Source organism: Stegodyphus dumicola, chromosome 2 (genome assembly GCF_044657685.1).
Source record: "Stegodyphus dumicola isolate Sdum_Otavi_A_Nest chromosome 2, ASM4465768v1".
In the NCBI taxonomy this organism is placed as follows: Eukaryota; Metazoa; Arthropoda; class Arachnida; order Araneae; family Eresidae; genus Stegodyphus; species Stegodyphus dumicola.
In genome coordinates this window covers 68,239,638-68,363,519 of record NC_140769.1, presented here as the reverse complement: position 1 = coordinate 68,363,519, position 123,882 = coordinate 68,239,638, and the positions used below count along the sequence as shown (strand labels likewise).

At 31.9% G+C, this 123,882-nt stretch overlaps 2 protein-coding genes across 6 annotated transcripts; one reads left to right on the top strand and one right to left on the bottom strand.

The window, feature by feature from the left end:
* Positions 1–12,616: 12,616 nt before the first annotated feature.
* Positions 12,617–71,923, bottom strand: LOC118188363 (CDK5 regulatory subunit-associated protein 3). 3 transcript variants are annotated; one of them, XM_085810747.1, is made up of 14 exons: positions 71,841–71,923; positions 67,952–67,997; positions 62,971–63,102; positions 57,586–57,735; positions 57,371–57,459; positions 49,503–49,592; positions 45,424–45,560; positions 44,444–44,609; positions 40,736–40,825; positions 40,531–40,648; positions 27,712–27,797; positions 24,303–24,511; positions 22,280–22,451; positions 12,617–12,737 (listed from the first exon to the last, which is right to left on the bottom strand). In XM_085810747.1, the coding sequence occupies exons 3-14, from the start codon at positions 63,011–63,013 to the stop codon at positions 12,651–12,653; spliced, it is 1,437 nt and encodes a 478-aa protein (XP_085666873.1). In that variant the 5' UTR covers positions 63,014–63,102; positions 67,952–67,997; positions 71,841–71,923; the 3' UTR covers positions 12,617–12,650. The 3 variants fall into 3 exon arrangements, with proteins under 3 accessions (XP_085666873.1, XP_085666874.1, XP_085666872.1); XM_085810748.1 differs by lacking the exon at positions 71,841–71,923 and adding an exon at positions 71,415–71,494; XM_085810746.1 differs by lacking the exon at positions 71,841–71,923 and adding an exon at positions 71,148–71,408.
* A 10,825-nt stretch (positions 71,924–82,748) lies between these two features.
* On the top strand, positions 82,749–111,110 carry LOC146998465 (SRR1-like protein). 3 transcript variants are annotated; one of them, XM_085810744.1, is made up of 3 exons: positions 82,749–82,801; positions 97,526–97,592; positions 108,997–111,110. In XM_085810744.1, the coding sequence occupies exon 3, from the start codon at positions 109,018–109,020 to the stop codon at positions 109,882–109,884; it is 867 nt and encodes a 288-aa protein (XP_085666870.1). In that variant the 5' UTR covers positions 82,749–82,801; positions 97,526–97,592; positions 108,997–109,017; the 3' UTR covers positions 109,885–111,110. The 3 variants fall into 3 exon arrangements, with proteins under 3 accessions (XP_085666870.1, XP_085666869.1, XP_085666871.1); XM_085810743.1 differs by lacking the exon at positions 82,749–82,801 and adding an exon at positions 82,808–82,941; XM_085810745.1 differs by lacking the exon at positions 82,749–82,801 and adding an exon at positions 82,991–83,221.
* Positions 111,111–123,882: the final 12,772 nt, after the last annotated feature.

Genomic DNA, 123,882 nt, shown 5'->3' with positions numbered 1-123,882 from the left:
AGCCTCAACCATTCTCAGAAAAATAAATGTTAAAAGAGTAAAAATATATCAGTGTTGCATGCACTTTATGTCGGAGGGAGAATCAGCATTTTATAAAATTTATACTCTTAACAGTAGATTTACCTAGTACTAGTTTAGGTAACAAAAACAACAGAAATAAAAGACACCCCATTTTGTTAATTATTTTAGATTGCTAATTCTGCCGTCCAAGTAGTATTCAAAAATTCTTCCGAATTTTTGTTTTGACTTGCGGACATAGGAAGTTGCCTCAAATCCCATTCAAATTGAAAATTAATGTTATATTCCAATGGCGCCTTTCTGGATACTTTTAAACGATTTTAGAAAAAGATTAGCCAAATTTCGGTATGATAAGCAGAATAAAGAAAACGGTTTTCACTTCAGAAATAATAATGTGATTGATATCGAATGATTATTATGTCTTTTATCAATGAACGTTTTGATAAGAAAGAGGGGATAATGTTACTGACATTTGAACTAACATGAGTAATGCCAATATGCGTTGAAAAATAAAATAACGTAACTGTAAACTACATAAATAAAATTAACGAAGGGAAGAAATAAAAGTTGGTCCATAATTGATTTTTTATATCTAAATGTAGAATAACAAGATTATTTTATGTATTGAAAATTAAAATAATGCAGTGTAGAGGGGGGGGTTGAACAAGCTAACAAAAGAAAAAGTTGGCCCACAAAATCAAATTCAGATCTTTGCGCTCCGCTACATGAAGCCTTGAAATAGAAGTGCTGTGAAAACTGAACTATACCTTCACCTATATATTTATGCTAAACACTTCTCATATATGTATCAGTGTGTAAAACTTAGGCAAGAAATCCATTTTTCAACACACAACCATAAAATTGTTAAAAAGTTTTGCGATCAGTATAATGAAGAGCCAACTCATTGGAAAGTTGATGCACATGCAAAAATATCAGCACCATGACGTCAGAGGATACATCAGGGCACGCAAAACGTGGTGTGTAGTAAGTGCGCGCGACTCATTTTCAGGTATTCTTCTGCGAGTGAAAGTGAGGTTGTACGTGCAAAGTATGGCTATAAGAAAACATCTGGACTCCTTTATACGTAGTAGAATGATTGGCAAGCTTGAGAAGGGGCGTAGTTTGACGTCTGTAGCCCCAATGGTTTGGAACTTATAAAAGTGTTAATTCATGAGCTTGGAAAGTCTCCCAAACAACAGGTACAAGTCATTAATTTCTAAAAAAAAATTAGAAGTGCCGGAGCACTAGGAAGACCGTCAGCAAGAGTAAATATATACATAAAATGACTATTAAAATCATTAATAATTTAAAAATTGAATAATTAATTATTATCAAATTAATAATTATTAAATCAATATTGACAATTAATATTTATGAATTATCATCTTATCATTAATTAATGATTGATTATTATTTATTAAAATAACTAAATAATTAAATAATTAACATTAAAATGAAATAAAATGTAAAAGGGTAAATTAAAATTTAATAAGTGATTTTTAATATAATTTTATTGCTGCTAAAAATAAAATTTTTGAGATCAAATTTTTACTAAAATTGTTGTTCCGTTATTTACATATAAGAAGTGTAATGTGAAAAATTACACTTCTTCTTTAGAAGAATGAAGAAGTGATGAATGCTTTCTTATTTAGGGCTCCGGCGCGCTCCGGGTAGAATTATGATTTATCTTACAAACTGAGAAGTACGGGCTCCGACGCAATTTAACACATTGTACGCCGGTGGAATCTGAGACAACTCAAGTCTGAGCGCCGGCACCGTGTCGACCGCCTAAAGCGTGGGTGCCGGAATAATTCGCTTGTTTACGACCAATGAATAGGTGCAGAAAATATTTAAAATTTTATACATTATCGTAAAACACTAAATTTGGTTTGCATATTCGTTATATGCAATTTAACGATAACGAAAAATAGAAGCAAAATAAAAAAAATTTAATTTATAATTATAAAAAAATACACCTGTTTTATTTGATGATTGATTATTGCATATATATATATGATATAAACAGAAAGAAAAATATTCATATTTAAGAGATGTATGGTATTTTTCAAAACATTTTCCAAGATGTAAAGGTACTAGGCATAGAGAACACATAAAGCTACTCTCGCTTCTTTTTTTGCTAGCAGAGCAAACTTTGCATGGGACGTCGTACATATCGGTTTTTGCTCCGAGATCCAATAATTCGAGTAACGGTATGCTTCTTCATATCACCCGATAGTCTCTGAGGGTGATCATATTTTGATGTGCGAGGTGTAGGAACTAATACAGAAGTTTGTTCCACACAAACATTCGATACATCTTGAGTACTTGTATATTCCTCGACCCATAAAAGTGCAACAGCATGTAAAAGTTTTTGATATTTTATAGTTTTGCCATTGAACTCAACATATAATCTATATGCATTGAACAATGCTCAATTTAAAAGAAACAAGTGGAAAATGGAAAAATATGATAAAAACTAATCGCCAAATAAAAGAATGTTGCATTATCGCAGGGCTGGCGCTGAAACGAAGACCTCGAAACCCGCATTTTCGCGCGCCGGCGCTCAAGCGATAGACTTCGAAACCCGCGTTTTCGCGAGGCCGGCGCTCAAGCGATAGACTTCGAAATCCGCGTTTTTGCGGGGCCGGCGTACAATGTGTTAAGCTCTGGTACACCTGCAAGAAAAGTTGGTGGTGGTCGGCTAAGGAAAGCAGCAGTGACCAGCGATATAGAGACCTGCAGGCGAAGAGACATCGAAACTAGACAACGGGCAACAATGCTCAGCAGTTGCGCACGGCAACCGGACGACGGGTATACCAAGTTACTGTGGCCAGAAGACTTCATAAATATGGCCTATTGGCTAGCTGTCCTGAACACCGTATACCATTCACAGCAGGCCATCGGCGGCACCTTTTATACTAGCGTAGAGAACATAAAAACTAGACACATCATCAATGAAGTCACGTCCTCTTTACTGATGAGAGTCGTTTCGGTCTGACAAATGACTTTTGGCGCCATTTCACATGGAAAGAGGCCGAGACACACTTTCATCCCACTAACTTCAGAGAAAGAGATCACTGTGATGATCCTGGCGTCTTTGCATGGCGAGGCATTATAATGAACTCCGCATTTTCGACAGAAGTTCATTTACTGGAGATCGTTTAGGTGTGATGAAGTTTTCCTCTCCCACGCGCGTCTTCTCCGGGGTACCAATGGTTCCGACTTTATTTTTCTGAATGATAAAAGCATGGTCACACATGCTGTTGAGGAGTTCCTGAAAACCGCTGATATCCACAGAACGGATTGATCAATTTGCTGCCTCATTTAAATTCCTATGGCGAAACGCCTGGCGGCACGATCTTACCCTGCGGAGAAATCAGACGGATGCACCACGAAGAATGGGAATTCTAATCTAATCTACTCTAATCTGTGCCACTATGGGCGGGATATCGCTCAGAGCGCGACTTATCCGGCTCAATGAAATAGTGCCAAAAAGGCGCAAATCGTGTACTCGTCATACAGCGTAGCCGTAAGAGGCCAAAGGTGTGCAAGAGCCGCAAGAACAAAGGCGATCAAGAGCAGCAAAGCCCAGAATCAAACAATAACAGACGATTGAGGGGTAAGCGATGAACAGACAGAAGAGCAAGAAAACAATAACCAGTGAAAGCGCTAAATGCAATAATCAAAAACAAGATACATGAAATTTACAAAAACGAGAGAAAATGCAATTAGCAATTAAATTTGCGTTAGTATAAAAGCATAAGACATTAAAATTTACAATTAAAAATTTCAAAAACGCCACGCAGTGTTAAGTGACAGCGTAGCCGTAACAAGTGATAGTGTAAGTGAGCGTGAAACAAATTGAAAGCTAAGTCGGGAAGTTAGTGTCCGTGGTGAGGTGAGCTGCATAAGGGCGAGTATTTTTATCTTCAACGAGGATCGCGTAATCAAAACAATTGAAGTTTTGGAGGTGAAAGCAACACAGAGCTTTGTTAAAGAATTCATTATTCATGCGCTGTAAGTACTTGTCAACATACTCAATTTTAAGGTATTTGTTCAGAGTATTGTTGGAAACGTGAAAATGCGCATTTGTGATTCTTCTCAGGAACTTGATCTGCATTACTTGCAGTTTATAAATATCCTTCTCAGAATAGGCTGCCCAAGCCGGTGAAGCATAAGGCTGTGTTCAGACGGAGGCATAAAGGGCATAAGGGGTTAAAGCCAAGCTGCGTTGCCAAGGAAATCAGTCTGTGCTACGTCACATAATCTGGTTTAAGGCTCGTGACACAAGCAAAGAATATGTATTGTTAAGAAGGAAAACTTCGCAGCAGCAGGAATGGCTCCCTTCGAACGAAAAGGGAAACAGCTGCGCATGCGTGAAACATCGGTCGCCAAAAAAAGGCCAAAGCTCGAAGCTGATGTCGAAGTTCGAACAGGTTCGACGGTCACGTTTATCAAGAGTTTAAAGCTGTGTGACTCCATTTTTTCCCCTCCATATTGACGGATATAAAATCAGACATAAAACTGCCATATGGATAATGCAAGTTCAACAGCCAGTGAATGTGAAACTTCACCTAATGTCCTTATTCATCTTAACCCGTGTTCCACTATTTCCTGTACACGTGACGGAGGAGGAAAATCTCGGCCAAGTCCAGCATATCACGCCAAATCCTTTGGCGAATTTTCCCTCTTCTTTTTAGCGGCGTAGAAGACAAACTGGTTTACATTACGTCTATGGAGCCTTTCTTTCTTTGGCACAAGGCTCCAAGTTCTCAACTTTACGCCCGCCAAGTTTGGGATAAGCGTCGACCAATCAGAGAGAAGCTAAAACGAAGCGGCTTTCTTTAGATGATTTTGCTGTCATATCGAACGCGACATTTTTTTCAACCTCTTCGTCGTCCGTAACGCGTCTAGCACATTCAAGTGAAACTTCCGCAGGGCGGCCGTAACGCGCCTCAAGCGTTCTTCTACATTTTAAAACTCTTTCTAAATGTTTACTTGTTTGAGTTTTTTTTTTTGTTTGCTCTAATACCTCCTAGAGGGTAGCACTAATCAGGCATTCTACACTGACTACCAATAAGTATTTGGACACCTATGCAAATGACGATATCGGCCGTCCTAAGGTACGTCACGGACTCCGCTGGTATATATCGTGTAGGAAACAGCATCGGCTTTAGTCGCATGCAAGATGCCTCGCAGTTCGGAGCTCTCTGATTTCGAGAAAGGTATAATTATCGGGTATCACAAATGTGGCCGATCCTTAAGGGACATATCTAGCGATCTGAAGTACCCTAAATCTACAGTGGCCTATGTGATTAAGAAGTGGAAGGTGAGCGGTGATTGTCGGAATGTGCCCCGAGTTGGCAGGCCAACGAAACTGAGAGATAGAGACCGACGAGTGCTGTCCAGAGAAATTCGGAAGAACCGCACCCAACCGATGGCCCTCATCCGCGAGGAGTTTCAACAGGCATCCGGGAGTATTGTTTCAATGAATACCATCCGTAAGGAAGCACATCTGCTTGGTTTTCATGGTCGTGCTGCTCCCCATAAGCCTTTGATCACAAAGTCCAACCGCGCTTCTCGGTTAATGTGGTGCAAAGCGCATCGAAATTGGACCGTAGATCAGTGGAAACGGGTTCTTTGGAGTGACGAATCAAGGTTCACCCTTTACCGTTCGGATGGCAGGGTCTGGGTCTGGCGTTTACCTGGAGAACGTTTCCTGCCAGAATGCATTGTGCCAACAGTCAAGTTCGGCGGAGGTGAAATTATGGTCTGGGGGTGTTTCTCCTGGTATGGGCTGGGACCCTTGGTCCCCATTCATGGTAAGCTCAACTCCGATGCCTACTGCACTATTTTGGATGACAATGTGCTTCCTACGTTGTGGCAGTTTTACGGGTTGGACCCCTGTTACTTTCCGCAGTGGCTAATCACACCGACGGTGCCAATAGCTAACAGGCTATTCACACGACCTACGTTCGCGCATGCGCACAATCAGCCCAGGTACCAGCATTTTACGCCGATTTCCGTAAGGCAGGCGGTAGTGAGAGCGAAGGTTGTTAACCCTAACTCAGCAATAGAAAGGGTTGTTAATAGTTCACGAGCAAGAGAATAATTTGCAAGTAGTAATTATCAGTTACAAAGAAGAAGTCAATCTCTATACATGATAATATTCAGGAAATGATTAGATAAAATAGGGATTTAATGATGGTTCTAATTGCAAGCGAGGACGAGTAATTACTTAAAAAATCTGTAGTGTATTGACAAAAAGGCTACAGAAATTACTTAAATTCTTTTATTTAACAGAGAAATTTTTATGCAAACTTAGACCCTATTCTTATAGCATAGGACTGTCAGAATTTATTATTCAATAAGAAAAGTTACTGAAAATGATAATATTCTTACATATTCATCACTTTTTCAGTATCCACACAGGTTTAAATGTGCAAATGCCATATTTCAAAATCAAAGTTATTTATGAAACCTTACAAAATCTGATAAATAAATCTGATTTGTGTGTGCAAATTTTAAAATCTAGATCTCTTACATTAAATTATTTCTGTCTTTTAAATTACATCCAATTATTTATTTCAATTTAATTGATTAATATGTTTGTACTAATATTTCAAAGTTCGTTGAAGCACTTTTTGTGTCCTGAAAATGCCAAGTATTTCCATAAAAAAAATAAGCAGGCATACAGAATAATTCATTTAATAGTTCATATAATCGCTTTTAATTTATTTCATGTCTAAATTTTCTACACAGAAATCCGCTGTCTAATTTTTAGTATCTTTTATCGGACGAAATTTTTCAAAGAGGAATGAATTAAAAGTCTGATTGAGCAAAACACATCTTTAAAGCTAAGAAGTACAAAAAATGTCAACACGATTTTGCCCTCCCTTTCAAATCAGTCATTTAAACTATTCAAACCGTTCAGGAAAAGGATAAACATTGCGAACATAAAAATCTGCCCTTTTTTATATATATATATATAAAAGGAATTTATATAAAAGGAAATGTGTTCCTTCTTTTTATAAGAAAAGGAACCCATTTTCCTTTCTAAACTTTTGAAAGTCGCCAACGCTTAAAAAATGATAAACTACGCCAAGGTAGAAACCCGCCTTTGACAACTCAATGCGCATGCGTGGTTAATGTTGGTGCGAATAGCTTAAGCGGCTAATCGCACCACGCCAGTTGTCATGTTTCAACGTTAACCAAGGCTTGGTATGGTGCCAATGGAGTTCATCGAATGGACTGGTCTGCCCAGAGTCCAGACCTGAACCCTATCGAGAACCTCTGGGACGAGTTGCATCGCCGAATTCAGAGGTGCACTACCCGTGCAAAATCGGTGAAGGAACTTCTATGTCTTCTCCAAGCCGAGTGGAAGAAATTACCACTAGCTGTCATACAAAGATTCGTGGAAAGTATGCCCCGGAGGGTCCACGCTGTAATTACCTCTCGTGGAGGCTCTACCAACTATTGATTTTGAATAAAGTTAGTTTTTCTTTTCTATCACAGGTGTCCAAATACTTATTGGTAGTCAGTGTATTTCTAACTGAATTTGCCCCGGGTTTTATGAATATTCGCGCCGTTTTACATAAGATACAAGACAGTAAGAGATGGCTTCAACGTCTATTCAGCAAAAAAAAAAAAAAAAAAAAAAAAAAAAAGAAAAAATGAGGTTGTGAATTGGAAAGACAAGAAGGATATACGTTTGATGAGTACAGTCCGTAATAAATCGATGATTGATGTTGTAACTCGGAAAAGAACAGTAAAAAAAAAACAATAATTGTAAAAGATTACAACAACAAAATGGGAGGAGTGGACCGCCTGGATTAGATGTTATCAAATTATCCTGCTCTTGGAAATAAGCAGAGATATTATTATTTTTCAATTATGCTTATTTCCTTATAATTTTACTCAATATTCATTGACATACGAAAGTCATGTATGGAAAGTTATGATGTACAGAGAAAACAACATTACACGCTACGAAAAACAGACGGCCGCTGGGGAGAAATTTTCACGGACAGGAGAGGACGGCGAAAGGGTTAATATGGAGCACATCGTATCTGAATGAGTTGCAATCGTATCCGAACGAAATAATGAGTTGATCTTGCAAGAGATCTACGATGATGACATGCATTTTTTAATGAGTTTTCACAATAAATTGAAAAATATGGATGAAACTCGTAAAGCAAAAGTTAATCTCAGGATCATGATCCTATAGATGATCGATCCCATCCATTATTTTTCATTTTATTATGAAAATTCTTTAAAAAATGCATGCTTGCAAAAATTTTACTTTTTGTGTGTAAATTATTATTATTTCTTTCTGTTTATTATTTTTGTATAAATTATTACTATCATTTTCTTCCTGTTTAATTATTTTTGTATTTAAGAATAAATTTATTGAAAAAGCTGGAAATATTGTATTGCTATTTGCTTCAAATGCTGATTTTCTTTCCAAACAAACTTCATGAATTAATTTTACTGAAACATCAAATCAGTATCAAGAATCTGCTGTTTTTTTACAGTAAAAATATAACTTTAAAAAAAAAAGAAAATTATTTTCACTTATTTAAGAATAGTCACAATAGTCAATTCAATGGCTTTGTATAAGTAATAAAAGATTAATCTTTTGAATTCCAAAGAAGGATAAAATGTAGTGAAATATCCTTAAAATAACAGTCAACAGTCTAAACAGTTTTGTTTCCTGTTGATGTTCTGTTCTGTTTTTTAATTACGTTCTCCATGAAAGGAATTCACTTTTAATGAAACTGAATAGCACACATAATTCATAACATGCACTATAATTTAATGAATAGTATTTGTTATTATTATCCACTCTTTATTACTATCATTTGAATGCACATTTGAATGCAATTTTGATCATTAAATTCATGCTGTTTCTCTGGTAGAAATTCTTGGATAAGGTATGAATATTTATAATTTGGCTGTATTTGAAGACTCGGGTACCTAAAATTTGTCAATGTGAAATTGCTTTTGAGATATTGGTCGTAAATAGAAATGCCAGCATATGTTGAAATTAAACTCTTTTTAGTGCTTTAATATGCATGTCTGCTAGTGAGTGAAGAACTGTCATAATCTGTCAGCAAATGAAAAATCATTAAAAAAGTACTTACTTCTGACAACAGACATGGATGAAACTTACATCTATGACATCTCACAGCAGAGCAGAGTTTAATTTGAATTACTCATATGATGTAAACATACCAGTTTTCAAAATTATCCACAAAAAATTCCTCAAAGTTAGTGTTTACTATGTACTGCAGTCTCTCGAGTGTAAACCCCTTTTTTTTCAGACAAAGCATATGGAATTCAGGGATGCGGCTTATACATGCAAATTATTAGAAATAGATGTATACAAACAGCTGGAAACACACCAAAATGTATTTAATGATTGAGCATAAAATACATTGTTGGGTGAACGTTTCATAGTATTGTACTAGTTGTGATTGCTGGTCATGGTGACCAGTTGTGGGATACTAGTACTAGTGATAATTGATACTGGTAGTAGAGCCAACTACTGTAGTGATCAACAGTGACAGTGAATAAAGAGTGTTAAGCGCAGAAACATGTTCTTTTTAATTGAAACTTTAAAAAAAAATTTTTAAAAATTTTTAAAAATAATTAATGTATGGTAAGTAATGTTTTCTGCTTAACTGCTTTCACACCTGCAAAACGGAAAAATATTATATATAGGCTATCTGTGTTTTTTTTTTTTTTTTTTTTAATTAGGCACATTTAGAATATAGTATTTCTCCTAAGAGAAATTATATATAAAAATTGAAGACGGCTTTATATATATAAATATGCATGTGCATGTTTATGTCACAAAGTAAGTTTTGGCATTATTATTACCAATATTCATGCTTTCGTAAACTAATTTTTTTCCCAATTGTACAAAAGTGTTATTTTTATTTAAGAAAATCTCCTAAAATACTATTTAATGATACATTAAAGCATCATTTATAAAAATTTTAGATTATTTATCAGTATTAAAGAAAAAACATTTACTTTGGATGTTTCCCTATCTTTATGTCTGCCAGATTGTAATGAAACTTAATTGAAATACTTTTCATTTCACATTAAATTCACAATTCTAAGTAGCCCATCTGAAACCTTCACTACTATTCTATTATTTTCACCATTTTATACAGGGAATTACAACTGTGGCTGAAACTGACAGATTAATGTCTATTTCCGAAGAAATCTCAAATAAGAATAATCACACAAAATGTAGAATAAATAAACAAAAACAGTTATAATAGCCAGTTGGCAAATAATATGGAAAACCAAACCTTTCATACGCACGTTACACCAGTTCTAGCACTGGCCCTGGATACATATATTTATATATATATTTTTTAATTTACTTATATTTTTGTGTTATTTGTAACATTAAGTTAAATTTATTCCTAATTTTTTTTTTTTTTTTTTTTTTTTTTTTTGGGTACGCATAGATATAAGTAGTAGAATTCAAATTAATCGGGCAATATACAGGATAACATCTATGGTTAATCCAAAATCATACAAGACAGATAGTGCTATTTCCCTTGAAAGACATTATCCAACTTGATCCTTCTTATGCACCTGATTTTTCTTTTTATTATTGTTCATTTTATATTACACAGCAGAATTCATAGTTTAGAATATTTTTGTATTATTTTTTGGCTTATGAACTTTTGGTATATGCTTCTACATAAAGTTGTATTTATTTTAAAGTATGAAGTGTTTAAAAAGATTTTTGAAGTCTTTCCTATTGTATATATATAATAGCATGCACCAACAAAAGCATATATAATATATTGTTGCATACATGATATAATATATGCAACAACACAAGAACAGTTTTGGGTACATTACAAACATTGTTTTGCTTCAAATTTACAAATTAGACTGACAGTCTTATTTGTAAAAACTGATTCTTAAGTGCACAAGCTACCAAATGTGGGGTCAAAGTTGAATTGCTAGAACATAATGAATAAATAAAAATAATAATAATAATAAAAACTATTCAGTAATTACCAATAGACAATAAAACCAAAGCATATTTTATTTGAAAAATAATGGCTTTTATTCTTATAACTTTTCTTTGATGAATTTGATGTTTAATTAAATTTTATTATGACTATAAAAATATAAATAGCATAACAGTTAAAAGACGTCAAAGAATTTTACATAGGATTTAGGCTAATGAAAACAGAGTGAAAAACATTCTTTTAGATTAAGATCAGATATTAAATGGCATGGCATTAACAAATCAGAATTAGAAGCATATGATTCTATTAAATTTCAACAAATGATTTTTATTTCTTGGACATTAAAAGTTAGCTCAAAATAAATGTTATTTAAAATTGGATCATTTGTGACAAGAAAAACTTGCATAAAAAGATAAAATCTTCAGTCTATAAATTAATTTGGCCTTCAGCCTTAATGTACACAATATAAATTAAAAATAAAGACAGTTCCAATTGCATAAAGAAAATATGATTAATATATACATTATAACTAAAGTATTATTTTATTTAGAGTAAAAAATTAAATATATTTTATTTATACTCCCACTACAATATGAATATAAAGAATGTATATAAAAATTTAGAAAATAAGCAAGTAGACTACATTTAATAACATGATTGCTTAATTTTCCGATGGATAGAAAAACTATTATATTATGCTATGCTAGAAATTAACAACATTGTTAGAAGTATTCAGAGAGGGTGCAAGCAAATAAAAATAACAAATGTTTTCTAATTTAGTCCCTAAAATTATCTGCCTACCAGAATAACCCTTGAATGATGCGGAAAGACCTGCATTTGACCTGAGTCTAGCTATGCTCAAATTTTAATTACATACAAAACAGTACAAACTAACAACATTTACAACTTAAAATTTTATACCATAATAACCAAAAAGATCTTTAGATAAACTATTTCAACAAATGCCTTAATTTAAAAAAATGCGTTTAAAAAATTCAATTTCTGAATTCAGAAAAGCAATTTTTGGCAATATTTTTACCCTTTGAATGGCATGGCTTTTTGGACTTATTAATGTCCTGTCGTTAAACAATTTTTATTAGCTAGCTTTAATAATTGTTTATTTTATTCTTCATTTTTATACTATACTGTTCATTAAGATAATATTTGTATTATTATTTGTTTAATACAAATATCATTATTATTTATATTAAATAAATTATTTTAAATGACAATTTATACTCAGTAACAGAAAAATCTCACAGTGGATAAAAGCATCATGCCACTTACAGAAATAACTGTTTCATAGTCAACAAATAAAGACTGAACAGCTCATAAATTTTTGTAAAATTAATAATCTCACAGTTAATAAGAAATATGGAAAAGCATCAAAATTATCATTAGATTTTTTTTTTTTTATTTTTTAAAATTTCAGTTTCTTAATTTCAATTTAGCAATTTTTTTTCCTTTTATATATATCTTCTTTTCTTAAAAGGAGCTTTTTTTAAAAATTTCTTTTAACTGTTTATATATGTGTAATTTATCACATTTAATATATCAAACATAATATATATTAATAGCACATATCACTCAGAAAGTAATAATGCAATATAAACTTTATTTACACCTTTATTATACAAGAATCTGTTGCAAAGCACTTAAACCTCCCATTATATTCACTGGTCTGTTTTTGTACCGTTTTGATATATCTTTCTCAACCTGCAAAAGAGGAAAATTTAGTGAAATACACAACTGCAGAAAGATTTAAAAAATGTAAATTTTTAAGTTAGTGATGGAATTTTTCAAATTTATACTTTTTCAAGAGAAAATGAATGAATTTTACCATGCTGACCAAAAATAATGTCAACGGTTCTCAATTGTTTATTTCCTTACACTTTTAAATGGAAAGCATTATAATTCCATGCAGAATATGAGAAAATAACAATAATGTTGATGAAAGAATTACATATTCAGTCAGAATCTTCTTTCTAGTGCTCATCTTTTTTGTTTTTATATATTCTGTAAAGGCAACACATTTTTTAAATTGTTAACTTTTACACACAGCCACACTTGTATTCTTTTGCATGCCTCAACATTTTTTTAAATTTTGAATTAAATTCACAACAAGGTTATCAAAAAAAGACACTTGGTTTTGCACAAAATTGCATAAAATATAACTTAAAATACAATACAGTTTAGAAAATTCCTTGCTTACATACATATGTTTTCGAAATTGAGGTTATTTCTGTTTGTCATGCCTCGCGCTCGTTCAAACACGAGGTGGGTTCTTCTGTGTGAACTTACCATAGTGGGAAAATAACACTTGTCCGCTTTGACATTTTCTTCACTAATTTATTACACAAACTGCACTATTGATACACCATACAACGAATACACTGTAAAATAAACTATATACAATGTATATGTACAAGGCGCGCAAAAGAAATTAAAACATATTTCAGTTCTCTACATTCTCACACGGCATGCTCGCCAGTCCAACTCCAAGTGCCCACTCAGTCCAGTCTTTCTCCCCCCCCCCACCAGCCTGCCTCGACCGGTTTTTCCGGGGTAGGTCACTTCCGTTCTTCGTCTTTCATCAGGGCAAGGAACTTCACACCTCCCCTCTGGTTTGTAAATATTTACGACTGAGTCGAAAAATTTGAAACCCATATTATTTTGGCACTTACCAGGTAGTCCCTCTTTTCCGGGACACAGCACAAGTAATCACAGTAAAATCAGAGAGAAAAAAAAAAGGGTCATGCTACAGTTATAAACACTAACACAAAAAAGAACACTTAAAACACATAAACATAAAAACTGTACATGTCCAAATTTCTATAGCAATACAAACAAAACATTGCAATATCAACTCACTGACACTTCTGTAATGAATAATTCTTTTACTAATATACCCTAATAACACAATCTTTTCTAGAGTAACCACAATAATACAACAACAATAATAATAATAATAATAATAAATGAAAATTACAATATCCATATACTTTTTGCCATACTGCCTTGAACATTATCCTTTCTAGTGTTACAATAATAAACAAACACACACACAAAAAAAATATGACACCAACATTAGTTTCTTTTTTTTTTTTCCAGTTTAGTTCAGATTATTGGTCACTTATAGATTCATGAGGGATCCTCGATAATGCGTCTGCATCGGAGTTTTTAGCTCCTGGTTTATGCATTACAGTGACTTGGAAGCGAGATAGAGCTAATGCCCATGTCTGTAATCTAGCATTCCGGGGTATCCCTTCGGTTAAGTACTTTAGCGAGTTATGGTCTGTATGCAACAAAATCTTATTTCCGTATGTCCAAGTTTCGAACTTGTCGAGAGCCCAAATAATTGCATACGCTTCTCTTTCTATAGTGCTCCATTTAGACTGAGCGCTAGTTAATTTCTGGCTAGCAAATGTTATCGGTCTAGCTTTCCCATACTCATCTCGTTGAAGTAAACACGCTCCAATACCTATTAGTGAGGCGTCGGTGTTAATTTCAAAAGGTTTCCGTATATCCGGCGTATATAAAGACGATGCCATGCACAATGCATCCTTTAATTCTTTGAATGCCTTCTCGGCTTCAGACCCCCAAGGTATATCATTAGGTATAGATTTTCTTGTGAGATCAGTTAACGGCCTAGCTATTTTTGCATAATTCGGAACATACTCTCGATAGTAATTATATAACCCCAAAACTGATCTTAATGCCTTTTTGGTTCTAGGTGGCTTCAAATTTTTAATGACCTGCAATTTCTCTGGATCTGGGCCATGTCTGCCTGAGCCTACTATGTGACCTAAATACCTCCGATTTGCCAAAAGAGCATTTCTCAAAATTAGCTGTAAAGTTCAATGTCTATAAAGTACTGAGTACGGCTCTTAAATGTTTAAGATGTTCTTCCCACGTTGACGAATAGACAATTATATCATCGATGAAACTTTCAGCATAATCACTATGTGGTCTAAGAGCTTGATTCATAACTCTTTGGAAAGTTGCGGCAGCCCCTGACAAACCGAACAGCATCACTTTCCACTGATACTGACCCTTCGGAGAAACAAAATTCGTCAGATGTCTACTTTCCTTCTCCATAGGGATTTCCCAATACCCCTTAAGAATATCTAGCGTAGACAACATGCTGCCCCTGCCTCATATCGAAGCTCTTCTGCGTTTTGCATAGGAAATGGGACAATCTGACTTTCCGCATTAAGCCCTCGATAATCACAACATAAACGTATGCTTCCGTCCCGTTTCGCTACACACACAATAGGGTAAGCAATCTCTGCTGTGGAAGGTTCAATTAAACCTCTTTCTAACAAATCAGCAATTTTTTTTCCACCTGTGGCTTCAACGCTTCAGGTACCTTATAAACATGAGGTTGCTTTCTTTCAACTCCCGTTTTTAACCTAATACTGTGGGATCCTACCTTCGCACATTTAATCTCCCCGTCAAACACTACATGGAAAGATTTGATTAATCTGCTCAACTGATCCCTTTGTGACCTATCTAAATGTTTCCATTCCTCTGAAACACAGATCCTATCTAAAAGTTTGTCTACTTTAGGGTTTCTTTGAATAGGCGCATGCTGCACCTCCCCAAATTCTGTGTCAGCCTCATGGATTACCCCTACTGCATTTATAGGCTGTATATATTTCCGTAACTTATTTTGATGCAAATGTATAACAGATTCATCTGGCAATTTTACCAAGTATGAACGTGGAGCCTTTTTTGCAACTATTTCTCCAGGTCCTATCCATTTCGAGCAAAGTTTATTTGTTGACGTTGGTATCAGTACTACTACCTCATCTCCTATCTCGAATTCATTTTCCTTAGACTTCAAATTATGATGATGAACATATTTCTGCTGTTTAGCTTCCGAATTTTCTTTAGCGAATTTCTCTGCCTCCTGTAACCTATTTCGAAGAGAAATTAAATATTCAGTAACTGATTCCCCAACTCCTTGTGGTAATACCATCTCATCTACCCAACTTGATTTAAGTATCGCCAGTGGCCCCACTGGCACCCGACCATACATCAGCAAAAATGGTGAGACTCCGGTAGTTGAATTCGACATCTCCCTATAAGTCCATAACAAATATGGTAACTGCTTATCCCAGTTTCTTCCTTGAGTATCTATCGCGTGATGCAACATTGACTTCATTGTTCCTATCCACCTTTCCACTAGCCTGTTTGACTGCGGATACCCTGGCGTAGAAAATTTTGGCGAGGCCCCTAACCTAGTTAAAAGTTCTTGTGTTAGCTTAGCCTTATAGTTCGTTCCGTTATCCATGGCTATCATTCTCGGAACTCCTGTTCACATGAAAATATCAATGAAAGCGTCACATGTAGCTTTCGCTGTTATCGCCTTTAGTGGAATTGCCTCCGGCCATCTGCTATGTTGATCAACAACACATAACACATACTGGTGCCCTCTTGAAGATTTTGGCTCAATCGGCCCTAAAACGTTCGCATTAACCACTTGAAATGGAAGTTCTGGCCTCCCTACTGCTGTAATTGGAGCCCTATCCTTCACTTTAACTTTCCTTCATAGCTGGCATTCCTTGCAAGCTTCACACCACTTCCGCACCTCCTTTGACAATCCTTCCCACCAAAACGACATTTTAACCCTTTCCGCCGTTTCTTTGCTGCGAAGTGACCCCTTGTAAGCTTTCGTGAGCCAACTTCACAATTTCTTTCCTGCAGCTTTGAGGAACAACTAACTGACTACATCGCTGCCCATTGATACTTCCCGTATGGTACAAAATTCCTGACTCTAGCCAATACCCATTCTTGTTATTACGTGCATCCATGAACGCGCTTTTCAGCGAAATACATTCCGCTTGCTCCTGTCTAAAACGTTGAGTTTGTGATAAGGGTGGGTTATCAGCTGACACTTGCTCACTGCTCCCCCACTTCTACTTCCCCCTCATCTTTACTCCTTACCAACGGTGTAGTATGAGCTATTTCCGTTTCACCTTCGACCTCGTGACTGGCCTTTTTCTGTCGATTCCTTTCCGTCCAAGTTACTCGATACCTGACCAACTCCCAATACTAGTTTTTCTTCCTTATTTCTCCCCAATAAATATCTCCTTGTTCCCTGAGAAGTCTAAAATCTCGAGGTGTTACCAGCCCCTCCTCGTTCAAATTATGCACTACTGCTGCATGAACGTTTACATAAGGCTGTACCTCCTCTTCTCCTAACCAGATACTGATAGGTACTGTAACTAATTGGGCTTCTACCTGGGGTCCTACGGCGGGTTGTAACCATATCTTCCCTCCAGACTCCAAATATTTCTGTGGAACTACCGATTTCCGGATTACAGTAATTTCTGCTCCGCTATCAATCACTCCTTTGAATCTAGTGTTGCCTATCTGCAGCTCTATCGTAGGTAATTCCCTACTTGCCCTAGTTAACGGAATTTCTTCTGCATAATTAGCTAACTTCAATCCTACGCATATTTTATTTAATCCCTTTGCTTCCTCCTCATCCGTATCCTCTTTTTCGCTTCCTCTCTTGGGTTTCGCTATCAGGTTTATCACTGGACAAAAACGCTTTATGTGTCCTTCACCCTGACACTGAAAACATTTTAAAACTTTCTTATTTGCCTGTATCATTCCTTGAGGTTCTAAAGTTTTTACCCCTTTGTACTTCTCCTTATCAACCCTGTAATCAGAACTGAAATTCCCCTTACTCTTATTTGGTCGTCCTAATTTCTCCCCTTGTCTTATCGGTTCCTGTTTTGGTCCCACTTTATTTACTTCCTGAGCACTCGTATTGTAATTTCTAGGCATTGCTGCAACGTAATTATCCAGATCATTTGCAAGCTCTGACGGAGATAACCAGTTTTCTACCTCTTTTTAACGGTATATGCGCCTTAACATTTGCGGGTAATTGATCTTTTACTTGATCGACAATCAATAGTTCTCTTAACTTATCAAAAGTTTTAACTTTTCTGGATTCTAAGTAGAAATCAAGTGCTGCCTCAACCCTTGCTATGTGCTGAGTATACGTTTCCTCATATCTTTTTACGCATTTTTCTAAATTCTTTTTATCTTGCAATGGGGTAATCTGGAATTCTTTTAATACTGTATCTTTAATCTTAATATAATTATCCAAATCCCTTTCACCCAGAGTTGAAATCAAACTTTTAACTTTAGTTTTTAAACTCTGCAAAATAATTTTCCTCTTATGTTCTTCAGGAATTTTATAGAGATTAAACATCATTTCCGCGTGATGGAAAAAGAACGGCCATTCCTCCGCTTTAGATGGCGGGTCAATCATAACTCCTTTTATTATTTTTAAATGTTTCAAGAAATCATTTCCCTTGCTCTCAGCATCTGAAACCCCTTCATCCTCTGAGCCCGATTTATTTCCTCATTTATCTATTTTCCTACTCTGAATTTCTAATTTCTTAATTTTTATCTCATGTTCTCTCTCTAATTGTCTTTCCGAAAATTCCATCTCTTTTAATTGGTCTTTAGCCGCATCTGCCTCTAACTTACACTTTTCTAGCTGCAGCTCCATTTCCTTTAACTTAATTTGAGCCTGCATGTTCTTAATAATTTCATCAGATTCTTCTGACACCCTATTTCTCCTTTTAGGACCCATGTTAACTTCTGGTATTTCTTTTTACAGCTTTACCCATACAACACATAAATAACACTTAATTTTACAGGCAAACATACATATTTCACTACTACTGAATACTACCATTATTCATTTAGCAAACATTATCATTAGTGAACACAATCATGAATACCTTTCTCATATTACACTATTAACATATATTTCACCATATATTGTTAACACATAAATACCAAAAATTATATTAGCTTTTGAATTAGTACAAAAAAATAGTTCTGAATACTTTGGCCTAACACCGTAATACTTTACATATTCAGGAAATGAAACAAACATTTACTTATTGTTCTCAAATCATTAAACTAATTAATTTTTAATCAACCTATTAACTTTAATGATTAAAACATTTTGTCAAAATACGGCAACAACAAAAATAGATAATCATTTCTACCTCAATTAGTAACATGAGCACACAATTAAATGTTTCGAAATTACTGCTGACATATTTTTGAACTATTTTAACATTCATTTAGCATACATTATCTCCTTAATAACAAAATTAATCATAATTCCTTATTTGCATATAAAATATACTTTCTAAGTGTCTACTGGCTTTAACGCCTGGCATTCTCATCATGTTATTAACCGACATTAACACAATTTGAATTTTCTCCGTTACTATAGTAATTATAGGGAGGGAGCTCTCTTCATTTATATATTGTGCTTCCCAAGAAATTAAGAGGGACCTACTTTTGATCCCGATAGTAGAAAATGACGAGTTGTGCTCAATTCTGTACAATTTCCTCATTGCGCTGCATAACACTTCACTTAATAATATCATCACAGTAATACTGATGATCACTTTTACCACACACTGTTTCAACACTGCACGAACATTTCAATTAATAATATCACCACGGTAATACAGATGATCACTTTTACCACACACTGTTTCAACACTGCACAAACATTTCAATTAATAATATCACCACGGTGATACTGATGATCGCTTTTACCACACACTGGTTGCAACACTGCACAAACATTTCAATTAATAATATCACCACGGTAATACTGATGATCACTTTTCACACAACGAGGTTTCATACACCCTTTCGTTTATTTGCACGTGTAGGCTTACGTGTGCCACTTTCCGTCTTTCATGACCATCTTTTGTCATCTTCCTTGCTTTCGTGAATTATTTCCTTCATTTAAACCATGTTCACTCAAATCACTTTTTACGATCTTATTTCCTTCGTATTTTTGGTGATTTCCTTTTTCCCACTATCCTACAGGGGTGCGCCATTTGTCATGCCTCGCGCTCGTTCAAACACGAGGTGGGTTCTTCTGTGTGAACTTACCATAGTGGGAAAATAACACTTGTCCGCTTTGACATTTTCTTCACTAATTTATTACACAAACTGCACTATTGATACACCATACAACGAATACACTGTAAAATAAACTATATACAATATATATATACAAGGCGCACAAAAGAAATTAAAACATATTTCAGTTTTCTACATTCTCACACGGCATGCTCGCAGGTCCAACTCCAAGTGCCCACTCAGTCCAGTCTTTCTTCCCCCCCCACCAGCCTGCCTCGACCGGTTTTTCCGGGGTAGGTCACTTCCGTTCTTCGTCTTTCATCAGGGGAAGGAACTTCACACTGTTCCTACTGTTTTAACCTCAATGCAAAATTCAATTCTGAATACATCAGACGTACAACATTATACAGTCCAATACCAAAAATCTGTGTTGCCTCTCAGAATATAAACATTCAGTTTATAGGTTCTGGAAACCACAACATTAGAGTACGAAATATCGAAGAAAAACATACTTACCGAATAATGATGTCATAATTACTGAATAATAATGAGTCAAAATGGAAATATCAAATTATTGATATAAAGAAGTTAAAAAAATAAGATAAAATAAATAAGATAAGTTTTTTCTCCTCTAATCTGCATCGAGGTAAAAAAGCAGATGATTCACTCAACTCTTTGTTCAAGCTCACGATTCAAGTTGTATTTTCTGAGCTTTGTTATTTCATTTCACGAGATTGTTTAGTGCTGCCTTTTTTTTTAATCTGGATATTTTGTGGATAAATTAAGTATATTTTAAATTTCAGCCCTTTTTAATACAATGACAGATAAGAAACACACTTGTGATTTTACTGCTTGCAACGTTGAAAAACGTAAACACGTTGCATTGACAGTAATGCAAAAAGTGCAAATTCTGCAAAAGATGGAAGTAGGTGCTACTCCTCGATTTATAGCAGAATGGTATGGAATTGCGACACAATTGTGTATGATATACGGAAAAATAAAGAAAAGCTGTTGAAATTTTACAGCAACAGTGATTTTAACATGGAAATCCGAAATCGGAAATCTTTGCATGAGGCGAAATTGGCAAACCTCAATGCTGTGTACATATAATACAATGAATATAATCAATTTATATATGTAATAAAAATTTAATGCATATAATAAATTATTGCAATAATGTATATAATAATTTAATTAAATGCATCTAATATGCCTTATTCATTTTGCACTTTTAGTCCGAATATTATGCTTTATCTTTTCTGTCCTGAAATCCGCACAAACTCTGGTCCCAAGCTTTGCGGTTTTCTGGAATTCTACTGTACATATTGATGCTATCATTGCTCAACCACAGTTCCAGTAATAGGCTCTTAAACAAATGGGTGGGTATACTTGTATTCCTAAAAGAATACCATCAAGAATTCCTTTTACCGAAGGGGGGTGAATAAATAGTTACTCAAAAGAAAAGTATGCACCTTTAACAACTATTTCAAAAGTCTCCAGTCACTCAAATAACAAAGTACAAACAATGAATTAAATTCAGATAAAGTTAAAATTGCAATGTTTATTGTATTTGCATAGGCAAATAATTAAATGCAGAACACATTGATCAATTCTTTGTTAAAATTACTAAGCTAAAGGAAATACATTGTACTATTAAAAACCAGGATTTATTTAAGAAATATTCTAATAGAAATAGCTCAGTTTATTTTCAAAAAAGAAGAGTAAAATCTTTACAAAAGTAGCTCCACAAATTTAAGAACGTTTCAGGGAATGATTTATGAAAACTGACTGATGCATTGCTGTAAACAGGATATTCAAATAAAGCAAAGCTGAAAATGAAGTAGAAATTCCAAACTGTAGTTCATCATGATAAGGTTATCAATTATGCATCCCAATCTATCTACATAAAAATAGCAAGAGAATGAAAAAATAGCAAGAGAAATATTTATTAAATGTACACCTTTCAAAACATTTCTTCACAAATTTTTATTATATTTATTTAAATTTTTATCTGATTTTTTATTAATAAAGAGTTGTGATGCTTGACAAAAGAAGAAATGTGTTTGCAAAATACAGCCTATAATGATAAGTCTACTCTCGTAAGCACTGCAAGATGAGTGAAGAAATTAAATATTATCTTTAAGAAATTCCCTCTTACCTTAGAAAACAAAACATAGAGTAATGATTCAGAGCAAGGACCATCAGATAGAATATTTAAGAAATAAGTATTTTTATTTCAAACGCTAATTTTGATGGCGACAATTCAGTTAAAATAAATAAAATACCTCTTCATTTTAAAATAAACAATCATCTCAGATCTATTATAAACAACTACTTACCTGTGAAAGAAGTATCTTTGTTTTTTCAACAATCATTTTTATTTTAGGTTCTAAGGAATTTTGTTCTGCTATAGTTTCTTGATACTTCACTTTTACAGCTTTCTGACATTCAACCATCCTCTCAGCTGTTTCTAGTTTACTTTTCAAGGAATACACAAGCCTATCCACATACCTTTCAGAAACGAAGAAAAATAATCTTTTTACCTACGCAACTTTTCCTACAGGTGCTATAAATACTCATATGAAACACAAATAAAAAATGTATTAAGCAAAAAGAAAACATTCCAAATAGAAGGATAATAAAAGAAAAACATACAACATAGAATTATTAGTTATTAAAAAGGAATAACTAGGAGATTAAAAGAACTGTAGGGTTATTTAAAATGATGATATAACGCATAATGTAAAAATTAAATAATCCTTAGTTCGTAGATTCCTGTCGTTAGATTTTAGTTTCATCCAAACCTGTAAAAAATCTAGGATACAAGCAAGCAAATTTAAAAGTGCTTAAATATGTTTTTATTAAAATAAATATATAAACAGACTATAAAGTCATTTCTTTTGGAACTAATAAAAGAAAATGATATGAGAACTTTTCAATTTTGAACTATAGTTCAAATTATAGTAATATATTACTATTATAATAATATATTACTATCATACTTCGGGCTTTAAAAAAGTGACAATAATATCTACATTAATTGGGAAAATATAGTAACAGTTATTTCAAAGTAAATCTTATTAAAATAGCAAAGAATTTAAATAATAAGCTACCAGACTTTGCTAAATACTCATGCAAAAACGGAAATTTTGGCCTTGAAGACGCTGCTTGTTCCGGACTACCAAATGAGTTTGATGAAGAATGTTTGAATTAACTTCTGCACAAAGACATGTGTCAAACCACTTGAAAATTATCCAAACAAATGGGTTGTAGCCAAATGACTATAGTTCAACATCTTGGGTCTATGGGCAAAGTCGAAAAACTTGGATATTATTCATTAATTTATTGTTTTTTGTTTTGTTAAAACAAAAAATTTTAACTTAAAAAAACGGCCATTGCTTATGTTTCAAGCCAATATAATTGCCTGCAATGCCCTCATATTTTTGCCCACAAGTAACAAGAAAGGGGGGCAGAAGGATGGAAACTGGCAAATATTATATAAAAGGATACCATTACATTACTTGTGACCATTATTGTTTCACACTGTTGACATTATTTTTGATGACCTCACTCCCTGAACTCTTTGATAATAGCGTGCTCCAGTTCTTGATTCTGCCTGCATTGGGTTTACTCACTTGCCTGACTCATTCCCATGTCTACTATGGCACACAACAGCCTTATTCCCTGCATTACTCAGTCCCCAGGGGTCTCCTTCCTATGCATGACTCAAGTTGCGTTAGCTGATTTATCTGATTATGGCAAAGCACTCAAGAATTAACTGCATAAGGGGAAGGATATTTTTTAGAGGACCTTTCTAAGGGAAACCAACTTGCATATGTGCCACACATGGGGAAAACCACAAAAATATCCATGCAGCCAGCCCATTTGCGTGGAAACAAACCCAGGTCAAACTACCAATATACAGTGATTTACCACTTAACCCCTGGTGGATGATGTATGGACCTCAGCATAGTAATCTTTCTAGTAAAGAAAACAGCTATAGGAATCTTCCATGGCCGTTTTCCTTTATTTAAAGTCATTTCTTTAGCACTATTACAGTCCTCTTATGGTGCCTTACAAAGGCAGGAAAGAGACTATCTCAGTTTAGCACATGGTGGCTGCAATATTATTTCATATGTTTGTACGCAACAAGTTCTAATTTTATTTCAGTAAATATTTCTGGAAGGTAATGCCCTATTACTCTCTTTTCTGAATGGTGTCTTGTGACAAACAAGAATACTGACTTATGAATAATGTGAAATATTGCAATCTAAACGGTAAAATTGTTATTGAATAAAAAAGTAATTCAGAAATATTTGCAAAATAAGTTTCTATTGTAAAATATATACACCTGTTTCCTACCTTGAGCAACCTTTTATGAGATAAAGATGTTTAAGCTTAGTAGACATTAATTGTGATGAAATGTCTGTGACCAAATTAAGCATTTCTCTGATATTTTTGACTGATTGCATTTGTAGGGTAGAAGGAGCATTATGAAACAAGCTTGAAGAGAGAACATCATTGGTGATTGCCTCAGCCTCTAAAATCCGTTGTTGAAGAAAAGCTTCAAGCTAGGGATAAAAGGAAAGATAAGTATCTTAATATTTAAAGAATTCCATATACGCAACCAAATGGTATTAATATGCTCTATATATTTTTTGCCAAAATTTAAACCCCCGTGTCTTTACATACACACACACACACACACACATATATATATATAGATAGATAGATAAACACACATGAACGTAACACTCATGCACACTAAAAGCACTTATCTTATGATCTTAGTAAAAGGATGGCCACTGACTTTTCCCAGTACTGATCTTTGACATATGCTACTATTTACAGAATTCCTTAAAATGCAAAATTTTATGAAAACAGTTTCATAATCATGAGAGGAAGCGTTCTCCAAAAATAAAATCTAACCCTTTTTCTTTCCTTTTTTTATATAATTCCAGTAAAGAAAAAAATTCCAATTGGTAAAATATTCATTATTATAACTACAACCAACTAAAAATGAAAGGTTTATGGTTTTATGTTTTGATTTTTTTTTGTAATGGTATCTAACAATAATATAATCATAAATACAGAATATCAACAGACTTTAAAAACATTTTTAATTAAAATTTAAATGCAAAATATTTGGCTCATCTTGATGAAATGTTGTAAAAACTTAATTAAATCTATATCTAAACATGCATAAAATGTAACAAAATATATGATTAAATGTTATAGCATAAATGATTCAGAAAGGAGACAGTGTGTGATAATCTAATTGCTATCATTTCATTAGTTATGAAATACATTTTCAGGTCGAACGTTTTAATAATTCCCAGCAGAATAGTTAATCCTAGGTATCCCCTCATTTTAGACAATCTACAAGAGTGTGTTGATTTTGAATTCAGATGGATTTTCACTCATTTTATGTTCAGAGAAACTATTAGTTTCTTCCACTATTATGTTCATTAGATTATCGAAAAAAAATGGTGAAAAATCAATTTCATTCGCATAATTTTGAATTAAGTTTACTTCTGCAATACCCATTACTTAACAGATTGAGCTTACGATGGAGTAACCACTGTTCTACTAGATAGTGAGGTGAAAGCAAAACAAAATTTCAGTCCAGTCTCTGACAAAATTTCAGAATCAAAATCGCTATTCTCACTTAAATCTACAGTTTTCACTGTCAAAATAATCAATCATGGGGTCGAATGGACACACATTAATTTGAATGTACTCTTCTCTTATTAAAAACTTATTTCTGTTAGACATCCCTCTATTTTGTTGTTTGACTTCTGAATTAGTATCCCTCTATTAGTTTAACTCTCTTAACTGATGCAAAAAACTTTCGTCTTCTATTTAAAAAAGATGCAAACTAAATACAAACCGGAGTTCCTAAAACTACAGCTCCACTTCCAATTTTCCCATAGATAGAAAAAAAAAAAAAAGTGGTGTTTAATGTTTATATCACATGAAGCCTCAACTATGCCTCAGGTGGATTTTGTTTACTTTATATCATCTGCTTGTACATTTAAACCAATCACCAGAATCCGAAAGTACTTCACAGACACAAGGTCAACTTTACATATGTTCAAATAAACTAACTGTAGTAGTCACAGTGCCATCCAGTAACTTAAAAAAAAAATTCTAAAGAACGTGTAAGTTTGAAAGTGCATATATGACACATCCGTCTGCAGAAGCTTTCCAGTTCAGCAATATCGCGAAGGGGTTAAAGAGGAGTACCTTCATAGGAGACTTTCTATGGTAAAATTGGCTTGTACAGTCAAAAGTCGTTAATTCGGACATCCATAATCTGGACCTCAAAGCTACAAACTTTCAGTGCATGCGTCAATGCATAATGCGTTCACGCATGTGCATACGCGTTACGTGCATAATGTGTTTACACTTGCATGTTTAATGTATAATGGACGGTATAAGGTAAGCTAAAATTATCTACTTATCTATTTCAGTTAATGTTGCAGATCGCGTTGTTCCTTAATCTTCGAATTGGATCCGGCTTATTATTTTTTGCAGACTGTTAGAGCAATTTTATAAAAGTAAGCTTGAACTTTCGATTATGTCAAATAGAATTTCCGATGCTGGACACTGCCAAAGGATCTACAAAGCGAAAGCATGTTTCGATGTCCATCAAACAAAAAGTGGAATTGCTGCAAAAATGGATAAAGGCATATCTTTTGTTTCTCTAACCATTCCGAAATTTGTTAATCAATTTCACACTGCTCTGCGGGGGAGGGGAATGTCGTGGCGCGCAATGAACTGGAAGTTGATCTGTCAGCACTATCCTTATCTTCAGGGCATATGTTTTTATTTCATTCGGCTTATAGTTCATTACTAAATATAGTATTTTATCTCAATGTGCTCTGTCTTTGATATGATTTAAATCAAATTCATTATAAATATCATGAATACACATCAAATAGTTTTCTGGATGCAAATTTCTAATTTTGACTATGCGTAATGTATGCTTTGTGCATGCGTGCTTTGAAAGAAATGTTTAATAAAGTAAACAAATAAATATTAAGCTTTTTTGTAAATTTTGATAACCTTTAGATCATAATTGTTCTTTATTTCATAAATTACGGTTTCATATTTTTAATTTTATAATTTCTGCATGCCATTTTACCAGATTTAAACTGATGATCTATAATCCGGAAAAATCGATAATCCGGAATCACTGAAGTCCCGACGAGTCCGAATTAAAGACTTTTGGCTGTATTCCCATAGTCATAAGGAATAATTAATTATTTTTTATGTTAAATTCCACTCGACTGAAACAGCATTGTTGTCATGCTTCTAGCAGACTCTTTCAAAATATTTATTAATCCTATCCAGTATTTGTATCCTTCAACACTTGGCCATTGAAAAGCCAGACGATAATAAAACTGATCAACAGATGCTGATAAACAAAAAATAATACCACGTATTTTAATAGCAAAAAGCATAAAAATAATACAAAAGTATTTTAAATAGCAAAGTTTAATATTTCAAATTGCTTCTTAAAATTAATTATAAAATATAATATTTCTGTATCCAGTCTGGATAACAGAACAGTACCTCATTTATTATTAAATCTATTAGCTTGTAAAAAAAACTTTTAAAGAAGATATGGCAATACAACCACATACATAGATATGCAGCATTAACACACATATATATACAGCCAAATATTTTAATGCAATTTTAAATTAAGAATAAGAAATTAGACACAAACAGTATCATAGTTATATTAAGGACCTTAAGAAAATACCTCTAATATATCATTATAAAAGGAATTGCGAATTGACTCGTTTTCTAACACTGATAAGGCATCACAGCCACGAGCAACCTTTCCACCTAAACAAAAATTAAACAAGATAAAATAAAAGAGTTACTGAGATATTAATTAAAAAAAAGCAATAATTTATCAATTGCCCTGTTTTGGAATATTATATTTAAAATAATGTATATTTTTGAAATAATATTTAAAAAAAATATGCTCGTCATATATTTATCTTCATAAATTTTTATTAATTTACCTTGGAACACTCAGCAAAGGCATCAGAGACTGTCCTAAATTAACTAAATTACTTGAAAACCAATTTCTTTGCATTTGAAGTATCTATTTTTCAAAACATGAACTAAACCTAATAAAAACTCTACTATAGAAACTGCAGTAATAACAGCTTTTAGATGATATTTTTTGACAACACATATACCAGAGCTACAGAGAATTTTACATTAGCTTTGTTGACAATCAAACATTACTCATATTTAGAGCAAATCAAAGGTCATGATGATATATTTATGCTTTGAAGAATGAAATAAAAATTGTCAGCAATAGCCATAAAAGTAAGGATGAAACTGAAAATAATACAAGTTCAAACTTCCTAAACATGAAAAAAGTCACATAATTTCTAGACATACATTAGTTAATTATGATAAAACTTACAAATTCTATTCTTTAAGAGTGATGCCCTTTAAAAACCTTTCAATGGAGAATTTATTCATATTAACATTACAGATGAAGGAAAACTATGGATAGGACAGATCAGTTCAAATTCTCTTCCTTGACATTAAAGCAAATGGAAAAAAGAAATTTCTCATGCTCATCATGGTTCATAATTCGTCTAATAGTATATTCTCTCATAGCTAAAAACATTTAATAATTTTGCAAAATCTCAAAAAGTACATCCAAGTGATAAAATTTGTTTGAAAACAACTCTAATAAAACATGGTTCTGACATTCCGCCAAATGAACTTGTGAACTACGGATACACGTTATAAGGTATTTCTCCCACTTTCCTAGCATGCCTTCGTGGTGTAACGATAGCACACTGGGCTGGTATTCCAGAGGTCCGTGGTTCGATTCCCGGCGAAGGCGGTTGCATATTTTTCATCTTTTCTGCTTCCAATTAACCTAATGTCTCTACAACATAAAGAATTCCAATCATTGAAGTTCTCTAAAAAGTTTTCTGAAAACATAACCAGTTTTTTTTTTATTTTATGCATTGTACTAGTAATTCTTGAGCAAAAGTTCCACATTGTAGTTACAATTCTAGATCTCTTTTTCACCATGAACAGTTTAAGTGCACAGGTTCTTTTTTGAGACGTTGAAAAATGTAGATACATTAGATAATGTTCAGAAATATGTAGCACTTTGTAATAGCATAAGCAGACTGCTGTAAAGCCAAGATAAAAACATAGCTGTGGTAATGTGTCAAAATGGCTTGCAATTTTTTTTTTTTTTTTTTCATTTGTTTCTGTAGTCCAAGTATTTGCCCTGCCAAAGCTGCTGGTCCAATGTAAGTCTGTCAACTAAATTTTTATTCAAAACTGAATTCTTTTGCAATTTTAAAAACATGCTCACATAGCAATTTAGCAGGATGACTGGCCATAACATCAGAGAAAAAATACTCCTTGGTACTTTTCTTTATTACTTATATATATGAGGCAAGCAGATACGTGTGTCATTTCATCTAGATGGACTGAAAGAAACTGAGAATTCGCTAATTTTATTATTTTTTATAATACTTCTGAGAAATTCTGAAATGCAATTTATAAGGTCGTAATGAATTCTAGTCTCACAGAAAAGGACTTTCTTTCAAGAAATTATCAAGCATGCATATCATCATATAGGCTTAGGAGATTTAGCAATGTTATGTAATTTTCCTTATAGATTCATCCCAGCCTCTAAATGGCAGCTCTTGTTTTAACAAAAAACATATACAATCTATTAATCATTTAGAATAATTTTTATTATGGCCTCATTATGAAGTTTTACAGATATATACTTCTATTGATTTAACTGGAGATCTATTCTTGATCGCCCAAATATGAAAAGCTGTAAAATTGTTTTACTATCAACAAGAGATATTTTTTGTCCTGAGACAGATATTGATTTTAAATCAATCCTTAATTTACACACTTGCTAATCAATGCCAAACAACAGACAAGGCCAGCAAAACAACCTTCATTTAACAACATACCCTACTATCCAACTAGTTTTCTTACATATAGCAAAATGGAAATGTCTGACAAATTCCAGCATTTTATCTTTATGTTTACAAAAAAAATTGGTGAACAAAGGACAAGGTCTACATTTTTCAAAGGAAGATTGAAGGTTAAATGTTTCATAAATTAAATATTGTGTTACATCCTCTGTTCCATTTTTGGCCATGTTTCAAAAGCTTTTAATTAGAGAAGATTCAATATGAAAATAAGGTAACTTTAAAACATTGTTTCATGAAAATTCAGAGAAACTCAGAAAGAAATAAACCAGAATTAAATAAAATACTTATTGCACAATGATAATAAACATTTAAGCAGAAAACTTATGATTGACACAGCTAAAATGTAATGATAAATTGCATTTAAGCAAACTAAAATACAATTGAAAAAATCACAATAATATCCCTAGAAAATTTAACGAGATTCTTGAATGAAGACCATGTTGCCTAGTTTTTTCTGATTTTTATTCACATCATACACAAAAAGCACATTAGACTGAAAAATTCAAGCGTAATTAATCCAAGAAGAGAAATTAACCTGAGATTAACAATAATGCGTAATTAATCCGAAAACAGAAAAAAAAAAAAAAAAAAAAAAACTAGCTAGTAAGCAAGAAAAATGTCACATCCAAATTCTAAGGTCTTATTTTCATAAACATTTGCCGCAAGGCCTGTTGGGAAAAGAATTCAGATGACAATTATTCACGAGGTCTGGTCATTTTATTTTTAACAACTTGCCCCCCCCATGAACCACAGGGGGTTCATCATACTTGTATATAATCCAGGGCTGCGGAGTCGGTAGGAAAAATGACCGACTCCGACTCCTTCATATATACGTAAATATATACACATGGGTACAGCTTATTTTTTCATTATAAAAGAAGTAATAGATGCTACAGGAAACAATTGATGCACAGCAATTTTTTTATATTAATTAGCATTTATTATGAAATGGAAAAACTGGCATTAGTAATTTTTAAGAAACAGTAAAACTTCGGCAAGATCTTCTTTGTTAGAGGACCATTGATCAAATTTGATAAACTTCAGAACTGAGAAGAGTGTTCCCACACTGACTTGATTAGGAAGAAGAGCTGTTACTGTTACAGCTACTTCCTTTAACTTTTCAGGATAGATTTTTACAAGTTCTAAAAAACGTGTATTGCAAGAACAGTCATATTTATCTATTTCTTCAAATGCCATGTATAAATCTTGTTTGTATTTTTTCATTTTTACATCTAAAGGCTCTTGGTTCTTTATTTTCATTCGCTTTGCCTTGGCCTTTTCAATATTATCCAAATATTTCTCAAAATCTAATTCATCAGTGGAAGAGGATGATAGATACTCAGTTGCAGTATCTGCAGTTTGACTGTCCTGATTTGAATACACCAGCTGTTCTGAGAATAATTTCATTCTTAATGAAAGTTCATATATAGCTTTCTTTACCTTTTTAATTTGTTTGTCAAAATTCGGTGTTTTCGGATTTACATATATTGGAGCCAGCGCGATCTTATTGTCTAGCAAACTAGTTTCTCTTTTCTTCATTGAAAAAATGATTCCTTCTGCAATAAACCCTCCATTTCAGAAAGAACAAACATCACATTCTTCCAGTCTTGCCTCTTGTTAATTCTTCAGATTGTAGCTTTTTGGTGGCTATATATGTTATAGAAAGAAGAGTTTCCAATTCTGAAAGATCATTCCACTGTCTTTCTGTTAGTGAAACATTAGGGTTACCTACACCTAACATTCTCGTCCCTGTTAATTCTTCAGATTGTAGCTTTTTTGTGGCTATATACGGTGTTGAAAGAAGGATTTTCAGTTCTGCAAGATCATTCGACAGTCTTTCTGTTAGTCAAATATTAGAATTATTTACATCTTCTGGAAAAAGTTCTTAATCCTGACAACCACTATATCACCAAATATGTACTTCTCCATTTGCATTGCTCCTTTTCCTGCTCGCTTCCTAAGAATGGCATCAATTTTGGGACTTCTTGCTGCTTACCTAAATTCACCAATGAGTTTAGTAACTAAATGAATCAGTTTAATCAATAATGGCAAATATCACATCTATCTTGCTCCCTTGTATTTATTTACTAATATGTCAATAAAGAAAAAATCACAATAACATCACTAGAAAATTAAACGAAATTCTTGAATGAAGACCATGTTGTCTAGTTTTTCCTGATTTTTATTCACATCACACACAAAAAGCATATTAGACTGAAAAATCCGAGAACAGTAATTAATCTGAGATGAACAATAATGCATAATTAATACATGAACAGAAAAAAAAAAAAAAAAAAAAAAAAAAACTAGCCTGATGAACAATACACCCAAATTCTAAAGTCTTATTTTCATAAACATTTGCCGCAAGGCTTGCTGGGAAAAGAATTCCAATGACTGTTAATCATGGCGTCTGATCACGTGATCATTTTATTTTTAACAACAATCACTCTCTTCTCTGTAGCTGTGATGCTATTACATATACATGAATCAAAATTTGTGATTTCTGATTGACAAAGTATTCTCTCGACACTTTCTTTTCCCACTAAAACTTTTAAGGCTGAAGTCTATGCACAATGCAGGCTATGGACTAATCTGTCAGTGTTGATGCTGTGCAGTCAACAGCATGTCTTGAAAGGGGACACAATACCTGATGAAGTGCCTACACTGAGGCATTTGTTAAAATGATTTCCTCACTGAAGGTGAATTTTGCAAATCATTCTTGGTTTAAGCACTTATTCTGTCACTAAAAGACGATTACAAAGAAACCAAGATAAAAAGCTTTCTTTAACATAATAATACTAAATAATTTTCTTGGGTTACATACTTTCTTTCAAATTTCTAGGTAACATACTTCTTGGGGTCTCACAATGCAGTACAAAGTCTTTAATCCGGACGTCAATAATCTAGAATGATTAATAATTCGGACCTCAAAGCTACAAACTTTCTGTGCATGCACAGAATTTAAGCATGTGCATAATACCTTTACGCATTCGCGTTTAATGTTTAACGGATGGTATAAGCTAGGCTAAAATTATCTTATTATCTATTTCAGTTAATGTTGCAGATTGCGTTGTTCCTTAATCTTCTAATTGGATCTGGCTTATTATTTTTTGCAGACTGTTAGAGCAATTTTATAAAAAGTAAGCTTCAACTTTCGATTATGTCAAAAAGAGTTTCCGATTCTGGAGCTGCCAAAGGATCTACAAAGCGAAAGCATGTTTCGATGTCCATCAAACAAAAAGTGGAATCACAGCCAAAAATGGATAAAGGCATGAAGAAAGTGACAGAGAAGTTAGTGAAAACGAAAAAATTTTCGATTGACAAGTTAGTCGATATTCTCGGCACAGCAATTACAGAACTTGAACAGCGGAACTTTATTACAGAACAAGAAATTATGTCTGCTTATAGAATTAAAGAGAAAGTATTAGCACATTAAACGAAGCAACATTTGTTGGCTTTAGTTTTCCACATGCAAATTTTGATCGGAGGTCAATCGGCGGTAAGCTAACGTGGTTGCCGCTGATTGGCCGATGATGTCAAGATCGGCGGGTTTTCTGAGTATTATATATATACGGTGGTGGCCAAAATTGTGGACACATTTGGAAATTTTTATGTTTTTGAACTTTCTATGCTTATAGAAAATGTTACATTTCGCAAAATGCAAACTTGTATATATCATTTTAAAGAGAATTTATTACTGAATTCAATACAAAACACAAAATTCAATTATTTGCAATACATATAAAAGTTATATGTACATTAATATAAATAAAAAACACAGTTATGAAGTGGTTTGTAATGTCTAGCTTTCCTGGCCAATCACTGTTCTTGTTCTGAGAACCAATCAAATGTTAGTAACTGCCAGAAGAAGCATGTTTACACATCATGTTTACACTTGAAACAATTCATTATTTTGCTTTGTTCTGTAAGAGGACCTGTTTCTTATACACTGCAATTAAAAGTAGGAATTTTTGTAAAAATTTTTAATATTTATTCAAGAAGCAATGACATCAAATAAAAGAGTAGATTGGACACCTAGAAAGAGATGTAATATTAATGTGTTACGAGAAAGTGGTCTTTCCTATGCTAAAATTGCAAGACAGGTGGGTGTTTCAAATGACTACATCTGGAGTCCGAAAGTTTTGTTTACGATATCAGGAGACAAATTCAATAAAAAACAAAGAAGGAAAAGGCCGAAAAAGGTGCACCACATCTATTGATGGCAGAAGAATAAAAAGACTATGTCTCCAAGATAGAAAAATGTCATCAGCGGCCATCAGAAGTGATCTGAATGATGCTGGTGTTTCTATCAGTTCGAGAACAATCAGGAGAAGATTAACAGATGTTGGACTGAGAGGTAGAATTCCACGAAAAAGCCTTATCTTAATTTTCAGCAATGAAAAAAAAAAAAAAAAAAAAAAAGACTACAGTGGGCAAAGGAACACATTAATTGGACAGATGATCAGTGGTCACAAGTTATATGGAGTGATGAAACTAAGATATCGTTATTCGGTAGTGATGGGTGAAAATATGTAAGACGTAAAATAGGAGAAGAGCTACATCCTGACTGCATTCAAGCAACTGTGAAGAACCCAGTTAGTGTTATAATTTGGTCATGCATGTCAGCAGATGGTATTGGTTGCCTTTGTGTCATCGATGGGACACTGAATGCCAGAAAATACATTGACACTATTCTAGAACCAAAACTTCTACCTTCCATCAGAGATCTCTTTCCCAACAATGCTTTGTTTATTTTTCAGCAGGATTCTGCTACTTGCCACACGGCCAAAGTATCGAAAGAGTGGTTTCGTACAAAGAGCATTAAATTGTTGTCATGGCCAGGAAATAGTCCTGACCTCAATCCTATCGAAAATGTGTGGCACCGTTTGAAAACTCTTGTCCGAATGAGGCGCCCATCAAATAAAAGGGAACTAATTGAGGCTATAATTGTTTCCTGGCATCATGTAATAACAAAAGAAGAGCTTACAACTCTTGTCAGCTCAATGAAACGTCTATGTGAAGCTGTAATCAAAAATAAAGGGTACCCTACTAAGTACTGATAACTCACTGCAATCATCACTATCTAATGTATATCGATAACTATTATCGTTTAACTTTTTTTGTATTGCAAATAATTGAATTTTGTGTTTTGTGTTGAATTCAGTAATAAATTCTCTTTAAAATGATATATACAAGTTTGCATTTTGTGAAACGTAATGTTTTCTATAAGCATACAAAGTTCAAAAACATAAAAATTTCCAAAAGTGTCCACAATTTTGGCCACCACTGTATACGCCGGTATCGGTAAATGTTCTTGTTCTCTTGTGTTATTATGCATTAGCATAATGCTAGTTTGCTTTCAATCAAATGATTTTAAATGTAAAGGCTACAGTGTTAGCTCTTTTATTTTAATTTATGGAATAAAGCATGAATTTTATTTAGATTAGTCTTAGCTTTATTGAAGGGAAGCAAAATATCCTTTGCCTTTATCTCCACTACCAACAGGGTTATGGGCCCAGTGCCAACAGCTAATCAGTCATCCAGTTCAACTCAGCATTGAAGGAATGTAAGTGAAAAGGGCCGTTATCCACGAAAAGAAGCTGACCTGTCTTAGAAGTTTGTTCAAGTTGTTGTGCTCACACTTAATTGAAGATGTCATTAATACCTGAAGGTTTTGAGCTGTTAAACCTTGACAACTGGGATCGATGGAAAGTCGACATGAAAATGCTGTTGTTGGATAGAAATTGTTGGAGCTTCATAGAGGATAAAGACGAAGAATTAGATAAAAGTGCAACAAGGCATGAAAAGCAGGAATTCACGCTGAAAGAGAACAGAGCCTTCACTACATTATATTATGGAATTAAAACTGAGTTCAGGCCGCTGATACAAGAATGTTCAAGTGGTAAAGAAGCATGGGAAGTTCTAAAGAAGCAATTCGAACCCAAAACAAAAGCAAGGATAATTCAGTTACTGGATGAATTTTTAGTATTAGATATACGCCAAATGAAGACATAGGATTATTCATCGCGAGGATAAGAATGACTGCAAAGAAGTTGGCTGAAGGTGGTCACAACTTGGCAGATCTTTTTAAAGGATTTCAGGCAATAAGGAGATTACCCCAGGAATACTCCGGCATTGTACAGTTGATCTATAGGGTGGAAGGACGAATATTTTACGCTGGAAAGAATTGCTGAAGAACTGGTAAGGAAAGAAAGCCGACTTTGCCAGGTAAATGCTGATTTAGAAGACAGCAAGGTAAGCGTGTTTAATACTATTAGTTCAAATGCAGGGAAAGATAAAGTTAAAAATAAAACTAAATCTAAGAAAAAAATGGGGAATATGAGAACAGGACCTTGTTTCAGATGTCATACATTTGGGCATTTAATCGCTCAATGTAAAGAAAATGTAAGTAAAAATCAGAAGTTTAAAATAGATAATAAAAATGGACAGTTTAAAGATAAAGAATTAATGTTAGTAGAAAATTATGTAACAACTACAGATAAAGGAGCTAACGCAGATAAATTTAATTGGGTCGTAGATACTGCAGCTACAACTCATTTCTGTAATAATAGAAATTTAATGACAAATTTTGAAGAAATAAACGATATACGTATGTCTTTAGCTGTAGTTAATGAGGATGAAAAATGTCTTACAAGATAAAATTTTAAAGTTTAATTTAAGAGAATGTAAACTATTTTGTGATAACAAGTCTGCCATTGATTTTTCTAGATCGCCAATAGAAAATTGCCGAACTAAGCACATAGACATAAAATATCACTTTGTTAGAAGACTAGTAAATGATGGAGTGTTTGACCATGAATTTATCACCAGTAAATTAAATACTGCTGACTTATTTACAAAAGTGGCGACTGCTGTTAATTTAAGAAAGTTTTGTTTAGATATTTTCAGTGTTTAAAGACAAGAAGTGTTTTCGTATAATAGAATTGAACTATGAACTTCTGTAATTTTGTGTAAGTTTTGTTTTTGTCTTTGCATGAGGAAAAGAGGGCCATTTGTTGGCTTTAGTTTTTCACATGCAAATTTTGATCGGAGGTCAATCGGCAGGTTGGCCGAGTATTATATATATGTACGCCGGTATCGGCGAATGTTCTTGTTCTCTTATGTTATTATGCATTAGCAGTTTGCTAGTTTAATGCTAGTTTGCTTTCAATCAAATGATTTTAAATGCAAAGGCTAAAGTGTTAGCTCACTTATTTTAATTTACGAAATAAAGCATGAATTTTATTTAGATTAGTCTTAGCTTTATTAAAGGAAAGCAAAATATCCTTTGCCTTTATCTCCACTACCAACAACTTATACAACTTACAGTGAAAGAAATGTTTAATAAAGTAAACAAATAAATACTAAGCTTTTTTTTGTAAATTTTGATACCCTTTAGATCATAATTGCTCTTTATTTCATAAATTAAGGTTTCACATTTTTAATTTTATAATTTCTGCATGCCATCTTACCAGATTTAAATTGATGATCTATAATCCGGAAAATCCCCTAATCCGGAATCGCCGAAGTCCCGAGGAGTCCGGATGAAAGACTTTGTACTGTATAATATACTATCATGTAGAAATTTGTCTTAAATTAAATGCATAGTACAATGCAAACGTGAAGATAGAAAAACTAGCTCTAGTATACTAAAAATCATAATAAATTGGTCTAAATTAAATTACAAACAATGAAGAATCTGTCCTTATAGCTGTAATGCAATAACAGGCCAGAGCACAAAACTTGCCCATTATTTTACACTTCAAAGGAAAAGAAGGGACATAGAGAATATCCCTTTGGCCATGTAAAAATTTTTATAGACTGATGTGATAAGCTTGTCAGCATGCACAGTTCACTTACAATGAAGGATCAGAAGAAAGACACAGAAAATAACAAGCATAACTTGTTTCACTTTGAATTCTTGATTTTAAAATCAATGATTCACTGCATAGCTACATATTAAAAATAGTTAATAAAGATTTAACTATAAAAAACTACATAATAATTCTTTCCGCCCTCCTCAGTTTTAAATGCATAGGCACGTGCTAAAGTAGCATCCCTGATAATGTGCATGGAAATGGAAGAGGCCAACGATTTAAAGCACCTCTAACAAAACACAATTCTCAAGATAAGCATTGGCGCATCAACAACTAAGATGCATATTATAGAGGAATGTGTCCATTCTACCAAATGGTATAATAAAAAGAATGAGTGGAAAGTTACAATGCAGAGTCAGCATAAAAAAAAAAAAAAAAAAAAAAAAATCTTGTAAAAACTAAATACATAATGAGTGCTTAGAAGATGCCGAATTTACAGTTGTGGATGAAAAACATCCACATCTGCATGACTATGCAGAGTACACTAATATGCATGAGTTGCCAGAGCAGATGCTCATCCAAGGTATCCCGATTATACCTTTAATTGATAATCAAATATTAAAATTATGAGTTAAGCTCGGAATACTACAGAAAAAAAAATGTTTAAAAGATTTAACCATAAATTCTAATTAAAGGAATGATTTAAATATTTAAAATAAATATCTCATTATGTGTTGTGTGAAATGTTTTTATGTATTTAAAAATTCAAAAGTGTAATAAAACTGCTAAAATTTAAATATTTTTTGCTGAAAAGTTAATATGAAATCATTAAAAGTAATAGGTACAGTTTATTAAAAATTATAAGATTTACAGTTTATTAAAAATTATAAGATTTACAGTTTATTAAAAATTATAAGATTTACAGCTATTAAAAATTACATGATTATATTTCATCTTCAATCAAATAAAGATTAATATAATTTTTTACATTGTCAGTCATAAGAGAAAATTATTAATTATTCCAATTTTGTTACTAATATATTGGGGAAATTTGCAATTAATCAACATTTATTATCATATTTTAATTAATATTTTATAATTAAGGTACTGTTCAAATTTCTCTTTTCACCAAATCTCTTGTTTTTGTGCAGTAATAAATAAAACAGTAATAATTCTCTTGAAAAATGTAAAATACAGAAAAAAGGCGCTCAATGTCAGCAACTGAATGTGGTAAACACAAAACTTTAAATGTGCACCCAACTTACTGGAAAGGTTTCTACCACTTAAATCACTGTATTAATTTATTTTGCACTACAGTTTAATTATATTGCATTCAAATGTATTTGACAAGAAAATCAAACTCTTGAATCCTACAAATCTTGGAAATGATTCAAAATCTTGAATCTTCATACCTGTTTCATTACTCAAATTTTTCAAACCCTAACTAAAAAAACTATTAAATATTTTGATTCAACATGTTTCAAAGATCAATTTTATTTTCTAATTTAATTTAATGTTAATTTCAAGTTTAGTAGAAGAGTTAATTAATAAAAATTATTGCAATTTCAGTAGTACTTGGATTACCAGTATCACCTCATGGCAACCTTAAGTACCACAGTACTTCAGTATGTCATCTAACGAAATCTACCAGAATTGTTAAGTAACTTGCTCACCCTGCTTCCTTTAAACTAACTCTTTAGTGGTCCTAATAGCTTTGAACATATGACATACATGTTTCTAGCAATATCTGAGCGGCACATGTGTAGGTTTTTAGTGACTAAGATGGTGATACATAAATGTTGCATTATGAATGACTAGAATTCTAGCAATACCTGAATGGCATATAAGAAGGTTTTTAGGGACTAAGATAGTGATATATAAATATTTCATTGTGCATGACTAGAACTTCGCACAACTTTTGAATTTTGAAAAATCTAAACTATACAATGGATGATGGGATTTGGATGCTTCTATCAACTCATGCTATGATTTAAATGTTGCTTTCTTTGTATGTAACATAAATATAGAATAGTTTGTTTTGGTACGCCCTCCATAAAAATATCCCTGCAAAGGAAGAAAATTCTTGAGTAATATTATTAATAAACAGCACAATATAATCTAATGCTGATGTTGGAAGGATATGAACATACAAAAATTTTACTAAGATAGGTTAAATGGAATTGATGATAATATGCTATTACCTGGTAAAAGAAGTTTTCACAGTTTAAATTGCATGTGTATGAAATCAAATTGTTGGCTAAAACTTTCATACAATATTATTTATTCTTGAATATAATTACCCTGTTTAATAACTACATTAGATTAGTAAATAATTACAATAAAATCATAATAAAAACAAATTATTCCATGTACTTGCATATTTCTCTTATAACATACTTTCCCTTTTCTTTTTCATCGTATGAGTTTAGAAACTCCCGATTTATGGCAACAACATAAAAAGCATGCTAAGATAGCAAAATACACTACACAAGGTAAAATAAGAGTCTTAAAATTAATAACTTTAATAAATGTGTTTAAAATATAGAATACAGCAACATAAACATATCTATTTACATGTACTTTTTAATATGATGTGCTCATCTTTTCAGAAACAGTACACATTCTGTAATTTTCTTCTCTCAATTTTTAAGAAGTAAAACTAATAAAGAAAAAGGAAATGAAAATAAAAATGGTATAACCCCTTTCTTTTAAAAATATAATTCTGAGTTACTAAAAGTGCAAAAAATAACAGAAAATTACCTTCATTTTCACTTGGTGTTTCAAGGACAGTAATTCCTGGTGTTTCAACAGTTATGTCCCAATTAATATCTGAATCACCAAAATCAATCTGATCTCCATTATCTAACTTACATTCTTCCTGTAGTTGTGAATTCATAAGAATTAGAAAATTAATTCAATAAACTTTAATGTAATACAAAGCATCTTAATAAAGAACACTGCTTACTCGGTCAACGTGCACAAAATCTCCATTTGGTGAACTCGAACTTCTGTCATCGCCTGATTCTGATGGTGCACCAAAATCTCCAAAATCGATCTTAAACGGGAAATAATTCAAAACAGTTTAAAATACTTTAAGTTCATAGCTTATAAATATATTTTTGTACAATCTGCATGTAAAATTTAAACAGAAATTAATAATATGGAAGTGGCTTCAAATAAAATTATGTTATGGATGTCAAGAGAGATCTGATATCTTTCTTTTAAAATTGAAAGCAGTACATGCACTCTTCTTATTTTGTTTTTAATAGAAATACACATACAACACTATATACTCAACGAATATAGAGGCAAAAGAAGAACAATTAATGAGACAAAGTTTCTAAATACTCAATAAATTTGTCCTACAGTGATGAATATGAAAGGTTTTAATTAAATTTAAGTCATCTGTTTTACCTGATTTTACGATATCTTTATCAGAAGAAAAACTAGAGAGGAAAAAGTTTTGAGGGACCAATAATGATCTATAATGGAAGACTTAGTAATTTATCTACATTTTGACTAGTTTTGAAAGTCACATTTGTCTTGTATTCATGTTTTGTCTTATCTTATGCTTTGCTTTGTATCTCATGCTCATGTTAGGTCATTTAGTAAAAAAAAAAAAAAAAAAAAAAAAAAAAAAGCATTAGAAAACATTGCCTTTTTTCTAAAAGCTGGCAAAAATATATTATAATATTATATTCTCAAAGGTATTATATGATCCTACTTTTTTTTAAAAAAATCTGAATTACCATCAAGTAAAAATGGCAATTAAATATGATAAATTAAAATGAAATAAAAAAGTACACACTTCCCTGAATGAGCTTATTTAAACACAACAAATAATTTGACTATGGCTGTTATACACTTTTTGTCTTTAAACACTGATCCTAGACATGTAGACAGATAATAAAATTATCTCAACTAATAAGTCTAATCTTTTATTATCTGAACTAATCTGTCTAATCTTTATTATCTCAACTAATAAGTCTAATCTTTTATTATCTGAACTAATAATTTCAGATAATACAATGTTTTGGTACTTTGTCTATTATTCATGCATAAAAATATTGTTGTGATACTTAGTAGCAAGCAATGTAACAAATGGCCAAATGCAATGACCTTGTGCATGTAAACCAAGAAGTGACTGTTTTCATTGAAATTAAATATGTTTAAAACTCATATACAAGTAACGAAATGGTTAAAAATTCAAGGCTATAGGACCCACCAGTCCCCAGCAACTGCTGAGTTAATGTTCAAAATCAATAATTAGCGATCATCTGGCAGTGATGCATACTTGTAAATATTGAGATAAGAAGTGATAAAGATTCCTAATCTCATCTTGCAATACATTATGCCAAAGATTCCTCAGCTGTTGCTCCAGATCTGCAATATTTTGGAGTGACCAAATCTGATAGCCTGTTATATCCCATACATACTCAACTGACAAAAGAAGGTGAAGATGTTAGTCAAGGAAGAGTATCAACAGCTCGGAGAAAGTCCAGAGATAAGCTAACTATATGGGATCTAGCATTATCCTGCTGGAAAATGACTCCAGGACAGTGTGTCATGAAGGGTAACACATTTAGCAGCATGATATCATTTACATATTGCTGAGCTGTTAAAGTTGTATGCAGAATGACTAGAGTTGACCTGATGTCATAAGAGATAACGCTCTACACCATCCCAGGCTGTATGACTCTGGTTTTATAATTATTCTGTCTGTAAAACAAGCATTGGCACAGACCCGATGGTGATCTGCTCCAAGATTGAAGCTGGATTCATCGCTGAACACCACGTGATGCCAACCGGCTGGCAGTCATGATGATCAACTATTACACAACTCCAGATGACCCAGTAGATGATCTAATGTTAAAGGCAGATGTTCTAAAGGTCACTATTAGTGCAAGCTTCCCTCAGCCAAGCACCCTGAGATGGTGTAAGACGTCATGAGTTACATGATGAGGCTGTAGAATGTTGGATAGCAGACAATGATGCCATTGGGACAGTTAGAGCTTGTCATAAAATTATTTGAGCTTGCCTCACATTTGTGTACCTTTGCATTTCAGAGTGTTGATTCTGCTAATTGAGTATCTTAAGCAACTATTGCTATTAGAACATTTTGCACAGCCATGTCCATATAGTACATGTGGTGGCTTGTTGCTCAGCATGATTAACCCCTAATTTACATAATAAGTGCAGACTTATATAAATTCATAACTGCGTAAGTGTGTAAAAGCCATAACATTGAAACTGAAACCAATTAAAAATAATGCCCCTGTAAACTATTATTTCTTTCCATTCATAGCATAACTGATAAAAGTTCCATTTTATCACTAACACTGTCATTATTCATCACAAGCAGATCATTAAAAATAACTATTTTTCAGCCCTGAAAAAATACAAATAAATAAATGAATAAAATAAAAATGTAATTATAAATATTTCTTAAAAATGTAAAAATCTCCTTATTTACTTGTTATTATTAAAATCATCATTTGTTTATATATTATCTAATGTTTACACCTTTGAGAAAATGTTACAAATTTCACTCATTAATTAGAAAAATTTTTTGCATGGAAATTTTCACAGGCATTTCTAATTATGTACTTATAATTAACAATAAAATATAGTTTTTAATAGTTATATAATGCAACAGTAAATGCAGTTTTTTTCTCCTCACAAACAAATAACTGTTTTTAAGAAAAATGATTGCAGCATTAAAATAATCCTTTGTTTAGCAAGTTTCTGTATTACTTTATATTTCTTAGAAATAAACTTTTATACATTTTTATTATTTAGTTCTGCCATATGCAACACATCTTCATACAGATTTTTTATTATGTACTGATTATGACACTAATTATAAAAAATAATTTTAAAAATTCATACCATTAAATAACAAATATAATTTTCATCTGCCAAAAAATTTTAATTCTAATTTTATCAGTTATGCTTCAGAAATAAAATGAAAGACTTGATAAGATGGAAGTTTAGCTAAAAGTGTTTTATTACAAGTAAAACAAGAAAGCTGAGTATCATTTTAGAAGCACTTTCAGGGCAAACTTTCTAAGAGAAACTGTGCCTTGAGTTTTCATTAAACTCGATGAAAATTATGAAAAGAGTAGTCTCCTATGAATTAACATCAGGATAATTCAGCTTATAGCAGTTTGAACCATTTGGTGACACCTTTCTAAAAATTTTAAAAGGATTCAGTTTGGGTATATTTTATTATACATTACATAGGGGCACAAAATTTTATTTTTTATTGCATTTTATTAATTACGGGAATACAGGGGCAATTAATTTTGATTTTTTACATTCAATTTAATATTGAAAAACAGAAAAATAATTCCATGAATACTGCTACAAGAAAGATACATAGTAAAATGTGCTGATTTTGGCCAAACAAGAAAAAATATTGCTTATTGGAAAGTGGAAAAAACTGGAAAGCAATATAATTAAGAGTTCTGCTGCCTAGTTATCATATATGAGTAAAATTCTGAGAAATAATTAATACTTTCAGTGGGGGAAAAAAGCTCAATTTTTAAACATCAACAATTTTAAAAAATGTGACATTTTTTTCACATTTATAAATCACTGATAATATATTATCAAAATTTACCAAATCAGAAGAATATGGGGGAAAAAAAAAGAAATGCATTGCAAATCAGACCTGGTCATCTGGTGCTTCAGTACTTCCCGATTCAACATCTAAAGGAATGACAGGAGTTGTGACTTCAACCACATCAGGTGGTTCACCAGTTCTCCACTCAAAAGTAGTGGTATTACCCTTTTCAATGATATGCTTTAAGACAGGAAGGCAAGTATTCTCCACATCCCTGGAAATATCAGCAAAATAAAATATTTTATAGAGGTTTCTTTTAATAAAACCATGTAGGTTAAATTTCAATAATTTACACAGACATGATAAAACACTACCCAAACTCCAACTGACACAGGGCAAGACAGGAAGAGGTGGGCAGAACATAAGAACTTCATTAAATGTTTTACAGATAGAGTTCCCACTGCCTTAAGTGTACATCTATGTTCCAATTTTCATGGAGAATGCCCCAGGGCACAAATACCTCCAAGCTTCTCAGGAAGATGTTTAGCTCACAGGTATTTTGAGTGCCCACCATGCTGCACACACACAATACATTTAAGAACATTCAAAACCTTCTCCAGGATTTGAACCTGGTCCCAATGATATGGCCACCAGCACTGATAGCCACTATATTAACAAGGCAGCATACTAAACAATAAATCCTAAAAAACTCTAAAATTACATAACTTTATGAAATTCTATCACAATTTTTGTAAACAACCTGCAAAATTAGCCTGGCAATAAGTCAATTCTGTTTATTTAGACATACTTGATAATATACATCTTTAAAAGATAATTTTATGGCTTAATAACATAATATCAACCATTAAATATAAAAAAATATATAATCAAGTTCCATGAGCCTCTTTTAATGTAAAAATTTATAAAATTTTCATCTAAACATGGATGTTTTTTACATGGATGTTAATTAGTAATTAATACACATTTCTTATCAATAGACAAATATTGCCATAAAATAATTAACAGAATAATGTCCAAAGAAAATAAAAGATAAAATATGCAATGTATATTATATTTTTTGACATTACCTGTTGAGAGTAAACTTTAGAAAAGATACATAATAGTTTCGAACAAGAGCTAATTTTTTTGAAGAAACAGCAACCGATCCAAGTGCTTCTGGTAATTCATCTAACAAAGACAGCAATTCTTTTTTGACATTTTTACCCTAAAAACAGAGAGAATTTTTAAAATAAAACATAAAACAATAAGCAATTACTTTAATCTGCTCATCTAAAAAAGTTCCAGTTTAAAAACCACTGGAAGGAGGACAAACAAATCAAAAGAAAATATGCCATTACAAATGTTAGATCAAAATCAACATAATGAATACCAGCTTATTAAAGTTAAAATAACTTAATAATATTTTACAAGCAATCATGAATGAACTTCTACTCCCCCCCCCCCCCCACAAAAAACCCAGCTTTCTTATAGAAAAATACAGTGGAAAAACTAGGAATTTAAGGTTTATTTATTCGTTTAAATACAACAAAACACTTGAGGGTTATACTATAAAGGGGCAGACTTTCTAAGGGAAACTGGTTCTCATTTATATGTCATATAAAAAAACTCCATGAAATGCCCAAGCAATTAGCCAGTTGCCAGTTACTGGGATTTTGATGCACAGTGAACTAACAGTGATCTTATCACTACACAAAAAAAAAAAAAAAAAAAAAAAAAAAAAAATGCAGGTGAACTTAATTCTGCTTTAATTATTAGAGAAGGGAAGACAAAAATAATGTGAAAGTAAAACCCAATTTTCTATAAAAAATTTTCTAAAAAATTCTTAAACACAATTAAATTGCGAAAACAATTGACTGAGCTTTGGTATATTTTGCTGCAAATGGTTATCTATGGGAGTAATTTAAGAATATTTAAAACAATTCTCTTGAACTGTACTTCAGTATCAGATCACTGTAAACTTTCTCAGACACATTTTTATACTGAAATGATGCAGCACGTTGATAACAAGTAATTTGAGTTCATTCTTACAAAAAGTAATAAACTCTTATTCCTTAATCTTGCACAGTACATATTGTAGAAATTTGAAAACAAGATAGATGTTGGATAAAAATAATGAATTACTTTCATAATTTAGCAATCTCGGTTCATTTGCAGTAACTTTTAATGTCTATACCTGCTTTAAATGATCATAGGATGTAAAGAATTATTGTTACCAAACAAATGCTGGAAGGCTGTTTAACCCACCAAGTAGCATTCCTACATACATTCAAAAATATTTGTCATAACACATCTAAGCATGCAGACACACATCATGAAATGTGTTCAAACAATTAAACTAGTATATGTGTTTCAAGAAAAACAATCAAGTCACAAGGTACTAAATCAAGGTACAAGGTCATTTTGAAATTATAATCAAGAAAATACTATTTAATAATGGCTTTTTTTAGGAGTTCTAAAAAGGCCTAATTTTATCTCACTGCTCTTTATAATGCATTTGTGAAATTTAGACAACGTAGAAGGGCAGCAATCAGGCCATTTCATTTTATATGTCTAGTTTCATTCACTTAATGCTTGAAATATTTCCTCACAAATATGACAGTGACAGGTATTAGTGAGAAAACTCACTTGCCTTTTTGATCCTGAATTAATGCCAGCATACTGTATGGCTTCTAATCATCAGGACAAAATACTACCAAGCTAAATGTTTCTTCTGGTCACTCAGAATTTGGTTTGTAATATGAGGTAAGTTTACCTCATAATTAAGTTCATTCTTCAGATTATAACACACAACTCTCTTCCTTTACTTGATACATTAACAAGAATTTCATTTAAGCAGAAATGAATATTAGAATTTTTGGTACTATCGCATTATTCAGCCAATCTTGAGAAGATCACCAGGCAAGGTGCAATGTTGCCAAAGTAGGCAATCCAGAATTTTATGAAAATGCATTTATCTGGCAACACCTTAATGGTTGTACATGCAATTAGCGGTAGTAGCAGTTCATGCAGTTTTGAAATTCGAGGGTTATATTTGGGATTTCTATTAGTTGAGATTAGCATGTGGTGTTCTTTTTTTACTTTCTTGTACAAAGTAAAAAGGAAGTATTGTAATCCCGAAAAGTTTCAGGCAGCATATTTCAACGAAAATATCCATATTGACCGCTATTGGATGCAATTTAACGATGTTTTTGCATGATATCTGTACGTAAAGACAGAATGAAAGACTCGTTTTCTCAAAAAAAAATTATAAAACTGCTTTAAAATTAATTCTGAAGAGAATTTTTCTTGGTGTCTGTACGAATGTATGTACGTACGTACGTATCTCGCATAACTCAAAAACGAGTAGCCTCAGAACGTTGAAATTTTGTATATAGGACTGTTATAACATGTAGATGTGCACCTCGTATTTTGATTGCAATCGGCCACACCAAACATATATAAATATATTTATATATATATATTACCACTCTGTGATCTCAGTTTCTTTACTCTTATATGTTTGTAAATTGTAAATTTTTTGCTTTAAAAATGATTGAATTATGTTGTTTTCAACTTTCAGTTAAGGTTTTTAGTTTAGTTTCAGTTAAGGCTTTAATAAATCTGTATGCAATATTTTTAGAATTCTAAACAATTTTAAAGTTGTTTAAGTGCCGCTAAGCCTTTTTTTTTTATGGCGGGCATTGATTGTTTACATTTGAAACAGCAGACTAGTGGATTTGTTGCCAATCTAGAGAAACTTAGCTTTGCAACAACAAAGATAATGCCTTCATTTATTATTGCCAATTAAATCATGCTTAATCCTTTCTGGAATTTTTTTGAGGAAATAAGTGTTTAAGATTTACTTCGTAATTTTTAATATAGATATTTTGAGTTTTTATGTATTTTTGCCTTCTCGCGAAGTGAGAACTGAATTAATTGAATGAGAAATACTCAATCGTCTATGAAAAACTGTTTCTTTTTTGTTTTTGTTTGCTGAATTTCCTTTATACATCATTCTAGCTTTATTATAGTATTTGAATAGAACATGTGGCAACGATTAGATAATTCTATTCTTTAAATGATATAAATTTTGTGCATTATGAGTTATAATATGAACAAAATATAATACTGTTAAGTGAATCTAGCGCCAGAGTGCCGCTATGGTAAACAAATACTAGAGTGAATTTTAAAGAATGCATTTATTTTATTGTGGTTTATGCGCTGTCGGCGAAGTAAATTTAATTAAGAAGTTTAAATTAAATTCAAGAAAAAATGCGTATAATTTAATATTCCGTACAAGGAAGTCATGTGGTGTACACATCAGATTTTTTTCCCCTTAGAAAGCCTCCTAACAAAACAGAAAGTGTTATTATTTTTTTAGAAATATGGCACTTTGCTTACTAGTAAGGAGTGTGTTCCATTAAGTTAATCTGTGCAATTCTCTAATGCTTTTGTAAGTTAAACATGCTAGATGTGTACAAAGAGCAGTGTCAGTTTACTCTGCAAAGCAGAAAATTCTGAAATTCTCTGATCTTTTTTTAAAATTAAAACAGATTCCTGCAAACATGGACAGAAGATCAAGAAAACAGAACGTTAAGTGATAATGGATGTTTGTTGCAATTATAATTTAATTAATTTGTGAAATTTTAAGCATTTCATTATGGATGTTTGTTTTACGTAAGTTTTACTTTTATCATAGATGTTTCCTGCATTTTTAATTTCCTTAATAAATGTATCACATGTTAGCTGCTAATGATTGCCAAGTTTGAGGTAGGATTGGGTGGATAACACAAGAGTATGCATTTTTACTTGACTGAAAATTCATATCATATTGCAGAACCAAAAATTATTTGATAATATTGTAAAAATTTATACGATCACTGATTGTTATTAAAAATCACTCTATTAAAAAATAGCTATTCAAGTAGGAGCTGCTGCTATTGATACATTGTTTATTTACCTTTATTATTAATTTGGGAATTTATAGTGTGCCTTTTTGAATTTCTAAGCATACGTTTTTACATGTATAAGTTAATTTACCAAAATAAACAATCTTTAGAAAAATTTTTACTTATTAAAATAAATGATCTTTAAATTTTCTGCTATCTTTGAGTATAATAAAATTAACAAATAAGAAAGGGGGGAATGTTGAATTTAATAAACTAACCTCAATTCCTATTTGTTTACAGGATGCTGCATAATTTTCTCTCATAGCATGCTCATTTTTTGCGTAATCTAACTCCTTCTTTGCACTTTCCTGTAAATGAAAATGAAAATTCATGGATAACATTAATTTGACTAATATTTAAAACAAAAAAATATTTTACACATATTTAAGCATACTGGGAGTAACTAAATTTGTAAAACAGCGACACATATCGGATATTTAAAAATACTGATAATCAAAAACTGAGCTAATTTGGGAAGCTATACATGTAATTTTCATATAAAGTGCTTGACATATTTTACAAGTATCCAGTTATCTTTCTTCATTAATAAAAAATATGCAAGGATTGAAACTTAATCTAGCTTAATTTAAAGCATACTTGAAGCTTAATCAATGCAAAAAGAAGTTAAATCTTGATTTAACTTAGTAACTTCGAACACTAATGTAAATCAAGATTAAAACTGAAAAATTACTCATCAATTTTTTAAACAAGTTATTCAGCACTTAAAAAAAAAAAAAAAAAAAAAAAAAAAAAAAAAAAAAAACCCTAAAACTAGTGTTTATAATTTTTATTTCTTCATTTTTTAAAACCTGTCCTAATGAAATTAGCACATTAATAAAACAAGAATATTGATTGTACATAAAGAAATACAATGAAGAGCATCAAAATTAACTACAAAAAATTTAAATTAAAGCAGATTATTATTAAAAAACTATTTAACTTTCTGTCTAAATAAAAAAGAAGGTTAATTTAGGAATACACAAACAAAAGATAAAATTTGATACAGTACAACATTTAAAATCTGAAAGTCCAATATGGACTTCACACAAAAAGGTTTCTTTTTTTCTCAACTGAAATTTTCTTTTTTCACATAACACAGGAATAGAGAATGATTTTCAAGAAAAGGTAAATAGAACATACATCAGATTTTCTCTCGAAGGTTCTTTTTCCAACATCATTAACCACAACAGTATTGAATCCTCCTGCACATGGCTTTTTTTTTTATAAGCTCGCCATCTAATGAACTACACTTTTCACCCTTGAGTGGTTTTGTGTAGTGGGGCATTTTTCTATTTAATTAGCTCTGTACACAATAAGTGAAGCCAAAAGACCCATGTTTGTTTGGAGCAGTGGCGGCTCGTGCCTAAAATTAGTGGGGGTGCTGTTCCAAAAAAATGTAACCTTTGTTTAAAAAATTGTCTAAAAGGAAATAAACTATAAAAAGAAAATTTATTTTGAAACTTCATGAAGACTTCCAGAAAAAAATTAAACATTTCTTAATTACTTTAACCAAAATTGTTACAGTTCAATCTTTGTATATTCATTTAAAATTGAAATCCATTGTTCTTGTTTTAATTTGCGCGAAAAAATCAATAATTTTCTCCTTGATCTCTGGATGACAACTGAGGAAATTTTTTTTTATTGAAATCAGTGCAAGCACATTTAGTCTTTCTGAATTCCTAGTGCTTCTTAGAAAAGTTTTCATTCTTTTAAATAATGAAAAGCAGCGTTCTGCCTCTGATGTAATCATGGAAACTCTCAAGAAAATTTTTATCTGTTTCGTAATTTCTAAGAACATCATCTAGATTATTTTCAAAGATAAATTTCAGTAGCTCAATTAATTTGCAGTATTCATGGATATCAGACCTACAATACAGTCAAAAGTCGTTAATTCGGACACCCATAATCTAGAATGATCTATAATCCGGACCTCAAAGCTACAAACTTTCTGCACATGCGTCACGTTGACGCATGCGCATAAGACCTTTACGGCTGCAAATATGTGTGTGCGCATGCCCAAAATACGTTTATGCATGCGCATTTAATGTATAACGGATGGTATAAGCTAAGCTAAAATTATCTAATTCATTTAATGTTGCAGATTGCGTTGTTCCTTAATCTTTAAATTGGATCCGGCTTATTATTTTTTGCAGACTCTTAGAGCAATTTTATAAAAGTAAGCTTGAACTTTCGATTATGTAAATAGAATTTCCAATATATATTTACTAATATTTAAAGGATCTACAAAGCAAAAGTATGTTTCGAAGTCCATTAAACAAAAAGTGGAATTGCTGCAAAAAATGGATAAAGGCATATCCTTTGTTTATCTAACCATTCCGAAATCTGTTTATCAATTTGACGCTGCTCTGCGGCGGGGGAACGCCGCGGCGCGCATTGAATTGGAAGTTGATCTGTCAGCACTATCCTTATCTTCAAGGCAGATGTTTTTATTTATTTGGCTTATAATTCCTTACTAAATGTAGTATTTCATCTCGATGTACTCCATCTTTGATATGATTTAAATCAAATTCCTCGTCATTATAATTCGCTTCCGATAGCGAAAAAAGTAAAGTAAACAAATAAATATTAAGCTTTTTTTTTTTTGTAAATTTTGATACCCTTTAGATCATAATTGTTCTTTATTTCATAAATTACGTTTCATATTTTTAATTTCATAATTTCTGCATGCTATCTTACCAGATTTAAACTGATGATCTATAATCCGGAAAAATCGATAATCCGGAATCGCCGAAGTCCCGACGAGTCCGGATTAACGACTTTTGACTATAGAATACTTTTAGTTCAGTTTCAAGCTTTTTTTTTTTTGTCAATCATTAAATATGCTTCAGTGGTCAGTACTATTTCTTCTGTAGAATGTTCATTCCTAAAACTAGCGAAGAATTTCTTGTTTAACAATTTAGCAGCTGCTAAGTGTTTAGTGGAAGAATATCTGTGCATCATATCAATACATAGTATAAAGTCACATATTTCCTTAGCTTCTGCCATCAGTGTCTTTGAAAAATTCTTACAGTACTTTGAATTTCTTAATTCTAAAATAGCAATTTCGAAATTTGTTATATATTCGTTAACTTTAAACAACACACTATTTTCTCTGGATTGCATTTAGTTGTATATTATTTCAACATGAGGCATCTAATCAAAAAAGCTCTAACCAAAACTTGAAATTATCATCATATAGTTTTTTTTTTTAAATTCCTGTTGCTTTTGCAATTTTTTTTTTGGGGGGGGGGATCTGCATTTGATGTTGATTGAATTTCAGTAAGGCACTTTTCACAAAGTAGCTACTTTTTCAAAAATTAGGGGATGGCAACTGACATTAAGCTTAAGAATTATGTATTGTAAAAGTATAAAGAAAGAAAGACTAAAGGGCACACTATATTAAATATTAAAAATAATAATAAGTGAAAATAGGGGGTGCTGGAGTTCCACAGTGCTTATTACGAGCCGCCACTGGTTTGGAGCAGAATATTTTGCCCTCTGATTTCTTCTTGCTGGTGTAACCAGGGAAGAAGGAAAAATGAGTTAAGATTCTGATGAACTTAAACTCAGGATGTGTTATTATGAACTCCATTCTTTTCTAACTTTCTGATTTGATCTAGCTTATTATTTTGTTCAATTAATTATTATACTACTATTTTATTAATAGTAAAATTTCAATAAAAGGTAACATCTCTATGTTGTCCTTTCCTCAAAGCTGTTTATTCATCATTCAGTCAATGGATATCAGAGTTTTGCACCCAAAGAATGCATTTTAAGTTCATAAAATAACCTTTTTAAATTTGGTGCAGCAATAAGACCATCTAAGAGGTCTTAAAATACTTTAAAATTTGTTATGTGGAGCAATACAAAAACATAAGAGGATGTATCTGCAGATATTTTGAAGTATTCCATTGTGATGACCATGCACCAGTCATCAATTAATAAATGAACAGTGAATTCTACAATATTGTTTTAAATCCAAAAAGTATCACAATAAATAATAAAAAAATTGATAAAAAGAGGTTATTGAGGATCAAAATATTTCCGTTGACTATTAGTGGGAATTTTCAAGATAGTAATTAAAGGATTTAAACAATGGAATTTTCTAACCGAACAAGAAATAAGTCTCTATATAAAGAGAAAGAAATAAAAATAATAATAATTGCTCAAACAACTTATGTAAAAAGAAACATTTAATAAAACACAATTAATGTTAACACTGAACTTTTTTGGTTGATTCTGAGGATATATAGTCTCCTTCAATTGTGGTGGTTTTTGCTAGAAGGCACACCATGCATAAAAGTAGTTTAGTTGCACTACAGAACTTGGAGGGAGCGGACATATCAGGATTTCGGGCATCTCAACACTAATCGCATAAGTAAATGTCTAATGATATTATGTATCTGCCAAGTGGCAGAAACTTGTAATTGCATCTGCTAGGTGGTAGAAAACTTGTAAGTTAAAATATGTATCTCCTAAGTGGAAGAAGAATTGTAAATAAATGCAGAGTAGAAGTTAGAGTAATCTACTGTGACAGTTCAACACAACTGCAAAACACAATCTATTTCTTCAAGGTCATGAGTGTTTTTGTTATTTCACATTTTTAATTTTACACGACATCTTCCAGTGCTTAAATTGCGCTGGAGGCCCACTCCGGTACTTCTCAATTTTTAAGATAAATTTACAATTCTAGCCGGAGCGCACTGGAGCCCTAAATAAGATGAGCTCTGGTACTTCTTTTTAATCAAACTGAGCCACAACTTCAAGAAAACAAAATTTAGAATTCCTAACATTTTAGTTTAACAATAAGCAGATCTTGCAATACTCTATTTCCCTGGAAATACAGTGAAATACTGAGATAAACTGCTCAAGCACGTCCTATACATCGTCTTCCCAGAGTATCCACTAATGTAACCAAATACGGGGAAGGGGGGGTGAAAAGCATAACCAGCAACTTTGCATTCATCCTTAGGAGTCAGATTCAGAACTCATTTTACCCCTGACACACATCTGCTTGATAGCTATAATTATATCAGCAAACAGCCACAGTCAAAAAGAACATTTTCTCTCACCAAGATTTACCTCCTTTTTTGGTTTCCACCCACTCATACCCTCATGCCCTCATTTAGTTTTGCCCTCTTTTTAGCATTATCTGAATTTTCATCAGCTATATTTTAAGTATATTTAATTTTTGTGATGATAGAACTTTCCCCCCTTATGATCAGAGCTTATTTTGGGCAAGGGGCTCACTGAATCCTGGCTCTGATGCTTCTTAGTTTTTGTAATAAATCATAATTCTAGCCAGAGCACACTGGAGCCCTAAATAAGAAGGTTGCGGCACTTCTTTTATGTAATTGAATAACAATTTATTTTATCTCGAAAATTTTATTTTTAGCGATAAAATTATATTAAAAATCGCTCATTAAATTTTAATTTATCTCTTTACAGTTAATTTAATTATTTCATTATATAATAATTATTGATTAAATAACAATTTATAAGCATGAATTAAATAGCTATTAATTAATTTGATAGTAATTAACTATTTAATTTAAAAATTACTAATGAGTTTAATAGTCATTTTATTTATTTATTTACTCTTGTTCCTCTTTGCTGATGGTCTTCCATAGGGCTCTGACACTTCTAATTTTAGAAATTAAGCCCTGCATCTAACTAAACTTAAATTAATGATCTAAAATCTGAAAATTTCCAAACTGTGGAATCACCAGAGTACTGATGATTTCAGATCTTGTATGTTGTACTGTATCATTAGAACACAATGCAAATGATAATGCTTTTGTCATCATTCAGTTAACTTGCATTTGCTTTTGATAAATACAAAAAAGCAATATGTAATACAAAAGTTTTAAACATAATAAAATATTTTGAGGATGTTCTTCTGATGTGGTGATGAACTTGAAGGTGTGACAATACATATTATGAGAAATAATAACAGCCATTAAACACACTATCACAAATAACATTTAGTCATCAAAAATCACAAAAGCACTTGTGTGGGTCTAATGTCAAGCAAGGGGGGGGGAAGTAAAAAGTATTTTATTTCATAGCAAATTTACAACACAGACTATGGTGTAGAGTACAGTGCTGGAAAGAGAACAATGAAAATTTATTAGGAGATGTTTGAAGTAATAGATGAGAACATTATTGCATGATCCACCGCAACAGGACCAATTACTGCTGGATATAAATGGAGTATCCAGCAGTAATTGGTCCTGTTATTATAATTATGCTTATAAACTGTTTAAAAGTTTAAAGGTTTTAAGTTATAATTATGCTTATAAATTGTTTAAAGGTTTTTAAGTTATAATTATGCTTATAAATTGTTTAAAGGAATTTATTAGGAGATGTTTGAAGTAATAGATGAGAACATTATTGCATAATCCACCGCAACAGGACCAATTACTGCTGGATGTACATGAAGATACCAAAAGCATAGCTACAGAGAGAGAAAAATGACTGCTGGACACACATTAACATAGTGTGTAATAGATGTCTTCTGCAGTGACAATGGCCTATGCTGTTAAGATCCTGCAACATCTTCGGAGGAATGACTCCAAAGAGAAGTTCAAAGGATTGAAATCTAGTGAGCACAGAAGCTGTGCAATGGCTTTACTAGATACAATCCACTTTCCAGGAAAATATGGCATATATATAATTAAACTCGGTGTTGAAAAAATGTGGTGAGACATCATCATGAATGTACTAAATGTCCTGCACTGTACAATAACCTATAGCTAATTTGAAGGGGAGCACTTCAAGAAATCAAGATACACTGCACCACTTTGGCAGAAAGTACCACAAATAATCACCAGGCATTTCTGTCCAGATATTGATGCTGAACCTATGTTAAGCTTTCCGAGAGACACCAGCCTGCAGATTTTCTGTCAAACATGCACACTGTGTTGTTGACAACTCCTTCTTGTGTAAAGCTAGCTTCATAAAAATAAATAAATAAAAAAAAGTGGCAGAAAATTGTGGATTATTCTTGGTGGTGTCAGGTACTTAATGCACAAACTCTACGTAACAGGGAGAGTCGTCTCCAACTCTTCAGTCTTGTTCAACTCTTCAGTGTTAGAAGTGCACATGAAGTTGTTCTGTACATGAAAGCAGTGCAAGTTTTCAGAAGCAGAATCTTCAACATCGTCATGTATAGAACACTAGAGTTCAGCTGCAATCAGTCATGCACTTGTCGATGAGGAACTGTAAATGTGTTATTCTATTTCACTGTAGCATATGTTATTCTATTTCAGGTACATGCACCTAGTGCAGTTGCCTTAGATCACATTTTGTTACCTTGAAGGACCACTATCTCTTGTAGCTGTTAATCTTGGCAAAGGTAGTGTAGTATGGACAAAGCCTCTATAGGTATTGTTCTTGATATATCTGACAAGCTAAGCATCCACACCCACCCGAGTGGCCATAAATCAAATGCTCATCAGCATATTCCTCATTTGGGTAGTTAATTATGTTTTTCCCAAATGAAATAGACAAGTAATTGCTGCCTTTCATTGTCCACTTCTACCCCAACACACATTACATGATGCTGTATACATTACACATAATCAGTGAAACTACAAGCAAAATCACGGGTTAGTCAATAATCACTTTTCCTTTCTTCTTGATATCAGATTTTTTATGATTTTCATCAAATAAATGTGGTTTGCAATAGCATATTCCACGGCAATTACTGTTCTTTTTTATACTTACTGTCACCCATCTAAGTAATCACTGCATCCTTCTATAATTTTATTCAAATAACATAGCTAAAAAAAAATCAGATAATGTCTCAGCAAGAATTGCTTAGCAAAGCAAATATTAATAAATGGCAAAATTCTGTAATTGTTTAATCATACATATAACTATATTCAAACTCAGACTGGCTTTGAAATGTCATATCAACTATACAGTACAAACACCACAAGAAGGGGAAAAAAAATAATGGTGCAAAGACTACTTCATAAGTAATGTTTGGCAGTAATTTGAACTTTACATAAGGAAGATGAAAAGCTTGAATAATATACAGTTATTGATTTAAAATAAGATTCAAAGTAAAGAAAATACATACATCTTGTAGCTGCTTGCATTTCGTCAATTGTCTTTTCAATGATGGTAACTCGTACATAATATTTCGAACCAGTAACTGTGCTGCTTCAGCTAAAGGTATCATAAATAAAATGTAAACTATTCTAGAACTTTGCACATTATAAACACATTTACCATTTGAATAGGCTTCTATAATTACACAGTAATAATAATAATTTTAAAAATTACAAAAATCACCTAAATAAATATTATCCTTTTCATACAATTTCACTATTTCTACCCAATCCTTCATTCTTTGAGATGAATACTGTCCAAATATATTTTTTGTGGAAGATTCAGTTTCCTTGAGAAGTTCTACAATTCTGAGGCAATGAAAGTAATTGATATCTGAAAGGATTAAAGTATCAGTACAATATAAAGCAAATAAATGCAAAATTTAAAAATATATTTCCATTTTATCAAGAAAGTATACATCCATTTTGTCATATATCACATGATAATCAGGGATAGTTCCAAGCACAGGTTCCGCCTTCTCAGTATGCACATAAAACTTACTTAAGCTATATTTTTAACAAATTAATGAGATATATGTTTTAGGTTAACTACTTTGATAGAAAAAGAACTAAACTAAAATGATATACTTTGAAACATTTTCTTGAAAATAAGAATATTATCTTAGCAGTGTTGGCTAAGATTTATTCAGACCTTTTTTTTTTTTTTTTTTTTTTTCCATTTATTTTGAGATTTCCATATACATTCATTTAAATAAAAATCCAGTAAAGTAAGATCATTCTATATAAAGCTGTTGATTTATATTAGAAAAAATATCAAATTACTGCTGTATTTTAACAAGATTTTAATATAATGGAATGAATTGCACTAATAATAAATAATAATGGAAAATAATGGAATTCTATTTTTGCATTATTTTCACTATATGTGTTTTGCATATGCTTGTTACAAGAGGTCTTAACCTTTTCGCGACAGCGCACCTTTGTTTGACGTTCATGCGGGACGGAAGGGAATCGAAGGCAGTCACCGTACAGGACGGAGGTTTTGCATCGATAAACCTAATTTTATTTAAAACAAATCAGAAAAAAAAAAGTTTTGCTTCTAGCATCGCAATTTTTGGTATCGTTTTAGATTATTACTTGAGCTTTTATATATATTAAAATTAGCACTTAATAACGTTTTTTTTTCTTTATTTTACATGAAAATATACTAAAAAATTGTTTATCTTGTAAAATAATTTTCGGAAGTGCTATTCAAATTATTCCAAGTTTTAATTGATAAAATCCATCAATAAAGTTTAAAATTAATAAAACAACACAATAAAGACTATCTACAGTAAGAAGTAACAAAATTTAAAATGAAGACTGAGTGTGGTAAATCTCGAAGCATGGAGAAGTATCACTTTCTAACTCTCAGAAAAAGTATCACTTTATAACTGTTTAGAAAATGAATCATCACTCTCATCTGCATAAATAAATAGTTCATTGACCATACGAGGGTATTCTTCCTCTGATAAATAGCGCCTTCCAGCCATAATAGACTGGAGGTGAGGCTTTCCAAAATAAAAAGAGAAGAAACGGAAATATATCTGAAGGCAATGCAAAAACGTAAGAATACTCCCCATACTAACCCTAAAAGACCGTGCATAGTAAAGGAAAAAATAGAATAAAAAAAGCAACTGGATATAAATCAGACACGTGAATGTTTTCATTAACACGCAGCGATTTAAAGAGCTCACCTCTGTTTACGCTTTCCCCCCCCCCACCCTCACAACAGCTGATGAGTAAAATACCAGAGTCAAGCAGAATATATCAAACTCAAGGTCAGGAACCTAAAACTGTGCTCATTTCCAAAAGTAATGGACATAGGATGCCATCAAGTGGCCTTCAGAAAAACGTTCCAGCTTAAAATGCGTATACGTATCACCCGACCTCTGAATGCAATCTCTAGTGATGCGTGGATGGGACACCCAGCTGTAAGAGACGTTCTTTGGGAATGCGTATATGAGACGCCAGCCCTGAAAGGGTTAATCTATAGATCTGTAGCTAAATGATATTTTATGTTTTTACATATGGAAATTAATTAACAAGAACTGTGATTTAAGCATTGTTCTTGCAGTGGTATAGATTGAATCTTATATAGGTTATGGAATTATCATTAAATATTCAGATAAGTGTAATATCAACAGCAAATGTATGTTCTTTTCATCATTTAATGCATGTAAATTCTTATAAATTAATCAGTATTTTTTCTGTGTATTATAAAAAGTAGCTAACAATGACAAATAATTGATTAGTAAATAATATTTGCAAATTCTGTATGTAAAGGTATTATTTTTATTTATTTATGTATGTATTATTTTTTAAATTTTGTTTTACCTAAATAGAGGTGAAACAATGTTTTTGATGTGGAATTTTTACTCTACTAAATCGATACAATTTTTTTTTTTTTTTTTTGCCATCAGAGAACTGAAGTATTTTTTACAGATTTCGGCACTTCAATCTAAAAGCATTATAATCTAAAGGTGCATGTTTTGAACCAGTATTTAAAATCATAAAGCCTTTAGCTGCCTTTTCTGGAAACACATGCAAAATAACATTTTTAACCAGTTTGCTACAATAATAGATGCTAGATTCCATATGAGCAAACTTCAAATAGCATATTTAAAATAAAAAAACATGCTTTATATGCAGACATGCTATTAATTTTTTTCAGAAGTTTAAATTGTGAACTTGCTAGATATATTAAAGCGCCAGCATGCACTTATGCATTTATCATGTAAAAATTACCTTTACTGCAGCTATTTTAATCAGCAAGCATTGCCACAACCAACAATTAAGTAGTATCGACCAAAAAAAAAAATTGTACTGATTATGAAGCAGTGATGGAATCACACGATCAAGCCAGATAACAAAGATGAGTAACCAGTTTCAAGTATTAAAACTAATAACGACATACATTCACCAAGGCACTGTGCTTCTGATCCATATGTAGCTGCCTACCCAGCTATCCTCTTACTCACACACATACAACCAACAGTATCACAGCAATGCTGAACCAAACAGGATGCACACTAAATGTTAATGCTCTGCATCACAGCCTATGATGAAATATATACTAATAGATTAGGGTCTCAAACCTACTCACTAGCTTAATAGGCTTACTTATGCCTCTACGCCTGCAGTTTATCACATATCAAGCTTATCAAATGAACGGCTCCACAAGGTCCCCCTCCCTCTCACAAAAAAAGACATTGCTTAAAATATGCTTACACTAAGAGAACTCTTTCAACATGATCGGTTTAAGCATCAGGCTATGATTCAAAAGGTTATGTATTCTCTGAAAAAATAAGAATACCGACTATAACTGGCATAATCTATTGGCAAACATCGCCCTTAACAACAACTAAGCTGCACAAACCAAAATGATACCGATAACCAAATACAGATGGCACATTGAGATGAAATCAGCAGCTTTTTAAAACTACGGGCAACAGACCTTCTAACACTAAGCCATAGTCATAATTATAATTAGTGGCAGATCATCTTTTGGGAATGCTGTCAATTGCTGTCAACATACAAATTTATGAGAATAAGCATACTCAAAAATTAAGGTAATCAGTTACGCAAATCACAGCATTTCACAATTTCCACATTTTATATGCATTTTCTAGGAATGTAAAAAACTTAATTCCAATTCATAGAAAAACCATAGCATGGGAAGTTTACTTGTATTAAGTAATCAAAGAAAGAAAAGAAAGATGGACAGGATGCTCACACAAAGTATGATACTGCATGACAACATTTGACTGTACATCTCATTTAGTCCTTTTACAGCCAGAAATAACACCAAGAGATTTTAACCTTTTCAATGCTTGCATATTGATGAAACCACCTTGGCACAATTTGATGATTTTTTACAGATGAAAAAGAATAATGAAATGAATCATCATTCAATTCAACTACAAAAATTATTACAAATACAAACATTATTACATTTCCCACTCTAATTAGGTATTTATTCAAAAAAATCCAACAATAAATTTACTTATAAGGTGATTTGGTATTTTTCCGTTTTGCCGGCACAAGCGATAAAGTCGCCACTAATTGTACAACAGATGCCAAAGGGAATATCCTCACTGGTAACCTTTTACTTCTCATTTTCAAAACAAGTCACAGCCATTTCTTATAAGATTGATTGTTTCTTTCAATATTGGCATACAATTGCATAAAATGTTTACCAGAAAGTTCAATTTTATGCCCTAAGGCCATTCGCGGGTGGTAATTAAGTCAATTAGGATGCAATCACACCACTCACCCAATGGAGAAAATATAGATAAGGCAAAGTAAAGGGTTAAATTCATCAATTCTAATGAGAATGCACTAGAGCAAAGTAAATCACTGCAGTTCTACATAATTTCTGTGTAAGCTATTTGTACGAATTGAAATAATCGCTGCATTTAAACTTGTATTCCAAATTAAGATTTAACTTGAAATTATTGTAGATAATTACTGAGAGAATTAGACTTTTGTAGCGTAGTTTACATGAGGTGAGATCCCTTGGGGTCATGTGATATGAACCAGCGAATCAGGATGTTGTACCATGAAAGCATAGTAAATTCTTAAATTAATGTCTTTTTACAAATTTATTGTCTTTATTTATTGGCTTTTTTACAAATTTTAAATCACATTAAAATGTTTATACCTTCAAAAAAAAAATTCTTAGAACTAACATTTGTCAACATTTTTTATGTGTATGCAGTGTGTTGTCCGCAATAAAGTCAGCTTGGCAAGATTTGAGTCAGCAAAACAAAAAATACTGGTGATTTTTTTAAAAAATTTATTTTGTGGTGATTCCTTTAACAACCGATTCAAAACAATTTTTTTCTTTAGTGATTTTGTGGCAAAATACTGTATTACTTACTGAAGAAATTTTATCAGAATTTCTTCTAGTGCTGGCAAATTCCACAAGCATTCACTTTAAAACTCACTAATTTCAGTTTAAGGGGAAAAAAAATCAAGAGTTATCTATAAAAACCACTGGAACTACAAAAAAAGAAAGCACATGAAAGTTGTTTGACTAAAGAATCATTATGAGCATAGTTATCAGAATTTGGCACTTTTTGAAAATCTGGCCATTGCAACTAAGGTGATTGTGCTAAAGTATCCCTTTTTCAGTATTTAAAAATGCTCTTTGCTGGACAACAGTTTGACAACAAAACAGCAAAGAGTGAAATGAGTCATTGGTTGAATGAGCATATGACAAATTTCTTTGACACAGTGATACAAAAAAACTGGTGTTAACACAAATGCCTTAATGATGGCAAAGAAAAATTCATGTTTATTTGGAAAAACAGTTTAAAGAGCAGACACCATAATGATAATAAATATTTTTTTTAATCTGTTTTTTCCCCTCTTCAATGAAACAGAGCTTCCTTTTTCAAAAACTTTTTTCAATATCATTTTCAAATTTTGTAATAATTATCAAACTCATTTTTATAAAATTAAAATAAAGACAAGCATTTATTTATTTCTCTAAACGAAATACAAACTAAAAGAATACAATTAACAGTAAACCTCAACTACACTTTTTATCAAAGTATTTACTTACATGTTCCAGCTAATAAATTAGCTATTTCATCCACAGCTGGCATATCTTGAATGGCATTGTTAATATTCTGACGAACAACTAGTACATTCTTTTGCCAATCACTTGGACAAATTCTACGACTAACCAGCCAATCTAAAACAAAGTTTTCAAAATTAGTACTTAATAAGAATTCACAATGAGATGCTATGCATTTATCTCATAAAATATCATTCGCCTCTGAGACTAGTAATTATATATTTCATAAAATATAACAGTAAGTGCAAAAGACACAGAGTGTCATAAATAAAATTGCAAAATAACAGAAAATAAAAACACTACATTACACACATGATAATTTTACCCTGACTAGAAGCCAATTTTGTAATGCGATACAAAGTTAGAGATCCAGAATTGTTGGTATCTCAACGATTCCAGATTTTAGATCATGAGTAAGATAGGTTTGGTTTATTTGATTAACCCAAAGCACTTGAGGGCTATCTGCCTAAGGGAAGGGATACCTTCATGGAGGACTTTCTGAGGGAATCTGGCACATATACATGTTACACGAGGAAAACCACAAAAAGCCCTATGCAGCCAGGCCACTTGCAAGATTCCATCCTTAGATCGAACTACCACTGTTCAGTGACTTTACTGCTTCGCTGCTGATGGGCTATGAGTAAAATAAATTCTGGATTTTAGATCTAGTAAGATTATACATATGCATAGCAATATTGGAGTTTCACTTACTGTTTTGATCAGATAGAATATAAATGCTACCTTTTCAACAGGGCTGGTGCCCCACAATGGATAGCAAAAGCTTCAGAATTTAGAGGAGTATTTAGCAGCAATATTTTTTTAAATTTAGGTGAGGCAGGCATCAGAATTTAGGGACAGTAAAATTTTTACAATTTAAGGCCTGCATGCTGGCCCTGCCCCCCCCCCCAAGCACATAACCACTGAGATCCCGGCCACTATCCATATAAGGTATATCCATATAAGGTTAATAGTTATAAGGTTATTGTTATTGACTATGATGCCTCTCCTTAACCAGCAGGCATTTGAAAGTAAAATGCAGCAATCTCAGTCACTAGGAGAAAATTCCCATCTACAATATATCTTCTTTTTGTTATGTATTATATTTTCCATACCTAGATTTTATAGGAGGGAGAGGGAGTTTTTTTTAATTAGTTTATTTACATTTTTTTTTTTTTTTTTGGCTGGTGGCCGCTAGGTTCAGATATTAATTTCACACATCTGGATTTCAGACATCCTACTGTATAAAGATGGTTCTGACAAAAAAAAGTAAATGTTATTTTCTTTAGAGCACTAGAAATTTTGTAATGTGACGATGGTGATGATGAAACACTGTAGTCATCACTGAATTTTTATCAAAGCAAGAAACATGTAAAATGAGCAATCCCATGGCCAGAATTTGAACACCAGACCTCCCGATGCTAGTCAGATGTGGTTCCAATTATACCATGAAAGCATACGGTAAGAAGGAAGAGAATACAGTACAAAGTCCGTAATCCGGACTTGTCGGAAATTAGCTGAGGATTCCGGATTATAGATCATCAATTTAAATCTGGTAAGATGGCATGCAGAAATTATACAATTAAAAATATGAAACTGTAATTTATGAAATAAAGAGCAATTATGATCTAAAGGGTATCAAAATTCACCAAAAGAAGCTTAATATTTATTTGTTTACTTTATTAAACATTTCTTTCAATATAAGTTGTTTAAGTTGCTTCGTTTTTTGTGCTAATAATTTCTCTTTAATTCTATAAACAGACATAATTTCTTGTTCAGTTACAAAGTTCCACTGTTCAAGTCTTCTAATTGCTGTGTCGAGAATACCGACTAACTTGTAAATCGAAATTTTTTCGTTTTCAATAAACGCTTTGTCACTTTCTTCACTATCGGAAGCGGTATTTTCTGGATCTAGAACCATACTATAGATTTCGCCGTCCGTTTTTGATTGATGATTGGGGCATTGTCATCACCATGAAAAACTTCTGTTATATCATCTTTATTTATTACCGAATCTCCACATTTCTTTACAAAATCCAATACTGGAAAATTTCACCTTTAGTTTGCGATGTACGAAAACCTTCAAATTCGCGGCTCTCATCTTTATCGTCCTCGCCATGAAATATGGTAGCTGGCCATAAATTATGCCAAGCATTTTTTAACGTATCTGGAGACACATCCTTCCACAATCTTGCGATGCGCCATACAGCAGATTTTAGGCTAATAAATTTCAAAAAGTCTTGAATAGTCTTGTCGTTGTTCAAGAAATTTAGCATAGATTTTAATAAGGCCGCTTTATATTTGCATTTCAGAGCGTGCACTATTCCCATATTCATAGGCTGAATGATAGACGTACAATTTGGAAGGAAGAATAATACAGATACATTATCTTTCACTAAAACTTTAAGTGAAGTATGCACCGAACAGTTGTCAACAATCAGGACTATTTTTGAGTCATCAGGTAAACCAACCGAATTCAAATGTCGCCGAGCTTCGGGTTTAAAATGATTTTCAAACTAATCATTCATTAATGCTTGTGTCATCCATGCTCTTTTATTTGCATGATATATAATGGGGAAAATCGTTACTCCTTTAAATGCTCAAGGTCGTGCATGTTTTCCGATTACGAAAAGTTTGCACTTGTGCTTTCCTGCAGCATTTGCGCAGGGTAAAATTGTTAGTCTTGCTTTGGAATCTTTGACACCAGTTGGAGGCTTTTCTGTAGAGGTTGCCAAGGTATTTTACAGTACATATTGCCAGAAAAGACCAGTTTCATCAGCATTGTAAATTTGTTTTGGAGATAATTGTTCACAAATAATGAGTACAATGAATTCATCTGCAAATTATTTAGCAGCTTCAGTATCAGCTGAGCTTTTTCACATGAAATTTTTAATTGTCTTATACCATAACGGTTATTAAATTTGGTTAACCAACCTTTCGAATATGTACACAGTGTTTAAGTTCATTTCTTCACGAAATATTTTGGCTTGAGCCATTTAGCATTGGACCCATCAATGGCACGCCCTAGCTGCGACGCTGTCTGACCCATTCAATCATGACTTTGTCATGCTCATCACTTTTAAGCATAATGAACCCTTTTTCTGTTATTCATTGCAAGTCGGGTGTCGGAATCCACAAAAAATTCAAAAAGTTCCTTTTTCTTTTGCTTATGTTATATACAGTTGACTTTCCAATGTCATACTCTTTGCATAATTTTGAGACAGATAGGCCTTATCCATTTTTTGCAGCAATTCCACTTTTTGTTTGATGGACATCGAAGCATGCTTTCGCTTTGTAGATTCTTTGGCAGCTCCAGAATTGGAAACTCTTTTTGACATAATCGAAAGTTCAAGCTTAATTTTTATAAAATTGCTCTAACAGTCTGCAAAAAATAATAAGCTGGATCCAATTAGAAGATTAAGGAAACAGCGCAATCTGCAACATTAACTGAAATGCCTTAGAATCAGTAAAGATAATTTTAACCTAGCTTATACCGTCCATTATACATTAAACAAGCATGGGTAAACACATGCTTTGCTTTATGCATACTTTGTGAATTTTATCAGAGCAAGAAACATGCAAAATGAGCTTTATGAATTTTTATCAGAGCAAGAAACATGCAAAATGAGCAATTCCACAGCTAGAATTTGACCTCCAGACCTCCCGACCTCCCGATGCAAGCCGGGGGTGCTTCAAATTACAACATTAAAGCATATAGTAAGAAGGAAGAGAATACTATAACTATAAATTGGTTTTATTTTAGTGAGATAATGACAGTCTACAAATTCATAACGAGAAATGTAAGAGCCTAATGAAAACAATTCTCCAGCTCCGGTATTCTTTTGAGAGACCCTCAGTGCCCACTTTCCTCATTTTTGTTATGGAAAATAGGTTTATAGTGAATTATAGGTTAATCTAGAGATCACATAAGGATTTGTAGATTAGAAGTGCTTTGCTTTCTCAACTGCATACAACCTGTAATGGTTAGGCAATAATGGACATAATATAATTATTTCTATGGAGTTCTGCTTCTTTTTCATACAGTTCAATGCATCTATATTCATTCATACACCATAAGCTGCTCCATGTTTATTGGAACTCGGCTTTAAGATGCTCCTCAATGCAAAAAGGCTGGCATGAACCACAGCTTGCATATCATGATGGAGCACTACGGTAACATCATTGTAACACAGCGCTTATCCAGAAAATTCATCCCTGTCTGCAACAGCACTTTTGGTCTAATATTTTAGGTTCCCAGTTTTTAAGCAATAATTCCCAGATTTAACCTAGACGATGAAGTCAACATTTAGAACAATGAATAAACATTCTTCAATTTTACAATTTGATAAGACATGAATTTTATCAATGACACTTTCTGCAATATAACTGATTTAATCTTAATCTTACAATCAATTGATAGATCCAATCAGCAGCTTGTATTCTTTATGCACTTCATACATTAATGAAATAGATTTGTTCACCTTTATACTCATAACACATGTTAATTCTTAAGATTAGTTTCATGAAAATGTGAAGTATAATAGGCAATTAATAAGAAACTTAAGTATTGTGACAAGAAACCTAAGAAAAAGTTTATGCTATTCATTATTCAAAGAAAGTGAAAGATGTAATGTTATAAACTATATATTACTTTACAGTTCAATTATCTTCGGCAACAAACGGAAGAAAGTTATTCCTTTGTATCAACATCCATGTTTCTTTTCAAATGAACCTAAAATAACCAAGGCTATTTTTCACAGAATTTTTACCATGTCTCTTAATTTATTTCTGCAGATTCAGGATCCAGTTAATATGAGAATTACTTTATAGCTCATACAGTATACTCACTTCTGAAAACTAGAAAATTTAAGCTCAGGTGCTTAAATAAGTTAATAGTAAACATATTTTTACCAAACTATTTATTGAAAAAGAATATTAAAAATTAAAAGGAATACACATAATAATTTACCAAGTAATTTGTTTAGATGTATATCAATAGGAATATCCTGTTCATTCTGAAAGAGAAAAGAATATATATACATATATCGCCAAAATATTAGTAGAAAATATGTAAAACATATCAATTAGCAGAAGATTAATTAGAAATATAATAAATAAATTAAAATGATGATTTAAAAAACAAAGTTTTATTAACAAACGTTTTTTAATACATAACTACATATATAAAAAACCACAAAGTTTTAGGACTAAGTTCTACAGAACTGAAAGTTGAAGAAAACAGATTCTTATTTCTTAGCCTTCGACACAGAATCCTCGTAAATCTATACTATTTTGCATGTTCATACAACTTTTCAATGTTTTCATAGAATTCTCTTTTGGAATACTGTTCAAGTCTGTGGTTTGGTTTAATTTGAATTTGGCAAAGCACTCAAGGGCCATGTGCCTAAGGGAAGGAATGCTTCAAAGGGGGATTCGAACCTCAGATTGAACTACCAGTGTTCAGTGAAGTTACCGCTCGGCCGCTGGTGGGCCAGACTTTATGAGTGAAACTGGCTCATATTTACTTTAAACACAGGGAATTACTATGCAGCCACATGAGCCATGAGTTGTGCATGATGTCACAACTGTCTGAATTTTTTTAGCAAAAATAGACATGTGTATACATGGGGAGAATAATAGTATAAAAAAACTGAGACATGTGAGAGTCTCGCATGGATGAAGAAGAATGTAACAATGTTTAGTAAGGATATTGGAATTTGTTTCAAATATTAGTAATAAAACTTGGAGACACACTTTGTATGTATAATAAAACTTGGAGACACACTGAATAATTTGAAAGCTCCAAGAAATGTTTGAAAAAGAAAAATCACTAAAATTTCCTAATTTCAAAATACTAAAAGAAATTTATGACAAATAGAGTGATTTAAAATGCCTATCATTGTTAGAGATTTTGTAGGTAAATAGGTAGCATTTAATAAATCAACAAAACAGATGTAAAGATACTCAGACATTTCTCTACAAAATTTGACACCTTGCACGGTGCTTCAATGCAAAGGTTTTCCAAATGTGGCAATGAGTTCACAAATTTTTAGTCACGATTCAAATAATCAAATTACAAATCATATCAACTGTTTAGTAAGGATATTGGAATTTGTTTCAAATATTAGTAATAAAACTTGGAGACACACTTTGTATGTATAATAAAACTTGGAGACACACTGAATAATTTGAAAGCTCCAAGAAACGTTTGAAAAAGAAAAATCACTAAAATTTCCTAATTTCAAAATACTAAAAGAAATTTATGACAAATAGAGTGATTTAAAATGCCTATCATTGTTAGAGATTTTGTAGGTAAATAGGTAGCATTTAATAAATCAACAAAACAGATGTAAAGATACTCAGACATTTCTGTACAAAATTTGACACCTTGCACGGTGCTTCAATGCAAAGGTTTTCCAAATGTGGCAATGAGTTCACAAATTTTTAGTCACGATTCAAATAATCAAATTACAAATCATATCAACTGTTTAGTAAGGATATTGGAATTTGTTTCAAATATTAGTAATAAAACTTGGAGACACACTTTGTATGTATAATAAAACTTGGAGACACACTGAATAATTTGAAAGCTCCAAGAAATGTTTGAAAAAGAAAAATCACTAAAATTTCCTAATTTCAAAATACTAAAAGAAATTTATGACAAATAGAGTGATTTAAAATGCCTATCATTGTTAGAGATTTTGTAATGCATGTACTTTTCTATAGTAATCATGAGATATGAAAATGTAATACAGTTCAAAGTCAAAGCTACGGATTCATGAGGACTTTGGTGATTCCGAATATTTGATCATCAGTTTAAAACCAGTAAGATGGCATCTAGAAATTATAAAATAAAAAATGTGAAATTGTGATTTATTAAATAATGAAGCATTTATTATCTAAAGGGAACACAACATGCCAAATAAGTGAGCGATTCTGCATTTCACCCTACTTTTCTTGCATTGACCCATTTTAAAAAATCATTTTCTTAATCGACCCTTTATATTTTTCTCTATATGCAGCATATAACATAATCATTACACAAATAATTTCACATAAATACATTAATAAAGAATATAAGCACAAATTATAAAAAACACTTCATAAGATTTGTTAATAATTATTTTTACTTTACAAACATAAACAAGTTTTGAGAAACAAAGTCAAATATTCTAATCACATGAATGTTCAGTTTTAAGTAATATGATAGCTGCACTTAATGTATTGATGCAATTTGTTTTAATGTTTGACACATAATTGTTAAATACTCTTTTTAAATCCTCTCATTCAGAAATATTCATCCTGCCTCTTGCTTAAAGTAGTAAATTATTGTCAGCAATGTTGCTTCAGTAACAACTTTTACTTTGGGATTATTTTTCGGATGACTTATAAATTCCAAAACAAGGCATATCTATGTATTTTGAATATGACTCCTGCTTGAACATCCTCTTTCAATTCAGTAAATTCTTCTTGCATTATACAATCAATCTCATATATATTGCAGTTTGATGATATCACAAGCCATGTTGGCACATTCAAAATTTCAATGTCTTGGAAGTGAACATTAAAAATTCTTAAATTTTGCAAATAGCTTGTAAACAAGAATATATCTTTTGGGGAAATACAGTCCTTTTTGACAAGTCACAATCACATTAAGCTATCAAATTAATACAATTATTTTCGATTCAGTGTCGATATAAACAAGTCAGTTTTAGAATGAAAAACTGAAGCTAATCATTCTAGTTTCAGATGTCTCTTCCTTGCGGCTTATTTTGTGTGGCGTTGATGAACGTATATATATCATATTTAAACAACTAGTTATAAATTTTATTAATAGATTTTGTTCTGTAATCAATGGGCTCTTGATTACACAGATCAATCGTTGGTTCAACTATCCCCCTCCCGAATCAACACTTTGATCAGTATTTACACTCTTAAAAAATTTCTTCAACCCCATAAGGTCAATAATGAATCCATTATATCCGGTCTCAATTTAAATAGAAAATATTTATCAATAAAGCTTTTGAAAACAGTTATATTACTTTGATTAATACTACATTTCCATATGTTACACATTATTACATTTCAATAACACATTTTAATCTTTCGTACATAGACACCAATTTTTAAAACACCTTTAGTGAATACATTTAACATGTACTTACAGTCATATTGTGAATATTAAAAAGTAAAAAACTTTTAGTTTTGGTTCTTCAGGTAACTAGAATGTACTTCGAAATCTCAATATGTAAGAGACTTAACACTTTATATTTATAGGCTAAAATAAATTTTATGCTTGGATGCAAATTTCTCTTTCATTAGTTTTTTTTTTTTTTTTTTTTTTAATTACTGAAATTACAAAATCCGTATTCTGAACCGAATATTGCGATTTTGTTTACAACAGCTAGTGTACACGTGAACACAAGATTTACCTTTAATCATACTCATAATCCGGTGCTCTACTTTTCTATTGGCCAAGAGTTTTGCAGCAGGGTTATCATAATTGGCACTTATTCATCAGAAAATAAAATACATATTTGACGGATACTATTATTGTTTACAAAAATTAATCTCTGTTGCAAAAAGTTAGAATAGCTCCGTTTCAAAAGCAAATATCTACCTTTGTTTGACTAAAATTCAAATCAGAAGAATATAAAGGCTAATATTTAAGTAGTTTGGAACTCTAAATTTGAACGTGTGAGTCATGTTTATTGTGCTCTCGTACTAAATATATTTAACAAAAGAACACGCCAAAAAACTGTAGAACTAATTCTAAACTTCAAAACTTTAGAACAAGGATTCTCAACTGGGAGAAATTTTGAAGTTTTAAGGGGAATGTGATCAGCCTTTTAATTTACCTATTAAACAACGGATATCCTTCGAAGATTGCTTTAACGCCAAAAAGAGACAAGTACAGTACCTCAAAAAAAGTATTCGAACACCGATACCCATTTTAAAAGCAGAAAAATTGGGAAATTATATCCACCACAATTCTGTATTTATATACCATTGTTGGCTCACTTTCTGAACACTTTTAATGAACTTTAGAAATAAAAAAAATAAATAAATAAATAAAAAAAAAAACCTGGTTCCGACATTGGAAAAGTCATGTCTACCATTATTGGTTTGTTATATTTAGAGCGGGGTGTCAAAAATAGAACAGCTATGACTTGATACTATTTTCTTGTTTATTTAGAGAATAATGGTAGAGTTACAATTTGACATAGTTAACATTTTCTTACATACTACAAACGAATAATGGTAGACATGACTTTTCCAATGTTGGAACTAGTTTTTTTTTTTTTTTTTTAATATTAAAAGTGTTCAGTGTGTTGTGGTGGATGTGGTAAAATTATTGTAATGGATGTGGTAAAACTATTGTGGTGGATGTGGTAATATTATTGTGGTGGATGTAATTTTCCGATTTTTCTGTTTTTAAGATGGGTACCGGTGTTCTTTCAAGGATTGTAATATCTAGTTGCTCTTGAGAAGTATCTTATTATGATAGATCAGGGTATGGCTGTCATCCGATGACGTACTTCCTAGACAGCCATGCTTGGAATATACACGCACATTCTTGATGAAACCAACTTTCCAGTCCGTAGAGCTCTAATTCCTTCCTCTCTTCGGCTAACAAGGACTTTAAAATCCAAACAAGACTTTTTTAACCTAATCTTTAGATTTGGATTATTTACGGAAACTAATTCCGGATTTTTGTATCTTTGAAATGCACTGAGGCACAAAACAATTAATAGTATATTTTTTGTTACGACATACGATGGAGGCAGGATCTTAGAAGAGCTCCTAAATTTTCAAAAGTTTCTTTCAGAAAACGTTCATTTATTTAAGAAAAATTTTCGCGAATATCCTCTACATTGTCTCGTTCTCAAAACCGAAAGTTTTCGTGTACCTAAAGGTCTTATCTTCCTTGCAATCTTTTACAACACCAAGACGGAACATTCAGATAAGTAGAACTTTTCTCTAAGCTAAATCAAATATCTGTCACTAAAGTACCTTTAAATTCATTTATTTATTATGATCATTATTATTATGCTCATTTTATTATGTTCTGGCATTAAATACTCAGTAATTGCTTTAAATCATGTGGTTCCTTTTTTGTTTTTGTTTTTTGGTTACCATCTCGTAGGGACGCTATCCTTATCAGTAGCCCTTATGAGTAGTGTAGTCTGTTAGCGCTACCCATGGGGGGGTCCCTTTAGGAATTTCTCGAGAGGCAAAAAACACGATATTGGGCCTCAATGAATGTATAGATTTGTAGTTTTTGCTCCTTTAAACTATATTTCCTATCTATTTAAATTAAAAACGTATATTAATACAGTGTGACTCAAATTGATAAAATAGTACACATATAATAAATTATGACCATTAACTTAATTAATAAATAAAATGCTTATTTAAAAAAAATTAATTAATATTAAAAAAAAAAACTCTGTAATTTATTTACTTATTTATTTTTGCTGATGTGTTCTCGCCTTGTTTTAGATTTATGATTTTATCTGATGGTGTTTTCTGATATATGAATATGTTGGAAACCGCAATAGATGATGTTACTTAAGTTAATGTAATTTTGCATGATATTATATGTATCTTGATCTTATGTGTCTTCTGTTACTGTGTCTCAAGGTAGAGGCTAACATATTGTTTCCCATGTTAAAAAAAAAAGGCTAATTTAAAAATTTTTAAATTTTAGTTTCCCTGTTATAGTAAAAGTTAGCTTCTAAACTAGACTTATACGGTTATGTGACTGGACCCCAATATTTATTTTTTATTATTAATTTTCCCCCATCTTTACATTTATTCAGCTTTACAAAACACACTCATTACACACACCTGGAAGACTCTATTTAATGTAAATGATAACAACTTCCTGTGACTACACTCATGGACACAATCATGTTTTTTTTGTTTTCTCTTACTTCCTTTCCTTTTCTTTCTATAAGCCCTTTTTTAAAAATTATAAATATATTTTTTTTCCTCCTCTTCATTACTTTTGGGCCATTTATTTTTTACTTTATTTTGTCCCATCTTTTCTTCCTGGCCTTTCGAACTCGTATAAAATATACGAAATTCCTTTTTACTCTCCTCTGAAATACGAAATTGCCCCTCTTTGCATATACCTTTCCTTCGCACCTATGCTTGATTTTTCGCATGTTCCTAAAACGTACTCGCTGTACCTCCTGCTGTGAGAGCTGCTTCGCTGCTATTGGTTAGAAGAATTTAGACGTAACATAGAGCTTTCGACGTCATTTGTTTTGTCACGTGGTAAAGCTTCTCGTACTCCAGCCATACTTGTTCGCATCGGATCGCATACAGCGGTTATGTTTTAATCCTTTACAAAAATCAGTTAAGAAGTCAGAGGTGATTTTATGTACAACTGAATTAATTCATATGTTAATATATATTTTCACTTTATGCAATACACACTTGAGAAATACCGGATCATTACAAAGGAAGGAAAATGGGTTATTTGCTTGAGAGGGTTATATCCATATTGCATTTTGCTAATGGAATGTTGGAAAAACAATATGTAACATAGTTTATTATCTTTTATCGTTATACAACCACATTTTTAAGAACAAGATTACAAAGTTTACAATTATACACCTAAATTTATCTCAGTTTTCACTCTGAGATGGAATCCCAGGAAAAATATTGTTAATGATGGACTAGATCAAAGTAGTTATATAGAGAAAGCACACGTGGGATCTTTTCCTTTACTGAATAACATTTGCCAGTCAATTTACAGCAAAATATATATGCCTACATTGCCTAATGTCCATTAAATTAAATGTAACCTTTGAATCGCTCTTAATATTATTCTTGTTTTAAAAGTAACTATTGTCAGTTAATTCTATCAGTAACCTTTAGTATGCATTAGGTAGTAAGGAATATACTTTTTAGACACATAAACATTGCTTGGATTATCCTAAATTTTCATTTATATTTTTAAATACACAGTGTCATCATTTCCATTATCTATTTCTACTTCATTACCTTTTTTTTTTTTTTTTTTTTAAAGATGGGGATGATCTTGTGTGACAAATTGCATTTTGAATGTATTTTAAACTACATTTTGCACCAATATTTATGTTTGCTCTACCATCAAGGGAAACAAATATAATAATATAAGTTATTAAATTAAAATTCCTATATTTAAATTAAAATTCCTGTGTTTAATTCCATCTTTAACAAGAGCCATAAAATATATGGAATTTACATTCTTACCACAGGTGTGGTAAGTCATGAACTCATTGGCAACTTTGAAGAGCATTTGCAAACTTGTTGGTGAGTTAGGAGAGGGATGTTTGTTTGCATATCTTTAAATTTATTTCAATGATGCATCCACCACCACCTATTGTTTTACATACTTCTTCTTCAATACAAGACACGCACAATGCTAGGCTTTTTTTCAGCGTTGTTTTCCCTATAAATCTTTTTAATAAAAAAAATCAGAAAATTGCAAAATGTTGGCACCAGAATCCTAAAATGAGAAAGGAAAGAGAGGCATGTGATGCCTTTTATGTTGTATGCATGCAGAAAGCAACATCGCCAAAGATTTTACCAGAGACAACAGAAACTGCGGTATGTGGTCCACCCTTATGCTGAAGTACTGAAATTCCCATAGGAGGGATCATAATCTGCAACCAGACTGGTGAAAATATCTGGGGAAGTGCTGTCTGGGAGAATGCTATGTGTATACTTGGGTTGCCATATAAATAATTTTTAGTGACGTGTGTAGCCACATAAATTTTTCTTCGCATCATGGTTTAGACCATCAATACTTTTTCACAGCATTCTGGTGAGGTTCAGAAAATTAGGAAGTACCAAAATTCATCATTTTAGAATTATTTTGAGTAAGTTATACACTTTGTGAACTATGATGAACAAAAATTAATAAGCCGTGCTTCCCTCAAACCAATTTCCTTTCTTCCACATAATGATTTATTTGCATATATCAGAACTTTCCTATTGCAATATGCTTTTGGAATGATTATTATTTCAATCTATGAAATTTTTACTTTACCACCAAAGAAAACGCACAGACATCATTGCTGGGAAATAACTACCTCTAAAAATCTGAGATGTATTAATAATAAATAGGTACTTTTGTCACAATTTGAATTATTAAAGCACATTGATACTTAATTATGTTAAAAGGAAAAAAAAAAAAAAAAAAAAAAAAAAAGCACTATTCTACTTGATCTAATTTTCCTACCTGAGCTGGTTAATGAACTCACTAGTTTGACTCATTGATTAAGATAAAATAATCTGTATGTATGGCTGTTACAGTTATATTATTCTTCAGTTCAAAACTAAGTAGGTGCTACATAGCAAAAAGTTAAAGTAGTTTTTTTTTAAAGTGACCATTGTTTCAGCTAACTTTGGTAGAAAAAATAAGCAGCCCTTAGATGCTTTGCCATGTTCAAGTAACCTAACCAAACCCTCGTTAGAACATTATAAGTGACTACAGCTATAGTTGTGCATAGAACTTTTCAAATAGAAGGATAAATAATATAAATTCATTTTATCCAGATGAATCTTAATCCATCAACACCATCAAGGATCACATCCATGGTCTGCATCAAATAAATGCCACATTATGTCATGCATTATGCATCCCCATACAGGTCTGAAACCAAGTGTAATCGTATGGTCCATTACATTCCAGTTGCCTTCACGTTTAATGCTCATCGGTGGCCAGGGCAACCTGTATGAGTGCAATGGGCAGCAAGACATAGGAGCATCAAAATTTTTGGAATTTTGGCAGGAACTGGAAGGCATAATTTGCAAGCAGCAGTTATTCTATTTAGGTGATAAAATATCTAGCTCTGGCTTTGCTAGTAACCAAGCAGTAAAGTAGTTGAATACTGATAATTCGACCTGGGTTTACATTCTAGCGAACAAACACCGCCCCCCCCCAAAAAAAACAGCCTCCATGTTTAATGTGCAGTTGAACAGGCGCCATTGTTTAGGGCTACTGTAAATGATTTATCAGATTTAAAAATTCTAATATCGAAAATATTATGCATATTATAATGACTGAATTTAAGTAAAGAATGAGAAATTATCCAAATTTTCTTACAACAAATGTTTTGCTGTGTATGTTATGTGAGCACCAGCTACATTATGTACAAAAATACCATGTGAGCACCAGGTGCATTTTGTACATAATGTATTAACAGTACATTATGTACAAAAATGCACTCCTTAATGTTTGCCGAATGGAAGACTTCAAATGTGATAGATGATGCAGTATGGAAACTCGTACAAAAAATGTGAAATCAATAGCCATTTGGAAGTGTGCTATGTGATCAATGTTCATAAAATGTATGTAGCATGCGAGGTAATTTTTTAGTTTCTAGTTCATTTCCATAAATTGATTATTGTATGTATACTATTTATGAAAAGGCAGTGTTTTTAAAATCTGATGAATCATTTATTATTACTCTGAGGTTTTCGAAGCTCACTGCTGTCTATCTTTAGAGGTTGTCTAGAACTAGTGATCAACAAGGAATGTCTGGCACATAACAGAGAGCAACTCCTAAGTTCCCACCATTTTTTTTATTGATCTATTAATCCCTTGATCTATGATTTCATCAGATCTGTTATCTACTGCATATATCAGGCCTATGATTATAAAAAAACTAACGTACCACAGTCTATCCATGGCTACATCAGCTGAACACTGGTAATAACTGAAATCTACTTTTCTCACATATTCTAGGTGCACATCCATTATCTGTTTATCTACATGCAATGGCTGTACGAGGTGGTATACTTTAAGTTTAACTGTTTTTTAAACCATGTACTTTAAGTCTAACTGATTTGCTTACACATGTACAGTTAAACCATGTATTAAAATTTATTTGTATAATAAATATGGCTTTATCTCCTGTCTTCAATAATGTTATGCTTTTAATGGCCATCAGTGTTTTATGATTACAACAGTTATTTATATTAATGTTAAACTCCCAAAATATTAAATCATTGTGGAAATCTACAAATTAGACAAACTGCAATTATCATTTTCTTCTAATATTTAATCTAAAGCAACGGTTCTCAACATTTTGACAAACGCGTACCATCTAAACAAAAATTGAAAACCTTTAATACCACCACCACTCTTGAACAAAGCTCAAATCACATAAATTTACGAGTGTTAGAAAAAAACTCAATCAGGATGTTGGGTTTTAATTTTTTAATTTAATAGTTAAAAATACTTTGCTTCTTTGTATACCACCGGTTGAGAACCCCTGATCTAAAGAAATGTTCCTATGTTGTTTAGATTCATCCACACTCATTCTGCAAATAAATTAGAAAATTTTTATATTTTTGTCTATTAACAGTGAAATGGTAACTGCGTTAAGTCATAATATCAGTAGAACATATTCGCTGTACTGATGATTTTCATACTCTTTCTCAAATGTACACATAACTACTAATAATTTATTCATAGTAAATCATTAATAGAAGATTTTACTCTTTGATGAAACACATTTTACTTAACTTATCTTTTTTGCACTTTTGTAACATACATGTTAAACGTCAGTTTACATATTTTCTAATTAATATTTCTTTCACTTAAATCATCATTTCCTAGAAACTGGTATTGCTGTTTGTTATTAATTTTTCATTAAAATGCTTTCATAAGTTTTTTTTTTTTTCCTTCTCAGAATTTTACTTCATGTAATGAATAAGCATTATTTCCATTAAGTTGGAAAATTTGGATCTAGGAAAATATAAAGTTTGTCCAGTTTTGTCTGACATCATTCTAAATCTCAAAACAAATCTATAGCACATTACTTTAGAGATAATTTTGATTAAAAAATCTGTGCAAAATAACATTAACAAGAGAAGTTATCCTAGCTGTATCTAAGCAAATGTTCTGTGATACATATTTATGTAGGTATAATATATTTATGATATATTTTATTATAAAGATTAAGAGTTTTACTAAACATACATCACTTAACCTAGCTTCATATTTAAAGACACAAAACATTTGTATGCTGATCTCAGGCAGGTCATGGCTGGCTTGGTCTTTCATGTATTTTCTAATCGGAAAAGCAGGTATGAGACAAATATCATTTAGTAGCTTCCATGAGAGCATCTCTCAAGAAAAATACTTGCCAAAATTAATTAATTAGCTTTTAAAGGTACATTAAAAGCAAAAAATGTTGAGATGATAAAAAAATGATAAAAGATGTTACGAAAAAGAGAAAAGTTCCACAAAGCAGAAAAAAAAATCTAAAGTACGAATTAGCAGGAAATCCAGCCTTAGTCCTACGAAGCTTTATTATAGCACTATTATATTTATCGTTTTAAACTCTAATTCATTTACTCAGAAAAACCATTCTATTAAGAAATTTTATATAACCATCATTAAGAAAAATATATTGTTTTTAATATGTTTTTATATGACTACTTCATTTTAGACAACATATTACTTTATGAAGCCAAATAATAATATGCAAGACTTAGTTGAATATCAATTGTGTAGACCTTTTGAAATTTTAATATATAATTAGGTGCTTTATTAGTGTTGGAAACATGATTTTGTAAGTAATTATTTTCTTCTCAGATGACATGCTGTATTTTTTTCTTAAATCTGGCTGGTATTTTCTAGGGAAGATAATCTTTTAGAAGACTTTTGCTTACATTTTTGTTTGATTTACCCCTTAGAAAATTTCATGAATATCATGATGTTGACTGAGCAATGCTACTAAAGCATTAGTTTTATATCATTATGCACAACGGCAAATGGTATGAGAGCGACTAAATGGATAGTCAATAAGACAGTGATTATTTCTGGTGCTTTTTATTAAACACGATCTGTAGCTTTCATAAGTATAATAAAATCTGAGATAGAGTTAGTAATTCATCACGAATCAACTTGACTGCTTTATGTAATCTTAAACAATGCCTAAGACCTATGGAAAAGCCACTTTAATAAGGAAGTGTACAATGTGTCTTTCTAAATTTACAGCTGATATCACTCAAAACAGTTTTATGTATCTTATCATGCACATAAATTATGTCATGATGCAAAATATTTTCCCAACATGATGATAATGTAAGTCGAGCCTCCAGCAATGCACACTTCACATTATCAGATATACCCCATTAATAGAGAATTCCTGATTTAAGCAGAGAACCACTGTACACATATATAGCAATCCTGTAACTGTCTAGTAGCGGGTGGTTTTACTATTCTTCACCTTGTTGTAATGATGCTATTAATTATATCTTCAAAGATATCCCTGCCACTATGATAATCAAAAACTGCAGTTGCTTATGATAGTGTCAAACTTAATTTTTCATCTGTTCAAATATTAATTTGATCCAAGACACTCTGATATTTATTAGTAACAAAGTGCCATGCACATATTATGCGAATATAATTATTTTGGCTTTGTATATATTGTTAATGTTTACTTCAGGACAGTTTGGCTATGTTGTAATTGTAAGTCCCTTTGTTTTTTATTTGCAATCTATCGGTGGTTGGGAAAAGTATAAAAGAAAATCATCTAATATGAATGTGTTGTCAACTCCATTGATGGCTGCACGAAGTCTTTAGGCGCTATCTATTCTGCATCAATAATTTTTTATACAGAAATATGCAATAGTTTTATAAACTATGTAAAGTCTTGAAGTCTCTTAGATAACTGTTAATCAATAATACACTAATAGCCATTAAAATTGCTATAGCATGAAGGAAAGCAAATAAAAAAAAATATTTGTTGTGCATAAATAGTATGGCATGAAGACAAAAATGATTAAATTTGTAAGCAGCCTGGGGTTTACAAGGGTGCGAAATCAGTCGAAACAACAGCTCCACCTGGCAGCTAAAACGGCCCTTATCCGGTTAGGCACTGAGTAGAATTTCACTTGAATGACAGAAATCGGCATCTCATTCCATTCTGATTCAAGTCCATGCCACACTTCATCAACTGTATTAGATGGAGAGGATTGCTAGGCCAGTCCTCAGCAAAAGCAGGTATTTTCAATGGGTGACAGATCTGGAGACCGTACAGACCAGGGCAGCAATCAAATACACCTAGGAAGGTCAGAACACAATGTGCAACATGTGGTCTTGAATTATCCTGTTGGAAGATTGCATTTGGCAGGCCTCAAAGATAGGGCACAACCCCTGGATGTAAGATGTCACAAATATACCGATCTGGCATTCAAATTACCATCGATCTGAACTAAAGATGTGTGTGCCATGTGCTCAGTGGCTGCCTATACCATCACATTAGGGTTCCTATGCTGATACTGAATGCAACCAGGCGATGTGCGGTCTCCTTGGAGCCTCTAGACACTTATACGACCATCAGAATAATGCACACAGAAACGGGACTCGTCTGAAAAGACGACATTGTACCCCTCCTATATCCAGCTTTGCTGTTGGACACACCACAGAAGCCATCTCTCTCTGTGCTGCATTGTCAAGGAAAGCTAAAGTAATGGACACTGTGCTGATAGTCCATGCTGATGCAAACGTTGACACACCGTACGAGCAGATACTGGGCATGCTGCAAATATGCCCATTTTCTGACTAATGGTCTGTGATGTGGTTGTAAATTTGGAGGGCTGACCTCACAATATGCCTGTCCTTTCGGGTATTAATCATGGGACGGCAATGAGATCCTGCATGCCGTTCAGTATAATCCTCAGCATTCCATACATGCCATATTCGCTTAACAGTGGTTGGATGTCGACTAGTGCAACGGGCGATATCACAGAGTGATAATCCACATACTCTATAGGCAACAATCCTGGCTCTACTGAATTCTGACCCTTGCTGGTAAGCATTTCTTCTTATTATTCAAGGCATACCATGATATTCTGAGCACATTCCAACCTTGCAAAGTGCTTTCCGAATGACAAATCCACTACACAACGTTTTGAAATTATTAATTCACCATGCCAAACTTTGCCTAGAAATACCATAATGACTGTTTCCAAGTTTTTGAATGCTTATTTTTTTCCTGTGATTCACATAAATTAGTATGCAACTGAATACCCACGTCCAAAAATGAAACAATGCTTTTTGATATATTACTTGTGACAATGACAAAGTAGTGTTCTAGTTTGCCTTTTTGTACCTTTTTAAAATACGGACATCATCAGAAGTTGCTCTATATTTTTAAATAATCGAAAACAATATTCTTTTCAGAATATCGGTTATTACTGCAAATATTAACAGTCCTCCATTTTTTAATTTTAGTTCCAGAAAATATTAACATACCAATGAAATATTAAAAGGTTAAACTGTTCTTCTGCCAAAAATACAAAACTTATCTTGTTTTATTATAAAATAAATAAAAAATCCCTTCATGCCAAGCTCCAACTCCCTCAAAATTGAATCTCTAATGTTAAATCAAAATTCTCTTACATTATATCACAACCTCTGATATTTGAAAATCTAAAGTACAATAATAGATACTTTTATGCTCCGGTAACGAAATTTCTTTTGCATAATTATATATTTTGTTTGCCGAAATTTGTCTTCCTAGTAAACATATCTTATGTCGTCCGAATAAAATACTTCAAGCGTTATGTCTGAAGAGGTTTGTGTTCTATATTCTTTACAAGCTGTACCTTTTAGTGGTTTATTATTAATTCAGAATTGTATATGCACACAGAATTTATTACGTCTTATACAGCAAACTACAAATCACACTTAAACAACACTTCAGAATCCATGCAATCGGCTTGTCACGTGACCAAACAAGTGACGTTTTTTACGTAGAAAGTCGGTCTATTGCGCTGTCTGTTGGATTTCATATGACATGTAGTTTGTATTTTATGCGTACTTTCATTTAATTTTATTTACTTAATAATGTTTGGCAACTAATAGTTATTGTTAGTTTTGTTTCTTGAGCGTGGCATCAAAACAACTTAGAGAACTAAAAAACTACGTACGCGTAGTAGGTAGGATTGTTAGAAGAATTGATTATTATTTACATGAGTGCTGTTTTTATTTAAGATCGTACCTTATTTTCAGCAATAATGAATACTTTAGAATATATTAATTAGTTTCTAGAGTCCGTTTAGCGTATTAGTTTAATTTGACGCATGAACACGCTCTTCTCAGCGCTACTTTTGTTTTAGTAACTTTGTTTCCAATATTAAAACATAGCTTTCATCCAAATATTTAAACATACCTTTCAGGCAGAAATGAGAAGGAACAGTAGGGATTTATTTAAAAAATGTAAATATCTTCAAAGATTCTGATAAATTCCGATCAAAGATTCTGTGTTAAGATTTCCGATCTATAATCTCATGGGATTTTTTTTAAATTCATCTATTTTAACTTTCTTTTAAGGCAAGAAAAAGGCTATTATTAATGCAATATTAAATAGAAAAAAAAGATTACGTTGATTATATTCGTATATTCTTTGATATTATTTAATTTAAATTGTACTGTTGCAAAATATGTGCTTGCCTTTTGAACTACTAGGTTCAGAAAATAGACAGCACTGCTAGCTATATCGCATTGAAATTTTGAATCGTTTTTCGAACATCTGGCTAGCATGCTGAAAAGACAGAATTTTCTTGATGTCGACAGTTGAATAATCGGTTGATCTTTAGATTATGGTAACTTGGCGAAAATTTGGCGACCAACTTTCCTACGGCAACCCTCTATTTTTTTTTTTCCCGCCGCCATTTTGTCTTCACGAAGTAAAGACATGTTTCCTTTCTTTTTATCTACTGAACACTTCTTCCAACAATCTACTAGCCGAATTACACTTATGCTAGAAATTTTATCTAACAAAACTGCTTAATCATGACAAATATTCACTGCAAAATTGGGAAAAAGTGCACAATACCATACTTCTTATGCATTTTTCAAAATAACACATACACATAAACCATGTACACGTCGACTTATTTTTACTTAAAAAAACATCCCAGAATTACACAAAAATGGCATTGCGCACACTCTTCACTATATCCATGTACACTGCTTTTTTCTCATAAATTAGAAAAATTTCACGAAAATACATGACAATTTTCTCAATCTTTAAACCCGGTAAAAAGAACATATATGAAATTACCTGATCGCGAAAAAGTATATACCCTTTCCAAATATGAACATTTCCACGTATAAAATAAATAAAATATCCAAAAACTTTTACCTCTAAATCATCTATTATATTATAAACGTCACCAACGAATTCATACCGCAAGCATTACAAATACTTAGTGTCAAATGTTTAAATTATTTCCATGCACGTTTACTTCAACTAAAACATATACCAAATTCCTACAAACATAAAATTCACAAAATAACTATCATTTAATTAAAATATCACTAAACCATGTACAGGTTGACTTATTTTTACTTAAAAAAAAATCCCAGAATAGCACAAAAATGGCATTGCGCACACTCTCCACCATATCCATGTACACTGCTTTTTTCTCATAAATTAGAAAAATTTCACGAAAATGCATAACAATTTTCTGAAACTTTAAACCCGTTAAAAAGAACATATATGAAATTACCTAATAATGAAAAAGTATATACCCTTTCCAAATATGAACATTTCCACGTATAATATAAATAAAATATTCAAAAACTTTTACCTCTAAATTATCTATTATATTATAATCATCACCAACGAATTCATACCGCAAACATTACAAATACTTAGTGTCAAATATTTAAATTATTTCCATGCACGTTTACTTCAACTAAAACATATACCAAATTCATGCAAACATAAAATTCACAAAATAACTATCATTTAATTAAAATATAATTAAATTCAAAAACACTACTTAAAATATAAATAAGCACATGCAATAAATTAATAAAAATTAGCTTACAATCCTAATTACTTTAAACTAAATCATTGCTAATAACAATTTTCCCAATAATACCAAATTACTTTACTTCCACCTTACATTTAGAAGAATGCATAAAAATAATATCCTCAAATAATTAAAAATACTAACTTACCTAATCTTCTTCAGAATCTTGCTTAAATGGTGGATACACTTTTATTATGGATTCAATAAAATTATTGAACGATTTTTTCTGCGAATTTTACCTCCACACTTCCTCCGCTAAATAAAAAGCAAAATTCTCTTTATCACATCAAGAATTCACTTTAGACGGCGCCATACAATCCCAAAATTATTCAACCCTACTTCACACAACACACAATGAAGCTTAATACAAAATAATATACAGCCACAGATATTTTTCCAAATTCCCCCCTTTTCCGATTAAAGAACCGTAATTCGTCCATTAATATCACATGACATATCCCATGATCTCTCATTTCCCTCGCACAAAATAATGCGTAATCGGAACTGAGTACTGCTCACATTATTACCAAAGTCCCAGGTAGTAACCTTTATCGCCTCCAAAATGTCACCAAACTACCAGTTACCATATTCTAAAGATCAGCCAGATCATAATTGCTCTTTATTTTATAAATTACAGTTTCATATTTTTAATTGTATAATTTCTGCATGCCATCTTGCCAGATTTAAATTGATGATCTATAATCCAGAAAACCCCTAATTCGGAATTCCCGAAGTCCCGACGAGTTTGGATTACAGACTGTACTGTATAAATATAGGTTTTCATCCAATTTATTTGGTGACTTTAAATGACAGAGCATAATTTATTTAGTAGTAGCGTTAAGAAGTAACAGAAATCATATTATTTATTTTGTAAAATGTTTTAGTGATTGAGCCCATGTTAAACAGTATTTCACTATATTTATGTTCAAATAGAAAAGTTGTTCCTTGCGTAAGAGTAATGTATATTGCTATGTACTTCACAATTTTTAACCAGTTTGCCATCCTACACAACGCAAACTGCTTTACATACCATTTTTTTCCTTCAAAGATAATTTTTTTTTTGTCCAAAACTGACCTCAGCATATTTATTCCCCCTTTCACCAGCTGTGAAGATCTATTTAGAATTTCTATTCAAATCAACTTAACTGTGTACTTGTCATACTCAAGATGATGAATAAAGACTCCCTAATGAGGACTGTAAAACGAAAAGATTTGTGTATCACTTAGATCAGATATTTTTCGCTTCTTTTACCTAACCCCAAATCTATTACAGTGTAAATGAAATTTTTAAATGACAAGTAAAAGCTTTGTTCATTGAAGTAAAAATAAGTTCATTAGCTAGTGTTGCCTATTTGAAATAATCCTTAATTTTGTTTTATTATTTTCTTGATGCCCTGTAACAAAACTTATGATCGAATTATTTCCCGGATAATTTTATCTATTTAAGATTTATGTTCTTTATATGGAAATAAAATCTTCCATTAGCCTGTACTTTACCTACACCAAAAAAAGTTTGAATTATGAATTATGTAAAGTGCCAATTTCAAAGAGTTGGAATGTAGTAATCATTTTTAGTTTTTCTATTACTAGAAAGTGACAATTCTTTTCTTAAATTGGACTGAAAATTCAACATTATTCATAATAAAATTAAGCAGCAAATTTTTGGCCATTTTTAAATTTTTAAAATTGTAATTGTTGCAACTATCTTTATAATTCTGTTAATATTTGCTTTTTCTAATTGTAGCCTTGTAAAAGTAAATGGCTTCAAGAACTGTATCTTTCAAGACTATCCTCATAAAAACATTTCAGTCCCTTTAAAATTAGATTAGGCGAACTTAGCTAAATTTATTTTTTAAGGTTTTGGTATGTGTAGGTTAAAAATATGAAGCATTCACATTATACCTTGTATAATTTAAATGATATAATAATATATAAAATCGAGTTTTCCACTTTGTACGTAGAATTTAAATACATTAAATTTTTGGCTAATCTTTGGAATATGGTAACAGGTAGTTTGGCAACATTTTGGAGGCGATAAAGGTTACTACCTAGGACTTTGGGAATAATGTGAGAAGTACTCAGTTCCGATTACGCATTATTTTGTATGAGGGAAATGAGAGATCATGAGATATGTCATGTGACATTAATGGACAAATCACTGTTCTTTAATCAGAAAAGGGGGTAAATTTGTAAAAATATCTGCTGTACTTTATAGTATTAGTTTCATTCTATGTTCTGTGAAACAGTGTTGTTTAATATTTGGACCCCATGGCCCTATATAAAGTAAATCCGAAATTTTTATTGCGTTTATGTGTAATTGAAAAGAATTGCTTAATTGCGGATAAGTATGAATGTCCAACATGTGGGAATGAAATGAGATTGTGTGAAAGGAAGGATATTAGGTAAGTTAGTATTTTTAATTATTTGAGGATATTATTTTTATGCATTGTTCTAAATGTAAGGAGTAAATAAATTAATATGGTATTATTGGAAAATTGTTATTAGCAATGATTTAGTTTAAAGTAATTAGGATTGTAAGCTAATTTTTATTAATTTAATGTATGTGCTTATTTATATTTTAAGTAGTGTTTTTTAATTTAATTATATTTTAATTTAATGATCATCATTTTGAGAGTTATATGTTTGTAGTATTTTGGAATACGTTTGAGTAGAAGTAACTGTGCATGGAAAGAATTTAAGTATTTGACACTAAATATTTGTAACCATTTTTAATGTTTGCGTTATAAATTGGCAGGTGAGGTTTATAATAGATAATTTAGAGGGAAAAGTTTTTGGATATTTTATTTATTTTATACGTGCAAATGTTCATCCTTGGAAAGGGTATGTACTTTTTCGCGATCAGGTAATTTCATATATGTCCTTTTTACCGAATTTAAAGATTCACAAAATTTTCCTGCATTTTCGTGCAAATTTTTGTAATTTATGAGAAAATAGCTGTGTAGATGGATAAAGTCAAGAGTGTGCACAATGCCATTTTTGTGCAATTCTGGGATGTTTTTTTAAGTAAAAATAAGTCGATGTGTACATGGTTACTGTGTATGTGCGATTCTGAAAAACATGGCAAGGAGTTTGCGATTCTGCACTTTTTCCCAATTTTGCAGTTAATATTTGTCATGATTAAGCAGTTTTGTTCCATAAAATTTCTAGCATAAGTGTATTTCGGCTAGCAGATTGTTGGAAAAAGTGTTGAGTAAATTAAAAAAAAAGAAACATGTCTTGACTTTGTGAAGACAAAATGGCGGCGAAAAAAAAATAGAGGGTTGCTGTAGCAGAGTTGGTCGCCAAATTTTCGAAAAAAAAATCGCCAAGTTACCATAATCCAAAGATTAACTACATTTTTTAATAATTCTGTAAGTATTAAATAAATAACGGGAATAATGTATAACAAATTAAAAATTGTAAAATACCAGAAATTTATTCTTATTTACATATTTCTATACAACTTTACAATGAAGGTATACCGAATTCTACCTAAAGAAATTAAAATTGCATTTGCAAAATTAATATTTTTAAAGTAAAGATATATTATGAGGTTTGTTTATGAAATGTGACTTCTAATTAAGATTTATACAGTGTAAATGAAAATTTTATAAAATTTTGTATTAGTATTTTTTTGCAAATGAAGATATACTGGCCCTTTCTACCATTTGTTAGTATGTAAATCAGTTTCCTGTAGAAAATGCATAGACTCCAACTACTACGGATTCTCCGTAGTTTCTACGGAAATTCATGAAAAACTACGAGCTACGAAAAGTATGGAAAAAACTATGGATTTTACAGAAACAAGAGCAGGAGAACCAGTACGCAAAACGGAATCAACTAATTCATCCGATTATTGGTTGAATACTCGTGTTATCATATATCACGTGTTGAGTGCGTTCCTAGTTTTGAAGAATTAGCCAATCGTAGATCAGTAACTCCAACCGTTAACGACTTATCAATAGTTCCACCCAATTGTCTGTGTCCCAGGTTCCTCGCTGATGCGTTAGGCTGCATTGTGTAGTTTACGGCGAGAGCTTAGCGTGTGTCTTGTGAACTGTGAATCAGGTGAAAGATTTTTAATCATAATGCTGCCTCGAACGAAGAGGCCAAAATTATCAAAGCAGAAGTTTAAAGATTCATATTCTTCAGAATTTCCATGCATTAAAGCGTCCGAAATTTCTGTGAATCACGCACACTGCAGTGTATGCAACAAAGACTTCTCAGTTGCTCATGGCGGAAAAGATGACTGTAAACGGCATGTGTTTTCTCAAAAGCATATAGAACTTGGCACCGTAAAATCTAAAGAAATAACAAATTTCTTAATAAAAGATGATGAAACAGATCTTATAAAAGCCAAATGCTATTTTGTTCGTTTTTTAATTGAACATAATCTACCGCTTTCTGTTTCGGATCATTCCAAAGAGCTTTTCAAAGCAATGTTTCCGGATTCTGCCATAGCAAAAAAATTTAGCTGCGGTCATACCAAAACTGCTGCTATTGTGAAAACGCTTGCAGAAAATACTGTTGCTGATATTATAAAATCAGTGTGCAGTACATCATTTTCTCTAAGTACTGATGGAAGTAACGATAACAATGATAACAAACTGTACCCATTGGTTATAACATACTACAGTAAAGAAAAGGGAGTGATAATTACTTTATTGATTTCTATTTTAGAATGCACGAATAATACAGGAGAAGGTATTTTTAATTGTATAAATGAAAACTTTAAAAACAAAGGTTTAGAATGGAAAAATTGCTTATCATTTTCTTCAGATAATGCTAGTAATATGATTGGAAAGTTTAAAGGTGTAGCATCATTTATCAAAATGCATCAACCAAGTATAATCACCCGAGGTTGTCCGTGCCACCTCTTGCATATAGCTGCAAAAAAAGCTACTGAAAAATTAATTGGCTCAGAAATTGAAATGTTGATAATAGATATATATTTTTACTTGGAGAAAAGTTCGAAACGGAAGCATAGCTTCAAAGTTGCTCAACAAATTTTGGGACAGAATGCAAAATCTCATAAAATTTTGAAATATTGCAGTACGAGATGATTGTCTCTTTTAGAATCTATAACAAGGATTTTGGAACAGTGGGATGCTGTGATAAATTTTTTTGGAGATAAACCAGATAACAGTGAGAATGAAGGAAAGAGATTGCAAAACATTAAAAAAATTTTACAGTCACCGACCACCAAATTGTACTTGTTATTTTTGAAAAATACTTTGCCTTTGTTTATAACAGTAAATATTAATTTGCAACAACAAGCTCCTTATATACATAAATTGAGAAGAGAACTTTTTGAACTTTTAATGAATTTATTTGTTAGATTCGTAAAACCATCAGTAATTTCTAAAGAAAATGAAGATGTTACTCTAACGTCTATTCCATTTCAGAAGTATAGTAAACAAAAAGAAAATGAAAATTTAGTGATTGGTGCGGAAACAAGACTATATTTAAAAAATGCCAAGTTGAATGAAAGTGAAGTGAAATCATTTTTCAATTCTGTGCGAGCTTTTTTTGTAACTGCATGTTCATATATAATTGATAAATTTCCACTGAGTGATCCATTTCTAAAACATGCTGAAGTTGCTGACATCAACTTGAGAACTGAAGTCTCATTTTCATCTGTTCTTTACTTGATGAATACTTTTCCATCCATTATTGATGAAAAATGTCTTAATCAAGTAGAAATTGAATTTTCCATGTATCAAGTAGATGATTTGAAAGAAATTGTAGATTTGCGTATTGATATAGCATGGGGAGAAATTGCCAAATTAAAAAATATGAATGGGTGTATTAAATACAAAGTATTGCCTTCTGTAATGCTTGCTGTCTTAATAATACCTCATTCAAATGCAGCTTGCGAAAGAATTTTTTCTATTGTTAAAAAAAATCAGACGGAATTTCGACCAAATTTAGGTCTTAAAACTCTTGAAGCAGTTTTGATTGAAAAAATAAATATGCAGGCAAATGAAGAACTGTGTTATAAAAAAACATTCTCAAAATCAGAACTTAAGCTTGCTAAGCATGCTACATATAAATCTTTGCATTCATAAATTATGCGTATTTTGTTTAATACTTATATGTATCATTCTTGGTTATTTAAATTTTATTTCCCTGTAGAAATCACATCCAGAATAAAGATATGATTTATAGCTTCTGATTTTTTCTATGATTAGTAGTGATTTGAAGTACTTTTTATTAGTGAATGCTTGAGGAGTTAAAAGAAAATTTCTAATTAAATGTGCATATAATTTACAAGGTATATTTTTAATTATTCAGTTTTATATGTATATGGATTTTAAATGTAATAAAATTGATTACAATTAATTATTAATTTAAAATTAATGAATGGTTAATTACAACATACGCTACGCGCACATTTTCAAAGTTGTAAAAATGTCGTTCGCGCGTTGACTACTGACAAGGTTTGCTGAAGGTTGGAGTCTATGAAAATGTCTGACGTCTGTTCCCAAACGGAAAAAGCACGTATTGTCGAAAATGTTTTGCAGAAAATATAATTATACATTTAGGAAGGAACTAAGTAAACAATAGAGCAATACAAATTACATATATTAAGTTTTTTTTTTTTTTAATTCCAAGAATTAATGCTGTAGCTTTCTCAATTAGTGTGATTTAAAGAAAATATAAAAATATGGATTGAAAAGTAAAATATTATTGGAAGTACTCTTATATTCTTGCCAAATGCTTTTGGCGGGAAATTCTACGGTGCCATATTACTATCTAAATTTTTTATCTACATTTCGAACTTTAAGCCTAAAATGTTTCCAAAAACGCGGTTTTCGCACATGCAAAAAAGCACGTTTTGAACACAAATTTAAGCTAAAGATCCGAAACAAAAACAAAAAATTTAGATATTGAAAATGTAAAGTTTCTAACTAAATATATTTGACAAGAATCCATGTACACAGCGATATGTTTTAACTTAAAAAAATCTACGAATTGCACAATTTAGGCAACGAACGAATCTACGAACTATGCGCAGCTCACTTTAATAAATTAACATAACAACAATAAATTTCAAAGAATACCATGTACACAGCATCCTGTTTAAAACTTTAAAAAAATCATCCTCTGAATTGCACAATCTAGGCATTGCACACAAATCAACAAAATAAACTAAAATTACAAACAGTTCAGAAAAACAACAATAACAGAAATTCATAGTAAAAAAACAATGAACATAACATTCTACCAAATAAAAACAGTAAAATAAAATTCACTTACTACAATACATTCGTTAATAAAATTTCACCAATCACACAACCCCTGTGAACAAAAGTGCCACGATTTTGCTATATCACATGTCTTTCTGCAATTCGAAAGTAACGATAAAAACTTCCTCCAAAGTTAACTTTAGTACGTGAAAACCATGTTCCAAATCTTAAACTCCGCTGACAGCCACATACTTTACCAGCAAGCATTTAACTGCAAATCCACACAAGAACTATCAGAAATGCCTTTCTTCATCTGAGTTCTCATAGCAGCTCTGCATTTCGGACTTTATTTTAAAAGTCCCACAGAAATTCCAAAAATACACTTCGATCCTCAAAAACGCACCCATGAGCAAAAGACTCGTTAACAGCTCCAACATCGTATCTTTTAATACTAACTTTTCTTTCCACACAATCTTAAAATACACGACTGAAGTCTTGCCATTACGTGTATCATTGCAACATAGGCAATTTCAAAACATGCATGAGACGAATCAATGAGCAATTAAACCACTGCAGCAAAAGAGTTAAGTTTTAACGTCAAAAGGGTTGCCATACAAACAGTATTCGAAAATATCAGTTCAGCAATGTCATTCATAAATGCCGCTTCCTAGTCATAATGAAAATTTAAAGCGAGTAATATTTCCATCTGTGCAAGTAAGGTGATAAAATAAAATGCATGTACTAGGTATAACATTTCAGTGCAATTCATAGTTCAGAGACTAATAAACAGATTATATCCTCAGGGAATCACTAACAATTGAAAAGATATTTAAAACCTTCAAACCTCTTTGTTCATTAATGAAAGGGAGGAATCTGTTGTGGATCTCACAGGATGTGTTGAGGCGGTATCCACTCGGAGACAGTGCCCATCAATCGCCTCTTTTCATTTTCGACTTGTTCTGGAGGATTGGAAAAACATGATGCAATGAATGTGTCTCGTTTCAGCCCACTTTTCACCCCGACGAACATCTGCTGTTTTTAACGGATGAAGATAAATTTCCTGTGAACAAGTCTTTATCAGGGCAAATAGTGAAGTGGTTAATACAAAGATTGAAATTGAGTGACAATCGCAGTATTTAACGAGTGTTAATAAATGCTGTAATAATAAAACAAATAAATGCATCTTGACCTTGGTCATAAGTTCTGATTCAGTCAGTAATAATTTTAGATTGGCACTGAAAGTTTTTTTTTTTTTTTTTTTCAGGTTAACATACTTTAAATTAGAATTTCAAATTATTACTGACTTGCCTATGACTGATAGTTTATAAACATCAAGTAAATGTAAGTACACTGCTTGATGTTGAAAATGAAACACCAAGAAGGAGTGGTCAGAAATTTATGCAAATTTTAGAGTAGATGCACGTCACTGAGTTCTGTGAATGATGTGAAATGCGCAGCTCTCCGACGCATCTGTAGTAAGATATAAAGGATGGAACGTGCAGTATGGCCAATATTCTTTTTGTTATTTCTGCCAGACGAATTATTAAAGAAAGTTGGTTTTGTCCCGGAGGATACGTATAATAGAGTAGAATACCAGGCTGCCGTCAACGAAGGCACTTTCAGCAGATAGACTATTTTATGAGGGTTATGGTGATTAGGCTGAGAAGGGCGGGTTGGTCCTTACGTCAAATCGCAGCTGATACCCACATGGATACGAGCACGGTGCATCGGCTATGGTGAACATGGTTGGAACAAGGAAATATGGGAAGATGGAGGGGTGCAGGTGCAGCCTGAGTGACGTCAGCATGTGGGGATTGACGCATCCACCGACAAGCTGTGGCAGTTCCGCAAGTCACTTGTACCGCAATTCTGCAGCATGTGCAACATACCCTGGATGTTCCCGTGTCCACAAGAACCATTTCCCGTCGATTGGTTGAACGTGACTTGCACTCACATCGTCCGTTAAGAAGACTGCCATTGACCCCACAACATAGACAACAATGTTTAGAATGGTGCCGGACTGGAGCGATGTGGATGACAGAATGGCGAAACGTGTTCTCAGATGAGTCGCGCTTCTGTTTATCCAGTGACAGTCGCCGCATACGTGTGTGGCACTGACGTGGAGACAGATCTAATCCGGCAGTAACTGTGGAACGCCCCACCGCGCAACAACGTCAATAATGGTTTGGGGCACTTATTGCCTACGATTCCAGGTCACCTCTAGTTTGTATTGAGAGCACTATGACGGCCCAACGATACTTAGATAATGTACTGTGGCCGGTGGCAATTTCCTACCTTCAGGGCTGCCTAATGCAATTTTTCAGCAGGATAACACCCGACCAATTAGTGCTCGCATCTCCAACATGCTCTGCAAGGTATACAGATGCTTTCCTGGCCACCGTACTCTCCTGACCTGTCACCAATCGAACATGTGTGGGATGTGATTGGACGCCATTTGCAGACTCTGCCCCTGCCTCGTTCAGAAGATGAACTGTGGCAAATGGTTGAAAGGCAATGGAGAGCCATCCCTAAGGACACCATCCACACTCTTATTGATTCTATGCCTAGACGTGTTTCTTCATGCATCGCTGTCCACGGTGGTCCTACTATCATGCTTACAAGTATCTTCATTCAGTATAGTATTATTAGTAAATTATGTTGGTATGTTCTATTGTAATCTATAGTGAGCCTTTGTATTATAACAGAAATTGTAAATGTTTATTTGATGGCATCATGTTAATCTAATTATATTGAAATCTGTTTCATGTTGTAAAAATCTGTCTACTTTTTATTTAGTACGTAATTTCATTGTCATTGTTTCTTGTCTCATGTTAGCTAGTTTCATTCTTAAGTCAGCAAGTATAGCATTATCAGTAAATAATTCTAGTCGGTCTGCAAATATCACATTCACTCAGTAAAATAGTTCTGTCGGTACTATAGCTATTGTTGACAATATGGATAGTTTCAGTCAGCAAGTATAGCTTTTTCTGCAACTTCTTCTTTATTTGTAAGCAACTTTCTGCCTTTGTATATGTTTTTGTTTAACTATTGCATGTTTGAGCCTAGTATTTTTACAGATGACTTGTTTGTTTGTTCCATACTCTCCTACTGTTCATATGCATTTTTCATTTAGTTACTTTTTTTTTTCCTCCTTAATTTTATAATAGCAAGCATTATCATTCAGTCAGCAAGTATAGCATTATCCGCATACTATGTTACTAAGTTCTATTGTACAATATGTTAGGTCAGCTCTTTAACATACCAGAAACTGTAAATGTTAGTTTGGCATCATGTTAGTTAATTGCATTGTACTATCTATCGCTGTATGAATCTGTCAACATTTTAATTAAAAAGTAAATATTATATATATTATATAGCATATAGCATTTGTATATATTCTTGTTTACCGATCGAATTTTGAGCGAAGCATTTATACAGATTTCATGTTGGTTTGTTTGCACTGTACTGTATTTTCTACTGATTTTTTGCATTTTTCATTTATTTACTTGCTTATAAGAAAATAATTGTTGTTTGCTTTTCTTTTTATATTATATTAGCATGCATTATCATCCAGTCAACAAATCTAGCATTATCAGTACACTATGTTACTCTGTTGTATTGTACTATATGTTCAACTGTATTATTTCTGTCAGCTCTTTACCATACCAGAAATTGTAAATGTTAGTTTGATGGCATCATGTTAGTTATTTATTTTGAACTTATCTAATGTAGTAGAGTTTGTCACGTTAGCCTGCATCGGGCTCCCAACTATTTAGCCAGTTTGTATTGTACAATTCTTTTACTGAATGAAAGAACCTCATCCTACTGAGCCGACTACATCCTACTGACTTGCAAAATCTGCAAATTTGAGCAATATACATGAATTACATAAACAAAATATTTAACTTGCAGACTTTGATCTATAGATTTTGTACTACATCTATAGAATATGGACTATAGACTTTTGTTGGAACTACAAACTACTCTTCATCACTACTATTTCTTTTCGTCGCATATTATATTCAAAATTCCGCACATATTTTAAAGAGTTATGTCACATATTATGTTTAAAATTTTTGTATTACATTCAAAATTCTGTACGTTTATAATTATGCTGTTTATGCTTCAAAATTTATTTTTATTAATTTTTTTTTTTTACTATGTATCATGGCAAATTATGTATTCATTTCAATTATGTATCATTGCAAATTTTGTATTCATTTCAAATTATGTATCTGTTTGCTAATATCAATAAATGGCTGAGATCACGTAGTGGGGAGACGGCACTAAACCAAATAATCAAATGGTAAAGGCGTGGTGCCCGTCTTCCCTTTTCCTAAATCCTAAATCCTAAATCCTATTGAGCCGACGCCATCTCGCTCTGCATTCTGACTATCATTTTGAAATAAAGATCACTTATTGCTGCTTGCTGTCTTTGTCTTTTTTCCTAATTCCATCACTTTCTGACTGCTCATTCTTGGTGTTGCATTTTCAATGTCGAGCAGTGTATATATATTTTTAAATTCGAGTGATAACTTAACAAAAATTGGAAAAGACAGAAGGGGCATGTAATGCTCATTTAATTTAAATATCTGTATAGAAGTTATCCTCAATTTAATCCCGAGGATAAAAATCAGATAATTTTAATGCTAATGTGTAGTTATTGCTTGTGAAGTTTACAATGTATACTTCTTTAAGCTTTTTCTGCCCGTATCACCAATCACACTAAGCATAATATATGATATGAATGCTGAATTCCATTTGCTTATCAGGGAAAGAAATCATATTACAATGGAGTAGCAATAGCTCCCTGTTTTTACGTAACAAAAATGATACCATTCATTTTCTGATATCTTAGTATGTTTAGTTGAATAAATCTGTCATTCAAAAAATATAATTCAACTTTATTATTGTACTAATACTAATTATTGTCATGTAGTCATTGGTTGTTATTTATGTTCCAGATATATGTCAATATTTTATTGGAATCAACTTGCTTTGCTATTAAATATTGTAAACTGTCATAAATGTTCTTGTTCCTCCAGGATCTGCATTTTAATCCTCATTTCATATATTTCTGCATTTAAATCTTTTAACCAGTTCTTCTGAGAAATGTAACTGTGATATGATTTATAACTTGAAGATAAAATAAAAAGAATATTTAATGATAATAAGAAAGCTGTGACTTTAGAAGTCTAGTTTAATGCAAAATATTAAATATATATTTTAGTACTTCCTTATTATAGCTGCCTCTAAGATTGAATCACCAATAAACCAAGATAGATCACCGAAATCTCATCATGTGTTCTTGTACTTAACTATGTGTTACATCTTGGTTGATTAGCGATTAAATTTTGGAAGCCACTATAATAAGGTAGTACCTACATTTTTTATATTATTTGGACAAAACGATGCACTATTTATTCTTGCTCTCACTATCATTTGATAGCATGATTTTGATAATCTCTGAAGAGACAAAATGTTTTCATCTAGCCTATATTTTTTTTCAGCAAGAAATAGCAGTTAAGAAATCGTAACAAGCGATATTTGAATGGAGGAAAATGTTAATGATTTGAGGTAAATATTTGTAATAATTCTGTTATGCAATCAATAAGTAATTATCATCAATACAATGTGATTATTTACACTGCCACCAAAAGCCATAAAAAAGTACTGATGAGGCAAAGCATTGTCTTTCCACATTGTCACCAAAAAGTATTTATGTAGACAACCCATGTGTGCATGTTATATTCTCCCAGATAGCTTTCAACTTCTCTGGCCATTTTCACAAAATGTAACTTCAGATTATGGTATCCATTATGGGAATTCCAGTGTTTTAACATAGCATAGATCCACATACTGAAGTTTTTATCATCCTCGCGAAAATCTCAGACTTTGTTTTCTGCATGCATATAGCCTAATATGGCTCACTTAAAGGTATCATGTGCCTCATTTTTCTTTCTTATATTAAGATTTTAGTGCTAAGGTTGCACACAGTGCCAAGTTTGTGGATGTATTCATTTTTTTTTTTTTTTTACAGAAACATCATTATGTTCATGCTGAGAACAACACTGCAAAAGTATAAATAAGTAAATAAAATAACTGTACATTACATAACACTACAATAACTGCACAATACTGTACATTAAATAAAATAACTGTCTTGTATGGAAAAATGAGAATGTAAAAAATTTGGTGAGAATGAATGCATTGTTAAAATAGATATAAAACTATTAAACAAACAGTTCTCTCGAAAGTTGCCAACCAGTTTTCGCTCTGGTTTCCAAGTCTGTAATGAGTTTGTGACTTTTTTGGAGGGGGGCACTGATAATTGAAAGTACCATGTTTGCTAAAATGTTTTATATTAAATTTATTAAAATATCTTATATAACTTGTCTGATGATAGGAATTTACAGAATGTGCACCCATGTGATTAATTACTATATTTAAATTATTAGCCCAGGGGTGCGATTGGCTCAGGAGAGATATTAATTTCATTTTGGCATTGTGTGGTGGTCCTGGAAAATGCCAAAAAATATTTTGCATATAAAAGTTTGCATATAAATGTCTGAATAATTTTTCAAATTGTTGGCTGAGTTATATTTAAAGAAATAAAGCAATAAAGAATGTGCATGAATGCATGTATGAAACATACATTGTGAGAAAACAATTGCACCTAGAGACATCACATTTTGAATAACATAGTCCTCTACTTGAATATGGGTATCTGGAAGCCCAATTGTAGAGTTTGGAATTTGTTTTACTTTCTGTTTCATATTTTGTAAAACTCTTAACAAATTTTTGATTAACAAACTTAAGAATTTCTATTAACATCAACTAACATCAGCATTTCAAACGCTTTCTGTTAATATTGCATGCATCTTCAAGCATGGATGTTTTATGTGCAAGGTTTCCTTTTTTTATTGTGATATTGCTGTTGAATTGGATTTGATGGTTTAATTGTGAATAACATGATATTTAATAAATAAAGGTAACACACAAAATGTTAAAAAAATGCCCCTTTGGCCATAATATAAAATCAAAAGCTTTTAGATTTTTGTTAATAATTAAATCATCATGATAGCCAGGGCCAGATTAAAAATTTTAGAGAGACTGAGCACTTAAAAGATTTTATCCCTTCCCCATGTACATGCTCAGCATAGTACTTGAATTTACCTAATTCTTCCGAATTTATCTTGGGTTAGTTGCATCATACATTCCATGGTTAAATTGTCAATGGGAAATTTTTGTGATACCTTCTTTTTCAAAGCCTTTAACCCTTTCCGGCATGCTACCTTTTAAAGTTGGAGTTTTGATTAAAAAAAATGGTAGGCAGTCTAATTAGGTCTAGAGGAGTACACAAGTAAAATTTTGTGAAGATAGCACTTATCTTTTAATTCTGTGGGTGTGCCCAAAGTGGACACACTGATTGAATAGAGCTTCGAAAAGAGTGCTGAAACGAGCGTTGTTGTCAGGAACTAAACATGGCTAAAATATATGGACTGGTTTGCGTTGAGCTGCCATCTGCTATAAATAAAGAAGGTTCAGAGTAACCTATAGTAATATATCCTTTTTTCATTCAATTTTTTTGTGCATACAGAAGGAAATTTTTAGGTGTGTCCAGACCGCCAGACTTTAAATTAATATTTGTTTTGTGTGCTCAATTTTTTACAATGTTGATAAACGATAATAGAGGCTTGTCTAGTCTCAATAAAATGCCCCATTAATGGCGATAAAAGACTTTTTGTAGCACCTAATCTTCTTGAGAATTCAATTTCTTAGAAAGAGGGGACAGGAAAAAGTCGCACAGTTCGTCTATTAGATAAGAGGGGGAAGAGGATCTTCAATCAAATTTCATGGAGTTCATACCCTATCTTACTTCGTACTAGATTATGGGTAGTAACATAGCATTATCTCTTCATTCAGTTGTGAAAAGGCATGTTTCAAGTTTATCAGATTAAAATGTTAAACCAGTTACCTAAAGTCCATCTAATAGAAAAATTAGGTTTAATAATAATAAAATCTATTTGATTTCTTACCAAATAAGGTTAAACCAGGGATTTGAAAGCTGATAATAATCTTGCAAAATATTTGTTAAAAAATCTAACTTTTATTTAAAGAATAGCAAGTATCTGATCACTTTTGTGACATGATTTTCCTGCAGAAAAGAGAAATTATTAAACTTTAAGCTCCGTGTTTTGTTTTTGAGTAAATTACTAAATGATAAAAGAACATACTTCAACATTTCATTTTACTGCATATAATATTTTTTATTTTACTTTTGGAAATAAAAAGTGTTTGCCCTCTTTCATTAGATATATATTGCTTGCCTGATTGAAAATTTAGACAACTGTAGCAACAAGAAATTTTAGAATTGGAATAATAAAGTAAAATTTGCATCCTTGAAAAGTGCACCATACAAAGTAAAATTAATTTTTGTTGCCATTTTTTTATATGAACATTATACTTGAAATTGTTGTGAAATCGAAGTACAGATCTCAGATTACTTATGAATATCTTTAATGACCGTTTATGAACAGAAAATTTATATTTTATCACAAATTAGTGTGTTGATGAAATGGAGTGTTAAAAGAAATATTTCTATGTCAGTGAATTTGTTTTTCTCTTTCAGTTAATTTTATGTATTTTGGTGTATTTTATACTACAATATGAATCACATTTTACTATAAATTTGCTTCAAGGAAGATGATGTTCATCAGACCCTTTATATATCCTAAATGTGCTTGTTGATATGAAAGGTTGTAAGACCATTGTTTAAGAGCATAGTGATTTTTGTTGTATTTAATAATTTTGAGTATTTTTTATCTTTCATATGCTTGAATTGCAGTAGCTGATGGATAACATTAATTTTATGTCTCTTTTGCTTTTAGGTAACTTGTTATGTATTTTTTAATCCATTGTGTGTTGTTTGGGTTAAATTATTTTATTCCAGAATATATATTATAACTTAAGGTTCCTTCACATAAAATGCAATTAATGAAATTAGGAATGGGATCTCCAAGTCTTCTTTCTATATCAATATAATCTGTGTTTTTTCTGTAAAATCCTTTCGCTTGTGTGATTTGGGTGAATTTTGCTTTGGTGTTAAAACTTAAATTACACAATAACTACGTTCCTTCAAATATAATTTTTTATTCTTACAGCTCTTCAGACTGATATATTTTGAGTTGAGGTCAGCAATACTTATAACAAAAATAAATTTTTCTTATATTCCTTCATATTTATATTAATATATTGTAAAATTAACGATTTATGCTTTTAGGATAGAACATTCTAGATTGTTTCAGAAGTTGATTAGTTGGTTGAGTGATTGATATCTTGCCTTAATCCTAGTCATTGAACAGGATTCTTTTATACATTTAGATAAGAAAGAATTTTTCTCTGTATCAATCTGAAATTCCTATTCATTGTGTTATAGGTAAGGTGATATTTCAATATGGTATTTTTCTTTATATTTGGAACATAATTTTTCACTTTACATTTTTGGTAATATTTAGAAAACAATTTATTTTTCATTTTATATTTATATTCAGAACAGAATTTTTTCACATTTTCTCATATTTTGAGAACTTTATTTTCAGAAGTATTAAAAAAAATAAATAAGAAATTCATCATGATAAGAGTTAGTTTGGAAAGGGGAAAAAGTCATAAATATTGTCCCCCCCTTGCTCTCAAGTTTATTCACTTTTCAGACAAGAAAGGAGGAAAACTGTTTTTTAGCAATGTGATTTAATTTGGTTTATTAAAAAAGACTTATGATTTTCATTTGAACTGAAGATGTCAGGATAGTCTGATGTTTTTTAATATTCTTTAGAAATTTTAAGGATCATAATCAGTTTTGCCTTCCAAATTATTGCTTTATTATATAAATCTGGGAAGTGATGGAAGTATTTTTGTAATATATGGTTATATTTTTTCTGAAAATTTATAAAATTAGGAGACCTTTGTGTTAACAAAGTTGAATGAATTCAGCCTTTAAATCTCTGAGGTTTTTTTTCTTGAATTTTATGAATTACTACCTCAGCTCTACAGTAATTATTAAGGTGACGGATAGTATCACAAATAAAGATAAGATTCTATTTAACTTATACTAGAATAGCATTTTCTCAAAACTTGTCTTGTGCTTGGCGATAGTGTTGATTTGGAACGTTTCAGACGATAAAAAAGTGATAACGATAAAAAACGATTTGACGATAAAAAAGTGGTTACTGATTTGCACATGTTTAAGAAAGAAACATAATTGCATGTAATTTTAGATAAATTGTCAACAATTTATTTAAAAAATAGTATACATACTGGAAAATTCATTTTTTGCAAACTTTCTAGTGGCCACAATTCAGCAGTTACTGTTAGTAATAACTGAAATATATTATCACAGTGACTTGGTGCCTGAACATGAACTCTGCTAAATAAAATTTCAGGTGATGGTCCCTGCAGTGCCATAAGAAACAATATTTGTGATCCACTAAACCAGTTCTCAGCATGAAGACTTTTCCTTTTTTTTTATAGCTGCATACATTGCATTGCCAAATGGTTTCTTTTCGAGCATATAATAACACATTATGTCCATTTTCAGAAATTTTTTCTTTTGGTGAAATATATATTTTGTAAACTGATAAGCCTTACAAGGATGACACTTCGAGTGTGAAATGCAGAATTAAAATTTTGTCTTTTTTCTCTGTCTTTATCTCAAGAAAAGTCTGTGTCAGAGAGACTCACTTTTTTATCTGTTGTTTAACTTAGCACTGGAAAAGGTCATGCAAGACTCTCAACTAAACACGAGTGGGACTTTTCTGCAAAGAACAATTCAACTGCTAGCTTTTGCCGATGACATTGATATCATTGGGTTATCTAAGTGGTCTGTTGTAGAGGCATTTGTCTTGCTTGACTATGCAGCAGGAAAGATGGGTTTAACCATTAACCATCATCAAAGACAGAATTTATGATGTTAACAAATAAAATCATGGACCTGCCTTTAAAGATAAAAAATTATACTTTTGAGTCTAAACAATTTTAATATCTGAGCACAATGATTTTGAGCTGCAATGACATTAAAATTGAAATGAAAAATAGCATATCTATGACAAGCAGATGTTTTTATGAACTTAGAAACCAACTTAAATTCAAATTAATTAGTATAAAAACCAAGATAGGAAGCAAATACTAAACACTTAACAAGACAGAGGAATATCTACTGCTGATATTTGAAAGGAAAATTCAAAGGAAGATTTTTTTTTTTTTGACCAGTGAGCCAGTGAGGTTATATAACCATGAAATCTATAGGAAATATAAATCTGATATTACCAAAAATGTAAAGGCATCTCGTATTAGATGGCTAAGCCATATGTAAAGATATGATGATGCATTTCCTGCTAAAAAGATGACATAATTAAAAATTCTACTCAAAAATAGAGGGGAAGCAATGAAATGGAAGACCACCCACTAGATAGCTGGTTTGTGTGGAAAAGATTTTAAAATTAATGGGGGTAAACCGATAAAGCTTGGAGAGGCAGCCTTGGCTTTGTAGCAGGCTTTTTTTTTTTTTTTTTTTTTTTTTTTAGTGTAGCATTTTTTTTCAGTTGATGGTAGATTGAAAAAAGTAAGCATGATAAGTAATGGCAATGAAAAACCACTTAATTTAAAAGGAAAAATTTTTATCAGCCAAAGAAACATGAGATAAGGTATATTTAAGGGTGCCCCTTGGATTATTAAGTTGTTGTTTCATTTATCGCCAAGTTGTTGTTTCATTTATGGTAACCTGAGTAATTGAATGTTATGGAGACCCTATTATGACGTGATTGGTGTTTGATTGTGGTGAATTTGACTGATGGGAAAATATTTGTTGGATGTCAGTTAGGAAGTACATCACGTATTGTGTATTTTGCATCATAAAATGGCTGCCAGTGGTAAAGTGGGTGTTTGGTGGTATAGAACAAGAGAGCGGAAGGTCCCCCCTTTTTTTTAAGTGATTGAAGATAGAAGAAAGGAAACTTTGTTCGATGTAATTCAATGAAATTATAAGTCTCCTGTTTGTACGTAGGGAATGCATATTGTTGAATGTAAAGGTTCAGATGGGTTTGTTGGTTCAGTCGAAAACGGTTTGTTGGAAGGGTTCAATTGCTCACCATGTAAAGTATTCCATTAAAAAGGAAACATGGTTTCAGAAAAGCTTTTGGATGCTGTTAAGGAATTTTGTGTGCCACGGGCTGAAGACATGGAAATTTCTAAATAAGATAAGTGGATATTGTCTTTGTGTAGTGCTTAGATGGTACAAGATGAATTTCTTTTTTCTTATGTTATTTCATTGTTTGATTTAAAATGTAGTTTATTGAGGTATATGTTTTTTGATTGGCTGTAGTGTAGAATTGGGTGTTTCTTTGACTTTTTAAGTGAAAATAGATCGCTGTGATGGACAAAGTCAAGGGAGTGAGCAATGCTGAGATTGTGCAATTCTCTAATTTTTTTTAAGTGAAAATAGGTTGATGTTACAGGGGTAGAGTTTGTGCCATTCTTTAATTTGTTAATAAGGCTTTGTGCAGTGGCGATTTTTGGTGCAAAAATTAATTCCTTCCCTTAATTCTGCATCCTTCCCTTAATCTGTAAATCCTATAAGGTATTTCTCCCGCCTTCCTAGCGTGCCTTCATCGTGTAGTGGTTCTGCACACTGCGCTAGTATTCCAGAGGTCCATGGTTCGATTCCCGGCGGAGGCGATTGCTCATTTTTTCATCTCTCCGGCCTCCAAAAAAATCTTAATATCTCTATGGCGCCCAAACTAAAAAGAGTTGTGGATAATGACTTTCCACACCCAGGATTTGGCGATTGGCTTCCCTAAAAACCCCAGTCACCCTTTAAAAGGGGGAGTATATAAGCTATTTCTGGCGGCTTCCTAGCATGCCTTCGTGGTGTAGTGGTTCTGCAAGCTGGGCCGGTATTCCAGAAATCCGTGGTTCGATTCCCGGCAAAGGCTTTTGCTAGTTTTTCATCTCGTTCGCTTCCAAAAATATCTAATGTCTCTACAATCCTTTCCTTAATTCTGTATCCTTCTAGCAACTTTACCCTTTAGAGTTTTGAAATTGAGCAGCCAACTTAATGGCACATGGTTGGTGTACAACAGGAAATTCCAGCTGTAGAGATAGTAATCTACTGCAGGGGTTCTCAACCTTTTGACTAACACGTATCATCTAAACAAAAACTGAACACCTTTAGTACCACCACTACAAAGTAGTACTACCACCACCACTCTTGAACAAAGCTCAGATCGCATAAATTTATGAGTGTTAGAGAATAAACTCAATCAGGATGTTGGGGTTTTAATTTCTGAATTTAATAGTTGAAAATACTTAGCTTCTTTGCGTACCACCTACTTTTCTCTTGCGTACCGCTGGTTGAGAACCCTGCTTTACTGCCTTTGTGATGGCTAATGGCTCTTTCTAGTGATACACCTTTCTTTCTGGGTTTGAAATGTTTTTACTAAAATAGGCAGTGACGTACTCCTGCCTATTTATGTCGTTAAAACCTTTAGGACTGGTATGTTTTGTTTTAAATTTAATTTTAACTGTGGCATGTTCTGTAAATGAATAAAGAGTCTTAACAGTATGTTTTGTACTTATATATGGTTACTTATATATGGTTAGACCATAGCTTACACTTTCTCATGAATAGCTTCAGTTCCTTTATTGCTGACATCTGTATCGAGAATAAAGTTGTATTCCATTTGGGGATAAGTTGGCATAGAAATAGAAACTAAAGTACTTTTCTGAGTTTTCTTCTTCACACACATGAGTCCATGAAAATTTTTGCTTTGCTTCTATTAGGTGTTGAAAAGATCTTGAAGTTTAAGAGAAACCTTTGAAAAATCTTCAATAATAAGTACAGAGGCCAAGAAAACTTAACTGTTTTAAATTATCATATCTGAGCTTCTGGAAGTACTTTTGGATATTTTCTAAATTCTTAAAAAGTGCTCTCTGTTGTAATAATGTTGTTGAGACAGAGCTGGTGTTAGACATTTTGCCACCCGGTGCAATATCCGTGGCTTTTATATTATGCCATTTTATTATTTTTATAAATGCGTGCATAAATTAAAATTTTTTGCTGTTGCTAAATCCCATTGAATGTTTCGAGGCTGAAAATATCGGTACAATGTCCACTGCCTTTCCTAATAAACTGGCTGGAAAATGTAATGCTTTGGTGAACAGGGTCCTACTGATTTGCATGAGAAATAATTTCAAATTGTGTTTTGAACCCTTTCCATGATGACTTCCTGTCGTATGGTGAGAGCTTAATTATGGACGAAATAACTGAACCAGAATATTATTCAAAGCAAGATGAGTTGGAACATCCAAAGCAGGTTTATAGATGACATTTGTTTATAGATGAAGCCACTTCTCAAAATTTCTGCTTTCATCTTAAAATTTCTTTTTCCAGTCTCTTGTTTATTGCAGAGATCTCTTGACTAACATTCTGTATCTCTTTATAATTTTTCTTCTACAGCAGCTGCTTAGTTCATAGCACTGACAACTTTCTCTTTGATGCCAACAATATTCTCCTTCATTTCTGCTGCTTGGTTGCTCATCGCAGCACCATTTCTCTCAGTGACCAATGGGTCAAACTTCGATTATAGTGAGCAATATTTTTATGATTCGCAAAATTTCTAATGACTTCCACCTTCCCAGCTCAGCTGATCCTTTCACTAAAAAAGTCCTTTAGCATTCTGAAGTCAAGCAAAAGTTAGAGATGATTCATAAACCCTGCAAACATGTGATGGTGGTCTTTTCCATCTTGTGGAGTGCATGGCCAAGGTTATCCTACGAAGATAATGAAGTGACGGCAGATGTTGCTGATTGGATGGAAGTTTATTCTGCATAAGAGTGGCAGAGTAGGGGTCTTGTATGGAGATCATTCTTTGATCTGTATTCAGAGAGTACACTGATCAAATTTTATCTTGTTATGTCGAATTTATCAGTTGATGAAAAAGTAAGGGTTTTACGGAAGTTAGAAGATGGCATGAAAAATTCCAAAGTCTACAAAAAGTATGATTTATCTTCTTCTACTGTTTCAACACTGTTAAAGACCAATGAAAAATTAATGGCTGCATTTGATCCAAACAAGAATTATTGTAAACGTTTGAAGAAATGTGCTAAAGATTTTGGATAAAGAGGATTTGTATGAAGCTCTGTTAGATGAAGGTGCAGCATTTTGCAGACTCCAGACATTCTCTTTTTTGATTTTGATTTTATCAAGAGAGGCAGGCATGCTTTTAATAGCTTCTTGCCCTTCTCCAGACATTCATTAACTTGAGTAGAGATCATTTTTACCTCACCTGATAAAGGATTTAATTTCTGCTTCTTCGATTGATTTCCTCTGGGTTTCCTTGTTTTGAGACGAAAGGTCTGCCTCAGAGGTTTTGCCTGCAAAAGCAGAATTTTTAGTTATATTGTCATTTTTAGTCATATATAAACTAGGAAAGAAAGTACAGGATGAAAAAGGTCCTGCCAGTATTGCCTGTTGCTGGGTAAGGCAAAATTCTCTAGAACAGGGGTCCTCAGCCTTTTTGTCCTTAAGAGCACATTCTAGAATATCTGTTTGACAGCGTGCACCATTTACTTTTTCAAGGTGAATCTCTAGTTGGATAATAATTAAGTTAATAATACATGCACATAAAAAAAGAGATCGGTAGCATTTCACTTTGTGCTGGTATCTATGTTGGATGCAATTTCTATTTCATTAAAAATGAGAAAACTTTCACACATAATTTTACTAATCGGTTTTCTTGTGATTGCACAGCAGTGGTCACACGTTAAGCGATCGGCGGGCACCTCAGTGCCCGTGGGCATAGGGTACCTGCTTCAGAACTTTCCAAGCATTCTAGAGGCTATGTTAAGACACTATAACCACAGTGTCATTCACTGCAGGCATGAATCACATAACACAGTGTTGCGAGAGGGGCTTTGTGGCTTCTAATTTATTATTGGAAGCTATTTTGTCTGATAATACTGGACATCTGGCTATCCACCACTTGCCGACTTGCCTGGTAGTCACTCAAGCCTCAGGATAAGAAAATGTTACATCAGCATGCATTACTAGTTGCTTCCACAAGGCTGGATTGGACATTCTCAAGAGGTGCAAATAACTGAGGAAGAAGAAGATAAAGTAGATCACTTGGTTAATTTGGAAATGAACAGAGAAGAATTTGAAAATTATGTATCTGTTGATGCCAATGTTATCACTTCTAAGATACCTACTCCAGAGGATATTGCAGCTGAAATTCAAGCAGATGAAAAATGTAATAAAAAGAATCATGATAATGATGAATGTGAAGAATTTCAAGCTGAACTGCTCCAAACATACTCAATGCAAAGAAAACTTCAAAGTTTTCGAAGCCAGGGGTGCAAATGACAATATTTTTCAGGCCATGAATTTCTCTGAAGAACAATAACACAAAAAGGAGACAACAAGATAGTTCAAAGCAAATTAACCAACTTCTTTGGTACTGTACAGAAATAAAAAACCAGTAAAGTAAGTATATATAATATAGTAAATATATATGAATTTTTTTGATTTTTCATAAACCCATTTTTTTACGAACAGTCCTATAACAAACAAATATCATTGTCACTTTGTGGTTGTTATAAGTGAGTTCTGTATTTTTTTTAAAACATGTATATGTTTTTAAAATTTTACTTATTGTATGAGAAATTTATAGTTCAATGAGAAATTTTATATAAGATTTCTTTCATTTTAAAGCAAAACTGTTTATAGCATAATAAAATGCCTTAAAATTTGAGTAATATGTTTGTTTTATGTAATAGTATTGATTCATTTTGAAATCATGAAAAAATTGGAAGAATCTCAGATTATTAAAGTTATAGATTGAAACATGTTATTCTCATCTTTTTTTTTTGTTTAATAATATGTATCTTAAATAATTATTTTTAATGTGCTCGTTACTTATTTTTTTAGCTTTTCTGTTGCTTGGTTATCATGAAATCATTGAAAGAAACTAATTCTGAAGGGTACACTTATGTTACTTCAAAAAGAAGAAGAAACAGAAAATATAAGGGCCATCCTGGGCCTGTCAAAAGTGATGTAGCTTCTAAACAAAGTTTTACGAAAGGTCTCATGGATGAGATTCAGAATGAATTGAAATGTTCTCAATTTTTTATCAATTTTAAGCAAAATCTTTTGAGCATAATTGAAGAAAGCAGAAAAAGTTCTGAGCTATCCAGCAGTTCTCTAGATTCAAGTGATTTTATTAAAAGTGCTAACAATGACACTATAAATTCAATTAAAAGAACTGATATTGTGTGTTATGGATTAGGGAAATTTTTTTCTTGTCCAATTGCTCGTTATCAGCTTGGTTTCTTGACTGCTTTACAGCATGATTTGCAAACAGAGAATGTTTATATTTATGATCCACAATTCAGTACTGAGGAAAATATCTTTTTAGAAAACTTGGGGTTTGAGGTTATAAAAATTAATGAACAAGCAGCAAGATCAGTAAACTGCAAAACTATATTTTTCATGCCTCATTGTGAGCTTCCACTGTATAATAATCTTTTGTGGTCAAACTGGAATTTGAGCAGCCTTTTAAAACTGATAATTATTGGGAATAGTTTTCATTCTTATGAATGCAGAACTAAACTTGAAAAAAAGGCAAAATATATATACCTTGCCAATAATTTTTTGAATGAGATAAAAATAGCTAATGATTTTAGGTTCACAGATGTATTTAATGATTTATCTATTCATTATTTTAAATGTGAAGCCTTATCTCATGTGCCAGCTCATGTATGGTCTCAAGCTGAAAAACCAGAATATAGTGATGAGGAAATAATAAAATTAATATAACTTACCTTTGTTTTTATGTTTAATGACTAGAAATAAAATTTTCAGAACAGCAGTGCACATGGGCAAAAGTTAAATACTATTTTAGTGAATGACAATGAAATTGAAAGTAATTAATTTATAAGATTTTAATTTTATTTGGAATATTATAAACAATGCACTAATGTGTTAAACTTCAGCAACAAATTCATTTTGCAGCATACAACCACGAAGTTGCTGGAAAGGCAACTCATTAGAAAGGTGATGTATATGCAAAGATCAGCACCATGATGTCAGAGGGTATATCAGGGTGTGCAGAATTAGAGAAGTCAGTGTTCACAGTGTAAGGCAACTTATTTGCATTTCCCAGGCATACTACTGCAAGTGAAAGCGAGGTCATACATGGAATATAGCTGCAAGAAAACATCAGGATGCCTTTACATGTTGTAGAATGATTAAGTGGTGTAATTTGATGTCTGTCCCGTAAGAGCTTGGAACTGGTAAGTGTGTGGTTTCATGAGCTTGGAAAGCTCGAGAATAGTAGTATATTCAGGTGTTCTTGTTGATAAGAGGAATTCTGTTGATGCAATGCGAAGTTTAATAATTTTAAAGCAAAGCATCTTTAACATCTCTTATGCAGTACCATTTCTGCTTTCAGAGTGTTGGAAATTAAGTATTATTCTTATATGGTATGACGATGACAAAGAAAAAAAAAACCACTTTTCATGTTATATTAGCATTTTGAAATTTTTATATTAACAAAAGATGTCCTCAACTTTGATAAATAATCTGTTGGATTTAATAACACATTAAACAATTTTATTTCAAAAGATTGTTTATAGGTTTATTTAATTATGAAAAAGCACTCGAGGGCTATCTGCCTAAAAGATGGATGCCTTCGTGGGGCCTTTCTAAGAGAAACTGGCTCTTATGCACGTTAATTTTAGACAAGAAACTACAGCCATTTCAGGTGCTTCTAAACAAGCAAGAATATTTGATTTATTATAGTGAAAACCTCGAAACATGTATATGAACCCGTTACATAGATTATCTATAAGGAAAACCACGAAAACACCCATGCAGCCAGGCTGTTCAAGGGGATTTGAACCTCGGACCGAACTTCTAGTGTTCAACCACTCGGCCGCTGGTGGGTGTATTTCAGAATTAACAAATTCTTTTCTGTGTTTGTTATCTTTCCTATATCCAATATTGTCATACTAGTAAATAAAAAAATGGTGCTTCTTTGCTTACCTTTTTTTTGTTTGTTTTTTGTTTTTAAGGCCTTTTTTTTTTTTTTTTTTTCAAATTTTCTTTTACTCAGAAACTTATTTATTTGAACACTGCAACTATTGGCAAAAAGTTTTCTTCTGCAGTTAACCCCTTCTTTCATATTTCACTGTGTTCTCTGAGAGGTGTATCTAGGAGGTCTAGGCTCTGAGGGAATATTTATACAAGAATCTAGTTCCCACGTAGCACAACTCTATGTGATTATAGCTAATCTCTCATTTATTGGCAAAACTTTAAAAAAATGCATCCAACAATTATTAAAATTTCTCTCAATTAAAGTTGTTACAGTAATTTTATTTTCACTCCCGTTTTTTCTTTCGTTAGCTATGATATTGCTGCAATTCTTTGGAAATTTAATTTTTAAGTTTTTTTCCCTTATTAATAAAATTCTTTATTAATTCCTTAAAGACGGATTAATAAATTCTTTAGGAATTTGCACTATTCCTTGTTAGCTCATTTTTAACACATTTATATTAACATATATTAGCTGTTGTATTTTTAATATGTTAGTCAGCTTTAAAACGTTGGATTGGAAGATACGAATCTCATCATTGTTGAAGGCAAACAGCAAGAATCAGCATAATATTTGTAAATTTTACAAGATTAGTTTTGATGGTTGTAGGGAAAAAGTAGAGTTCTGGCTTGGCAGTGGGAGCTTAAGAGTTGAGAGGGAGCTCCCGAGAAGGAATGGTCAGCCGTGGGAGAGATGCTTATCTGAAAATGGGGACAGGCAGCCATATCGAGTAGAGTAGTTGCTACGTCACAGAAAAAGGACGTGTGCTTAGGTTTTTCTTTTTTAATTTGGTGATTTAGGCATTTAGTAGTTATATGATAATGTGTAAACTTTCTTATTTTTATTGAATTCTTAAAAACGCATATCAAGCAGGTGTTTTAAGTGACTAATACAGTTGATTTCCTTAAACAAATATTGAGTACTATTTCCTAATTTGGTGATTTAAACATTTATATCCATGTGATCACTTGTGAACTTACTTGCTTATATTGAGTTCTTATACAAACATATATCAAGTACATTTTTGATTTTCGTTAAACAGAAATTACTGTAGAATAAAATGTTTCCTTCACAGTATAACCTCTAATAATAATAATTATTTTCTTACTTATATTTATCCCATGCCTGAATATCTACAAAACTGCTACGTGTCATCACAATTTAATAAGAGATTATATTTTATTGATTTCCTTCATTAATAAATTTTTAGCTTTTGTGTTTTTTTCCTTCGTATTTAAACTGTTTTACTAGGTATATGATGATTATTTCCTAGGTACCCTTAACGACGATTTTTTTTTTTTTTAAATTTAATGATTGAGTGATCCTATACACTCAGAATTTTTTCTCATTTCTTAAATCTTTTGTTCATAATATCAGATATACTTTCCGTAATCTTAATTACATTACTCATTTTTATTATTAAATTCATTTTACCCTGAGTTTTTTCATACTTGTTAGCCATACTTTTAACTTATTTGTTATATTTTATGAGTGTAATTACGAAAACACGCGATTTTGTGTGTTATATTATTCAATGCTAGATGTAATTTTTAACTTTTTTCATTCTCCTTAACGTTAGTGATCTTCAACATATTCTGTATTTTAACTTATTTCATATATTTTCTGATCGTATAGATGACCTGTATTTAATTTTAGATGTAACATTTCTTGCTTGTTTTGTACATTTTAACCTTCCTTATATTTAATATACTCTAATTTTTAACCAATTTATATTTTCACACTATATACATGACTTTTACTTGATTTCTCTCATACTTTTTAACCTTCATAATTTCCAATATAGTCCTAATTTTAACATAATTCCTATATTTTCACATTACATACCTGACTTTTATTTAATTTTAGGTGTAAATTTTAACTTCTTTTCTATATTTTAACGTTTTTAGTTTCCAACATACTCTGAATTTTAACTAATTTGCTATATTTTCACACAATGTACATGTAGCTATAATACACTATGTATTATAGCTACTTTCATACGTTTTAACCCTCGTAATTTCAAATATACTTTTAATTTTAGTTTAATTTCTATATTTTCTGACCATGTATATGAATTTTATTTAATTTTAGATGTAATTTTTGTTTCGTACATTTTAAACCTTCGTAATTTTTAAAGTACGCTCTAACTTTGAAGTTGCTTATTACATTTTCCTACCATATACCTGACTTATTTAATTCTAGATCTAAATTTTAACTCCTTTTCTATTTTTATCGTTTTTAGTTTCCAACATACTACTAAGAATTTTAACTTATTTGTTGTATTTTCACATGACATTCATTTAATTTGTAACGATTTTCATACATTTTTAACCTTCCTAATTTCAAACAGCTTTAGCTTAATTCCTCTATTTTCTTACCAGATATATAGGCTTTATTTAATTTTAGATGTTATTTTTAACTTGTTTCGTACATTTTATACCTTCGTAATTTTTAAAGTACTCTAATTTTGAACTTGTTTATTACATTTTCCTACATATGCATGAACTTTAATTAATTTTAGATGTAATTTTTATACTTTTCTGACACTGTTTTTCTTTCTAGTTTCCAACATACTCTAAAGTTTAAATCTGTTCTATAATTTTTGATTGTAATTGCACTTTTGATTTTACTATTTCAGCTAAATTAACATGCTTACATTTCTTAAACATAGAGATAGATTTCAATTAAGCATTTTATTTTACAACATTTAACTGTTATTCATATTCAATTCATTGAATAGCCCTTATTAATCCATATTATTTATTTACTTAGTCCATATTTTATAGTACTATTTTAATTTGCTAGTTTTACAATTTATTATTCTGTAGTACTCTTACTATGACTGATCCTACTATTTTACTTCATTATTAACTTCATTCGCATTTTCAAACTTTATAATTTCCTGCATATTCTGGTATTTCCTTTTAATTCTTAATACCCTTTATATCTGAATATACGTTTTTAAGCTCTTCAGTGTTACTAGTGTTCAGTTTTGAATCTTGATTCTTATTAAGCTAGTTTGATAGATTCCGAATTTTTAGAATGAAATCTCAACTTTCATCCATAATTTTAGAACCATATTCATTCTTTCATGTACTCAAATAAAATTCTTGCTTATTATTTTGAAAGCTCAGTACCCTTTAATTCAGTAATTTGTACTAATTAAATATATTCTACATTACTTTGAATGTCTCGACTATGCAAATTTTCACTTTATTACCTTTGCCTACACTAAGTACGGATATTTCTGCCTTCATGAACGACTTTCCTGTGAAATTGGCGAAATTTGACGTTACATGTATAAAAGAAATTTCTAACATAAACATTTCCAGTATCGAATAAGAGATGAATGACCATCGATTTTACCCATTGGTTACAATTTCATCTCTTGAAAGTTTGTTTTATTGATATACATTTATTTCTAATGCATAGTGTTAACACATTTTTTTTAAACTTAGCCCAGTTCCAATTTAATTCACTAGACAATTTCATATATGGACTAATTTTTGATTTCTTAGACTAAAATGTTCTTTCGCAAATGTCAGTTTGCATTAATTTATTTTCTTTTGAAAGATATCTTGTGAAGCACTGCCATACCTTTACACAACATATATCGTTACCAATATACATACCTATATTTACAGAAGGAACCAAAGACAGGAAAAGTAAGAGACATTTTACCCAAATCTCCACTATAATTTCGAATATTTTAACCATTTTCATCACGAATACAGAAATTTCTTCATAAAATACTCATCATATCAGTTAAATATTCCTTACCAATGTGCATTTAATGAAGAATTACCCCTGTTCAATACAAAATTACACCCAAATAATTGTTATGTTTTCTTATATATGTTTGCATTATAGGAACTTTCTATGAATTTTTGAGAACTGTAATTTGCTAAATATTACCTTTTTCTAAGAAAAAAACTCCAAAGACCATCTAAATCATTCAACTGCAGTATAGAATACCTATCTTAAAACTATTTTCTTAATATTAAGAACTAAATGTGAAATAAGCATTTTCCACTGTAGAATATTTAATGTTTTACCCAAATGAGGATATAACCTTTACCAAATTTAAGTTATTTACTCAGAATTCCCAACAAATTTTTAGAAAATGTGCGATAGAAAGCAATTTATTTACCTAAAAATGAGTCTTAACAGATTCTTATCGGCTCCAGATTTATTATCACTTTATCTACCCTCCTCAGTATAACAGAAAAGTCATGAATCATTTTGTAGTACAATTAGCACTTTACATACATTTATTACTAATTCAAATAATATTATTTAAAAGAAAAGCATATTTATGCGATGTATTATTAAATTACTCCCAAGCATTGTTGAAGAAAATGCAATTAAATATCCACGTACGCACTAAGAGAATCCCACTCGTTATGAACAGTAAAACTTTACCAACACTTAAATGAAATGCAAAATCTTGTAATGCATTAATATAAAACATGACGAACAAATCATTTCCTATAAGCAGTATGCGGCTACAAACGTTTTCTTATGATAACTTACCAACTTTTCAGAAGTAAGAGTAAGGTTTATCGTTTTTAGAAATTTTCCTTTATTTTCTCAATCTACCCTTTTGTAGGAACGAGAAAATTCAGTTAATGTCCTATTTTTTCCCTATGTAGGATGTGCATTTCTTCTAACAGAAAAAAATTCCAATATCTCACTTTTCCAAAGATTTGGCTTTAGAGTTACTTTCATCGGAAAAGGAAAATGATTTTACTTTAAAAACAGGATATCTTCTACGAAAAGACTTTGAAACAATACGGATCACATCTATATGTAGCACTCAGCGATTTAGTTTCAAACAAAATTTTGGTATTTTTTATTATACAAGTAACGATTTTCATCTCCTATTGAAATTGCATACAACTGCAACAGATATTTCAGTGGCTTTCATACTCACATTGTGTAAAAGACTTCTAGTTTTGACTATTTTAATTTATATTATCGAGAAATACATTGATTATTTTGAGAAAACTTCATTTCAAAATCATTTTACCACTCTTTTGAAACTTTTGAATAGCACTTTCTACCGTAATGACAACCATATACTACATTATTTTTTTACAAAAACATGAGAATTTTTTCTAACTCCTCTTCTAGAGATAAAATAAATTCTGCTATAGAAAGAAGATTCAATTCCTATTATAATTTTATACACTATTTGCAAAGAGAAAAGACACTCTAGATGATAACACATCACCCATATATTTTTAAAAATTTAGAACAATTTAAGTAAGGCAAATTATCTACAGAGTTTTCAAATACGGATATATTTTTAAAAGAAACTGCCTAACATACCGCTCTTTTACTTCAATAAATAACTACTTCATTTAAATAAAACCAACCAATTCAGAAGTCAAACAACAAAATTCAGCGTTATATTTACAAAATTTTCACAGGACTAGTTTCGAAGGTTTTACCGAACCATCATCCTCAGCTGCAAAACCGCAAATGAACAAGATAGGAAATAATGATTAGATAACATAAGAAAGTGGTGCCATCTGTTGGTGAAACCAGAACTAAAACATAATTTCTTTAAAGGACGAAGGCAAATTTGGATTGGAATTAGGATCGTTAACTAGAACAGAAAGATTTTTATGAATGTGAAATGCCTCTAGAAAAACCAGTTCTCCAATGGAAGGTATTTTTTGAATAATTTTGACAGCAGAAAAATTGAAAGTGTGATTTTCGGACCAACAATGGTGAGCAACAGAAGACTTCTGTGTTTCCTTATTTCTAACATATGCCTCATGTTTCTTGACGCGAAATTTTAAGGCTCTCTTAGTTTGGTCAATGTAAATTAAACCACACTGGCAAGGAATCCTATAAATACCCCAGGAATTCATATCCGCAATGGGGTCCTTAAGTATAGAACTCGGAATTTTATTGATGGGAGAACAAACAACCCGAAAGTTAAATTTCTGCAAAATATGTGCAACTTTATAGCTAATTGATGGAAAGAAGGGAATGACAACAGAATTTTTATAATCTCCTAAAATAAGAGTGTGGCTTTTAGTGTGTTGAGATGAGAATTTTTTAACTGCTTGATTAATATTGTTGGGTGAAAAGCCCCTGTCAATAGCTATTGCTTTTAAATAATTTAGTTCTACATCAAGGGCTAGTTTGGAGGAGCAAACTTGAAGAGCACGGAAAACATAGGAATAAAATGAAGCTAACTTTTGTTTAGTCGGATGACATGATTTAAAGTGTGGTGGAAGGCAAACCGATGAAGGTTTACGGTAAACTGTAGTACTGAAGTTGGATGTGTTACGTGTGACCAGAATGTCGAGAAACGGAAGAGAATTGCAAGTCTCAAGTTCAAAAGTGAACTGAATAGCAGGATCAATAGAATTCATTGTTGAAAGAACTTTATTTAAATTATCTTTATTACCTTCAAACATTGGACTGAGGGGGCTTCCCATGGCTAATCCCTCAGTTTGCTTGTAATATTTATTTTGGAAAACAAAATATGTTTTTTTCAAACAGAGTTGAGTGAGAGAAATTAGCTCATCAATTTCGATGCAAGACAAATGAAATTCGCGAAGTCTGGTTTCTAGACATCTTAATGCACCCTCCACTGGGACATTTGTAAATAATGATTTTACATCAAAATAAACCATGAGTAAATTACTAGGAGAAATGTTTTTAACCTTTTTTACAAACTCCTTTGAATTTTTTATGGTGTAAATGTTATTGTCTAATAGAGTGGAAAATCTGGAAACTAAATATTTAGCTAATGGACACGAGGCAGTACCTAAATTTGATACAATAGGGCGGAAAGGAATACCACTTTTATGAATTTTGGGAAGAGCATATAATCTGGCACAATTCGCAACAGATGAGATAAGCGAATGTTTTAAGTTGCTTGAAATGATTTGCAAAGATTTGATCGCAGTTTTTATTTTTGACAAGTCGGAAGGTTAAGGATCTTTATCGATCGGATTTTATGGTCTTCGTTTAAGAGTTTAGTGACACCATCGATGTAAGTGTTCTTATACATGACGACTATCTGGCCACCTGTGTCGGCCTTTGAAATGATAATATCCGGGTTAGAATGAATTTCGCGCATTGCAGCTCTTTCTCTCGCAGTTAGATTTGGTTTCAAAGGTTTATTATTGAATTTCACATTATGAGCGATAAGATGCCTAATCATTTCTTTCTGTGAATCTGAAACTTTACTGAACTTGAAAGCTTTTTCGATAGGAGCCAAAAATCGCTTATCCCATCTGTTGCGAATTGTGCCAGATTATATGCTCTTCCCAAAATTCATAAAAGTGGTATTCCTTTTCGCCCTATTGGATCAAATTTAGGTATTGCCTCGTATCCCTTAGCTAAATATTTAGTTTATAGATTTTCAACTCTATTAGACAATAACATTTACACCATAAAAAATTCAATAGAGTTTGTAAAATAGGTTAAAAACATTTCCCCTAAAAATTTACTCATGGTTTCTTTTGATGTAAAATCATTATTCACCAATGTTCCAGTGGAGGGTGCATTAAGATGGCTAGAAACCAGACTTCGCGAATTTCATTTCTCTTGCATCGAAATTGATGAGCTAATTTCTCTCATTCAACTCTGTTTGAAACAAACTCATTTTGGTTTCCAAAATAAATATTACAAGCAAACTGAGGGATTAGCCATGGGAAGCCCCCTCAGTCCAATCCTGGCTGATATCTACATGCATAATTATGAATCAAAATTGTTTGAAACTTTAAACTTCCCGGCATGGTTCGCTACGTAGACGATACTTTTACTGTTTGAAGGTAATAAAGATAATTTAAATAAAGTTCTTTCAACAATGAATTCTATTGATCCTGCTATTCAGTTCACTTTTGAACTTGAGAATTGCAATTCTCTTCCATTTCTCGACATTCTGGTTCAACAATGAATTCAATTGATCCTTCTATTCAATTCACTTTTGAACCTTAGACTTGCAATTCTCTTCCGTTTCTCTACGTAACACATCCAACTTCAGTACTACGGTTTACCGCTAACCTTCATCGGTTTTCCTTCCACCACACTTTTAATCATGTCATCCGACTAAACAAAAGTTAGCTTCATTTTATTCCTATGTTTTCCGTGCTCTTCAAGTTTGCTCCTCCAAACTAACCCTTGATGAAGAACTAAATTATTTAAAAGCAATAGCTATTGACAGGGCCTTTTCACCCAACATTATTAATCAAGCGGTTAAAAAATTCCCATCTCAACACACTAAAAGGCACACTCTTGTTTTAGGAGATTATAAAAATTCTGTTGTTATTCCCTTCTTTCCATCAATTAGCTATAAAGTTGCACATATTTTGCAGAAATTAAACTTTCGGGTTGTTTATTCTCCCATCAATAAAATTCCGAGTTCCATACTCAAGGACCCCATTCCGGATATGAATTCCTGGGGTATTTACAGGATTCCTTGCCAGAGTGGTTTAATTTACATTGGCCAAACTAAGAGAGCTTTAAAATTTCGCTTCAAGGAACATGAGGCATATGTTAGAAAAAAGGAAACACAGAAGTCTTCTGTTGCTCAACATTGTTGGTCCGAAAATCACACTTTCAATTTTTCTGCTGCCAAAATTGTTCAAAAAACATCTTCCATTGGAGAACTGGATTTTCTAAAGGCATTTCACATTCATAAAAATCTTTCTGTTCTAGTTAACGATCCTAATTCCAATCCAAATTTGCCTTCGGCGTTTAAAGAAATTATGTTTTAGTTCTGGTTTCACCAACAGATGGCGCCACTTTCTTATTCTTGTCCAGGCTTTCTTATCTTATCTAATCATTATTTCCTATCTTGTTCATTTGCGGTTTTGCAGCTGAGGATGATGTTTCGGTAAAACCATCGAAACTAGTCCTGTGAAAATTTTGTAAATATAACGCTGATTTTTGTTGTTTGACTTCTGAATTGGTTGGTTTTATTTAAATGAAGTAGTTATTTTTTGAAGTAAAAGAGCGGTATGTTAGGCAGTTTCTTTCAGAAATATATCCGTATTTGAAAACTCTGTAGATAATTTGCCTTACTGAAATTGTTCTAAAGTTTTAAAAATATATGGGTTATATGTTATCATCTAGAGTGTCTTTTGTCTTTGCAAATAGTGTATAAAATTATAATAGGAATTGAATCTTCTTTCTATAGCAGAATTTATTTTATCTCTAGAAAAGGAATTAAAAAAAATTCTCATGTTTTTGTAAAAAAATAATGTAATATATGGTTGTCATTATGGTAGAAAGTGCTATTCAAAAGTTTCAAAAGAGTGGTAAAATATTATTTTGAAATGAAGTTTTCTCAAAATAATCAATGTATTTCTCGATAATATAAATTAAAATAGTCAAAACTAGAAGTCTTTTACACAATGTGAGTAAGAAAGCCACTGAAATATCTGTTGCAAGAGAAATGAAATTCGCGAAGTCTGGTTTCTAGACATCTTAATGCACCCTCCACTGCGACATTTGTAAATAATGATTTTACATCAAAATAAACCATGAGTAAATTACTAGGAGAAATGTTTTTAACCTTTTTTAAACTCCTTTAAAATTTTTATGGTGTAAATGTTATTGTCTAATAGAGTGGAAAATCTGGAAACTAAATATTTAGCTAATGGACACGAGGCAGTACCTAAATTTGATACAATAGGGCGGAAAGGAATACCACTTTTATGAATTTTGGGAAGAGCATATAATCTGGCACAATTCGCAACAGATGAGATAAGCGAATGTTTTAAGTTGCTTGAAATGATTTGCGAAGATTTGATCACAGTTTTTATTTTTGACAAGTCCGAAGGTGAAGGATCTTTAGGGATCGGATTATATGGTCCTTCGTTTAAGAGTTTAGTGACACCATTGATGTAAGTGTTCTTATCCATGACGACTATCTGGCCACCTTTGTCGGCCTTTGAAATGATAATATCCGTGTTAGAATGAATTTCGCGCATTGCAGCTCTTTCTCTCGCAGTTAGATTTGGCTTCAAAGGTTTATTATTGAATTTCACATTATGAGCGATAAGATGCCTAATCATTTCTTTCTGTGAATCTGAAACTTTACTGAACTTGAAAGCTTTTACGATAGGAGCCAAAAATCGCTTATCCTATCTGTTGCGAATTGTGCCAGATTATATGCTCTTCCCAAAATTCATAAAAGTGGTATTCCTTTCCGCCCTATTGTATCGAATTTAAGTACTGCCTTGTATCCATTAGCTAAATATTTAGTTTCCAGATTTTCCATTCTATTAGACAATAACAATTACACCATAAAAAATTCAAAGGAGTTTGTAAAAAAGGTTAAAAACATTTCTCCTAGTAATTTACTCATGGTTTATTTTGATATAAAATCATTATTTACAAATGTCCCAGTGGAGGGTGCATTAAGATGTCTAGAAACCAGACTTCGCGAATTTCATTTGTCTTGCATCGAAATTAATGAGCTAATTTCTCTCACTCAACTCTGTTTGAAAAAAACATATTTTGTTTTCAAAAATAAATATTACAAGCAAACTGAGGGTTAGCCATAGGAAGCCCTCTCAGTCCAATCCTGGCTGATATCTACATGCATTATTATGAATCAAAATTGTTTGAAACTTTAAACTTCCCGGCATGCTTCGCTACGTAGACGATACTTTTACCCTGTTTGAAGGTAATAAAGATAATTTAAATAAAGTTCTTTCAACAGTGAATTCTATTAATCCTGCTATTCAGTTCATTTTTGAACTTGAGACTTGCAATTCTCTTCCATTTCTCGACATTCTGGTTCAACAATGAATTCTATTGATCCTGCTATTCAGTTCACTTTTGAACCTTAGACTTGCAATTCTCTTCCGTTTCTCTACGTAACACATCCAACTTCAGTACTACGGTTTACCGTAAACCTTCATCGGTTTTCCTTCCACCACACTTTTAATCATGTCATCCGACTAAACAAAAGTTAGCTTCATTTTATTCCTATGTTTTCCGTGCTCTTCAAGTTTGCTCCTCCAAACTAACACTTGATGAAGAACTAAATTATTTAAAAGCAATAGCTATTGACAGGGGCTTTTCACCCAACATTATTAATCAAGCGGTTGAAAAATTCCCATCTCAACGCACTAAAAGGCACATTCTTGTTTTAGGAGATTATAAAAATTCTGTTGTCATTCCCTTCTTTCCATCAATTAGCTATAAAGTTGCACATATTTTGCAGAAATTTAACTTTCGAATTGTTTATTCTCCCATCAATAAAATTCCGAGTTCCATACTCAAGGACCCCATTCCGGATATGAATTCCTGGGGTATTTATAGGATTCCTTGCCAGTATGGTTTAATTTACATTGGCCAAACTAAGAGAGCCTTAAAATTTCGCGTCAAGAAACATGAGGCATATGTTAGAAAAAAGGAAACACAGAAGTCTTCTGTTGCTCAACATTGTTGGTCCGAAAATCACACTTTGAATTTTTCTGCTGCCAAAATTATTCAAAAAATACCTTCCATTGGAGAACTGGTTTTTCTAGAGGCATTTCACATTCATAAAAATCTTTCTGTTCTAGTTAACGATCCTAATTCCAATCCAAATTTGCCTTCGTCCTTTAAAGAAATTATGTTTTAGTTCTGGTTTCACCAAGAGATGGCACCACTTTCTTATCTTATCTAATCATTATTTCCTATCTTGTTCATTTGCGGTTTTGCAGCTGAGGATGATGGTTCGGTAAAACCTTCGAAACTAGTCCTGTGAAAATTTTGTAAATATAACGCTGATTTTTGTTGTTTGACTTCTGAATTGTTTGGTTTTATTTAAATGAAGTAGTTATTTATTAAAGTAAAAGAGCGGTATGTTAGGCAGTTTCTTTCAGAAATATATCCGTATTTGAAAACTCTGTAGATAATTTGCCTTACTGAAATTGTTCTAAATTTTTAAAAATATATGGGTGATATGTTATCATCTAGAGTGTCTTTTCTCTTTGCAAATAGTGTATAAAGTTATAATAGGAATTGAATCTTCTTTCTATAGCAGAATTTAATTTATCTCTAGAAGAGGAATTAGAAAAAATTCTCATGTTTTTGTAAAAAAATAATGTAGTATATGGTTGTCATTATGGTAGAAAGTGCTATTGAAAAGTTTCAAAAGAGTGGTAAAATATGATTTTGAAATGAAGTTTTCTCAAAATAATCAATGTATTTCTCGAAAATATAAATTAAAATTGTCAAAACTAGAAGTCTTTTATACAATGTGAGTATGAAAGCCACTGAAATATATGTTGCAAGAGAGATGAAATTCGCGAAGTCTGGTTTCTAGACATCTTAATGCACCCTCCACTGGGACATTTGTAAATAATGATTTCACATCAAAAGAAACCATGAGTAAATTACTAGGAGAAATGTTTTTAACATTTTTTACAAACTCTATTGAATTTTTTATGGTGTAAATGTTATTGTCTAATAGAGTTGAAAATCTAGAAACTAAATATTTAGCTAATGGATACGATGCAGTACCTAAATTTGATACAATAGGGCGGAAAGGAATACCACTTTTAAGAATTTTGGGAAGAGCATATAATGTGGCACAATTCGCAACAGATGGGATAAGGGATTGTTTTTTAAGTTGCTTGAAATGATTTGCGAAGATTTGATAGCAGTTTTCATATTTGACAAGTCCGAAGGTGAAGGATCGGATTATATGGTCCTTCGTTTAAGAGTTTAGTGACACCATCGATGTAAGGTTCTTA

Bases quoted from the DNA above. Each gene is read 5' to 3' on its own strand.
- LOC118188363 (XM_085810746.1), bottom strand. The intron at 45,561-49,502 runs GTTAGTTTATTA...CTCTGTTTTTAG, and splicing joins GTAAACAAATAGGAATTGAG to GGTAAAAATGTCAAAAAAGA. The intron at 40,649-40,735 runs GTAAGCAGTGTT...TCACAACTACAG, and splicing joins ATTTTGTGCACGTTGACCGA to GAAGAATGTAAGTTAGATAA.
- LOC146998465 (XM_085810744.1), top strand. From the start codon at position 109,018: ATGAAATCATTGAAAGAAACTAATTCTGAAGGGTACACTTATGTTACT.